Source organism: Haliotis cracherodii, unplaced genomic scaffold, assembly GCF_022045235.1.
Source record: "Haliotis cracherodii isolate W230 unplaced genomic scaffold, xgHalCrac1.p SCAF_6, whole genome shotgun sequence".
NCBI lineage: Eukaryota > Metazoa > Mollusca > Gastropoda > Lepetellida > Haliotidae > Haliotis > Haliotis cracherodii.
In genome coordinates, this window is record NW_027266319.1 from 3,060,599 (window position 1) to 3,170,355 (window position 109,757).

At 40.8% G+C, this 109,757-nt stretch overlaps 3 protein-coding genes across 4 annotated transcripts; 2 read left to right on the plus strand and 1 right to left on the minus strand.

The window, feature by feature from the left end:
- Nucleotides 1–10,646: 10,646 nt before the first annotated feature.
- On the minus strand, nucleotides 10,647–104,210 carry LOC139445406 (proline-rich protein 23A3-like). Its single transcript, XM_071226546.1, has 3 exons — nucleotides 104,105–104,210; nucleotides 10,733–11,034; nucleotides 10,647–10,698 (listed from the first exon to the last, which is right to left on the minus strand). The coding sequence occupies exons 2-3, from the start codon at nucleotides 11,017–11,019 to the stop codon at nucleotides 10,647–10,649; spliced, it is 339 nt and encodes a 112-aa protein (XP_071082647.1). The 5' UTR covers nucleotides 11,020–11,034; nucleotides 104,105–104,210.
- Nucleotides 35,916–56,222, plus strand: LOC139445035 (uncharacterized). The gene is made up of 3 exons (XM_071226097.1): nucleotides 35,916–36,427; nucleotides 52,011–52,097; nucleotides 52,735–56,222. Exons 1-3 carry the CDS (start codon nucleotides 36,331–36,333, stop codon nucleotides 52,932–52,934), a joined length of 384 nt encoding a protein of 127 aa, XP_071082198.1. The 5' UTR covers nucleotides 35,916–36,330; the 3' UTR covers nucleotides 52,935–56,222.
- LOC139444818 (uncharacterized) lies at nucleotides 69,780–95,973 on the plus strand. 2 transcript variants are annotated; one of them, XM_071225784.1, is made up of 3 exons: nucleotides 69,780–70,220; nucleotides 93,378–93,473; nucleotides 94,154–95,973. In XM_071225784.1, exons 1-3 carry the CDS (start codon nucleotides 70,181–70,183, stop codon nucleotides 94,330–94,332), a joined length of 315 nt encoding a protein of 104 aa, XP_071081885.1. In that variant the 5' UTR covers nucleotides 69,780–70,180; the 3' UTR covers nucleotides 94,333–95,973. The 2 variants fall into 2 exon arrangements, with proteins under 2 accessions (XP_071081885.1, XP_071081884.1); XM_071225783.1 differs by lacking the exon at nucleotides 69,780–70,220 and adding an exon at nucleotides 88,704–89,026.
- Nucleotides 104,211–109,757: the final 5,547 nt, after the last annotated feature.

Sequence of the window (109,757 nt, forward strand, 5' to 3'; positions counted from 1 at the left end):
ACTACGCGTCATGTGGGAAGAAATCCCGAAGTAATTTTATCGCTCAGACGTATGTTTATCACCTTGGCGAGAGCTTGGGCTTGGTGCTCTAAGCCACGAAACATAATAAGAGCGAATCTAGGATTCCAAACTACTATCATAGGATCCTGACATGTCTAAGGGACTAAACTCTGCATCGCGAATAAGTCGCTTAGACGTATAAGTCGCGAGTGCCCGACTGGCGAATACGATGAAACCATATGGCGATGTTAAGCGGAACTCGTCCGGATATAAACAAATGTCCGGATTACCAAACCCTGAATAATGTTCCTTTCTCTTTGAGTCTACGTTCCCAGCAGTAGTCCGGAAGGCAGGTTTCCGGATTAACGGGGGTCACTTTATCCGCTCATTGAAGCGCTCCTTATCGATTAGAACTGTCTCAACTACTTAGCAAATAACAGTCTAGATTATCAGTATATTATTAATAGTATCGATATTATCGTCTTCTGTCGCGGTTATTGCGGTCGTATAGATAAAGTGAGTTTGATTTATTGGGGAGCATTGTTCTCCTGCGTCATTTTGCGGTACTATTTTAGGTGAGGTGATGTGAAATGGGGTTTAACGTCGCGTTCAAGATTATTGCACTGTGACGTACATGTGTGTGTGTAGCTGTTCGTACAAGTCCGGACTAATACTGGTTTTATTGTGTTAGCCCACTGAGATCACATAGATACCCACCCAGACACAGTACACAGAATCCGAGCCGACCAATTTTTGTTTAATCCACTTAATGCCGAGCGCCAGGCAGGGTGACAACAAGTACCATCTTTCAACGTCTTTTGGTATGACGCGGCCGGGGTTCGACTTCTGCTCCGCTACTACTTTCAGAACACAGTGAAGTTGTTTATGCGATTTTTTTGGTTTCAATAACACCAGTCAGTTTACTTTTTGAGTTCGCAGTATTCGTTATGATGTATACTAATCATGCACCTAATTACGATACCCTTTACTCAAAGTACACCATTGATTATATCATTCAAGCCTACCCCATGGTTGTCTACCAAAACATCTACATGCCATAATCACTGCCTCAATATTTATTGGCAGACTCGGACAAGGTAAATATGAACCGATAATCGACAAGACAACTGGATTCGAACAACACACCTACGAAATCGATTCCAGCCAGCAACAGTGACTGCAAGAAGCATCCCTGGCCTTCGACGAATATCTTCACAAACCGTACGTCGTCGCCTCATATGTGCGGGGATTGTCACTAGAAGACCCACCAGACGTCCCATTTTGATAGGAAACCGCCGTCAAGCACGTCTACATTGGTGCAGACAGTGTCTACGCTGTACGGCCATGCAGTGGGGACAAGCTCTATTCACTGACGAGTCCGTTTTCACCTAGCCGTCATATAGCTGGAATATTGCTGAGTGCGGCGTTAAACAGCAAACCAACCGTTTTTACCTCAGCCACAGCGATGGACGGATTCGAGTGTAGCGACGTCGAGGTGAACGTTACGTCAATAATTGTGTCATGGAAGAAGATCGGTTTGGGGGCGGCAGCGTTATGGTATGGTTTTTGGATTACAGCAAGACAGAGGACCCGTTTGATAGTTGTAGAGGGGAAACTCAATGGACAGCACTACCGCGACGAGATCATCGACCCTGTTGTTCTACCGTTTTTGCGTCGTCATGGCCCAGACATTACCTTTCAACATGACAACGCCCGGCCTCATATTGCTCGACTTGTTCAGGAATCTCTTCAACAAAACAACGTGAATGTCATCCCCGTCATCTGGCCGGCTCGAGCACATGTGGGATGAGATGGATAGGTGGCTTCGACGTCAACCACGTGTTCCACAGACACTCTAGGAACTTCGAAACATGCTCCAGCAGATATGGACAGATATCCCACAGGACTCTCTGCGACGCCTGGTCCATTCCATGAGACAAAGATGTGTTGCTTGCATCGCAACCAGAGGTGGACACACACGCTATTGATTTGTAAATTGACATTTTTGTATGTTCATGTTTTTTTTAATGAAATCACGCATTTTCTGAAGTCAGTATGGCAAATTAAACCATTTGAACACTTACAGTCCTTTTTCTGTTGCAAACCGAAATTGTTTCAGATTTGGTAAAAGACATAACTTTGCATTATATCTTTTTGTCACAGGAACTTTTGTTGTTCAGTATAGATTTGATGGTATCACTTAATATCGATTAATGAAACAAAACTTAGTGAAATCATTACTAGATGTAATGGTATCACTTTAAATCGATTAATGGAACCAAATTTAGTGAAATCACGAAATGGTTTGATGGTATCGCTATATCGATTAATGAAACAAAACTTAGTGAACTCATTACTAGATGTAATGGTATCACTTAATATCGATTAATGAAACCATATTTAGTGAAATCATTAATAGATTTGATGGTATCACTAAATATCGATTTATGAAACCATATTTAGTGAAATCATAAGTGGATTGATGGTATCACTTAATATCGATTAATGAAACCATATTTAATTAAATCATTAGTAGATTTGATGGTATCACTTATCCCGTCAAATGAATGACACCGTTTCCTGATCAAATGATTGAATTATTAATTGTTTGTATGGAAATAACTGACAGTGTTCATTCATTCATGTCACAAATCAAGAATGTTTTTATGATATCAATATTGTTTTCGTGCTATCATAATAATGATTTCATCAAATAAATACTAATATAATAAAACATGTATAATAAATGGTATAGGGAACATTAATTCAGTTATGAACGTGAAAATGGTGTGTCAAAGCATGTAAAAAGATAAAGTGACGTTATGAATGCTGTGCATGATATTAGTAGTTACTTCATGATATCAATTGATATACACTGATTTAATAAAAAAAATTTTTAAATGGTATCGTGATCTGTAAATCAGTAATACATGTGAAAATGGCTCATCATAGCACGGCTTATGTTCGTGTATGTGATATGATTCCATTGAACTTGTACATGAACGAGGCCAGGAAACGTCACGTGATTGTGATTTGTCTATTTGCAGCCTCGATCTGATTTTACATTTATCTGATGTCGCACCTTTGAATTTTACGAAGCGATGCTACTTTGTATTTCACCTAAAAATAAACATGTTTCACCCACTTTCTTAAATATCACATTTATAAATATGTGTTTGCACTTCTTTCTTCTTGACTGGAATCCGATTTCAAATATTGATTTTACTACTTGTTGGGCATGTCCTAGATTATCTACAGCAAGTGTACAGTTAACTGAAAAGAAAACTACCTTGTAATTAATTTCATCATATATTTGATTTTCAATTGAAAATATCTTAGGTTAGCGACATTATATATAAAAAGTGAACGATACTGGCGCTTAGTTAGCACTCAAAGAATAATTCCACATTGTTTTATTTAAAATTAATTTTAATTTAAAACTTTAAATGAAATTCGCTTAATACAAAACTGCTTATGGGTATCTTAGACATCTTAACTTGGAAAATCAATAAATATTCTTTCTTTTTTCCACATAAATTTACAACATTTCAAACATGGTTTGGGTCGTGTGGTTGCAAATTCATTTCTTACCCCAGTTTTTATTAAACCAGTTTATTTTACACAAAATTACCCAGCCACAGATTACTGTTTACAAACTATTGAAGGAATGAGTGATGGTTAAATAAAAATAATTAATTTCACAACATTCCTATCAATTTTGAATTACAGTCAAACACCGTAGTGTCCACGTTGAAGGGATGGCCTACATAAATACTTCGAATTATCCGAGGTTCGACACACCCGTGATAAATAAGGAATACGCAGGGACAGAGTTACTTAGAGACAACCAATAGTTCGACACATCAACATTCGACACAACGGTGTTTGACTGTACATAAAAACAAACTCGGTATACTTTCTTTTGCCCCTCAGTTTGTACTCTATATGGACCCAAGACAACGAAGTCACTTAAATGAAACACGAATTCACAATCCAAACACACAAAGTACAGCTATTGGATTTGCCATGTAATGCGACAACAATAATTCACCTTAATTTAAACGATTTTAAGAAAAAATGTTGGAACAAATTAAAAGAACTTTCTTAATGTTTGTGTATACAGCAACAGCGCGAGAAAACAAACAATAATTCTTTTGTATGATGTAAAAATCACACATATCGAAAGATAAGCACAAAGTGAAAAAAACACGTAGATCTAGTACTACACACACAACCCAACTCCCTTAAACTAAACCAAGCAAACTACACGAAAACAAAAACATATAAAAAAGCATTTCGAAAATAATCCCCGCAATTGACATGAACACTAACCTACAAAACACGATAAATCGTTTTCCTGTAAAAAACAACTATGGCGAGTCTTGTTCAGCTTTTTGTCCGGTATGTTTACCAGGCTAATCCATCCCTATCACAGAAGGCATGTGTATTTCAAGTTTTTATGACGTGTGGGGGGGAAAGCGAACGTGACGTAGGTCGGCCATGTTGTTGACATCACGCGGATGCCCTGATGCTGAGAAAACAAGGGCCATAATCAGGTCGAAACAAGGATTCAATAAAGAAACACGATCAACCTGTAAAGGCTATTTCTGGAGTCCCAGAGATATTTCTCACTCAGGGTTGTTGGGTGTTAGGAAGGGAAGCCGCTTCAGGAGACCCGGATGTAGTGGGTTTCTATTTCGGGAAGATTGAGAAGGCAATGGGGACGATTACATTTACGACCGTAGACGTTATTAATTGGTGTCCTTCACCGTGATAGTCTGTGGCAAACAATAGATTAAAACGTGTGGTTTAAGTAAAAATAACTTTTTTCAAAGGCTTCCCAGCTCATTACACAGCAAGTGATATGGTGGCTTCCCCGCTGTACGATCAGTATTTGAGCAACGGCCCCAAAAGACATATTGGCACGTGCTCGAGTTAGTACATGCCACGTGGGAAAAAAATAACGTTTGGTTGAATTTTCAAAAAGCCAAATCATCTTGAATATTATATCGAAAGTGGTTAAGGACCTTTCAAGTAAAAATTATATGTGATCGTAAACTATAGTGGAATGTATTGACAAGATACTAGTAACCATTTACAGTTAAACTCAAAAACGTATTAAGAAAGTATACAGAATGCTGATTACCGTTTCACGCAGTTAAGGGCAATACTTCAGCTGGGTCCCAGGTCCCAGAAGATTAGCCAAAATAATACCCATGAAAACGGGGTTATAGTGACCAAGGATGAGCATCAGGTGGAATATTGGGTTCGAATACGCGATTAGCGGATCCTGTCAGTAACAGACAGGGCAGTGCAGCTCATTGGGCAACGTCTTTATGAGTGGGCCGCCTCCGTGGTCTAATGGTAGAGCGTCCGGCCGGAGAGCGGAAGGTCCGGGGTTCGATCCCCGACCGCGTCATACCAAAAGACGTTAAAAGATGGTAAGTGTTGTTACCCTGTCTGGCGCTCGGCATTAAGGGGCTAAAACAAGGACTGGTCGGCTCTGAGTCAGTATACTGTGTCTGAGTGGGGTATTCATGTTAAACTGCGGCATTGTATCTCAGTGAGCTAGCACTATAAATCGGCATCAGTCCGGACTAGTACAAGCAGCCACATACACACACATACACGTGCATGCACGTCGCTATATAAGTGCAATAATCTTGGACGCGACGTTAAACCCTATTTCACCTCACCTCTTTATGAGTGAGCTCGGTTTTCCGTCGCTTTTAACGACAATCCAGCAATATCACGGCGTGAGAAACCAGAAGTGTGTCTCGCACAAATTACACATTTTGCGAATCGATCCGTGCTTTCCGCGTGAGGCGCCGGCGACTTTCACCACTTGGCTACCCTAACGCGTCCCATCCTAATAGTGAATGAGTTAAAATTTAACGTCGCCTCGGCATTTTTTCAGCCATATAGCGAGCTCATCCTAATACGATACAGAGAAAAAATACACGTAGACACAGGATAAATATTATTTCAAGGATAGAATTAAAAACCAGGTTTACCCAAAGCATTGAAGCTAATATTATATCAAGCTGAAGCGATCTAAAAAACGGACAAGTTCAAAGGAAAGCATTGCTAAAACACATTCTGAATAAAAAGCAGTGGGTGTAGGAAAAAAGAGGTGCAATTCACCTGACGCACAGAAAGATGATGATGTACACTTACAGGTAGAACGCCATTCTTTGATTGGAACTGTTGAAAACAATGGTATTTTAGAATTCAAGAATATTTGGTTTGTAAAACCGCAAGAGTTCCATGACTTCCATCTTGCTGAAATACAAATTCTACAAATTTCATACATTTTCCCCTGCACTGTGCGAATATATTGCTTGTGGAACAAGCGCATTCCCAGGATAGTTATCGTATAAAAATAGATTATGCAGCGCACATACAACCAGGAACCAGTATATATTGTAAATATTTATGTAAGACTGACTAAGCTGGTGTGTTGCCAAGACGAAAAGGATGATTTTGAAACAAACAGGTGTTTACACATTTTAAACATTAACTCATATCAAGACGGACGGTGTTGTCTGGGGAGCAAGCCTTTTGTGAGAATAGTTATGACGTGACAAATGGTTGAGGTTCGAAGACGGAATAAAAAATTCAAAACGAAACAAAAACCATGTCGATTCAAGTTAACATTATATTAATCTGATCATATTAACACGATACCAAAGGAGGCTTTTTCTAAACTTTGCTTTACAACCTGGAGTTTAATAACAGCATCAAGGACTATCAAATACCTACATCAATTAATACGTATTTAATACATATATTGTATACAATTGCCCCTCTACAATGGTCGATTATAGACACTCGATCCGCTTGTCTCGAAGATCGTCTTACTCGACACACTGTATGACACAGTGTGTGTGATGAGCATTCACTACATCGGCCACGATTAAAACTGTAGTGAGAGTGAGCGAGTATTGTTTCACGCCACTTTTAGAAAGATCACGGCGGAGGACATAAAAAATGGGCTTCACATATTGTACCTATGTTGGGAATCGAACCCGGGTCTTCGGCGTGACGAGTGAACGATCAAACCACAAGGCTCCCCCAACGCCGCTGTATTAAGATTTGTAGTTGTTAATATATAGGAAAATAAAGCTTTCAAAAAAGTTCCATATGCATTCTTAGGAAGTCGACGTGCTCGAAACAAACGACTGCTCATCTGGAAGGTTTTTGTCTGCAGTACTATTACGGCACTGCTGCGTTAAGAGAACAGGCATTCGTGTAAACAGATCCTGGTATCAATATTTTGCATTCAGACTTGAAACGTAGACAAACAAAATTATCTTTATCAAAGTACATGTACATTGTTTGAAAACATACTTCCTCAAATGTCAGAACTGCAAGATCATATACATATTCATTTTGACATTTCATTTTAGGATTCATAATGGTGAAGACGTTGTCCACGTGGACAATGATCACGTGTACAATTGCGTCGTCGTTGATGCGAAAGTTTACACAATAACCAATCAGCTTGAGGGGACAAGAATGCAGTAACGGACATCACCACGAAGCAGCAAACATTGGCTTCAAATGGTGCAAATGTTGATATCAGAACGTGATTTGTCACTCATATAATCTCTAGTAATGGCGTAGGAGTCGTGACAAATCGGGCTTCGTGCGATTTCTTAATGTGACACAAGTCTTCAAGTAAGGTAACTCGTTTTCGAACACATGTGGTTGAGATACAAATTTGAGGTAACTGGTATTAACTATATGTGTGAGATCAATTCAAGCTCCGCGAATGGCTTCTCCATGGTGATGACCTGGGGTCAGATTATGGTGGACTTTCTGTTTAAGTCGACATTACCTACGTCTGTGTTGTTACCTACGTTATAGTGTATAATAAATGTTGTTTGCTCTTACCCAGTGTGCATTGTCATCATCGATTTGCCAATCCAGAGATTTTCCACAGAACCGTTTTGTCACACTAGGTATGGCGAATAAACAGATGCCGTCACTCATGACAGCTGTATTGTGTATTAATGCGTCACTGAGATCATGAGAATAGACAAAATATTCATCGATTCGATGCTAAAATGGTGCGATTTTTAGGTTGTGTAAGAAACAGATTACCGCACTCATGCCTGTCACATATAATTTATCTTACGAGTATCTGACTGCTTTCGCTCGTTTGATACGTTTTGACACAACTCGTTGTAAGATTAACTGTTTCTGATAGATACTCAAGCAGGAACCAGATACTATGCACTTGTAAATCATACCTCAATATAAACTTCAATAATAAACTGTTATGAATTGTTTGCTGTACCAAAGAAGGCTAAACCCGTTAAATTATATCCTAAAAGCGACTTTGAGCTAACTCACCTTGACTTTAGATGGTAGAGGAAGATTCATAAAACCGAGAAGTGACTTCTTCCGAAATGGGAAGCCATTCAGTTTGTCTAAGCCAATCGCAATTGAGTCCTTCCTGACATGCGCAGCGAGGGCGTTGCTGTACGATGCCCCAGTATCGTTAGATTCCGTGGACCCTCTTCTTCCCTCTCTTTCTCCTCGTATTTCCTCAGGGTGCGGCTCGTCTACGGACATCCTTACCCGTTTAGGGTACACCCCATTCCGTCTGCTGTTCGGCTTGGCTAGCTTGCTCCGTCTGAGCCCATATTCTGGTCCTTCATCTTCCACGTGCTCCTAAGAAACAGGACCATTTGATGACAACGTTCGTTGATAGTTCTTTTACTTCACGTACTAAGGATTAAGTGTTTCTGTGTTTGCACTTGTTTATGTCGATGTGATACATATATCGCTTAGCTAACAATATTTATTGGGCTTCTATTTGTTTTAACGGTGTTTAATTGGTGTCGTAACCTATGACCTTGTATGTTTGATGTGATATTGATCTATCATGATGTATATGTACATATCACTGTGTAATCAGATTTACCTTCGGGGTGCTTAAAATATTCGTGTGAATATATATGCAAAGCCGTGAATATCCGGGGTAGAAGAAGTCACCAACCCATGCTTGCCATTAGAGGTGATCACGCCACGCCATGCAACATTCGACTACACTTAGCTAGGTTCCAAACCCGTGAAGATCCGGGATAGAATAGGCAACCCATGCTTGTCGTAAAAGGCGACAATGCTTGTCGTAAGAGGCGACTAACGGGATCGGGTGGTCAGGCTCGCTGATTTGGTTGAAGCATGTCATCGTAACGCAATTGCGTCGATCGATGCTCGTGATGACAAGCACTGGATTATCTGGTCCAGACTCGATTATTTACAGACCGCTGCTATATAGCTGGAATATGGCTGGGTGCGGCGTCAAACAACAAACAAACAAACAAAGCATAACTATTCTACATATACGCCTTAAAAAAAAGTGAAATCCAACCCTTCTGTATTTACATGTGTCCGGCATTCCGAGCTTCTTGTGTAAATATCTTAATATGAACCGATACCTGATTAAAGGTTGGTAAAAGAACACTGTATGTTCCTCCAGATGATCGCAAATACAGGTTCACATGATGCAAGGAAGCAAAAGTAATTGAGTCGAGGTGAAATGTGGTTCGTGTCCAACATTATTGCACTTATATAGCGACGTGCATGTGTGTGTGTGTGTGTGTGTGTGTGTGTGTGTGTGTGTGTTTGCTTGTACTAGTCCGGACTGATGCCGATTTATAGTGCCAGCTCACTGAGATACCATGCCGCAGTTTAGCTGACTCCGAGCCGACAAGTCCTTGTTTTAGCCCCTTAAGGCAGAGCACCAGACAGGGTAACAACAAGTACCATCATTTAACTTATTTTGGTATGGCGCGGCCGGGGATCGAAACCCGGACCTTCCGCTCTCCGGACGGACGCTCTACCACTAGACCTCGGAGGCGGTTCAAAACTAATTGAAAGTGTTATCATATAAGTATTGCCGAGGAGAAGTTGTAAAACATGTCATTAGATAATATATTTTCGGTTTTTCTATTTCAATATTTGCATCCTTATAAACAAAAGCATATGTGTTTCAGCAGAAAATTATTACAGGATAGGAAAAACAAGCTATGTTATATGTAAAAATATACTACTCAAAAGAAAATTAAAGAAGATCCAATTACATTTATATTGTTAATCTGCCACGCCATTAGAGATTAACCAATTATATGAAGAATCAGGTTTTCTGTAACTTATTATGAATAGTATATAAGAAGCGATGCTTAACTTCCACAAGAGGCGACTAACGGGATCGGGTGGTCAGGCTCGCTGACTTGGTTGATACTTGTTATCAATCCCAATTGCGTGGATCGATGCTCATGTTGTCAATCACTGGATTGTCTGGTCCTGACTCGATTATTTTACAGACCGCCGTCATATAGCTGGAATATTGCTGAGTGCGGCGTTAAACAACAAACAAACAAACCAACATTAATGGAAGAAAGAAACAGTAACTATATTGCAAATAAATTGATTTACAAACTCGTTATTTCGAAATTAAGGAGGCAGATATTCGTGCTTTGGGCATGGCGTGGCTATCATACTGCAGAGAATCTTCCTTTACTCGAACTCTGATATTTACCTGTTATTGTCGAACTACGGGGATTCAAAAAGATTTACCTCAGGAGAAGTTTGACCACTGTCAGCTCCATCAGAAGACATAGGACTTGGGCAGTTTACAACGCCATGCCGACGGCGATGATGTGGCGGGATGTTACCGAGGTAGTTCTCTTCGATCTCCTCGTCGGAGAGACACTCATACATCCGGGGGGTGTCGCTGACGTCTGCGCCATTGCCGATGTTGGAGGAGGTGGACTGGCGTCTGTCTTTTTCCGGTGATTCTGACAGAGGGGGTGATGGAGGCAGGTCGGAGAGGGGAGGGGATGGGGGCAGGTCGTACAGCGGAGAGGATGGGTAGGGTCGCGGGTCGCCATCATGCTCAATGTCAACCTCGACTGTCAACTGGAGGTCGGACGTGGAACTTCCGGTGGGGGTTGATGGGAGTTCCGGAAGTGATGCACCCTGGGGTGCAGTCTTGTCGTTGGTCATCGCTCCGTTTCAACCCTGAAATACATATGGTAATCTTTGATTAAGAATGATTCTACGTTGAAAATTAATTTCCTCCGATCCAGAAGTAGGAATATGAAGTGTTCTATCGCTGAAAACATCATATCAGAATGAAAGACGAAATTTCAGTTACGAAATCAGTGGCGCAAAAACGGGTTAGCAAGTGTATGAAATCCATTTTTGATAAATATTGGAAAACAATTCAGAATTGCGGCACATAACACATACTCCCAGGCAGGAACAACATCATTCACAGGTAATAGCTGTGCATTCACAGTTACTCTCGGGCAGAACACCGTGACCCCCCCTCCCTTCCACCACCATAGAGAAGTTTCGCAGTAACTGCATAACGAGCCAAGATATTCTGAAGGTTGATAGCTTTCGTATTAATGTCAACTTTAAACGTTTCAGCTATGTCCAGTGTTCCCTTTAAAGTCGGTTTTAAGAGGTGTTCACGACCGACATGTTCATGTTGCCGACTTCTGAGCAATGTCAGTTAGTTAAGGTAATTCAAAAAAGAAAAGGGCGCGACAAACCTAAATTTTAAGACGAAGCCATTGAGGAGATTCCAGAACAAGACTGGTGTTGCTTGCAGTAATGCTGGGCAAGTTTTATAAATGTTGAATTATGGGTTTGACTAAGGCGTGAGAGAGTAATTTTCAGTATTTATAAACAATTTTTCAGTAAAATCATGGCGTTATCTTAATGTGGGATGAAAACATAAGGCCTAAAGTGACTTTTACCACATTAGTGAAACCATGATAACGGGTATTGTGCTGACAACCACGATTTAGATGTACGTGTTAAGTGAAAATTATGAAAAATATGTTTTTTCACAGTGATGCAATCCCCTCTTTGACGGAGGGTCGGTGTGGTAGCCTAGTGGTTAAAGCGTTCGCTCGTCACGCCGAAGACCCGGGTTCGATTCCCGACATGGGTACAATGTGTGAAACCCATTTCTGGTGTCCCCCGCCGTGATATTGCTGGAATACTGCTAAAAGCGGCGTAAAACCATACTCACTCACTCACTCACTCACTCACTCACGTATGCGTCAACGACCAGTGACCTCAAGCAATGGCTGGCAAAAATTAGAATATATTTTCGTTTATGTATGTACTTACTAAATCATAATAATTACCATCATTGGAAATTTATTGTTCAACTAGAGGTAATAATTGAATTTGCTTCGATTTTATAAAAATAAAACAAGAAGAAATACATTCCAGCATAATGTCACCGTTTGTCTACATGCATAACTGTATATAAATTTAACACCCGAAGATCCGGGGTAGAATAGGTCTTAAGCAACTCATGCTTGTCGTTAGAGGCGACTAACGAGATCGGGTGGTCAGGTTCGCTGACTTGGTTGATGCATGTCATCGTATCCCAATTGCGTGGATTGTTTGGTCAAGACTCGATTACTTACAGACCGCCGTCTGTATAATGCTGAGCGCGTCGTTAAACAACAAACAAACTATATATAAAGTTAAACATAATACTTTCAGGAATAAATTATTTTATGAATGAAATGGAATCGAAGAATATTATCGTTCATGCAATCTAAATAAAGATAACAGAACAAAAAGACTAAATAATAAATTCTATAAATAAAATTAAAGAAATTATATCGAAATAACATGTCATCAACTTAAACAATAGTATCAGAAAAAAAACTAAAAATACGTACAAAAGAGTCTCATTTGATTTTTCTTCCTGAACTTTCATCTTCCCTTACATCTAGAAATAGACACCAAACACAACCAATTGAATATTGACAGCCATCCACGCTTATTTCAAACAACGTTTAGCCAAGGCACAGCGAAATCGTTTCGTCGTATGTTATGTTGAAGGTGTTTCGACAAGACGTATGAAAATGTCATTTTCCCTTTGGAAAGAAGTGCATTAACAGTTAACACAATTTGACCTTCTAAGCCCATGTTTTCACAATACATAATTTAAATAGCCTGCAGCTGCCTTAAGCCTTACATAGAAGTCAGCGTTTCTTTGACCTGCGTTATGGGTAGGAGTATATTAAGGGCCTGCTGTTTCAGAGGCTCATTACCCTTGAGTGCGTTCAATAATGGCCTCTTAAGCCTCTGTTTGTTTAAATAAAGGGGGACTACGCTCGAGCCAATTATTAGTCTTTCGAAAATCACTCAGGTTATCTGCTCGATTTTTCTGATGTGTATCAGACTAATTACCCAAAGAACAAAGAGACAATTAGGCTGTTGGCGTTCGCACTCTTTTGCAAACGGCCCTAGTTCACCTCCACTGTAACGAGTCTCGGGGTTGTTTATATTTGTAACATGGATTATTGGATGATTTGTTGTCGAAGTACCCTACATGTACTCATTTTACAGATAAATGGGTTTGCAAAGTGTCATTTCCGCCAGTATGCACTCAATATAGTGAGACTGATGTTGCAAATTTTAGATAAGGAACAAAACAAGATAACATAAACAAATAATGAATTGTCCTTTGCTGTGAACATATGTGTCCTGCTATATTCCATGAGGAAATTAACATCGTTTGCACATCCGTGTATATATACTCTTGTCATGGCTTATAGAACGTTATTCAAAATGTTTTTTTGTGTGTTTTTTTTTAAAATATTAGCAAAATCGCACGTGAAATAGCTGTAGTTGCGTTGAAATTATCAACATTCTTGGAGAGAGCGGCAGATGATTATATGTGACGTATGTTTTTGTGAACTTCTTTACTTTGGAATATGCTACTCATGTTATAGCCATGTGTGTATTATTTTGTTTATCAGTGCTCAATTTTGAATAAAGTAAGGATTGGAGTACATGATACTGAGATAACATTCTTGGAAAATAATATACAGACAATGTACAAAAGATGTAAAATTGCTTAATTTCAGTATAAGTTTAGTCATCGTATCCTGTATACAAAGAAAGAACTGTTAAAATGAACATTCTTGATGATGATCTATGCTCATTCTGTGAAACTAATACTGAACCCTTTCTTCGTGTATATTGGTATTGCAAGAATGTCAAAGAGTTTTGAACCAAAGTAGAATGTTTTCTGAGTGCCAAACTTACAAAGGTTTTTACATTTATGTGATGCTTACCTATAATGGTTATGTTATTTGAGGCCTTGTCAGTGGGAACAACTACAAACTTTCATGTAGGGAAGCCAGACCTTGGATAACAGCCGGCTGGGACAGAATGAGTTTATTCCCAACCCTGTTCCTCTTTTTAAGTTTGTGGATTATACAAATGACAACATCACGCACTGACTTGAGCCAATCTGAAAGACATTAAACAGGTTCCTCTTCTCTTTTGGCCCATTTTTTACATATTCTTCGACGGCGTCCATAATGATTTTAAAATTGTGATCCTAGTTGACAGGAGGTTTCTCACGGTATTTTGGTCCATGTTTGAATAACTGACGAAGATTGAAGAAGTAAGTCTCCTGTGATTATATGACCTTCAGGTAACGAAAATATCATGACGATTTGGCACCTTACAAGAATTATGAAAGGTGGATTATTTTTTTGTGAGACGACTAAATCTATTATCATATCGCTGTGACGCGCCATCTGACACCCAAAGTGCATTTGCAGCATGGCAATTGTGACGAGTACGTGACGTTAGAAAAAAAATAGTGACATCGGACAACCCAACTTTTATCCGTTTTTATAGACATCAGATAGCTTGATTCAGATAGCTGGATTCAGACAGCTAGATTCAGACAGCTAGATTCAGAAAACTAGATTCAGACAGCAAGATTCAGACAGCTAGATTTATTTACGAGTTATGATACCATATGTTCTTCACAACATATCAATAGTGTCTCCATTTCATAGTTTACAAGATGCTTATTGTGAACACGTAACAATATTTGTTTACATTTAGTCATATGTAAGTGAATGCATCCTGTTGATGTTACTTATTGTGTACATAGAGGTTATCAATCGAGTGTTTTTGGGGATGGTAAATATCCTGCATTAGGACTAAACATTGTACTCAGCGAGCCTTGGCGAGTTTTCTATTTTTCTTCTATATTCGTCCGAGACGATTACCACTTGGGTGAAACCCACGTGCACAGGTATGGTGCTGACAAACCTAGAAACATAATCGGGGCGAACCGTGAATCAAACCCACGATCACTGGTATGGCTTTAGTAAATAGAAGGGGCGTCACTCCGTACAGCCAATCTCAAACATAGTTTAAGAGGGTTAGGGAGTCCATAGACGATGACCCAAGGTCAGGCAGGCCTTCAGATGCCACTCAACCGGAAACCATTGCCGCTATAGAAAGAAGAATGTTGTCAGACCGACGAGTGAAAATATCTGAACTTTCTAGAGAATTCCAAATATCAGTTGGAACTGTTGGAACCATTTTTCATGAGCGTCTTGGTATGTCCAAGGTATCTGCAAGATGGGTACCTAGAAACCTCAGAGCTCAAGATCGCCATCAGAGAACTGAAAGTTGTCGAGACCTCCCGGATCTCTATACTGCTAATGAAGCCAGATTTCTTTCTCGTCTGGTGACAGGTGATGAAACATGGATCCACCATTGGGACCCAGAAACTAAATTGGAATCCATGCAATGGAAGCACTCCAATTCTCCGCCTCCGAGGAAGTTTTGCACTCAACCATCGGCTGGCAAATATTGGCCACCATATTTTGCGATGCAAGAGGCATATTACTGATTGATTACATATTACCTAAAACTACAATCAGTGGACAGTATCATGCTAATGTAATGAAAGAATTGCGAAAATCTATTCGACAGAAACGCCGTGGGATGTTAACACGTGGTATTCTCCTTTTGCATGACAACGCTCCGGTTCACAAGTCGAGAATTGCACTGGCCGCCATATATGAATGTGGATTCGAACAGTTAAATCACCCACCCTACAGCCCAGACTTAGCCCCCAGTGACTATTTCCTGTTCCTGCCCTACGTGGAAGACATTTCCAGGTTGACGAGGACATAAAGGCTGCCACAGAGGCGTGGTTAGATAGCCAATCTGCGGATTTCTATTAAAGCGGTATTATAAGCTTGAAGGACAAATGGAATAAGTGTATTGAGGTGAATGGAGATTATATTCAAAAATAAAAGTCCAAAGGATATTCTGTTACTTTGTCTTTTATTGATGTTGCAAAACTTATTGAACGCCCCTCGTATTTGAGGATTGATATTTATTGTCCATTTTGGAATTCTTATTTGAGCAAAACTGTAATACTTATTTTCTCAGATTAAACTGTCAACATCTGTTTTACTATTTCAGACGTTTCTTAACATTTTCCCTTTTTTGCACATTTAAGAGTCATCAAAAGACATTTTTACGCTTTTATCTTGTCATATTTCGTTCTCATGGTTCCGAGTTTTCTGTGGTATACTTCTTTCTTCATATTTCTGATTTAACAAGGTCATATTTTATGTCATGTTGAGATTTATCGAGAGTTATCGCTTTGTTCATATTTTAGCCTTTTTTCAAGCATAGTTTTACATTCACTCATTTGACGTATTTGTTTCCTAACTCTAGGATGGATTGTTCGGAAGAGCTCAGGTCCGTTTCATGAGTGCTCTTTATGAAATGATGCGAATGCGAAATAGATTTCACGGTGCACGACACTCCCCATTAGAAATGCCATCCGACAAGCCTTATAATATTTCAGTTTAAAACAGAACTTTGATCGGGGGTATTTACGAATGGTTAAACTCGGATAATCGCCTATCACATGGGCCGCCGAACACTGCCCATTCTTTCACCTCGGCTTTTTGCAGGATTTCTTGTGGCAGCGGAAAGGGCTTTTGTCGGTTATGTTTCCGTCAAACGCGAAGACGCATTACGGTTCATTTCGGGGAGCGCTCTTTTTCATAATTTGTCAGTAGGATGTCATGGTGATGCCATGGAGATGAATACAGTAAACTACGTTTGTAACGAACACGCCTTTAACGAACTGACGGATATAACGAACTTACTTTTTTGTCCCGACTATTTGCTGTAGTTATGCTGTATATATGCTCATAAAGAACTGCGGTTATAACAAACTAAAATTAATGGTCCCTTTGAGTTCGATATAACCGTAGTTAACTGTAATGTCGAAATCACGCATGTGTATTATAAATGTTTTCAAAATGTTTGAAAGATAGATATTGTTGAATATATGACCCATTCGCGTGTGCTTGATATCCATTTGTTCCCAGAAAAGATTTCTTGGACTGTTTGTCGGCAATGTTATGACTTTAAACGTGTCTATGGTGAGGAGTGTTAAATATAAATTTCCGTTCCTCGGGGTGATTTTAGTAAGAAACTTTGAAATAATTTATTTATTTTGTTTCACTATTATTTCATTAACAAGGAGCGGTTGTATTTCAAGCAGTATCAGCGCTATGGTTGCTAGGCAACTTGAACGTTATAGGAAATAAGAAACAGAGATAATATTTAAAGCCATGCAATTTGTAAAACATTCAACAAACACTACGAAGTGCAAATATGAAACACACAAAATATTTCACGCCGGTTTCAGTTTTTACCCCGACTTTACAGTAAAGGTTAATCGCTTTACTGCCCACATTTGTATTTATGTGAACATTTTTATCATGTATTTATATTTTTAACGCTACAACATTACATTGGCATTACAATTTCAGTTATTCTCATAATTTAAAGGTCAACTCGAAAGATGCAATGATGTACATGTGTACTTTTAGTCTCTTTTAAATATGTGGACATATGTTTATCTTTCCACGTTTAGATCTAAGTTAAATGTGATATATAACTTCTACAGAACGTGTAATGTACTCTACATCAGATCCATCACAAAGGGACATTGCCAATATTAAACATACACATTGTTACATATTGTAGACACATATTGGACACTGATTATATCGTTACACACTGTGGAGACATATAGGACACCGACTATATTGTTACACACTGTGGAGACATATAGGACACCGACTATATTGTTACACACTGTGGAGACATATTGGACACTGATTATATTGTTACACACTGTGGAGACACATTGGACACTGATTATATTGTTACACACTGTGGAGACATATTGGACACTGATTATATTGTTACACACTGTGGAGACATATAGGAGACTGACATATTGTTACACACCGTGGAAACATATAGGACACTGATCATATCGTTACACACTGTGGAGACATATAGGAGACTGACATATTGTTACACACTGTGGAGACATATTGGACACTGATTATATTGTTACACACTGTGGAGACATATTGGACACTGATTATATTGTTACACACCGTGGAGACATATAGGACACCGACTATATTGTTACACACTGTGGAGACATATTGGACACTGATTATATTGTTACACACTGTGGATACATATTGGACACTGATTATATTGTTACACACTGTGGATACATATTGGACACTGATTATATTGTTACACACTGTGGAGACATATAGGACACTGATTATATTGTTACAAACTGTGGAGACATACAGGACACCGACTATATTGTTACACACTGTTGTTACTGTTACTATGGCAATTGAATACAATCTATGGGCAAATATAATGCTCCGTGTATGTAAAACTGTTAAAATGTGGAAAGAAACATTATTTGATAACGATTTGAAACTGCCTGTACATACAATATATCAGCTGTTATATATATACATTTGTAGAACACCGTAATATCTCATATCAATGTATCTTCATCAACTGGAGGAAATAAAGATGATCTATCTATCTATTGGACACTGAATATATTGTTACACACTGTGAAGACATATATTGTAGACACATACAGGACACTGATTATATTGTTACACACTGTGGAGTAGAGACATATATTGTAGACACATATTGGACACTGATTATATTGTTACACACTGTGGAGACATATAGGACACTGATTATATTGTTACACACTGTAGAGACATATAGGAGACTGACATATTGTTACACACTGCAGAGACATTGACTGTATCATTACACACTGTAGAGACATATATGACACAGACTGTATTGTTACACACTGTAGAGACATATAGGACACAGACTGTATTGTTACACACAGTAGAGACATATAGGACACAGACTGTATTGTTACACACAGTAGAGACATATAGGACACAGACTGTATTGTTACACACAGTAGAGACATATAGGAGACTGACATATTGTTACACACTGCAGAGACATTGACTGTATCATTACACACTGTAGAGACATATATGACACTGACTGTATTGTTACACACTGTAGAGACATATAGGACACAGACTGTATTGTTACACACAGTAGAGACATATAGGACACAGACTGTATTGTTACACACAGTAGAGACATATAGGAGACTGACATATTGTTACACACAGTAGAGACATATAGGACACAGACTGTATTGTTACACACAGTAGAGACATATAGGAGACTGACATATTGTTACACACTGTAGAGACATATAGGACACAGACTGTATTGTTACACACAGTAGAGACATATAGGACACAGACTGTATTGTTACACACAGTAGAGACATATAGGAGACTGACATATTGTTACACACTGTAGAGACATATAGGACACAGACTGTATTGTTACACACAGTAGAGACATATAGGACACAGACTGTATTGTTACACACAGTAGAGACATATAGGAGACTGACATATTGTTACACACTGTAGAGACATATAGGACACAGACTGTATTGTTACACACAGTAGAGACATATAGGAGACTGACATATTGTTACACACTGTAGAGACATATAGGACACAGACTGTATTGTTACACACAGTAGAGACATATAGGACACAGACTGTATTGTTACACACAGTAGAGACATATAGGACACAGACTGTATTGTTACACACAGTAGAGACATATAGGACACAGACTGTATTGTTACACACAGTAGAGACATATAGGAGACTGACATATTGTTACACACTGTAGAGACATATAGGACACAGACTGTATTGTTACACACAGTAGAGACATATAGGAGACTGACATATTGTTACACACTGTAGAGACATATAGGACACAGACTGTATTGTTACACACAGTAGAGACATATAGGACACAGACTGTATTGTTACACACAGTAGAGACATATAGGAGACTGACATATTGTTACACACTGTAGAGACATATAGGACACAGACTGTATTGTTACACACAGTAGAGACATATAGGAGACTGACATATTGTTACACACTGGAGAGACATATAGGACACAGACTGTATTGTTACACACAGTAGAGACATATAGGACACAGACTGTATTGTTACACACAGTAGAGACATATAGGACACAGACTGTATTGTTACACACTGTAGAGACATATAGGAGACTGACATATTGTTACAAACTGTAGAGACATATAGGACTATAGGACACTGACTATGTTGTTACACAGTGTAGAGACATATAGGACACAGACTGTATTGTTACACACAGTAGAGACATATAGGACACAGACTGTATTGTTACACACTGTAGAGACATATAGGACACAGACTGTATTGTTACACACAGTAGAGACATATAGGACACGGACTGTATTGTTACACACAGTAGAGACATATAGGACACAGACTGTATTGTTACACACAGTAGAGACATATAGGACACAGACTGTATTGTTACACACAGTAGAGACATATAGGACACGGACTGTATTGTTACACACAGTAGAGACATATAGGACACAGACTGTATTGTTACACACAGTAGAGACATATAGGAGACTGACATATTGTTACACACTGTAGAGACATATAGGACACAGACTGTATTGTTACACACAGTAGAGACATATAGGACTATAGGACACAGACTGTATTGTTACACACTGTAGAGACATATAGGACACAGACTGTATTGTTACACACTGTAGAGACATATAGGACACAGACTGTATTGTTACACACAGTAGAGACATATAGGACACAGACTGTATTGTTACACACTGTAGAGACATATAGGACACAGACTGTATTGTTACACACAGTAGAGACATATAGGACACAGACTGTATTGTTACACACTGTAGAGACATATAGGACACAGACTGTATTGTTACACACAGTAGAGACATATAGGACACAGACTGTATTGTTACACACTGTAGAGACATATAGGACACAGACTGTATTGTTACACACAGTAGAGACATATAGGACACTGACTGTATTGTTACACACTGTAGAGACATATAGGACACAGACTGTATTGTTACACACAGTAGAGACATATAGGACACTGACTGTATTGTTACACACTGTAGAGACATATAGGACACAGACTGTATTGTTACACACAGTAGAGACATATAGGAGACTGACATATTGTTACACACTGTAGAGACATATAGGACACAGACTGTATTGTTACACACAGTAGAGACATATAGGAGACTGACATATTGTTACAAACTGTAGAGACATATAGGACTATAGGACACAGACTATGTTGTTACACAGTGTAGAGACATATAGGACACAGACTATGTTGTTACACAGTGTAGAGACATATGGGACACAGACTGTATTGTTACACACTGTAGGGACATATAGGAGACTGACATATTGTTACAAACTGGAGGGACATATAGGAGACTGATATATTGTTACACACTGGAGGGACATATAGGAGACTGACATATTGTTACACACTGGAGGGACATATAGGAGACTGACATATTGTTACACACTGTAGGGACATATAGGAGACTGACATATTGTTACAAACTGGAGGGACATATAGGAGACTGACATATTGTTACACACTGGAGGGACATATAGGAGACTGACATATTGTTACACACTGGAGGGACATATAGGAGACTGACATATTGTTAAACACTGGTAGGACATATAGGAGACTGACATATTGTTACACACTGGAGGGACATATAGGAGACTGACATATTGTTACAAACTGGAGGGACATATAGGAGACTGACATATTGTTACACACTGGAAGGACATATAGGAGACTGACATATTGTTACACAGTGTAGAGACATATATGACACTGACTGTATGGTTACACAGTGTAGAGACATATAGGAGACTGACATATTGTTACACACTGGAGGGACATGCTTGTGAGATAATCAAACATGTATTTATGTGCTGTAAAAGACTCAACAACAAAGAAATATTCTTGTTGAATCTATCATTAATTTACTAGATGTAACGAAGGTGACTATGACTATTGATAACGATGTGAAACTGCCTGCACATACAATATATCCCCTGTATATATCCATTTGTAGAATACCGTAATATCTTATATCAATGTAACCTTATCACTTAGAGTGAGTGAGTGAGTTAATATTTAACGTCACATCGGCAATATTTCAGCCATATCGTGACGCTTATCACTTAGAGGAAATAAAGATGATCTATCTTTCTATAGAACACTGACAATTTTGCTACACGTTGTGGGGACCGATTCTACACCGACATCACAACGGGGCTTGTCGAACCTACGAGGACAATACGTGTATTAAAATGTAAAACTGGATTTAAGGTTTAAAGGTTTCATGAAGAACAGAACAATTATACATGCATATTAGATCCAGCTACAACAATTATTAGATCTAGCTAGAACAATTATACATGACTTATGTATATTTGATTCAGCTAGAACTACGGTTTTGTCCACCATGTTGAACACAAGTCATTACGCTCTAGTAATCAGGTAACACCGAATTGAATTGCTTTGTGTTTGATTGGAATTGTATTTGGAAGTTTAGAAGTTGCAAATAAGAAAGAAACAAATGCTCTAGGACAGTTAGACTGTGCAAAAAAATAAATTTAACATTTTTAAATTTTTTATTTTGTGAACGTAATTAGAACTCGTAATGAGAAACAAGAAATTGGAAATAGGTTCACGAAGTTCATTATTGTGTCATGTTTTTAATTCAACTTATAGAATGACTAATAAGGTTATCAGGAAACAACGTCTTTAGAAAGAGTGAGTGGGCTGGGGTTAACGCCCTTTTGAACAGTATTCTAGTTACATCATGCCGTGTCAGCTTAATGTTGGAGGAAAACCCGAAGTGATATAGGTCTTGGGTTACAGCTCTGCTGAAACCCAAGAGCATGGGGATGGTGCTGACAAACCTAGAAACACAACCAGAGTAAACCGCCATTCGAAACCTCAGTCATAGATTTCTGGCCCAAGGGAGGCAACACAGCCACGCGATTTACGGCGCCATGGAAGAATATGCCAGCCCTACTCCCCTCTTTAGCAAAGAGTGACGTATGCATAGTTATGAATGTAATTCGATATTATGTATCGAGATCGATATTCGATATTAGATACCATAAGTGGTTATGATAACGATTTTGCATATGTTTTGGGTAATCCCTGCGGAATTTGCGATTTGCAAACATTCTGCAACATCATTTGTAAATGGTACATGTTCACAACGCAAGCAGGATATATTCTGAGTAAGCTAACGATGTTTGGTTTATGCGATAGTCATCAATATTCCGATTACCGTTATTTTCCGATTTTGAATTTGACAAACCTGTGGTCAGTAGCATAAGCATGACGTCAAGGTCAGACCGTCACACTTTTTTATCAGTCAATCCTCAGTGCACTCTGCCTATGAAACAAGCATTGAGTATTATCAACACTGTTAGTGTCGGGATTACCAGAGAAGTTTCAAAGCAGTGAACACGTACACATCCATCTCTGGATGAATTGAAACAAAAACGCAGTCGTTTCCATTAAAATTGTTTGCCCATCTGAAAGAAACATCGTAGCGCAAAAAAATGACTCAATTCTTGATACTGTAGATTGGAATTATAAATACTATGGTTAATTTAAAAAAAATTGGTAAAACGATTCCGCTAGACACAAATTGGAGAAATCAATACAAACAACAACATTTGTTGTAATCATGAGCTGACACGTTCTAATTTGTCCCGGGCGCCTTGTGTCGCCGAAAGTCAAAGAAACCAGATTATGGTTCTTACTATGGATTTCGTATGCAGCGAAATCTCGAGAGACCCTGTGATTACTGCTGAGCACAGGTCAACGTCCGGAATTGATGTTTGTAAGCTGTTGCATTCCTCATAACCACCCACCACGAGTGCAGGCCCATGGTCAAGGGGAGACAACTAATCACGGACTAGATGTGCGTGACCTGGCGATAGCAGTACAGACAACAGCATAATTGACAAGGTCGCCGAACATGTATGCTGATGTTTGAAGAAATTAACCCTGTAACGTGTATATGTATTAAATTTACAAAGGCATGCAAATGTAGCCATATTCGCGATGTCACGTATAAAGATAATTTGATTCTTTTATAGAAAAAACTGGCGTCCTTACTGGCGTCGGAAAAAATATCTACAGTAAGAAAGTGTGTGTCAGACATCTGTTGTTGAATCCATTCGTCTCACTTATGTGAGATTTGCCAAAGATGACGACTTAAAGGTTGCCGTTAAATGTTTCTAAAAGATCTGGGGATTCCACAACTATGGGAGCGCGATCAACGGGACGCGCATCCCAATCACTGGTCCGGGCCATGCCTAAAGAGTCTTTCTGAACAGTAAAGGCTTGTGCTTTATAATCTCCTCACAGGTATAAACAGTGGTTACCAGGAAGAGTACATGATGCCCTCGTTTGGGGGAACGCCGAGGTGTTTCACAAGGTTGAAAATGACGACCCGTTCCAAGAGTAGCCAAAGAAGCTGACTACACAAGACCAGGAATTCCAGGCGCCTGTTACATCAGTGTCAGATGCTGGCTATTCGATTAAACCAGGTTGTTAAACCCATACAGTCTAACGGTGCGGTCGGGTAGCCTAGTGGTTAAAGCGTTCGCACGTCACACCGAAAATCCGGGTTCGATTCCCGACTCGGGTACAAACTGTAAAGCCCATGTCTGGTGTTCCCCGTGGTGCTGTTGGTGGAATATTGCTAAAAGCAGCGTAAAACCATACTCACTTACTCACATGCTAATCCGAGCGAGGATTACCACAAAAGCCTCTTTCACCCGGCTTAGTTGAAGGTGGAGATGTCCCCAGAGACTTGACGTGTCAGTTGATTTTGCCACTACAGTGATAACAACAGCATGTGTTGTAGTGTACGTGATAATCTGTGCGGGATGCGCTGTTGGAGGTTTGACATGGAGATCAGCGCTGATGGGTCAGAGGATGACGAAAATGTATAGTGTGAGTACGATGTGCCTCAAACTGCGCTGTCTTCTTTTCATACTTAAACAGGGGCGGTGGGGTAGCCTAGTGGTTAAAGCGTTCGCTCGTCACGCCGAAAACCCGGGTTCGATTCCCAACATAGGTACAAATGTGTGAAACACATTTCTGGTGTCCCCCGCCGTGCTGTTGCTGGAATATTGCTAAAAGCGGCGTAAAAGCATTCACACTCACTCATACTTAAACACACGTGGTACATAAGGTTTAACTTTCTGACATTAAAGGATTCTGATGTTATTCAGTTTAAACATCAAGAAAAATGTGAATTTATGTAACCGAGTTATGTTTTTGTTTATAGAAGGAAACAATGGACATGTCTTTCAATGAAATAACGGAAACTGAACATCAGTAGTATAGTGTCACTAGGCAGGAGCTGGTTTTGGTTGAGGGAGGTTGAGTGAAAATAGGGAAGGTGATTGGCTGATCCAAGTCACGTGATCGGATAGGATGACTCATGCATCAACAGCGCGTCACAGGTGAGGGGGAATGAAAGCAGAGAGAGACTAAGCGACCGACCGCCCATAACAATGCCAACATACCCCGGCCTTACAATTAATGTTAACATACCAACCTCGCCTGAAGCTTCCCATTCATAAATTGTGTGACCAGTGTCCCGTATTTATGATATGTTAGGGAACATGTGTTGTACATTTGTTATTTTAAAAGGGAGTTAGTTCAGAGAGGATATATGGGTATTCCCCTCATTAAACCTTTCTTTCGTTGGTGTCTATTAAACGTATCCGGTATTTAATACATTTGAATGATGTAGGAAAGTATGTGCGTGTAGATGTTCTAACCACGACACGCAACATGACTATGAGCGTGGTTAGCAGTTCATATTCATAAACCCCAACCTACCCGCATCGTTTGGTGTTATACTCAATGGCAGCCATTATATCAGGACCTCGGTGAGCAGCTGCCTCAGCTGACCTTTGTAAAAGGAATTCCCTACGATATCTTGGACGAGGATTACTTTGATGCTCGTCAACAGAACGCGTTGGTCCTGAATGATTTCCTTGCCGAAGCAAAGCACGACAAGCGTATTTCGCGGCTGTTTACTCAAACCTCACATCACAAGAATGTATTGATCTTTCTCTTGATACAAAATCTGTTTCCGAGAGGTAAGGAATCGAGAGACATTGCTTTGAACGCGCATTATGTCACCCTGTTTCATTCCCCCATAGATAAACAGCAAATCTAACTCTTCGCTCATAGAATTTTCCCCGAACATATGGATCACTTTATGGCTATGTATGAAAAGGTTGCTGAAACACCCTATGGACAACTCACCATCGATCTAAAACCTACCACCAAAGATAAGGATCGACTGCATGTTAACCTCATAAATGAGGAAAACAGGAGAACAACAGCACAGTCTGAACCTTACAGCGACATATCAAACACTGGTGTCCGGCTAATAGCCTTCAACCTAAGAGAAAGCGTGCCAGAGTCGAGAGTGATGACGATGACAGTGACTTTGACGACCTTGCCTCTTCCCAGAAAGGCAGTGGTCTTGCCGTCAAACCTCCACGTGGGAAGTCAACATTCACTAATATGGAAGCCGAGGAGTGGCAAAATGTAGGCTTACAACGCATCTGGAAGCAGGTGTACGATACGTTTCATGACAAGATGAAACTGCAGAAAAAACAGTACAAGCGACAGGGACGAACGCAAGAATGGATTGAGAGAAGATTGAAATTGAGGTGGGAGGATCTAGTGCGTAGTACTCTCAACTATGCGATGGAATATACCACGTACTTTAAAGAGGCACCTCTGTTTCAAAACATGCTATACAACCTGGGAGACATGAATACAACCTGGGAGACATGAATCCTTCCACGGAACAATCCGTTCTCAAAAATAAAATCAAACTCCTCCTAAAACCCAAAATGAAAGAGATCCTGCCTTTGATGGATATGCCGGAAATGGAAAGTGAGACTGAATCTGATAGCGTTGCAGAGGATAACGACGGTGATGACGAGGAGGAGGATGATGATCGTGAGCAGAACGATTAGGCATAAATACCCATCACTACTGTATCAGTCTAACAGTCTGAAGAGAATGCCGAGTCAACGCCACGCGTCTAGTTTGATTCATATTTTGAAAACACCTCGTAAACTGAGGCGTTTGAACGATAAGAAACGCCGAATTTCCCTCTACGTGAGAGGAATTGTGAAACTGGGACCTCCTGGACGGAAATCGTTACAAGCAATGGATTAAGCATAGACTATAGACAACCATTCAACCTTAAAACATTCAACAGTGCGAAATGGACTGGCTTTTTAAACAATAGGGCCTTCGAGCAGCAGCAGCATGTGTATATGAGTGACTAAATAATGTTCCAGAGTGAATACTATTGTCCATTTGTATATAACGGTTTTGTATGGAACCGATTGACTCGAATCAATAAATGATACGAATGAATTGTTTGTTTTTTCTCAGTTTTTGCATATTAGTATATAGTCTTCGTCATACTACACCCATGAAGGTCCCGGGTTATAGAATCGACCTTCAGTAACCCATGCTTATCGGCGGGGATCCATTGGTCAGTCTCGCCGACTCGGATGACACGTGCCATCGGTTCCTAGTTGCACAGATCGATGCTCATGCTGTTGATCACTGGATTGTCTGGTCCAAGCTCGTTTATTGACAGACCACCGTCCTAGAGCTGGAATAATGCCGAGTGTGGCGTAAAACTAAATTCACTCACTCACTGATACCAATACATCTAAAAAAGTAATGTCATCATTTAAATGGTGAGTGTAAACGCGTATTTTACCCTTACAAGGACGTGTGCATTCCACACATCCTTCCTGTTATCAATGTGTCACTGTTTACAGTTCGGGCGAACATAACCCTATAGACATGTGTGCGGGCGAGTTCATTCATCAGAAATCTGCCATTTACGATGTGTTTATGAATATGAACTGCTAACAACGCTCATAGTCATGTTGCGTGTCGTGGTTAGAACGGTAATTGATCTATTGAAAGGTGTCATACGTTCGTGTTCGGATATAGGTACAACATCTACACGCACATACTTTCCTACATCATTCAAATGTATTAAATACCGGATACATTTAATAGACACCAACGAAAGAAAGGTTTAATGAGGGGAATACCCATATATCCTCTCTGAACTAACTCCCTTTTAAAATAACAAATGTACAACACATGTTCCCTAACATATCATAAATACGGGACACTGGTCACACAATTTATGAATGGGAAGCTTCAGGCGAGGTTGGTATGTTAACATTAATTGTAAGGCCGGGGTATGTTGGCATTGTTATGGGCGGTCGGTCGCTTAGTCTCTCTCTGCTATACATTAGCTCGTTCTTGCGCGCTAAATGTAAACTACACTGCTAGCTTGCTGATTGCGTAGTCTTATCTATTTTGTCTATATATTTTTTTCTATACAAGTTGTCTAACGTTCATGGTGTTCAACGTGTAGACCGTATAAGATGAATTTGATCCAGCTAGACGTACATTTTTTTTCTCCACCTACATTACCCGGCGTATATCATTTTGACACAACCCGTCTCTATTGCGGTATGATTGTACTTTCAACACACACCCTGTATTCATCAAATCAGGTCGCACGCTCTAGCGAGCGCGGGTTAAACGACGAGGTCACGTGAGTTGTCAAGCGCGCTCAATTCAAACTGGGCTGCTTGTCTATTTAGGGCAGCACGTTATACACATAGCTCTATTCATAACCCTTTACTTTTGTTTACTTACGAATTCTTTTCTGCCTTATAAACACACACCTTTCATTCCCCCTCACCTGTGACGCGCTGTTGATGCATGAGTCATCCTATCCGATCACGTGACTTGGATCAGCCAATCACCTTCCCTATTTTCACTCAACCTCCCTCAACCAAAACCAGCTCCTGCCTAGTGACACTATACTACTAACATCTTATCAACTTTCAGCAAATTTATCAAAATAAAATGAGGTTCGGGGAACAACTTGTTCAAAACTGAATAGTATGTGCTGAGGATATACATGCTCAGTTATTGGAATGTGAACGGTAATCTGAGGGTAGTAGTGAGTGAGTATTGTTTTACGCCGCTTTTAGCAATATTCCAGCAACAGCACGGCGGGGGACACCAGAAATGGGCTTTACACATTATACCCATGTCGGGAATCGAACCTGGGTTTTCGGCGTGACGAGCGAACGCTTTAACCACTAGGATACTCGACCTCCCCTGAGGGAAGTATAAACTAACATATTAAGTAAGTATGACAATATAAACGCACAATTTTCATATATGCGTGCGTAAATATATGATTATCGTTTGGGGTTCGACCTGACCCTCCTCCTTTTGAAAATTAAACAATAAAACAGTATATAATTCTGGACCCAAATGACAAATAATACCTTCATTTTATTCGTAATGCATATATTGTCAAGTGACCGCCTCTCCTTCTCCAACTGAAGGTAATCATTATATATCATAACTCATTTTGAGACGAACAGGGGGATTCGAACGTCATCACTGTGAAATAATGGTATGGTAACCTATTCCAATACAGAGAACGTAAGACATCTTCAACAGATACTTTACACACTGAACACCACCTGCACCTGTTGGAGTCAAGCTAGGGTCTCGATATCAAGGCGTTTGTCGTTACAGCATGCTAATAAGGGTGGGAGGTCGCAACGTTTGACATGTTTGACTGTGTGTCATTGTGCCCCGACGGCATAGATACTGTTTTAGTTTGTTGATTTTTTCTAAGGCATTTACACGGTTTTGCATAACAAGCTATTCAAAGAAATAAAGCATCACAGCTTGACCAAAGCTTATTAAAGTAATACTTATTACAATTAATAACGGAAGTATACTTTAACTTATAACATTCAGTGAGCTCCTTCTGTATAAATTGGATTTTTAGTAGATAACTATTATTTAAAAAGTTGAAAATTATTCCTTTGGACATAATAATGATTAGGTTTAAAGGATTGTTATTTTTCGATAAACAACCAAAAAGAACATTTTTTTGGATATTGTTACCGGGCTTTGCGTTTTGTGCGATATCCAAATTTCCATGTCTCGCCAGATGGAGCTCACTTTGTTACAATCCCATAATATATGCATACTATTTTCTGTTTCATTAGAACAGTAGCTATAACTTGTACTGTTTATTTATCCCAATTTCTTAAGAAGACAGTTCGTTGGCAATATAAGATGTAAAATGTGATGCTGGAGCCATTGTAGTTTAGTCACGTTCGTGCACGTGAACGGGACAGCACTAATATTCTCCCTGTCTTGTTCTTCAACACGGCGTCGCAGTCCGTACTCCCATTAAGCAAAATGATTATTTCTCTCACATACTTTGGTAATAAGTATTTTATAGAAATACAGTGTACCTGGTTTTTTTGTTCAGATGATTTTATAGGCAATGGTAGAAAGGGAGATTGTAGGATATTAAATGTCAAATTTGGGAAATCCTTGGCCTTCGACAGTACAGTGTAAAGAATGCCTATGTAGTTTAAAAAGTTGATTTTCAAATTGAAAACGGTTTTAAGTTTTCGAATGACATGAATCATCCGTTATTTTGTAGAAGATCATTCATGAAACGTATCCTTTCAAACCATTCTTTATTAAGTATACTGGTGTTTCCTATTTTTATGTGCTCGTCACACCATATATATTGTGCTAGGATGCTTTGTCATTTATACGCTCGACGTGGATTTTATGTATGAATTTCAACCAGGTCTTAATAAAGGCCCTTGTAGTATATATTACATATCTTTGTAATCATTTGTAATCTTAATGTCTTGCGGGTAGTTTCGAATTCATTATAGGGTCCAGAACGAGGTATATTTAGGACGAATAATGGACACCATTTTGAAATCGATTTTGATGCTGTACGTACCACTGATATCTTTTGCGCATGTGTTAATTCTGGTATTTTGGGACATTGTATACCGCCATTTGACGTTTCACACCTAATTTGACTTCTCTTCATGTTGTCGGGTTTACCTCCCCAAATGAATAAGAAAGACCTTTTTTGAAAACGGCGTAGATAGTGCTCGTGTGATGAGGTTGGCCTGGTCTAGATATCATTATTTACAGGTTGCCGTGGCGGCCTGGCCAATTCGCCTGATAGAAATTGTGGGAAGCGTCGTAAAATGATCAAACAACACCTGACAACGTTTCTATCGATCCTCACGGTAAAAGGCCACGCTGTTTTTTTTCTGAATTCGAGTTTGTCCCCAGCGCCCAATGGTTGTCGTAAAGTACGACCGACAAGGTGGTCGGCTCGCCACAATGACGAATGTACATGGATACCTCTGAAATGGCGGTGGTGGCCCCGCGGGGATTCTGGTTTAGAAGTAACCCGGCTGGTCGTGTGACCTGGCTTACTATTTTATGGATCAGGTGTCAGGCTCCATGCCGCTCCATTACGTGTGATTCTTGGTCGTTGTTAATAATACCAATCACTGAATTGCCTGCACGATGTCACCACATTCCTCAAATGTTGCGGACTGAGGTTTGAAAAGACACACACAAAGTGTGGGAAGGTGGTGGTGGTGGTGGTGTGGGAGTGTGTGTGTGTGTGTGTGTGTGTGTGGGAGTGTGTGTGTGTGTGTGTGTGTGTGTGTGTGTGTGTGTGTGTTGGTGTGTGTGTGTGTGTGTGTTAAATAGTGGTAAAATCGTATATGCCCAAAGGTCGGGTTCGTTTCCCCAAATAAGAGCTGTGTTGGAAAGAAAGCAACGTAAATTAATACTCACGCACGCATATTTTCTGTAATAGGGCGTGTTGAAGAAAAGTTTGAACATAAAACCATGATTGTAAACGAACTCAGAACAACTGCGGAATAAATCAAAACTCCGTCCATTATGCTACCCATTGAGTATGTTATGTTTTTTGTTGGCTGTTTAACACTGCACTCAGCAATATCCAGGGATTGATATCATGAGCATCGATCTACACAACTGTGTTACGACGACACGCTATCAACCAAGTCACCGAGCCTGACACTCGGTACATTTCATCGCCTTCTACGACAAGCATGGGATGCTGGTATGCATCTTCTCGCCAGGAATCCCATGGATGCTGAGAGTATGTGTTTTCATGAGGTTGTGGGGCTATTGTAGTGGCATGTGTGTGACATTGCGTTATGACTGTGAGCGTTATTCATGGGAACATATGTGTTCGTGGGCGTTGTATTGGTTTGGAAATACAACGCCCTGTTATTGAACGTTGGACCTCTGACAATGAGGACACACTGTGACGTCATGCGGCGAATACCGTTACAGTACATGTATGTGGAAATCCCACAGAATCGACCTGAGCTGAATCTGACTCATTGAACGATGTTATGACTTAAATTACATTTCGCCGTGGCGTGTGGCTTCATAAATGAGAGAATAATGGCTATTCGGGTTACACGCCACTGTAGCCTACAACAACAGTGATATTCCACAACAGCAATGACAACAGCCGGGGTCTACGGGGTCAGGTCGTATTTCTTTAATGTAAATACAATATAATAATACGAAATGATATATACATGGTTTTGATGAAGCTCATTAGAGAGAGAGAGAGAGAGAGAGAGAGAGAGAGAGAGAGAGAGAGAGAGAGAGAGAGAGAGAGAGAGATTTAACCCTTTGGAGATAAGGCACCTTACTATTATTTGCATGTGAATGAGTACACATTTGATAAAAATAATAACTTTATTGTGTGTGAGTGTGTGTGTGAGAGAGAGGGAGAAAGAGAGAGAGAGAGAGAGAGAGAGAGAGAGAGAGAGAGAGAGAGAGAGAGAGAGAGAGAGAGAGAGAGACGTTGTGTTCCTCATAATAAAGAAGTTGGCCGCCATACATTCTGTTCCTTATGTGTATCACTCCTAAATGCCATTCAAAGACTGGTCAGATAGTCTCATCTTATGTATAGCAATGGTATAAACTGGTCAAACATACATAGGCCACTTTTGTAGAATTATTAGAGACTGTAGTATATACAGTATAAAATAATACCTTTCTTCACATTATGAAAGTAAGGGTATCTGTTTAAAATATGCTGGTTTAAAATTCACGAAATTAAAGGCACTAGGTATAACTTCCATTCAACAATACATTAATGTGCATTACATTACTTGAGCACTACATCTGGTCATCGATATGACGAACACTTATTTCCGTTTATGTGATAGCAATTTAAACTATTTGTGAATTTTTATATCCAATAATCCATCACATGTCATTTATTGTACGTCGAGTTATATTTCCATATTATTGACGTTTTCCATAACGGTTTCGCTTTGTTTATAACCCAGAATAATCCGACCAATCACATCTCACAACGAAGTAATAATCATAAACATATTAAGAACCTGTTGTGGTTTGTTTACTTCAAGCCTCGGGGCAAATCTACGCACAGCTGTGGAGTACAGTGTATTTCAAGGACGATTTCTTAGAAAGGAAAGTACATTAGCATTAAACCGATAGCTATTTATAATGTAGTTAGTCACCTGTTTATACATCACTGTCATTACCACGTGCGCCTTTTAATGGCCTCCTTCATACTTAAAATGTAATCGATTAGTGTCATAAAAGAAAAGTGAGGCATAAGAGTTTTGCTTCATTGAGTTATGTGAGTGAAAATAAGTCAACTCGACCTTCTGCGGCTGTTGCTCGGTCACATTGCTAGCCTAATGGGTCATGTTGTTGTTTGTTTGCTGTTTAACGCGCACTCAGCAATATTCCAGCTATATGACGGCGGTCTGTAAATAATTAATCGAGTTTGGACCAGACAATCCAGTGATTGACATCATGAGCATCGATCCACGCAATTAGAATACGATGACATGCATGAACCAAGTCAGCGAGCCTGACCACCCGATCCCGTTAGTCGCCTCTTACGACAAGCGTGGTCGCCTTTGCGGCAAGCATGGGTTGTTGCGTTCCTCGCCATCAGGTTCAGACCGGTTCTTCCCATATGTACACAGGGAGAAGTCTGTGTCACCGTGTGTCTTAAATAACATGTGTATGCCATAAGTTGATATCCGTTAAAACGTCTAAAGCTGTTATTTTGTTTTAAAACCCATATAGTCCGCTGCCGCGTGATACCGGACACCCCACCTGCCGGACAGAATGTTGGGGGAAATTTTCACATAGAAAAAGAAAGTAACTCGTTCATTCGGACGATTACCATCTTCCTGAGGCAAGAGAGTTAAGCGACTATAAAAGTCCAGTTTCCACCCTTGCTGAACTAGGCTGGTATAATGGAGTTACATTTTGGCTGGACTAACGAGTCTGTGATTAGTTCAATCAAAATCGCGCAACGAAATCGAAATCCGGTTCGTAAACGTTCGTGCAGATTTCGGTCGATTGCAGGATTTGCCAAGCATGTGCACCGCCAACTCCTTGTAAACATATATTTTCCAAATCTTTTCATGTTTTAAATGAAGGTGTTCACGTGATTTCATGCATTTCGTAATGTAAGACCCGTTTTATCACAATATGGATCTTGATTATCGATCAGATCGTCTTGATTTGGCACCGCCATTTTGTTTGAAACAAAGGCAAGTGATACGAGAGGTGGAATCTGATTGGTCCATAGGAGGGGTTTAGAGGGGACATACCTCGTAATAACCACTGGTGGCGCTGCGATCGAGCCCAGGAATTCCAGCCTAGTTCGGCAAGGGTGGAAACTGGACTTTTAAAGTCAGTTAACTCTCTTGACTCGGGAAGATGGACGATTACCTAAAATGCTACTGTTCGGATTAACGAGGTATCCATGTGCCGAGGATAAATGGTTTATGTACCTCAATATAGCACTGTTTTCACATAACATCCATGAGATGAAGATTTCCGGTAACTGATAAATGAAGGGGCCCGTAAAGATCCGGGGTAGAATAGGTCTTCAGCAACCCACGCTTGCCGTAAAAGACGACTATGCTCGTCGTAAGAGGCGACTAACGGGATCGGGTGGTCAGGCTCGCTGTCTTGGTTGATGCATGTTAGTTGTGTGGTTCGATGCTCATGATATCAATGACTGGATTGTCTGGTTCATCCTCGATTATTTACAGACCGTCGTCATAGAGCTGGAATATTGCTGAGTGCGGAGTTAGACAACAAACAAACAAATAAACAATTATGAATGATGGAACATCACGAGTTGTTTGTCGCCACTGTACTAAAAGCGAACGTCTTGTGTGAGACAAGGTATCGACGCACCTGCTTCATCAGGTAATCTGAACACAATCTCGTGCACATTGCGAGTGAGATGCAAATAAAATATTTTGTCTCTGTCTGTCTGTCGGCAATCTAGTTGTAAAAATATTGATGCAGCCGTGACAGTTCGACGGATGAAACAATGTGTAAATAATTTCATTAATTTTGCATTGTCTTCATCCCTAAAATCAATATTTACTTTCGACACCGACTTGGGCCTCGCCTAATTAACTCAAGACGAACAGATGGTTACTACGATACCGCTATATAATGCTATTGTTTACAACAGAAAACGGAAGTTTCATATAGAAATGATAGCTTACAAAAGTGGTATTACCGAAAACGATTAAAATAATGCGTCGACGAAATGGTGCGGTGCTGTTTCCTAGAAACAGATCCGGATTGCAACAGATCACGTGACATACTCGTCACAGTTTGTGAGTGTTGTGAAAGCCAGGCAGTGAAGCGAATCGATAGTCTCTCTCTCGCTGGTCGGACATACAGGTAACTACAGTCCGACCGACCCGGATATTGCTCGGCAGAGCTCGCACGAGGAAGAGACAGGTCTCACGCAGTTCTGTGAAATCCGTTCAGATTCAATCTATTTCAATTCAGTCAACACACATCGATGTCTACAAACATTTCGGAGACATTGTCCAAGAAACTTCACTCAAGGAAGTAACGATTTCGCGCCTTTTCCCTGTCGTCTGCTTGTGACCGCCTGCTGGATTATCGTCTGCTCGGGCTAAGATAAACGCCACGTTTCGCCCGCCTGTGAGGTGAAGTCAACTCGCCCCACCCAAACACAACTGAACACACGTGTTGATGATGTTGCAGTGAAAGAGATGTCGTGGAATGACGGTGGAGGGGGAACTTGAGACATGACACTGAAAGGCCTGGGTACCAATGCCTCCATTTACAAAACTCCCGACGACAGCCAAAGCTCCAACGACACAGATTCAACATGCACGGAAGTGGGTGAGTTGTTCACATTATCGTCACCAGATGCAGAGCTACATGCTGATTACCAATAGATACAGTGTACAGTGAGCATAGCAATGTCATTCATCAAACGATTCGGAAAACGTACACAGATAAAGACAACAGGTGATCAGGTCGGTAAACAACAAAATACAAACTTTAGGATAAGATAACACTTCTGGGTCAATGTAATACATTGTGAGAGGCTGTCCGAATTACCTCAACGATGTTTTTTTGGTGATAATACACCCTGCCAATATCTGATAGATAATCGGCAAACGGTATGTCCATGCAAGGTAAATTTGATCTCAATCTTATTATCATACATGTACCTCCTGCCCAAATATTTTCATATATTCAACTTATTTTGATTGGTATTCCATCCGTGTTTCGTAAGTAGATGAACTGAATAGATTAGTCGAGAGAAACTCACTCTTGCAAAGCCACGACAGAAAAACACAGAATTGCCCTAAGGACATACATTGATGAGAGCCTACAATGATATTTGCATAAACGATACATGTCTAATCAGATAACAAGAATCCGTTCGTTTTATGATGTGGAAATACGCTGCCACATGTCACACGTGGTATTTTATCATGACCGATTTGAAAGCCAAGAGATCGTACCACACGTTCTTGCGCAACACTTCCGTGTGTGTCGTTCATGTTGATTAAAGGGCGGGGCAAGTCAAGCTGTTTCCAACACACGCGGGGGTACAGTTCACACACAATAAAGTTATTCTTTTATCAAATTTGTATTCATTCACATAAAAATAATAGTAAGGGATAAAACTATGTCCAATGTATTTATTAATGTGTGTGTGTGTGTGTGTGTGTTAATGTATGTGTGCCCATGTGGGGAATCGAACCTAGGACTGCGGGTGATTAGTGAACCTTTAACCACTAGGCCACCCTACCGACTAATACATTCACCTTGGTATCGGGGTCAAATTCGAAAGTTCAGCAATTAAGAGAACGTTGTCACGAGTTAGATAAAAGTCTATACCTATATCACACCAGTTTTTCTTAATGGAATTCACACTGTCATCGTCACGTGACGAAACCCTTCCCTTATTAAATATAATCAAACGTGTATGTTACACTCTATTAAGGCGATTATGCTATTATCTTCAAACGGTAAGGACACATGATATGTTAGTGAAGGATTCATTACACAAGATTCAATCTTATTAAAGTAATAACGCATTCACGCTCTAAGACGTCGATGTAAATGCCTTGTGAAAATAATCCAGACAATATCCCATTCCTGAGTATTCCTGGTCCCATATTTATTATTTAGGCCAGTATATCCCACGTGGGTGTAAAGCGTGCAAGACCCGGCCCTCGCCACATCTGGAATTGCTACCAACAACTTTCCTCTTCGAATAGGGCGACAAAAATGAAAAAGAATGACGGAATGGTGAAAATGTTTCGAAATGTAAATCGAAACAAAATATGTATACAACGCACCTCATTTTCAGTGAACTGACGAATATAATTTTTTTGTATATGTACTACATTGAAATTAAATAGTGGTGTGGATATTGCAGGTATATTGAAAAATTGTTGTCTGACGATGAACTCTGCTATCAGGATGTGACCACCGATTCACTAAGTCGCCTCTCACGACAAGCCTTGGTTCCTGGGAGCTTCCAGGTGTAACATTTGTCAATACACCATGCTTAACTTACGCGTTCCGCTGCCTGTATTCGTAGCTGTATTTCTATAAAATCATAACTGACATTTTCGTTGATCACACGTTCGCCGTTCCTGAAAGCACAGTGTATATACTTCGTTTGTAATGTTCTAACAACATACTATTTCATGTTTTGAGGGTTCAGGGTTTTCCTATGCTATATGCCTGTCCTTAGGATTGTAAATTACATTTGATCTGAGGTCTACGTGGACGTGTGTATTTCCTGTTATACTCCGGGCACGTGATGTGCCGTGATGATAAGCTATCTCGCGGTGTTTCTGTGGTAGTGAAAAGCACCCTATGGGTGAAGTGTGAAACGGACTGAACACGTGATGCTTAAATGCAAGACTATGCAAATCTTATCGTTGTTCCATGAGCTCCCAATCTGAACCAGACGTAGATGTCCTCAGGGAAAATATTTGAATAGGCGATTAGTGAATGAGTGAGTTGTGTTTTACGCCGCTTTTAGAGTACATCAGAAATGTGGTTGCATTATATACATCTAATAAATCAGGAAGAGCATTTAATAGGATTATTCTAGTTATTAAGAGTCGCTGGCTCAATGTTCTAAGACAGCGAATCTCGTAGTTCGAATCCCAGATACGTATAGATTACGACCCTTGGTCACGATTTCCAATCCCCCCCCCCCCCCCCCCCCCCCCCCCCCCCCCCCCCACACACACACACACCATTAAGCTGGTAGAATATTCTTGTGGTGTGTGTGGATGTTGGAGTATTAATACTATAGACAATATTCAACTATCCCGATTGACGTCAGGAGTATTTATAATTCTGGTTCAGATACATTGCAATATTGTCAGTGATGATGTGATATTTTGTTTGCCAACCCATGTTTCCTTTGTTTCGCTTCAGTGTGTTTCTCCAGCTGATGTAGATATGCTATTTCCATATCCTAGTCATCAAGAGCTCTAAGTGCAGGTCTAAGGGAAGACATCCGTTTAGTTTCCGTCACTGTGTTGGTGCAGGATTGAAACGGCGTGATAGTGTACATTTCTGTTGTTACAGAAAACACATGTTTTGCCAAGCGAATATCTTGGCAAAACATGTCTTTTCTGTAAAACGACGGTCCATCCATACACTGTCCGCCTGTGGTATAGTGGTAGAGCGTCCGCCCGTAGAGCGGAAGGTTCGGAGTTCGACCCCCGGCGGCGTCATTCCAATATACGTTATTAAGCATTAAGGGTCTAAAACAAAGACTGGTTGGCTCGCAGTCAGTATACTGTGTATTCATGTTAAACTGCGGCATGGTATCTCAGTGGGCTAGCACTATACACCCGGCATTAGTCCGGAATAACACACACACACGCACTCTCTCTCTCTCTCTCTCTCTCTCTCACACACACACACACACACACGTGCAGTAATCTTGATCGCAACTATTCACCTGATTTCCACACTATGTCACATCTTTAACTCGTGAAAATACTCATAATTCAAACGTTTTCCTTGAAATCTTTTTTTTTTAATATTTCACGAAATTCAGAAATAGAAGTGACCCGTTGTCCCATACGTTATTTATACAAGTCACTTTGTAGAAGAGCATCTATTTATAATTTCTATTTTTACAACGACCTTCTTCAGAACCACGAAGAACAAGGATTTAAATAAATCCGGAAAGAACGACACACACACTGTATTTCCCTGCTGTCGTTCCCAAACAAAGTTTCCTCAAATCTCATTGCCCCTGTAAAGGTCACTGGGTAGTAGGAAGGGCGTAATTGGGAGTACGTGTGACAAACGTACCTAATGACCTGATCCAGGCCACTGTCCCCACAGCGACATAAGGTCAACAAGAGGTCACATTTGCTATCCTCTGGGACAAAGTTTGTTTGTTTAACGCCGCACTCAGCAACATTCCGGCTATATGACGGCGGTCTGTAAGTCATTGGGTCTGGACCTGAAAATCCAGTGATTGACAACATGAGCATTGATCCACGCAATTGGGGAGCGATGACATACATCAACCAAGTCAGCGCGCGAGCCTGACCAACCGATCCCGTTAGTCGCCTCTTACGACAAGCATAGTCGCCTTTTACAGCACAGTCGCCATTTACAGCATCTGGGACAAAGACTCATATTTAGACAACTTTAATAGTCAAACCAGTTTACTTAGTAAAAAACACTATATGAATGTCATTTGAACAGTCGTACAACATAGAGTAAATCGAAACAAGTGAATATACGTAATGAGACGAAATTGTCAATTCTACCGACTCATTTCTAGATGATATTGACTCAATGCCTCCATCATAATGTGTACTGTCAACACAGGCCTATTCTTTTTGAAGTAAACCGCCCGATATGTATATCGACTGATGCTGCAGGACCACGCGTTATACAAGGACAATTGATTTATTTCTCTGACATGTTGTGAGACAGGTGGTCAAATATTCGTTGTTGATTAGCAAGAGATTTTTGTAACACTAATCACAAATCGAAATGAAAGCCGTTTCTTTCGCCTACTAGAACTGCGTAAGTCTATATTGACGGCTTTGTATATATGAACGTTTTACATGAACGTTATATTGAATACGCCCGTTATGTATATCGCAACAGCTGACACATGAATAAAATAGACTGCACAGTCAGAAAATTGATTTCCAACACATTTATTATCACTTTGAATTAATGTACTGGAATCTGTACAGCGAGAAATCCAATGTTAGAAATTTAACATAATGTATTATACGAATCACTGATGAAACATATTCAGCTACCCGTTAGTTAAAAATAACCAACCTTAGACTTTTTCTACGTATGCTTTAGAATTTAAAAAACGTTTTATTACTATTATTTTCTGAAAAATTGTTAAATGACATTGTTGCATACACAGCAATAACATGTTGTTTGTTTTGTTTGCTGTTTAACGCCGCACTCAGCAATATTCCAGTTATATGACGGCGGTCTGTAAATAATCGAGTCTGGATCCCGATCCTGTTAGTCGCCTCTTACGACAAACACAGTCGCCTTGTACGGCAACCATGGGCTGCTGAAGATCTATTCTAACCCGGATCTTCATGGGTCCTCTGCAATAACAGCAAACATTCCTTGTTCCTGGATGTGGGTCTGCCCCATTCACTCTCTATCTAATGAACCTTCATTCATATTGATGGTTGCTTAGGTACCACACACAACAGATGCCAGCATTGTTTTCCTTTGTCATACGTATTGGATAAAAAAGAATCCAATCGAGATTCTGCGATTCTAAACCTACGTATCTATAGTGAAATAATCTTACGATGTGTCAGTGTTATTCGTGACCTTTATTAGTGTATGAGTGATTTGGAATCGATGATTCAAGGTACTGATACAAGTCTTTGAAAACGTAATGTAGGGTACTGCAGCGTGCACGTCCAGGGACTACCCTTTTCAATGGTATATGCCTGAGACCTTATCTAATGCCAAGGTGACACCGTCATGTGATACAATTTTTTCAGTAATGAATACTTAATCGAGTAAAGAGTAATAACGTTGGATATGCACTATATGAGTGAAAGAAATTAACGGGTAATTCATATCGCATGAATAGTTCATTTGATTCATTTACGAAGATGTACGAGAACGCTCAACGAAGTTTCGAATAATACATTGTATTTTGAATATATGACGGGAGGATATTCATGGATCGTTCAGTTGAATCTAGTTACATGTACTACAATCTGTTTGATGTATCATAGTTTATAAGTCGTTACCCCTCATTTAGAAGGATTAATCTGTTCTTGTTATTTATTTAAGCAAACACAAAAGTTTAATCTTATTATTACTGTTATTGTTACTGCAACCTTTCTCATATTTACTGCAACCTTCTCACAGTTACTGCAACCTTTCTCACGGTTATAAAATGTGATTGTATTTCACTAAAAATATCTGGAAATAAAAGCGATGAAAACACGTTCATGATCATAAGAAATCTCTACTAAATATAAAACGTCTCGATTATCCACCGAACATTTTCAAAGTAGAGGTGAAAATTATATGAAGAAGGAGAAGAAGATTATTTTATTACGGTGTCACACAATGTACATTCGTATAAGATAGTACATAACATTCAGCAATGTACATTGTCCGGCCAAAGTGGCCTACGTGACATCAGAATACAGATATATTACACATGAATAGATCACTGACAATCCGTGATGACACCGGCACCGGGACCGGGAGTCCATTGTAACGAGTCCTCCATTCCATGACGGCCTGGTGCACGACGTCATTGTGCTCACTGAGGCGTTACCATAATGCCGTCACCTTTATATGGAATCTTTTGCTGGGTACAAAATACCGTTTACAAATAGGCTTGGGCGAAGGCGTGTTCTATTTCTCCTCAGTAGGTGGGAATGTAATAAGAGCTGTGACAATCTAATGACAAGGAAGTTGTGAGCCACTGCTTGCCCGACCGTCGGTGGCTCGCAGCTGTTGAAAGGGTGTAAATCTCTCCACTATTTGCCCAAGCGCCGTGTGACCTTATTTCTCATGCCATTAACTACCTGAAAACCTCACGTTTCTTTATTTAGGATGTAATGCTTCGTCGTTAATACGACTGCTAACGTGTGATATATACTACTCAAAGAAGTTACAGAACACCCACTTCTTTCATTTTACTATAGTGAATCTGTCGTCGATTCTTTCATTTTACTATAGTTAATCTGTCATGTCGATTCTTTCATTTTACTATAGTTTATCTGTCATGTCGATTCTTTCATATTACTCTAGTTAATCTGTCGATTCGTTCATTTTACTATAGTTAATCTGTCATGTCGATTCTTTCATTTTACTGTAGTGAATCTGTCATGTCGATTCTTTCATTTTACTATAGTTGATATGTCGATTCTTTCATTTTACTATAGTTAATCTGTCATGTCGATTCTTACATTTTACTATAGTTAAACTGTCATGTCGATTCTTTCATTTTACTATAGTGAATCTGTCATGTCGATTCTTTCATTTTACTATAGTTAATCTGTCATGTCGAATCTTTCATTTTGGTATAGTTTATCTGTCATGTCGATTATTTCATATTTCTATAGTTGATCTGTCGATTCTTACATTTTACTATAGTTAATCTGTCATGTCAATTCTTTCATTTTACTATAGTGAATCTGTCATGTCGATTCTTTTATTTTGGGACAGTTTATCTGTCATGTCGATTCTTTCATTTTACTATAGTTAATCTCTCATGTCGATTCTTTCATTTTGGTACAGTTAATCTGTCATGTCGATTCTTTCATTTTGGTATAGTTAATCTGTCATGTCGATTCTTTCATATTCCTATAGTTAATCTGTTGATTCTTTCATTTTACTATAGTTAATCAGTCATGGCGATTCTTTCATTTTACTATAGTTAATCTATCATGTTGATTCTTTCCTTTTACTATAGTTAATCTGTCATGTCGATTTTTTCATTTTACTAAAGTTAATCTGTCGATTCTTTCATTTTACTATAGTTAATATGTCATGGCGATTCTTTCATTTTACTACAGTTAATCTGTCATGTCGATTCATACATTTTACTATAGTTTATCTGTCATGTCGATTCTTTCATATTACTATAGTTAATCTGTCGATTCTTTCATTTTACTATAGTTAATATGTCATGTCGATTCTTTCATTTTACTATAGTTAATCTGTCTTGTCGATTCTTTCATTTTACTATAGTTAATCTGTCATGTCGATTCTTTCATTTTATGATAGTTAATCTGTCATGTCGGTTCTTTCATTTTGGTACAGTTTATCTGTCATGTCGATTCTTTCATATTACTATAGTTAATCTGTCGATTATTTCATATTACTTTAGTTAATCTGTCGATTCTTTCATTTTACTATAGTTAATCTGTCATGTCGATTCTTTCATTTTGGTATAGTTTATCTTTCATGTCGATTCTTTCATATTACTATAGTTAATCTGTCGATTCCTTCATTTTACTATACTTAAACTGTCGATTCCTTCATTTTACTATAGTTAAACTGTCGATTCCTTCATTTTACTATAGTTAAACTGTCATGTCATGACATATTAACTGTAGTAATGTGAAAGAATCGGGTTTTCTTTAACCTCTTTTGAGTAGTATATACTAGGCACAATTAAAAACGCATCACAAATTCTTTAGTTGAAAAAAGTAGCTGTTACGAGACTATTATTTAGGTAGTAATGCTTCGTCGTTAATACGACTGCTAACATGTGATATCTACTACTCAAAGAAGTTAAAGAATACCCTCTTTCATTTTACTACAGTTAATCTGTCATGTCGATTCTTTCATTCTGTCGCCTTTTACGGCAAGCATGGGTTGTTGAAGACCTTTTCTACCCCTGATCTTCACGGGTAGAACGAATTTATTTTATCTGAATCAACCTTTTCATTGTATGAATAAACAAACCATAACGTATGTTGCATGATTATAATCAGTGGGATATTTTGTTTCAATAAAGTACCGTCTGACCAACACATAACGGCAGTATGAAGCTTTACTGGAGGTGTCTGCTACAGCCTGCATATCGAAACATCGGGATTTATATATTCCGACTGCACAGCGAGTGGCAGACAAGCTATATGACACACGTCGTGTTTATTTCACCAGTTAATGCAGCCTGAAGTGGTTATATGTTCTTAACACTTCATGAATATTCAGTTGCCAACAGGTGACAAATATCAGGTAGACCAATAAATGTTGATGATTAAGAGACACGTGACGACGATGACGCCACACTATTCTTCCTGAGCCAGGAAGTTCATGGTCATTCTGAACGTGCCTTTTAACAAGTAAAACAGATTAATATGCAAACTAATAGAGAATTTTGATATCAATCATAACATGGTTTGATTCGGAGAAATCGCCCGGTTCTGTTGATTCGGGAATCAGGATAGGCTACGTCATCGAAGAACTGTTGCACACATACTGGGATGTCTCCAAATCTTTGACAGGTGGTTTGGAAAGCAGAAAGCCTGCGCGAATTTCACACCCGCCAGTCACTTGCGTGATACTGTTACGGTGGTGTTAAGATACGGCCATACAGTTTCACGATACGAGACCCACAATACAATACCTCGATTTACGAGCCCTGTATCGTGATACATACGATATATTTCATTACAAGTTATATTGGTGTAAAACATGTGAATAACAGAAACTGGTCAACCACCAGCTTATGTAGATTCTCTAGTATTTAATGGTTGGACTTAAACAGAGTAACATTCACAGGGCCCTGTAGCCAATATATTTCTATCCTATGTCATCCCATCTTTGATCTCTGAAATTTAATAACAAATGATTCAGATTTGTAATTCACCTGCAATTAGACAGAAAATCAACTTGTGAAATAAACGTATTTAATTATCCAGACCTGGCTCCCACAGGAGATATCGCTTGGGCGTCTTGGGTCTTTTGATATCAAACATATCAACATTCGTCGATAAAAGTTGAAAACTCCTCGGCAACTCCCTGAGTTTTGCACTTGTATCCACTCGTGTAGATATATTTGAAATCAAAAGACACTTGAGTGAGATTCTCCATATATCGGGATACAGATCGTATCGCACCCATAGTATCGGGATACGCATAGTATCAGGATACGCATAGTATCGCTATCTCACTGTTGCACGTTAGGTGTGTTTACTGTCTCCGTTTGTTGATTTATTTTGTTTGTTGTTTAACGCCGCACTCAGTAATATTCCATCTATATGGCGGCGGTCTGTACATAATCGAGTCTGGGACAGACAATCCAGTGATTGACATCATTAGCATCGATTTACGCAGTTGGGATACGATGGCATTCATCAACCAAGTCAGCAAGCCTGACCACCCGATCACGTTAGTCGCCTCTTACAACAAGCATAGTCGCCTTTTACGGCAAGCAGCTTACATGTTCAGAATACTGGTAGTTATTTTGATTCTGTCTATTTATTTTTGATATGTATACAACGTTACGAATATGTATATCTATCTGCACATAAAACAACGTAAAGCGTTGCGGGCATTCGACACGTACACTCTGTATCCCCTGGCAACAGCTGGACCGGTCCAGTCATGTGGTCAGAAACGTACAACGTCAATCCACATTTGCGAGACTGTTTACTGGAATTAGTAATTAAAATAACACTTAACTCACGTATGAACTGAAATGGGTTTATCGTGTTTAGGGTTGTTCAGGCAGAAATGATTGAACGAGCTAACGGTGCATCGCAAATGACCATAGCCCAATGACAATGCATCATAAATAACGATGATCGGTGACAATGCATCGCAAATAACGATGAATCGATAGCAATACATCTCAAATAATGATGAATCGATGGCAATGCATCACAAATAACGATGAATCGATTACAATGCATCGTAAATAACGATGGATTGATGACAATGCAACATGAATGACGAGGAATCGTTGACAATGCATCGCAAATGACCATAGCCCGATGACAATGCATCGCAAATAATGATGAATCGGTGGCAATGCATCACAAATAACGATGAATGGATGACAATGCATCGTAAATAACGATGAATGGGTGACAATGCATCGTAAATAACGATGAATCGATGACAATGCATCGCAAATAACGATGAATCGATGACAATGCATCGTAAATAACGAGGAATCGATGACAATGCATCGCAAATAACGATGGATTGATGACAATGCAACATGAATGACGAGGAATCGATGACAATGCATCGCAAATGACCATAGCCCGATGACAATGCATCGCAAATAACGATGAAACGATGACAATGCATCGTAAATAACGATGAATCGATGACAATGCATCGCAAATAACGATGAATCGATGACAATGCATCGTAAATAACGATGAATTGATGACAATGCATCGCAAATAACGATGGATTGATGACAATGCAACATGAATGACGATGAATCGATGACAATGCATCGCAAATGACCATAGCCCGATGACAATGCATCGCAAATAACGATGAATCGATGACAATGCATCGCAAATAACGATGAATCGATGACAATGCATCGCAAATAACGATGGATCGATGGCAATGTATCGTAAATAACCATAGTCCGATAGCAATACATCGCAAATAACGATGAATCGATGGCAATGCATCACTGTCGGCACCATACCCGTTTGCTTTTTGCCAAATAATATCTTTCACATTTGGCTTCCTTCACTGAGAGCCGTGAAATAACTTAAAAATTGTTCAGCGGCATAGAAATGACATGTAGAAACTTGAACCGATATTCGTGAAACTGGCTTCCAGTGAATGAGCTTGTGAGGGTTCCTCCGTACTCACTGACACGGCGACAGTTACTCAACGACAACAACAGGTACGCAACGACAACAAGAGTTGCGCAATAGCATCAGCGTCAACAAGAGAAGGTTCAAGCATCATTGCCACATACTTTACAGCACGACATCGGGGCTGAACAAACGAAGCCAAACAATCAATGGTTGAAGCAGCGGTATCGATGTTATTTCCCTTCACATAAACTGACGAAACCTATAGCATTACTACCGGAGCGTTGATAACGGGAGGTGTGAAGCTGTCTCTGTTGAAGCAGTCATGGTCTGCTGATTTGTCAGTTACTGAGTGGCAGGTTGAACCATTATATCAATCAATGGGGTGTCCATGTTCAACACTGGCATGGTATCTCAGTGGGCTAGCACAATAAACTAGGCATTTGTCCTTACTAGCATAAGCACGCACGCGCACACACACACGTGCATGTGCATGCGCGTCGCTATATAAGGGCAATAATCATGGACGCGACGTTAAACCCGTTTCACCCCACCTTTTGAAGGAAAACTATCTAAGTTAATGCAACACTGTGATTTGCTCTCTCACTGAAACCGGACCCCCTATCCGGTATTTAATAACATTGTGACGTCAGCAACATGGCACTGGTGACTGTAAACATGGAGCAAATAGGCGTGTCGTAGTCAACTCACTTGGTGTGTCACAGTCTGATGAGCAAATAATAGATTCCGCAAATCTAAAATCATAGACATTCGCCTGATCAATGGGCAAGAAATAGCGCCAAAAAAGTCCTTTACAAACAATGACAAAGTTGTTATCCATAAAATGTCTTCACTGACGATAGGCACCGATCAGGACACCTAGATCAAGGAAAGCCTGACGCCTGGACACCTAGATCAAGGAGAGCCCGACGCTTGGACACCTAGATTAAGGAGAGCCTGACGCCTGGACACTTAGATCAAGGAGAGCCTGACGCCAGGACAACCTAGATCAAGGAGCGCCTGACGCCAGGACAACCTAGATCAAGGAGAGCCTGACGCCTGGACACCCTAGATCAATTAGAGCCTGACGCCTAGACACCCTAGATCAATTAGAGCCTGACGCCTGGACACCTAGATCAATTAGAGCCTGACGCCTGGGCACCCTAGATCAATTAGAGCCTGACGCCTGGGCACCCTAGATCAATTAGAGCCTGACGCCTGGACTCCCCAGAGCCAGGACACCCTAGATCAGGGAAATCCTGACGCCAGGACACCTAGATCAATTACAGCCTGACGCCTGGACACCCTAGATCAAGGAGAGCCTGACGCCTGGACACCCTAGATCAGGGAGATCCTGACGCCAGGACACTCAGGTCAGGACACCTGTCCAGAAAAAAGCTATCTGTTTCTACGGAATCGAGGACAAACACCCTATCAACTCGCCAACGACCTTCACAGGACTGCTGGTGTAGGCGCTTCCGTAAAAAACATTTCTTTACAACTCATCTTCGTCGGCGGTGAAAACGTAAAAACGCCAATGATGCAGACCACGCAGGTTGAGTCGATAGTCACATATAATGTTTCCCAATGACCCAATTGTCAAGGGCGCCGCTTGTGTCCCATAAACCTATGATCGTGGGTTGGAATAACGGTTCGCCTCGATAATGTCTCTAGGTTTGTCGGCACCATACCCGTCCTCTTGGGTTTCACCATCGTGGTAAACGTCTGAGACCTGCATCACTTCGAGCTTTCCACCGTTGCCGTTGCAGCGTTAAACACACCTCACTCACGCACTCACAGAGTAATCTTCCCAGTTATTGGGGCGGTGGGGTAGCCTAGTGGTTAAAGCGTTCGCTCGCCACGCCGAAGTCCCAGGTACAAAGTGTGAAGCCCATTTCTAGTCTACCCCGACGTGACGGAATATTACTAAAAGCTGCGTAAGACCTTATTTACTTACTCACTTTCAATTTACGGTCACAATTTGATCGTATTAAACATGAATTTAATAAATTAATGAAATAGTGTTCAAAGAAACTTTATGTCAAACTTTATTCAACTTTATTCCAAATTGAATAAGGGGCGGTCGGGTAGCCTAGTGGTTAAAGCGCTCGCTCGTCACGCCGAAGACCCAGGTTCGACTCCCATTTTTTGGTGTCCCCCGCTGTGATATGGCTGCAGTATTGCTAAATGCGGCGTAAAACCAAACTCACTCCAAATTTTTAAATGATCCTGTCAGCACATCCTGGGTGGTACGCCCACGACCTGCGCCACATCACATCAATACAATGATGTTCGGGGCTACATTGTACCATCACAGATGTGCGCATAGAATATTTACCTAGTTCAAACACAGAATGTTGAATGTGCATAAATATGTAATTTAATAGCATTGATCGATGTGCAGCTTCTGCCGCCATAAGCAAGCATCAGCGTATTTGCGTAAGGAAAGCCTTTCCCCGTATGTGCGCACACAGCTAGAATCACCAGGGCAATGCTATTGACCCACTGGCGGGCGCACTCTCAGCCGAATCGAAATTATAGTCTTTCTCAATATTATGTATTAAAGTGAATGATTGAATATGGTTACGCTGCTTTTGGCAATATTCCTACAACATCACGACGGGGAACACCAGAAATGGGCTTCACACATTTACCCAATGTACTAAAGAAATAGCAGTGCAATAAGCTCAATATTTCTTAACACCGACGTCAGGGTGATTTTATGTCTTTCTCTTCTGGAAATAATGAGTGTTTGGTTTTGACTATTTCATTGACTTTGAGGACAGTCATTGGAAGTATAATCGTTTCTGAACCGGAAGCTGAAGAATGGGTGATAAGGAGGGGTGGTGTTAGTGAGTGAGTGAGTGAGAAAAAATGAAGGATCATAATCAGAGCGAATCAGAATTTGAATCAACGATCATCGGATCGTGGCAGGGCTAAGGGGCGCAACTCTGCACGGCATCTAAGGCCACTGGGCGACACGTACCATATAAGTTATAAAGTTATGTATATTAAACTATTTAGGATAACTGTCCATCTGGAAAGTGTTATGTTCCATCATAACCTGTTTGTCTTCATGTTTTTTTCAGTACCATTGTCCCGCGAGTTCATTGTACAACGTTCTTACACTTGAAAGCCAAGTCGATCTATTTTACCTTTCATCAAAAACCCAATGTACAACAATACCTTCCTCTGAGCACAAAGGGCCTTTCATCTTAACCACTCGTACCCGGTTGAACTCCATCATGATGCGTGACAGTCTACCATAGCAGGTTCAGCTGTAAAACGGACAACTAAATAGGCACTCGACTTTATGATGCTGTGTACGCTTAAACATGGCGGTTGCCATGACAACTCACGTGCTCATGCAAATGTCAAGCAACGCTTGACAAACAGACACCGTAAGACAATGGCGGTTGTGTACCTGTTACAACATATGAGTGTTATTATTCTGGAAATCATAACATGTATTCCTTATCGCCAAGGTTACTATTCAAATCGTGCTTTGATGCTGCCATTGTTTTGCCGAGGAAGTTTCCAAGTTGTATTTTCAGTGACAAAAAATTGTCTCAGATAATGCATAAAAATAATGCAGCTTCAGACTGCTCGATAAAAACAATTTGCCTGCCACGTAAAAATGCATGAAGCATTGTTGGAAGATGTTCTCATATGTGTTTATAGTTTTAATTAAATACCTGTTTTGGCAGATGTTGTAGAATATGATCTATGTCAAAGACACCGAACATTTGATATTCGTGGGGGGGGGGGGGGGGGGGGGGGGGGGAGGGATTTTGTGACAGCAATTTTTTTCAAGGGTCTTAAGCATCATTATTTTTTGTGAATTTTCGGGGGCACACACACGCCAGAATATCAAATGGTCGATCCCTAACCTCCATACAGAGTCCAAGGTCTGATCCTCAGGTGCTATAATTCCAGTGGGTAACTGTTCTTTAAATATATGAAAATGAAATTTGATAAGGCGCTTTTAAGAAGGTTTGTATGTGAGGTGTATTTATCAATAAACATTCAAGACACGGTGTTGGTTGACCTAGAATGTGCTGTACTTCTGTTTAAACCTGATGGTTGATTATCAGCTTATTCTGAGCAAACAAGGCCACTCGATGACAGAAAGTCCGGGGAAGCTTTGTATTGGGCCAATATGGCGTTCTGACAGAACAGGAGGTATTGGATTTTGGCCGAGCGTTATTTTTACTGGAATTGTTAGCGTCTAGGTTCGGGACAAAGGTTGGTTGGCTTGATATTGAACCATATGTTGATATTCAGATATGTACAGCTGATATACGTTGATGCTTAGTTGGTCGCTAATGAGCTCCGTGATATTGATCGCGGAAGTCGAAGAGAAATATTTAAAGTAGCATTTAGAACTGTAGGGGAATTTGTATAAAGTGGATAAAACACGGGCAGGTCAGCTCCGAGTCAGTATACTGTGTATAAATGGGGAATCTAATTTAAACTGCAGCAATAAGAGGGCTGGCACAATACAACCGGCAAAGTCTGGACTATTGCACGCACGCACGCACGCATCGCTATACAAGTGCAATACTCTTGAAAGCGGCGCTATATAGGTGCAATAATTTTGAGTGCGACGTTAAACCCTATTTCCTCTCACCTCACCAACCATTGTTTTACTGTTTCAGAGACCGTCCAGTCAAGCCTGTGCTGTCTACAGGGATGTTTGGCTGCCTCCGCTGTGGGTTTCGCCTTCTTTGTAGGGCTCCCGTCGGGTATGTCATACCGTCATACTCTCATACCGTCATACTCTCATCTCATACCGTCATACTCTCATACCGTCATACTAGAACTCCTATTGCACTGTAGGTCCCAGGCAGTCGATGATTTCGTAACAGATAACTAATGCAATACTCGGCCAGTTAGCGAATGCCAATTAATGACGATCGGATGGTCACAATTGTATGCTCACTGTTACTCATGCTGTCAGCCACTGGTTTCTCTGGTCCAGACAGGCCGCCGTGAACTAACAGGAATGTTGCATCGTGCGACGTTAAACAACATTATCTCACTCTCTCACTGACCCGTGAAGATCCGGGGTAGAATAGGTCTTCAGCAACCCATGCTTGCCGTAAAAGGCGACTCTGCTTGTCGTCATAGGCGACTAACTGGATCGGATGGACAAGCTCGCTGACCTGGTTGATGCATGTCATCGATCTCAATTGCCTGGGTCGATGCTCATGATGTCATTAACTGGATTGTCTGGTCCAGCAGACCATTTACAGACCGCCGTCATATAGCTGGAATGTTGTTGAGTGCGGCGTTAAACAACAAACAAACACTCTCTCACTAATTCATCTCTCTATAGTTCATTTATAATTCATCTAAAATCCACTCAAATTCATCCTCTAGGAATCTTGCTCGTGTTCTACGCCTCAAAGAACCAGGAACCGACGCTGCTTGCTGTAGGGGGCGTCTTGGTGGCACTTCCGGTCTTGACCCTAATCATTTTCTCCATAATCTGTCTGTTTAAAAGCAGATTAAAGAGATTAAACAAACGCAACAACAATTCCGTCCAGAAAGATACAGGAGAAGATAACTCTAGGTATTGAATTGCACACTTCCGGTTAAATGTATGACAAGGCTGAGAGGAGGTTTCCTTTGAATTGTATACGTTGTGAGATGTCGTCGCTGAAAGCTGAATAATAGTTCATGCGGCCGCAGCCAATACCCACTCCCTCACACACTTTCTGAAATCCAAATAAAACGTATCCGGTATTGGGTGCAGCCACGTCTTTCAAAGGGGTGATATCTCAAAGTCCCAATAATGTCGGACAGAGCCGTGCCATAGAAAAACAGACATTCCTTATTCGGTTTGGTTGTGATAGCATAATGTCCGGAAACCTCCCAATTGACTGTGAACAGACGGAGGGTGCCCCTCGCTACACATTGGAATATTACCGAAGCCTGGTTTAGCAAGCTTTGAAAGCAGGGTTCCAAATATTGGTGCAATCTATTTGTCAGTACCAGGAGGCAGCTGCTATTACCACGTGACCTCGCCCAAATATTTCTGTCCAACCCTTCCCCGAACTCATATACATAGTGGTGTCACATAACAACATATTTAAAGGATGCCATTGAGCCACACCTGAAGGCTTGAAGATCTAAAGTAACACGTGATCTAAATACGTCACAGTGGAATTTCCTTTCTGTACACTTGCGGACTTTTGTGAAGAAAAAACCCAGTGAAGTTACAAAGAACAGCATAATGTAAGTCTTGTCCTGGGATTAAGCAGCGCCAAGAATGAACGCTCGATGATTACCAGTTCCTTGTGCGAGATTCATTTTTTGTATAATCTTTTGTGGGATATTTTGCTATGCGTGTGTCGTGGGCTGTTTTTTAAAGTCTGGTTGGGCATCGTATGTTAAAATTATTTCTATAACGGACAACAATATGTGCCAAATACATATGAATATTTTCTTATCTGTGAGGTCCTTTGATATATTTCGACAGGGATAATTGATAATTTCATATTTTTCAAAAAGACGTCGAGCTATGAACGCAGTGGTCAAAGGGAGATAATTAATTACTGTAAATCGGCCGTGTGTTTTCTAAGATGAGAGTGAAGTGAAAGTAACTCCTCTTTTTCTCAAAACGTTGACTTCGTAAAACTTTTTAGTAATCCGTACCATTCCGTGTCCGTAGCTGCAACATATGGAGAATCTCACCCTCGTGTCGTTTGATATCAAATATATCAACATTCGTTTGAATTGCATATTCCATACCAAAAGACACGAGGGTGAGATTTTATTTATCATCCAACATCATTCTTCCAACTTTTTTCAGTTTGTAGACAGTAATAAGCAGTCTTGAGTGTAAAAAGTACTGCTAACAGCTTCAGTAGCAGAGCCATTAGTGATGTCATTTGATTGTGACGTCATGGTAACCAATGGCATTGTGATGGAATTCCATTGCAGCGATATCTACAATGTAGATATCGCTTGATCTCACCCAAACGATATCTCCCGTGGGAGCCAGTTTTGGATGATCGTGAATATTGTATGCAAATATAATAAGCAATAAATATTACGCACATTTTGGGAAGGGCAAATACTCGCGTTACGTACGCTTGAATTTCATATTCCATTGGTTCATTGATCATGTGAAATCGGTTATGGTGTTCTTTGAAATCCAATGAGTGATACAATTAATTAAATGATTTATTTGTTCACACGCCACCCTACCACGTTTTACCGTTATTGACCCATGACAGGCACATGAAGCCTGAACTATCCCATACCTAGCTGAAATGTACATGCTAATAACAGACAAAACATGGACCCTGTCTGGTTGTTTGGCTGAAATGTACATACTATCAACGGACAAAACATGGACCCTGTCTGGTTGTTTGGCTGAAATGTACATGCTATCAACGGACAAAACATGGACCCTGTCTGGTTGTTTGGCTGAAATGTACATGCTATCAACGGACAAAACATGGACCCTGTCTGGTTGTTTGGCTGAAATGTACATGCTATCAACGGACAAAACATGGACCCTGTCTGGTTGTTTGGCTGAAATGTACATGCTATCAACGGACAAAACATGGACCCTGTCTGGTTGTTTGGCTGAAATGTACATGCTATTAACATATTAACCCTTGATATCCTTACTTTAGGCCTGACAGTCCCCAGATGCCCGGACTCGACGTAAAACTGTCAATACTCTTGGTTAATTAAGCGTCTTTGCGAACCCGAACATGGAATGTATCTCTTTGAAAGCTTGTCAATGCCATCATGTATATTTTATTTTAACGGTGATCTCGAGGGAACGATGAAAGATTCCTTCACTGCCTGAAACACGAGGACTTGCCTGTATCAAACTATGATGGAGCAATGTTGAAACACTCCTTTCTATATCAGTTCTGACGCTGTTCTCCATCTGTGTAACATAGCGCCATCGTGCCTTGACGCTCAGATGACAGCAGGGAATTATTTACAGATGTGAACTTATTGATGATGGAAGATGGAAATTTTACGTTCATGTCAATAAACACATTCCTGCTTTGTTTACAGGCAGGAAAAACCTGATTCGGGGTTTCCCCTGAAGCTATATATATATATATATATATATATATATATATATATATATATATATATATACGCACCAGGGAAGCCCCAAAATGTGTCGATTGTTTGGTTTCGGGTAAACTATGAACACAAATACTTTCGATGGATTACGGCGTTATATAAAAAACGTAATTTTGTTTGGTATTGGTTGACATGTCATCTGTCGTCATGAAGCTTGTCAACAGTGTTTTTACTGTTCGAGCTGAACCCTGTCGTAAATTGAAATAGCTTTAAACGTTTGAAATTGTTAATTAGTTTGGAATTCATTTCCCGATTATGGTAAGTGACACCCGAAGGATGACAATCTCATTGAAATCAGATCTAGGTTCTCACTGCCGCTAAAGAAAGCTTTGTTTAGCGATAGCGAGAACTAAGATCTGATTTTAATGAGATTGGAAGGATGACAACAGGTTGTCGCTCACAACATCCTTGTAGAAGTTGGGAAATACGTTCACACGTCCGTGAACATGACAGTTATTTCCACTAAGAGAGATAATACAACATTGAGGAATTTCGGATTGGGTGTTGATATGACAAGCCGATACATACTGGCCTCTTTTAATGTATTTTTTAGAGTACTGCCAATTTATTTATACCCACTGCATAATGTCATATGCTTGTTGTTATTGTCATGGTAACACAAGCATACATATCATACAATGGAGGTTGATGTCAGTTGTTACTTTATTTACATTGTTGAATATGTAAATAGTTTATTTACCAAGTCAGATTATCAAATATGTTGCGAAATAAAAATAATTCGTATAAAATGTGTGTTTTTGTAATCAGTGGATACGAACGTCATGTGACATGTAATTAGTATCACTGTCCCAGCTGTGTGGTGAGCATTGACCATTTACACATGGATTACAGTTTAACGTCGACAACACACATGGTCCCGTATTAACTTGAACAGCACATATGGTCCCATATTAACGTCGACAGCACACATGGTCCCATATTAATTTGGACAGCACACATGGTCCAATATTAATTTGGACAGCACACATGGTCCCATATTAACGTCGACAGCACACATGGTCCCATATTAATTTGGACAGCACACATGGTCCCGTATTAATTTGGACAGCACACATGGTCCCATATTAACGTCGACAGCACACATGGTCCCATATTAACGTCGACAGCACACATGGTCCAATATTAATTTGGACAGCACACATGGTCCCGTATTAATTTGGACAGCACACATGGTCCCATATTAACGTCGACAGCACACATGGTCCCGTATTAATTTGGACAGCACACATGGTCCCATATTAATTTGGACAGCACACATGGTCCCATATTAATTTGGACAGCACACATGGTCCCGTATTAATTTGGACAGCACACATGGTCCCGTATTAATTTGGACAGCACACATGGTCCCATATTAACGTCGACAGCACGCATGGTCCCATATTAATTTGGACAGCACACATGGTCCCATATTAACGTCGACAGCACACATGGCCCCATATTAATTTGGACAGCACACATGGTCCCATATTAATTTGGACAGCACACATGGTCCCATATTAACGTCGACAGCACACATGGTCCCATATTCATTTGGACAGCACACATGGACCCATATAAAACGTCGACAGCACACATGGTCCCATATTAACTTGGACAGCACATATGGTCCCATATTTACGTCGATAGCACACGTGGTTCCATATTGACTTGGATGGGAGACATGGTCCGTTATTAACTTGAACAGCACATGTAGTCCCATATTAACAGCACGCATGGTAAAATATTACAGGAAGGACAAATTCAAGTGATCGTCCGAACTGAATTGCAGTTTCACCAATTCGTCACTCGGACATTTCCGTAAATCGGAATGGCACGAGTTTCTCAGAAATGCCACCTATCGATGAATGTCATGTGCGAAAATAAAACAAACCAATCAGAATGCGCGTATGATTTCAAGTTCTTCGTCAAAGATTCCCTCAGAAATAATTTTTGATTTTACATATGTCTTGCATCTAAAAATATACCCAAGACACAGTTAAATGTGTTCAATCATACTGTATAATTCCGCACGTCCTATTTGCTTAAAATTGCATCTGAAATATATATAATAAATGGGGAAATAATATGTGCACCATTACGCAACGAGTTGACAATTGTTTTAGGTATGCCCGTTTGCGCTAAGACGGAACCCGGTCGTAAAAATGGCCACGAGAGGGACAAGAGTCGCTATTCGGCTTGTCCCTGAATAACACGAGTTGGTCACGAATGAAATGCCATTTATCTGGGAGGCCGTATAGCCAAGGGGAGCAACTCCTACGGTGCTATCGACGATGAGTGCGCACCATGTAATCAAAAGAAGCGGCCTTTTTATACTGAATCGGCACTTTTATTGCTCATGCTCACATGTCACTGTATTTGAGGTCACGGTGAGGCACAAAACACTCGTCATCAGCGGTTGACTTATGTGACTTCTGAAACTGACTCTATTCAATGTCACATTGATCACAGTCTTCAGTAGAGAAATGCGATAATCGGTTATATCCTCTTCTACATTTCATTATACATGTACATGAAACTAAAATACCGATATTGAATGCATGGTTCATGATGTATCGTTTAACACAAACATACAATTAAGAATATCCAACAAGTTGTTTTGTGTGATGTATATAAAGTATATTAACCCATTAAACGTTGTATTCCAATTGTGATGGTGTTACCATATAAGATTGTTCACACCAGTGCCATTTTGTAATACTCGACATAGCGTACATGACGTTAATCACTATACACCTGCCAAAATAAGTATGTATGTACGTTGTACAACCCTGATTCCTTGTCACGCCTATGTCGCTCGCAGAAGGGTCAGATACGTGATATATTATGAAGAAAATGCAAATTATGTGGAGTGAGATGGGTTTAACGCCGCTTTGATCAGTATTCCAGTTATATCACGGCGTGTCAGCTTCATGTAGGAGAAAGCCCCAAGTCATGCAGGTCTCGGACCGCTGCCACTTTGGTGAAACCCGCGATTACGGTATGGTGCTGACAAACCAGGCAACATAAACGGGGCGAACCGGGATTCGAACCCACAATCAAAGGTTTCTGCCGTGCCCATGTGACGCACAACGAATCGCGACGCCCGAAGTCGACGACTGGGCCACCCGTGTCCCCTAAATACATAGGAAGATGGTAACATCGATTCACATAACTTGATTGGTGTGAGTCAATGTGGTTTCAGCTCGCCTAAAGCAATGTTCCTGCCATATCCCGGGGGAGATACCACAAATGGGCTTCCCATAGCTAAATGGAAAATGGTTGGCTTGAAACAACCGTTATATAAAAATAGTGATACATAGTGTATAAATAGGTATTTTTTATTTCTCACTTTAAAAGATTACTATTAACCAAGCAATCTCGAGCAATCAATATTTGTGTCACTGTGATCGTATTTTGACGTATGGAGACGAATCAGTTTACAAAACGGTTCCGATGCATTCAGTTATATGTCTTTATCACATAACTGCAAAGGGCTGTTATAATCAATATGTTATTTTTCTACAAAGAAATTAAAACATCCGAATACAGTCAACTGACCGGTTGAAACCGGCACCGCGTTGTAATTACATGCATTCTAATTTCAGACAGGCGTTTCTTCAATTTTCTATGCCTCCCGTAAAGTTATATAAAGATGAAGCGATACATATGCTTGGTGTTACCATGACAACGGTTTCCTCTCTTCCTGTGGCGATGTAATGAATAGAAAATGGATTCATCTTAAGTTCTAGTTGTTACTGTAAGATAAACATGTAACGAGTTTATCAGAATGAAAACTGACTTTATCTCCCAGTAGGCATTGACAGTGTGCATGTTCGTCACATGCTCCAGGGGAATGTAACTCTCACCGTGATTTAACGGTAATCGAAAGGTCATCATCATCATCATCATCATCATCATCATCATATCGCCTCCTTGGTCTTGTGGTAGACCGGAGAGCGGAAGGTCCAGGGATCGATTCCCGGCTGCGTCATACCAAAAGACGTTAAAAGGTGGTAGTTGTTCTTACCCTGTCTGGCGTTCGGCATTAAGGGGCTAAAACACGGACTGGTCGACACTACACTGTGTCTTAGTGGGGTATTCGTGTTATCTCAGTGGACTAGCGCTAAAAATCGGCATCAGTCAGGACTAGTACAAGGACACACACACACACACACACACACACACACACACACACACACACACACGCATGCATGCACGTCGCTATATAAGGGAGCGACCATTTGATTTCTATGGGGGGGGGGGGGGGGGGGGGGCGGAAGTATTTACAAATGAATAGTTTGTTGGAGATAATCAGTAAAATAAATAGAATGTTTACTACTGTGAGAAAAATGAATAGTTTGTTTCCAGATATAATTTTGCATGTCATTGCAACATTTATCTATTAAATTAAAGAATTATTCCAGCATTATAAACGTAAAAAATTTCCGCCGCCTTCGGCGCAACATCACTATTACTTTAATCTTATTTGTTGCTATTTCTGTATATGAAGTTAATGGCTTCAGTTCAGCACATTTTGCTATTTAAATGCGTGTACAAATATTCAGGCGTCCAATTTAACAATTTCTAAAAAGAAATAACCAAGCTACAATGTTGTAAAAGAACACATTTATTCACTGATAAATGTTGAACATATTTATATTGTGGTTTGTTTGAGGAATGGTTTGAAATACAAATAAACCATATGTATTAAATGAAAAGGTATCGGTATGAACAATTTTCACCAAAATCCTTCAAATAAAACTATATTATATGATCTTTGGATATGACCTGGTCATAAGTGTTTCTGTTGTGATGAAACATCTATTTGAACACGTCAATGCACACCATCATCCTTTGCTGGAGAGACACGTCTTGCTCTGCTTTTGCTGTATACATTGTCTGATTACAGTGTTCGTATGTTTCAGTTCTACTGTTCCGACATTTGTGTCTAGTGACAAAGCCTGTCAGGACATTTTGTCCCGCAGTATGAGAAGGTTTCATTTTCTTTATAGAAGATGACATCCGACTGACGAACACCTGTCCTATTGACAACATTTTATATTTTTTCCACATTTTGTTCACATTCAGAAGAGACATCTTGAGAAATTTTCAGAGAATTATAGAACCATTTGCGCTTGAATTGCTGGAAGTTCACACACTGTTTAAAGAGAAACACTACGCTGATGGAAAAATATGCTGGCTACAACAGTTTGATGAATTTTCCGAAGACTCACGACATTGGAACTGCTATGGTGGACAACAGGAGAGAGTATTTTCTAAGATGAAACCTCTTGTCACCACTGAATTTTCATCAGAATGTAGTGCAAAAGATGACTGTGAGAATCCAGTCATTCACAGAACAAGTACTGACATCTCTTTGTCGTGGGAGGAGGGTCAACACACTACTCTTCAGGAGAAGTTAAATTCATGGATTGCCAATGAACATGATCCTCGACCATGCCTGTTTCAGGGTAAAGACTCCAATGAGAATTGTTCTGGTGTCCGAACATTCTCTTCAAGACTGTTCACCATTGATTCCCCACCAGTAGTGTACATAGAGATAGACAATTGTCCTCTCACCAGATACCCCAATGTTATTCAGATGAATGAACGAGTATATACACTATTTGCTTTAGTGTATGGCAAAGGGGGTCATTTCGTGGGATGTGTGTGTGTGCCAGGCAAAGGTTGGTACAGTTACGATGGCTTGGAAGTATACCACCGATACGGGCCGGGACTAAAGAAACAGCTATTACCGCGTCCTCCACCAGGCTTCAAACAGGACTACTGTATTTATGTCAGGGAATGAAAAAGACTATTATAACGGGTGTTCTATAGCTGTTCATGTTATAATACACCACAGGCTGCATTTGCTGAAATATGATTGCATATTTTACTCTATAATAAAATTGCAAAATTATCATCTGAAATGAATAGTTTGTTCAGCTGTATGTTACAAAAAAATAGTTTGTTAGAAATGGCTTCAGAAAAAAATAGTTTGCTGAGAAAACAACTCCCCCCCCCCCCATAGAAATCAAATGGTCGCTCCCTAAGTGAAATAATCTTGGACGCGACATTAAATCCCATTTCACCTCGCCTCACCATCATCATCATCAGCAGCAGCAGCAGCAGCATCGTAGTCGTCGTTTTTATCCTCCTCGTCGTTGTTATCCCAATTATGATATATATCATAAGCATTTCTTCCCTGTCATTATCGTGGTCAACAGCACCCACACCATCGTCATCAAAGGACGGGGTTTAAATTAACATCATTGGTTATTCGGACAAAGCGTCCAGGCCGGGATCACAAGGTCGATGACTCGATCCCCCATCACGGGACTGGGACATTTTAAGGCTTCTACACTGGCGGCCAACGTGGTGCTGAGCACGTTTACTTTAAATATGAGCAAAGTCTCAGTACCCCATTGTTCAACCCGGGACATGCTTTCTGTTGACGGGGAGCATGCGTTAGGGCGTGGAGTCATCCCACAGATGACATCCTTACCTTGTCAGTGCAGCAGGGCGTGGTGTCATCCCACAGATGACATCCTTACCTTGTCAGTGTAGCAGGGCGTGGTGTCATCCCGCAGATGGCATCCTTACTTTGTCAGTGTAGCAGGGCGTGGTGTCATCCCACAGATGACATCCTTACTTTGTCAGTGTAGCAACAACATTCACCCACCCTCTCAAATGAAAACACTTATTTCATCTTCAGCAAAAGTCATGATAGTTCACATAAAGTGTTATTGAATTTGAAATAGGAAAGCAGAACTGAATCATATGTTCATAAAAAAAATAATTCTAGAAATATTTTACAAGCTATTTTGAAGTCATTCATATCTAGCATGCGTAAAACTTCGTGTGTCCGTGATAATGATGATATATAATGTTCTGATATTAATCCCTATTAATCCGCTCATGTACTACTACTGATCTCACTGGTGAGCCTCGGCTGTCGCGGAAGTGTATCATCACGACCTGGCATTGTACGTGTAGACAGGACTGTAGGTGTATTTATTCGCCTGGTTATCGTCAGCGATATTTCCTTATTGCCTCCATTCGGTAATAAGAATCTGTTCATTTCGTGAACTTTGCTCCAAAATATTCAGGAAAGTAATATAACATCATGGTATTTTAATATCAGGATATTTTATAAATGACACGTTTTATATGTTTAATTTTAACGTTTTAAGCGTAAGATTTGGGAAGTTTACTTTGGCCTTTGTGTGTAATTGTGCATGGCGTCTGTGTCTCACGGAGCTATGACCCTGAGACCAGGGTTTCATTAAACATGAATAGAGTAACAATTGAAAACGGGGTAAAACCTCACAGTTACTATTAGCTAAATGTATCAATAGACGACAATAAAAAGAATAAAAAACAGTTCACACAGAAAATGATCACCAATTATTTAAATCAGAGCAAATGTACAAAGCTGTTCAGTTGAGCCACTGTGTTAGCGTAATGAAACAAAACAAAAGCAGGATTCACTATTAGCCCCCGACTTCGACTGCAACATATTTCTAAGTAAACGAAACACTATTTCCTAAGAAAATCCACTTATCGAAATCAAGCTTTGCACTGGTATAGAAACTGTAACCCCAATTGGAAAAGTAAAAAAAAGAGATAAATAGCTGTACCTTTTCAGAAAAACTAAATATTGAAAACAAATTTCTATTGGTATAGAAACTGCAACCACAATATGATAATCCATGAAGTAGATTTCAAGTAACAGGTCGCACAACATGAAAAACATCATATTTTTTTCAGAAAATACAAAATGGATGAATAACCTCGTCTGGGTTAAATAGCGGAAAATAAACACAGAGGGACTATACCTAAAAAAGTCTCTGACAATAAAATAGACGAAAAAAGCCTGAGCAGCAAACTAGTCTTTTAGATAAAAGACTCGGTCACTTTTGACTGGACAAGGAAATCCTAAACTTCGCAATAATATAAGGTACTTGAGCTGAGGTGTATCTAGACTCACTATCATTAAAAAGGGTACTTGACCAAAAGAGTAACTTGACTCCCAATAGTAAAACGGCACTTGCCCTAATCTAGACAATCGCTGGAAAGTTGGTTGTCCAAAGATTACTAGAAAACGGGGTACGAATTATTAAAGGCTAGCCAATAAGGTTTCGCTCAATACCACCAGAGCAAATCAGTAACACATAGAAAACTGTCCCTTAACCACTTACTAACGAAACCTAAGTTTCGACCAGACCAAACCAGTAGCAAGACCCGGTCTCGTGATACCTGGGGCTGAAGTTTTATACGAGACGCACGGACCTCGGAGAAAGCAACCTCTCTGGGACAGTAGAGGGAATGCTACAGAATGGCGAGCAAACATTGTGTTTTCAAACATAGAGAAAACCCGAATGGCAGACTAACTACTAAACCAATATAGGAGATGTTGATACCAAATTAAAGTGCTGAACATGAGCTATCCAACGGTCCAAACGTTTACAAATACCCAAACATTTACAAATACATATGTACAATTATTGAGGTGGCAAAAATGACCATTAATATAAGAGAAATACTAAAGTACTCATGGAAATGAAAAAAAAACCTGTTTTGCTGGATTTAATAATCGACACAAAGCATTATGTAGATGTAAATACGAAATAACAAAACAACTGGAAAAGTACTAGTGTGGATTTGCTAATGGTATCTCAGTGCTCAATACAAAATGTACTTTACAGGAGGTAATTTGTAGGCACTTTCAACATTCAAAAATAAAACTAAGTCCAAACTGACATGGCAGAAACAGGCTATAGGCATTATGGAAATTAGCCTGGAAAAAAAGTTATCAAAACAACAATAAAAATAACAGCTATGTTTATGTACATAATAATAATAATAATGACATGTAAGTTGTTGTTTGAGAAGGGAATATGTTACTTTTACGTTCTGATATTTTGACGATGATTCACTATCCCACAATGCCTCTCACAAATCACTAACCACTGACAAATCACATGCACGTGGGTTTCAAGCACCTGTTTTCACCTGTCATCAAGGTGTCATAGGTCATGGACATTCACCTTGATCTGCTAACACCTGGTTATGCTCAGTTTCACAATAGTCTGTTTTGTTCATATTTGTACACACTTTTACGTGTAAAAAGACATAAAAACCTTTGATACGCTGTATTTGTGCCAAGGCCCAATTAGTACTAATTGAGTTGTTTGAATATTTATATATTTTGTATGTTAACTGCATTTATTTAAAATCTGAGATCGAAAAAACAGTTTTTTTTCATTCCCGTGAGTACTTTAGACAATACCGCTACCGCGCGAAAATCAATGTTACAAAAACATTTTCCAAACATGAATATTAATACATGACACCCTAACGCCACTCAGCTTGTCTCGAACAACTGATTATTCGATATAGATGTATATGTTGACGAAGTACCACTGTATTTAAATAGCCAACGAAATCGTATTTCACACAATTTAATCATAACGAATCTGATTTTATTCTCCGAAATATTATTAATATTAATGACTTTATAAATACCGAGTTTGGGCGTAACACAGAGTCTTTAATGACACTGGATCCGTGTTACGCCCTAAATATGTATTTATAAAGTCATTTATATAAGTAATATTGCTTGGATAAAAATCGATCCTAAAACTTATACCAATAAAACTATTTTGCATTCCTCAAAGTGATACGCTGGATTTATAACGAAACAGGATTGTGATTTTGGTATCGATTCGTTCGCTTCTATGCATTTGTGAAATATTGTCTTTCTTATCGAATTACTTTATTCCCTCTGGCATTGAATTCAGCTTTGATCAGTAAGATGTATGTTTGAGTGTATGATGAATGTTTGAGTGTATGATGTATGTTTGAGTGTATGATGTATGTTTGAGTGTATGATCTATGTTTGAGTGTATGATGTATGTTTGAGTGTTTCATGCATGTTTGAGTATATGATGTATGTTTGAGTGTATGATGTATGTTTGAGTGTATGATGTATGTTTGAGTGTATGATGTATGTTTGAGTGTATGATCTATGTTTGAGTGTACGATGTATGTTTGAGTGTTTCATGCATGTTTGAGTGTATGATGTATGTTTGAGTGTATGATGTATGTTTGAGTGTATGATCTATGTTTGAGTGTACGATGTATGTTTGAATGTATGATGTATGTTTGAGTGTATGATCTATGTTTGAGTGTATGATGTATGTTTGAGTGTATGATGTATGTTTGAGTGTACGATGTATGTTTGCGTGTATGATGTATGTTTGAGTGCATGATGTATGTTTGAGTGTATGATGAATGTTTGAGTGTATGATGTATGTTTGAGTGTATGATGTATGTTTGAGTGTATGATGTATGTTTGAGTGTATGATCTATGTTTGAGTACATGATGTATGTTTGAGTGTATGATGTATGTTTGAGTGCATGATGTATGTTTGAGTGTATGATGTATGTTTGAGTGTATGATGTATGTTTGAGTGTATGATGTATGTTTGAGTGTTTCATGCATGTTTGAGTGTATGATGTATGTTTGAGTGTATGATGTATGTTTGAGTGTATGATCTATGTTTGAGTGTACGATGTATGTTTGAGTGTTTCATGCATGTTTGAGTGTTTCATGCATGTTTGAGTGTATGATGTATGTATGAGTGTATGATGTATGTTTGAGTGTATGATGTATGTTTGAGTGTATGATGTATGTTTGAGTGTATGATGAATGTTTGAGTGTATGATGTATGTTTGAGTGTATGATGTATGTTTGAGTGTACGATGTATGTTTGAGTGTACGATGTATGTTTGAGTTTTTCATGTATGTTTGAGTGTTTCATGTATGTTTGAGTGTATGATGTATGTTTGAGTGTATGATGTATGTTTGAGTGTACGATGTATGTTTGAGTGTTTCATGTATGTTTGAGTGTATGATGTATGTTTGAGTGTATGATGTATGTTTGAGTGTTTCATGCATGTTTGAGTGTATGATGTATGTTTGAGTGTATGATGTATGTTTGAGTGTATGATGAATGTTTGAGTGTATGATGTATGTTTGAGTGTTTCATGTATGTTTGAGTGTACGATGTATGTTTGAGTGTATGATGTATGTTTGAGTGTATGATGTCATTTCTATTCATGGTTGGAACTTATATTGAGTCCTTTCCGTGCATGAAAGACATTTTCCTTTCAGACCCGAATCATCGAAACAATCTTTCTCGCGGGGTCGTTATGGCGAGGGTGACACGGTATAACGGTAACTCCGTCACATCAGTTTGTAAATACATATCTCTTACGGGCCTAAGAAAACGAGGTTCGTTTTAAATACTCTGCTTGCTCAAAACTCGTTCTAAATGAGCATCTCCTCATTGATTTCGCCGCATGTTCACAGACGCCGTTTGTTGTATCAGATATTATGTTGGACATGCTCGTCTACCATATATAACGACTGTGCTGTTACGGAACAACGGCAAAGAGAGCAAAGACAAATGTATTCTTCAATCCTTTGACTCGCCGAGAGCTTCCTTAGATCATCTATATATATCAATTATGGTTGTCGCGTTACTAGGCAACAGGTACCACACGGCAGCCACACTAAATTGACTTCCTGTATTCCAATCTTGACCATACTTTGTAACAGTGCGGAGTAGTTGAGGATGTTACAGTCGGTGAAAATATTATTCTCATTGAGAGCTGTGTTAATCGATGATCCGTACAACGACTATGCAGAACGATGTCGACGGTTGTTCAAACTTGTATAAACCTGTCTACGTAAGCGTTTGTTCACGATACGGAATTATGCGAGTGAACAATGTTTTACGCCGCTTTTAGAATCACGATTCTTTTAAACAGTAAACATATTACTGGGATTAATTGGGGCTGATCAATTGGCCAAATTGGCGTGTAAATTGATGATTCTATATTCTATAACAAAACACGCCTAAAATGACTGGATTTCATCTTCAAATAATATTTCAGATTGGTTCTCGCCATGCCCTGCTTTTTGAGCTGTGTGACGTTTGGGTAGTTAATTCAAGAACCATGTAGTGTCTTCTGTTACTGTTTGCACACACTGTCTCGCTATATTAAATTATTAGGTTCACAGCACGACTGATGAGGCACACAACTAGCATTAATATTTTTCCTTGGCAGCGGGTAAACAATGTGTCGCCAGTATGATATATAAATCTTAAGGACTCGGATGCTGCTGAACTATTTGGTGTTGATGCCGTTGATGCGTTATTTGAAACGGAACAGCACTAACTGATTGATAAATGATTACTAGTATATGGACGAGCGAATGTATAAATAAAAGAGTAAAAGGGTGATTAAATGTGGGAACGAATCAAATATGAAAGAGGGAAAAAATGGTTGAATGGGGGAACGAATGAGTAAATGGTTGAATGAGGGAACGAATGAGTAAATGTTGAATGAGGGAATGAATGAGTGAATGGTTGAATGAGGGAACGAATGAGTAAATGTTGAATGAGGGAACGAATGAGTAAATGAAAGCGAATAAAGGATTCAATGAGGGAACGAATGACTAAATGGTTGAATGGGAGAACGAATGAGTGAATGGGAGAACGAATGAGTAAATGAAAGCGAAAAAAGGATTCAATGAGGGAACGAATAACTAAATGGTTGAATGGGAGAACGAATGAGTAAATGGTTGAATGAGGGAACGAATGAGAAAATGAAAGCGAATAAAGGATTCAATAAGGGAACGAATGACTGAATAGTTGAATGAGGGAAGGAATCAGTAAATGACAATGAATAAATGATTGAATGAAAGAAACAATGTGAAGGAATTAATGAGAATTAAATAATTATAGAAAGGCATAGAGGAAAAGAAAGAACGAAAGAACGAATAAATAGATAAAAGGATTATTCCACTTATATAATATCAAATGTCAACCAACTGTCAACAGTCATCGGTTCACACCCTGTCGTCCTAACACCCGCAATAATTAGCTTAAATAATTCCTCGATTCCAGGGCTACGTTCTTACGTAGGTAAATGTAGATCAGTCGCCACCCAGGGGGAGTATACCGGGGGCGGGGGGGGAGAGAGACATCGACCCCCTTTCATCACGGGGTACACAAGTGATGAGTCAGTGCAAGGTCGCGGACAAGTAGGGCTTCTTCAAGAGTCGTGTATACATTTGCGTATTTGAGATCGTGTTGGGTGTCAGTTTTTAAAGCCATGTAGTATGCAAGCTAGATGTATGGGTTCCGGTGCTATTGGAAAAGTATTCAATCACATATGACGTTCTGGTTAATATGGGAGCATATCCCAAAGCAACCCTACTCGTTAGCAAGTATTTTAATGTTTTCATCTATCATTGAATTTGAGATATATGGATCCAGGACACACGAAACTAGGATGGATTGTGTACGGGTTGATGTTCCCAAAGATAATGACTCACGCGAGCCAATTCCGTCGTTTGTAGTTCAATAATGATCACATCATTTGACTTTCGAGGCACCTCGTGGCTTCCTAGGAAAGTTACCATTGGACAGGCTGATAACGTTAACAGACTACTCGACGCTATCAACACACTGTGTCCACACACTAAACAATATCGAAGCGGGTACCTTGAGAGCGGACGTTCACTGTATTGCCATCAATGTATTTCACAGGATGCAGACCCCTCATGATCACACAAAGGGCGCTATCCAATCGTTCTTCATCTATACCTTCGCATGCATGCTGCACCCGTTCTGAGAATGTATTCTTACAAATCATACATTCTAAATTAATAAGATGCTACGCACAGTCCATATAAATGATTAAGATGTCGTATTAAATTCTGTAATTGTATCTATGTTACCCATGTTGCCGTTGGTTACGGAATCGCTTTGAAAATGTATTTGTATTTTTTTATTTGCTTTACAGATTTAGGTTAAAACAAACAAAATTCCTATTTAGATAACAAATAAGGGCAATTTATCTGTGTTTATATAGAGACGGTTGATCAACATGTTTGAATGATAATACCGTTATATGGTCTCTGTTCTCATGTAATATTTTCATAAGCTTTGAGTTTTTGCATATTTCATGTTTAAATCCAACGGCGACCACAACAAAACATTTCATTCCAGTCAAAATAGGGGCGAATGTCGTCACAACAACGTCGCGGCGCTGTTGGTTTATTGGTGGTAATCCCCACAATTACAATCATGTCCCCGTTATAGCCCTTTCGTAAAGTTCATTGGCCACTGTATAGAGAGGAAGCGTTCACGCTTAATCCCCCATTGAGTGGGCCTCATGCTTCGTCCAACAAAGACGGCCGATGTGTCAGCGAGCAGTTACCAGGAGTTTCACACAGGTCAACACGGTCTTGCAGAGAGTCACAACATCAGATAATGAACGTATTTTATCATCCACACGACGGTCTGTGAGTGTAGCAGACGACCGTGTTTCAGACCGCGCACGCGCCGAACGACTTCAAAGCAGACGACATGATTTTGGACGGCAGCAGACGGCATTCTCACCTGGAGGTTGCAAGCGAGGTCGTTGTGCGGAACTAGCAACAGACATCATATTTGTTGTTAACAGTGAGAGCTTATACAAGAAGAGTTAACAACTGTTGTGTGGTAGTGACATCCAAGCATCGGGGTTGTGATTGTATGCATGTGCCGTTGATATATACACCACTGGTGAATGCGGTGATGGGGATTTGACACTGGACAAGAAGCTGGTCACTCGGAACATTGAGATGAAGCGAAGATCAGAGAGCACATCTGATTTACAAGAAGGTGAGCACTGAATTAATATATTGTTCATTATTTAGAATGTGTACGTTGTAATTAAACAATGCTAAATACTATGACTGTACTATTGGGTGCAGGCTAAAACGGCACCTCAGCAAAACGTCACCGATTTCTCTGGCGAAATCGGCACCGCATTTGGCGAAAACGGCTACTGTGTCGGGCGAAAACGGCAACTCTATATTTAATAATGATTAACCTATTAACCCAAATGCTCAGTACAAAAACACAGAGTTATTTCAAAGAGTGTGATACTAAATACAGTTTAAGTTTACACTGAGGACATGTATCGATCTGCTATGTTCAAAATTTTTTCATGTGTGTACAAACATGAAGAGAGGGTGTAAATTAGCACCGAAGCGTGAAGTTTGCACTTTCAGCGGGGTCAGAAAGTGCTTTGGATAAATGGTATAACCATTATGAAAATAGATGATCATCAGCCTTACCTGAATCGCAAACGATTTATCAATTAAATTTGTAAACCAAAATCCTGTTATTCATTAATAAACCACATTTATATGTCATAGTAGCAGGTACGGATGAACGGACATACCGATAATAAATCGGTGGTATCGCACACTCTCGTGATGGTGTCACGCATAATTAATTCTGAACATGAAGCTTTTTGTTCTGCCGCAATTGTTTCCGTTCTTAAATGAGTCGCCCCAAGGGCAGTTGTATGTGGACCTTTTGGTAATCAAGGGTCGAAACGCATAGGGTGTCGAATCGTCTGGCATTCGTATATGTGATTGTGACAGGTGATACTTGTTACTGCTATGTATAAAAGAAGAAAATATCAACTTGCATTGTAAATAGTGCACTTCTGATCCATAAGTAATTGTTATTCTTCCTTATAGGATTTAACCACATGTTTATACAAATCTAAATATATGTAGTTTTAATGGTATTCTTCCTTAAATGATTCCTCAACAGTTACAAAAGATATTAACAATGGGACATTTTCAAATAAGTATTTATAAAATAGTTCTGTTACCACACGTTCGTATATATTTTGCATGTGTAGCTCACTAAACGATGCTAGTATAATCTCTTTACATAAAACTGAGTTATTTTTGGTCTTTGGATTTTGAGCCAACTGGCCGGGTGGTATATTTTATATTTTGTTATGTACTTTGAATGTGTGTTTGTTATACTGCGTGACACGTAAATAAAATATTATCTTATCTTATCAAACGTACAATAGCTACCCGGACATTTCTCAGCCTCGTACGAGACGTGGAAGTAAAACGTACAATATGTATTGTTTCTTGCATAGGTTCTTGTTCTGACGCCATGGAGGGCAGATTGCATAAACACGCTGCAACAAAGACTTGTATATTTCACTCATAGTGTGAAACCTATCATATCAGTTGAAATTGTGACAGCTCCGTTGATATTAATCTGACATGAAAGCAGGATTGTATAGGCTTTGCTTATGTGACTCACACCCATTGCAGATTTCTTTGACAAATATCTGACCATGTTTTCTCCCAGGGACGTATGGCCTGCATGACTCAGATACTTGTGTAGGTATCGTATTCCCTTCACGCGTGACGTGTAATACCTTCCACACACTAGTCTCGTACATGTATGTCGGTACCCTATTATATAAGTACACATAGCTTCCACGTTGTGCATGCTATTAAACTATTTGAGGGTACAGTCGGTGAGTTGGGTTTTGAAAAGTAGTTCAGTTGTATCAGGTGTCTGCTTGATGTGGGGAGAAGACCCGAAGTAAGTCAGGTCTTAGACGTTTACCTACCACTTAGGTGAAACAAGCACCGATGTGGTGCTGACAAACCTAGAAACGAAACAGGACGAATCTAGGACTCGAACTCACTTAGGATTCTGGTCGGCCAAGGGACGTAACTCTGTTTGAGGTTACCTATTCAGCAGCGCTTTGAATTTGTGTGATAGATGTCGTATACTATTCAATAACGATTCCCCTAAATGGGTTAAAGTAAAACTGGCGCAAAGGAATGCATAAACACGCTGCAACAAAGACTTGTATATTTCACTCATAGTGTGAAACCTATTATATGAGTTGAAATTGTGACAGCTCCGTTGATATTAATCTGACATTAAAGCTAATGATCTTTTCACGTATTGACTGATGCTATCTGCATGTACTTCAATTTTGTGAGTTCGCCTTAATTGAAACTGATGAACGCTACACGCGTGACATAACGGTGAAAGTGTGTGTGTGTGTGTGTGTTGGGGGGGGGGGGGGGGGGGGGGAGTTCAGAGTGATCTGAATCTTGATTGGTGACACACACAGGATCAGGCCGCCCAAATGACACCAAAATTGTCGAAATCATCATGAAAGTTCATTGGCACAAACGGAGCCATATACACTCTATTATTAATCGCCGCCTGTCTGTCATACAGACGCTTGACCAAATATATCCAATACTGCAGTATAACTATAATTTAATAACTTTTTTCTGTAAAATATTTTCATTTCAGAGACTAGATGCTAGTATAATCGCTACCCAAAACCTGTGAAAACTAGCAAGTGTCAACTTTCATTATTATCGGCCTTTTTCATTTAATATGTTAATAAAATTGAAGTTGTGTGTCCCTTGGCACGCAGCGAGGACTGTATCGGACTCATTGGAAATTGATGACAATACGACGCCAAACTATCCGTGTTGTCACGAGAACCCAACACTCGGAGTGCGTGATATTGTACATCTGTCAAACGTGATTTAATGGTGTTGTTCGCACCAAGTTATTGACATTGATTTTCAGCGTCTAGCATGAAAACATATTAAATGTCTAAATGATAGATAGAGCTAACGTGTTATTGTAGAAAGTAGCCTTGATGTTGGACAACAACGGATCAATCACGAATTAGTACATTTTTTTCTGAAATGAAAAAAATATTTTTTAACACATTTTTCAGTCAGGTGTAAAAGCGGCTTAAACGATACTCACTCAACGAGGCGACGATTGTATCGGCGGTCGAAGCTTAGTTGTTTGCATGCTTCCCGTATTCCTCTTCTGCTGTGTGGCTAGCTAGATGTAATACGAACTACGGAACTATGTGCACTTCAGCTACATTACGTTAACAGTACTTGATAGTTTTACTACCTTAGAATAGAGCTGATGATAATAAATATGTGATGAGTACTTGTGACTGATGCAAAAGATATTAGATTACGTTTTGCTTTCTTATTTCGGAAGGTAATGAAGTCTTGGTGGATTGCTCATGTCAATTCAGGATAACATGTAATAAGCAGGTTCTCTCAAATAAGGCTATGGTAAACAACCATTAATGATCAGCTTCGAACGTTAGCATGGTTGACTACTTTGCTATATGTGAAGTAATAATATATGAAGTTTTTTTGCATTGCAAAGGAAAGTATTCATTTGTTATTTCGTCATTAAAATTTTCATTTCATTGCAATCGCTATTTTTATAAGATCCGAATGTTAATTAATGGGGAGGTCTTACTGCGATTCAATGGAACAAATTCACTCATCGCTACAATAACCATGTAATATGCGCGTTAGTAATACATTTTAATAACCACCGTTCGTGTATGAACTTAGATGTCGGGTACACTATGTGATTCATTTAACATGTCAGTGGAGTGACAGCGAACTAGTCGCGCTAAGTGTATACCGTTGTATACCGAAAAATGTCATTTAAACCAGGTAGCCACAGTGAATTCTTTGTGTGGCAACTTGACAACTGACAACGGTGCAATATCGAAAATACCATGATCAGTTTATTAATTAACATGAGTAGGTAATAGCAGTTTGCAAGGGCGATGTTCAGAATTCGAGGGTTCCAATCCCATTTCGCCCCGATTATGCTTTTAGGTTTATCAGCACCATATCCGTGCTTGTGGGTTTCACCAACGTGGTAAATGCTTGATATCTGCATCACTTCGTGTTACCCCCCTACACATGCCGTGATATAACTTAAATAAGTTTAAATTGGCGTCAAACCCAACTCACGACTTGTTTGAAAAATAACCGACAGTACAAACGTTCACCACACACATGCATTGCTAATTGCAATTTATGATATAACTCCGGGATCAAATACGTCCTCGATGTCCATGAGTCGACTAAAGTGGGTATTGGGTGATCACAGTGCTGTCGATCGCTGCTCATGCCATCAACCACTGGTTTATTTGATCCAGACTCGATTACCTACAATGATGTGTATATTTAAAGGAGCGGCGTATTCTAGGGGTTAAAGCGTTCGCTCGTCATGCCAAAGTCCCAGGTTCGATTCCCCACATGGGTACAATGTGTGAAGCCCATTTCTGGTGTTCCCCGCCTTGATATTGCTAGATTATTGCTAAAAGCGGCGTAAAACCATACTCCCACTATTTAATGATCTCTGCATTAACGTAATGTTCACCGAGGCGGCAACAGCTCTCGCAAAGTCGCTCTTGTCAGTGAATGTGTTCTGATGACTATCAAGGGACTGACTGTAACAGCAACAAGGGGTTATGTTGACATTGCACAGTGCACAGTGACATGCGGTGTGAGACGTGCACCTGACCAGCCACTGCACCTTTCATTCAGGTATGCAGTCACCTGCAGACACCTCTTCCCCGCCACACACTAACCATGTCCCCCGCGTTCTCATTGTTCACATGCTTAACCCCTCACGAAGCAGACATTCAAGGTTGGGTAGGGGCTTGTCGCATGTTATGGCCATAATTGGGACCTGTTAATAACACATACATACAATTACGTTCATGTAAAAATGCACGCAGCTCCATGCCAATGGGAGTTATGGTAGAAATCAGCTTTTTCCCTACGTAATGACGTATGTTTGAGCGGACACAGAATGTTTTAAGTGTGATGTATGTTGCAATGGTATGTATGACACCCGCATGTCTGGGCTGTCTTCCAGATCCTGGAAAATTCATTAAACAGTGACTTCGACTCAAGTCTAGAATAATTTGGCAAGTCTATATTTCCACAGCTATAGCCTGATATTAAGCAATGTTCTGGGGATCTCTAGTCCCGAGACAAGTGATTATCTTGAAGGACCAGCGCCCACCACCATGGCCCCACCCAAAAAAGCGTAATGATTCTTGTATTTTGGTTTGGCCGGGTATGACGTGACGACACGGCTCTTATTGTTCGTTTTTTAAGTCTTTTTTTTTTTCAAAAGAACACTCTCTTTAATTGTATACAAATCTCTGCCATGCAGTCTGGTCTGACCACTTTTGTCTTTTAGATTATTTTTCACAATTATTCATAGTGATATATTGGTGATAAGTTGCTGCGCATCTTAACAGAAAGAAAGTCCAGTGCTGAAAGTTGCCGTTGAAAATGAGAAGTGGATTACTCAAACTTTACTCATGATGATACCCCTGGTACAGGGTAGTTTTTAGGTAAATACTCGACATCACACGATATTGTATTTAATGATGGTAATGGAAGTATGTAACTGAGATACTCATCTAGTATAGAAAAAAATCGTATTGATAACAAAACAACTAAAGCTGATGGACTTGGACGAAGAATCACCGCACAACTCGCTTGTGTTCAACTGCGCATGGCTCGGCCAGTTGACAACAAAACGTGTCAGGTCTTGAAACGGACATGTCAACAACAAGAGGCCCAGTTAAGGTGTTTGAATAGGGTGGTTACCAAGCAACGGACGCCTTGAGGAGGGTATCAGAAGGGTCAGTTGGTTGGTCGGCTAATTCCCGCCTACCTAGCAGCTGAAGGGAGAGGAGTTACAGTTAAGGGACAGTCAAGTATTAGGTGATTAATTGATGTCAGTTGTATGTTTGTGATATGTTCTGTCTCAAACCTAAGATGGACATTTTTGTCTTGCTTGTCTCATTTGATCCCCAGATGTTATTTCACTTGGTGCAGCTAAGAGAGAGCGCCTTTTGTTCCAAAGGATTAACCCCTACCCGGGTGAAATAACTGAACAATAGGTGCCAGGTAGACGGGAAGACCCCAAATAGTCACTGTGTGATGAGTTTACAATGACCTGTTACGTAACATGGGACAATAACAGACGCTCGAGAGTAAACCACGGGCATTATGTATATGAGAAACCATTTCTACTGGGGATTACCGGCGATTGTAAACCCAGACATGAGGTGACATACCGAGGGCGCCGTGGTGCCATAGACCCCCGAGGTATGTCACCTTATGTCAGGGTTTACAATCGCTGGTAATCCCGAGGAGAAATGGTTTGTTCAACTTATAACCGACTCATCGCATAGACAACGTTTTTAATTAAATAACTGTAATAAAAACTCTCAAATGTATAACCTGTATCGGAGATGAAAGTCGTGAACTCGGTTCAATGAAACCGGTGACCTCAGCACGTGGGTTTCGCAACGGTGCAAATTCTGCACGTGCGTCTCGTAGGCTGTTCGTAGTTTTTGTTCTATCAAGGGTTCACAATGATTGTAAGCCCTCCTGCGCACCCCCCCTTTTTATTTCGAAAAAAATCTGTATTTCTGTATAAATTACCACCAAAGACCCCCCCCCCCCCCGGCCCTTTTCAAAAAAGCTGTATCCGCCCATGGAATAGATCTTCAGCAACCCATGTTCGCCGTTAGAGGCGACTATGCTTGTCGTAACGGGACCAGGTGGTCATGCTCGCTGACTTGATTGATGCATGTTATCGTATCCCAGTTGCGTGGATCGATGCTCGTGATGTCAATCACTGGATTGTCTGATCCCCGTCATATAGCTGGAATATTGCTGAGTACGACGTTAAACAAAAAACACCAAACAAACAAAACAAACACGGGTAACTGAAGACTTCTCTAATGCGGGACTACCATAGCTTCGTTTTGAGTTCGACGCGAGTAACACGAAGCCAAAAGTAGTCGCTGAATCAAATTTCACTGCTGTTTTTCAAGACGTGACAGCTTGATCACTGTGGTGGCACGCTTGCTTTCTCTTTGGCTAATTATATAGACGCCACACATAATGTCGTTCTCTAACGCTATTTGCGAAATGAATTCCATTACTCTACCTTTTAGACCACGAGTCTTACCACCCGAGTAACTATCGTTCCTACACAAATCCATTTAGTAGCCATATTTCCAGACCAGTCTAAAACATATGCCTTCGGCCCTTTTCACTAGCGTGAACCTCCAGCGTGTATGAAAAGACGACAAAAACATTTCCATGATCGCGCTAAATGTCTACTGAGAGTGCATTGTACGATTATATCACATGTACACAGTACAAAAAGTGTTGCACCCCCACATTAATACGTTTGATACATCACAACATTTAAAACGCCCGACTCTGGTTTTAATGGTAGGTATTCCTTGGGGATCTGATGTGAAATGTGTAATGTTTTCGGAGGGAAGATGATCACCAAAACGTAGCAATCAGCACGTGAATTACATGGTGCATGACATTTGCAGATTGCAGTATCTTCTTAAGCTAAACATCGCCTATAAAAGATGTTCTCTGACAGCCCAGTTTATTGTAACCCACAATGCCGGGTAGACGATTGTCAGAAGCAGTCAAGTGGCAGATTATTGGCCTTCATGGAGCAGGTCTTTCGTTCAAGGAGATTGGCAGAAGAACCGGACATTACTACTCAACAATAAGCCGTTTGGTCAGAAAACACGCATAAACTAATGATGTAAGGAATCGCAGACCCTCTGGCAGACCACGTAAGACCACAGTTAGAGATGACAGAGCGTTGTTGAGGGTGGTAAGGCGTCATCCATTTGCTACAAGCACAACCTTGAAACGTCTTTGGCTTCCTCGTCAACAGTTCAGTACCCAGACCGTGAGAAATCGTCTTAAAGCTGCAGGGTTGAAGTCCAGAAGGGTTATCAAGCGACCTAAACTCACAGACAACCACAAACGACTACGTCTAGCCTGGTGTAGACTGAGACAGAACTGGAACTTGAGGTCCTGGAGAAGAGTCCACTGGTCGGACGAAAGCAGGTTCCTTCTGCATGTTGTGGATGGCAGAGTGAGAGTATGGAGGCGTCCTGGAACAGCTTATACTGCAAGAAACATCATGCCAACTGTACCATATGGAGGTGGATCTGTTATGGTCTGGGGATGCTTCTCATTTGATTGTAAGCTTGATTTAGTGACCATACGAGGCAACTTGACAGGGGAGCGCTACATCCAAGAGGTGCTGAATCCAGTTGTGGTGCCCCATTTTGACAATCATCCACTGGCCACCAGACCGATATTCATGGATGACAATGCCAGACCACATCGTTCACGAGCTGTGACCCAGGTTATCCACAACAATGCTCTGACGCAGATTCCATGGCCAGCAATGAGTCCAGATCTGAATCCTCTGGAACATGTATGGGACATTTTGGGACGCCTGATTTATCGTCGGGACCCTCCTCCACAGAACTTGCGTGAATTGGAAGCAGCATTACACGAGGAGTGGCAGCAGCTGCCCATGGAGCGATTCCAACGTCTGGTGAGGGGTATGAGACGAAGACTTCAAGCTGTGATCCAAGTGCTTGGTGGAAGTTCTCGATATTGACTTACTGTGTTCGTCAAATCTCCATATGACATTCTTACCCTATTGGATGAATAAGGTCACTAAAAATTATTGAGATGTCACCATACTTAATGCGTCTTCGTTGTTCGTTCATTTTTCGTAAAAGTTCAGCATGAGATTATTACATGCCATAAGGTCATGGAATACCCCATTTAAGTTCATTGTATAGACAATACACTGGTTTGTTGGTATACACGAAATCCTGGTTATAATATTAATTCGGTTATCTTTACACCCTTTCAAAACACCCCTCCATGAAAAAGTATAGGGGGTGCAACACTTTTTTTACTGTGTATATATGTTTATGGCTAAAAATCAAGATGTTGTCGAGATGATGTCGAGGTGTTGTCATGGAGGAGACCACAGCTGTCTGCATCTCAAAAGCATCTGTTGTCCCGTCTGTGGTTGTAATTAGTGTCAGTTAAATTCAGGATATATAATCAGCATCAGTTATTATCCGTAACCAAGAGAACGGATCTGTGATCGCCCTGATTGTGTTGCAGTGCAATGGTAATGACAGGCTTCAGCACGCGAAATTCGACAACATATGGTTATATTGTTGGTTCGTCATGTGGGAAATGTTGATAACGATATTTCAAGGACGCTGTTTGTAAAATGCTCTTTGTTAACCGCCAGTTGATATCAAGAAGCACGAAAATTATAAGTTACGGCGATCGTTAACCTGATAACTGAGATTTGAAGTTCAACGAAGTCGACAACTTGTCATACAACCTCCCCTTTATCAGACATGTTTATCTGTAAGATCTCACCATGCTTGCCGCAAAAGACTAACGGGATCGGATTGTCAGGCTCGATGACTTGGTTTGATGCATGTCATCGATCCCAATTGCGTGGATTGATGCTCATGATATTAATCACTGTCTGGTCCCGACTCGATTATTTACAGACCGCCGTCATACAGCTGGACTATTGCTTAGTGCGACCAATCAACATTTACGAACAAACATGCATATAAAACAACCTTGCCTTCAGTGACTAATATTTTCTAGTTTGATGATGAAGTTTATGACGTCAATATGTTTTGCCTTTATGGAGGCGTAAGCGTAAAACCGATGTGTACACTGCGTAAATAGGCTTATCGTGTTTACGCAAGAAGTGCGCGCCGTTTAAATACCTCTATAAATGTAAAAATACATATTGATGCCAATTCTTCTAAATAAATACTTTAACAATTATAACTTCTAAAACTGCTGATTAAATGATTAACACAAACATGACTGTAGACAGCAATACGAAATCAGCGACATCGTTCAGCGAAATAATACAACACAAGTTCCATCCATTCTATTAGCCAATCAGGAAACACTAATCAATTGCAGTTATTGTTAAACGTCACAAACAAGTGTCCACACCCATTCCTCTTGCGTTCGACTCTACGTATATTCAAGATAATAGGGTATACAATACTTACTAACGATACTTATTGAGTTTTCCCCTCAATATTATAGTCTAAAAAGCGCCAAGACTAGACCCCTGTCTTCTGGTATGATGTTATTAATTCTCGCTGCGCATCGTTACAGAACCTGTTCAAACACGCGACGCCAGTGATTAGTTAGGGTGGAGCCAGCTGGTTAATTTGTCGTAAACACACACCAAGGCCGTCCTCTTGAAGCTGATTAATTTTTATTCCGACCACCGACCCATTGTATTGAGAAAATATATCAGTATACCTACTAAAATGGTCTTGGTGTTTTTGAGTCGTGCATATTATATACGATGTGTCGTTTTAAACAAAGAAACAGCGCAGGTGATCGATAAGGCATAAATCATGCATTAAAGAATAACGCATGCTTTTCATAATAAATATGTTTTTCAATTATGTTGTTCTACACGAATGCATTCTGTTGTGTGTAAACTCCTTGGGTGAGGGATAATTGTATTGCTTTCTGTCAGAATTATATTGACTTGATGGCTGTAGCCTTTGTTCTTTGTGATATGTCGGTTTGCAAATCGGTTTCCGATGGTAATTGTTTCTTGATTGCGCTTCCGGTCAGATTGTTTCATCATCAATTATTAATTTTCACCTATCTTAATCGTGTTTGAAAACATAGTCGGACAGCATTGAAGATATGAATAGTAAAAGGTCACCTGATCCACTGACTTCGAAAACAATGGTGAATTTATCTGAATGTTTGTACGTGAGACTGAGTGAGTGTGTATGACTTTTTCCGCTTTTGAAAATGTTCCTGCAATATCCCGGTGGTGGACACCAGAAATGGGCTTCACACATTGTACTCATTTGAGGAATCGAACCCGGGTCTTAGGAGTGACGAGCGAATTCTTTAACCACTTGTCTACCCCTCAGCCGCAAATATATCTGAAATCTAGGGTTGGAGGATTCATACGACTAAATATGGCGGCCAGTTGTCATCCTGGCAATTTTAAGCACTGGTACTCTCTTGATTCTTTTCAAAACTACCGGGGTAAGGATTTGAATTATTTATATCATTTGTTGATTTCAAAAATGTATAAAAGCAGATCATTACACCATAAATTTTAGCAGGTTAGTTCTTAAATGACGTCATCGACATGACGAACAAACAATTCATCTATGACAGCCTCGGTCCTACCTTGGATTTGTGTCTGGCTGCATTACCTCAAATTGATATGTCTACAAACTTGCTGTTGTTGTTGGTGGTTTGTTGTTTAACGCCGATCTCAGCAATATTCCAGCTATATGACGTCGGTCTGTAAATAATCGAGTCTGGACCAGCAATCCAGTGATTGACAACATGAGCATCGATCCATGCAATTAGGATATGATACGTATCAACCAAGTCAGCGAGCCTGACTACCCGACCCCGTTAGTCGCCTTTTACAGCAAGCATGGGTTAATGAAGACCAATTCTAACCCGGATCTTCACGGGTCCTATGTCTACATACAACACACTTCAGTCTGACAAATAACTTTGTCAACTGGACATTGTAAACATTTCCCTTGGTCATCCCATGTGTGCAACTACAGGCGACGTAGCACTCGCCACTTCTATAAGTCACCAAGCAACTCGGATCAAGGTAATTCCTAATCGATGATTGATATTGCCCAAGTTACAGACTCATGATGCACTGAGCTCAGTTATCGGGTTATTGATTGCTGTTTGTAGATTACCGTAGTTTAATTAGTGCATTAGCCTGCCTGAAACAACACTTGAGCAAAAGATTCAGCGCGTGGTTAACATGATGATGTTGATTCAATAAGACATCGCCCTAGGGGCTATATTGGCTTATAACTTCATTTCTGTACCTCAGTCTTGTAGCGTTAATAACACACACATATACACGCAGACAAACACAGACACGATGCGTGTTCAAACCACGTCATTCATTGGCACTCTAGTGTTATTTTAGGCTCCGTATGTGTGTATATATACCCCGTGACCAGGCTATACATGAGTATATAACTCGGTTAGTTTGAGACATACCCAGACAGTCGTGTTGCCAGGGCCACGTACCACGCCGCTCTACGACTCCTACACACCTGTGCTGAAGCAGATGCACGGCAAGGCCAGGCGCCAAAATTTGCTGTCGAGAGTTGCCTCCCTTAGGCGTGCCAGAAGCCTATTGTCGGGAACCGAATTCTACATTCGACCTAAAAATGTCGACCTCGGATTGTTAGCACCACACCCGGTCGTGGGTTTCTCCAACGTGGTAAACGTCAACGTCCTTCGTGACTACGGGCTTTCCTCCAACATCAAGTCACTCACTCCTCGAAACATCTTTTATCGGGGTATTTCGTGTCGATAGAAGGGGGTGGGGTGGTATCAAGATTAGATATTTGTTCAGCTACAGCTACAATACAAGATATTGTTTTTATTTAAAACCATGAGCGGGGACACGGGTGGCCCAGTCGTCTAAGGCGCCGCGATTCGCCGTGCAGAGTTGCGTCCCCTGGACACGCCAGAAACCTCGTCGTGTTGATTAATATTATATACCATTCCATTACTGAGTGGTTTGTAAGACCCCACGTTGTCGGTTGTCCATCCGTGGACCTTCGTAATCCTTTCTGGATTCCTTCTTTGAAACTACTGTACAGATGAAATAGAACTGATGGTTTTGTCGTCCAAGGCGCCGCAATTCGCTATTCAGAGTTACGTCGCTTGGACACGCCAGAAACCTATGATCGTGGATTCGAATCCCGGTTCACCCCGCTTATGTTTCTAGGTTTGTCAGCACCATACCAGTGCTCGTTGGTTTCACCGAAGTGGTAAACGTCTGAGACCTGCATCACTTCGGGCTTTCCTCCCACATTAAGCTGACACGCCGTGATATAACTGGAATAATGTTAAAAGCGGCGTTAAACCCAACTCACTCACTCACTCACTAAAACCATGAGCCTGATTGTTTTTCGATGAACAACACCATCAATTTCTTTTATTTCAACAGTTTGATGCATATTATATATTTTTTTCAAGAATTGTCGTGGTCAGTTTATTTTTTTCGATAAAATCACAGGTCCCCTCCCCCTGATTAACTGGTCGAAGTTAACCCATAACGGTAAATCTAGTGAAAATCGATCGTCTCTCCTATGAATGAAGTATCTTGCACAAACACGTACTGCCCCGCCATACAAAATCCTGCTTTTCCTTTAGAACAAATGTTGACAAGATACAAAGGATGACATTAAGTAGAGTAAGTTGACTATTTAATCCTTCGCGCCTTGATCATCAACAGCACCCGGAGACTGGCTTGAACTATATAAACTATTGTTTGCCACGTGTATGTATGTTAATCTTTGAATACAGGGCTTGCGGTAAACCTACGCACGGGCAAATAGTATGGTTAACAGCGTGTTGATGAAACCAGGCCTCGCAGCGATCAGATGTCGGATAATATTGACATAGATCTCTGTTAAATGTGTGTATGGTGGTGTTTAATGGACCAATGACTATGTGGTGCATAGTCAGAATACGTATTATATATTGTTATAATGAGCCAGTTTTGTTCATGCATACAGAATAAATTGTAAAAGTTCCGCAGTGGTAATGGAGTATTGTGTGGCTAGCCTACTAATGCTTTGTAAATAGCCGGTGGTGATCCCCGGTTAGAGTGGTCCCCAGCAACCTATGCTGGTCGTAAGAGGCGACCAAATTGATCGGGCGGTCAGACTCGGTGATTTGTTTATTTGTGCGTCATCCTTTCCCGACGACGTGGATCGTTGCTCCAAATATCAATCACTGGATTGTCTGGTCCAGACTCGATTCTTTACATGCCGCCGTCATAAAGCTGGAATATTGCAAAGTTCGGCGATAAGCAATAAACAAATACAGTTTTTATGTGGGTCAGGGTTATCAACCACTGGTGAATCTATCTCTTTATAAATGAAGGTGTTATTGTGTACAGTGGGGTAAATCCGGAATAACTTTTATTATCATTAACTTGTTTTCATAGAGGCGGTTGTGAAATAAAACTAAAATCGCAAATTATTTCTCGAAAACCAAAAAACTGGCCGATCGGTTGAAACAAATGTAAAACAAACGTGTTCCGTGAATGACTTCTTTGAATAGCCCCTTTATCTTAATTATTTAGATATATGTTATACAAACATTGATCAATTTGCTGTATAAAGTCTTACAGGAAAACGGAAATCAATCAAATTAACTGCCACACCCCTTTCTCATATCAATCTACTTTTTAACTATCATAACTTCATCATTGGTTCCAAAATTCAGATTTGGTAGGTATAATAGTTTTAAAAAGGAATGGGGTTGGTTCCCTTTTACAGCAACGCTACATTGGAACCTCGTTAATGTGGACTCAGTTTATCCAGACCAAACTCAGCAGACCTGACCCCGCTCGACGAGAGCTCGAACCGGGGAATATTGGAGGTTAGGAAACAATTCAACCTAAGTTAACCAAAAGTTCGGAATCCATTCCGTACATTAGAGTCAAAACGGAAAAGTAACACACGTTTCTAATAAGAACTGTCTCATGTCTCTCGGAACCAGACATTTCCTTAACCAATCCCAAGCTCGTGCACCATTCGTCCCCACTCGCCCCTTTCCGTAACCATTTGGCTTGTTCCGGAATAAGACGAGTTCGTCACGAATGGTTCATGCACATTATTCTAATTTCTCCGGACTCAACCAGCGATTATTTTTTCAGTCGCCACAGATTTTAGGTATTAATAAGGTATTTTACAGACGCATCATTGAATATGACTGCCATTGTTTGTGCTAGAAATTAAATCACCAAAAAATTCTATTCAAATAACATTTATTACTTTCTCGGCACCACAATATTCAAATTGAAATCACATATTCACCGAAAAGATATACATAAAGACGTCGTTGAACAATAACAAATAGGATAAAAAGTCCTTAGTCCACGACCCTGCTATGCGGAGTGTGCTGGGAATATTTACCTGTTTACAAATAAATGCGATAAACGCCTTTCCCTAATAACCAGAAGAAATCTCTGCTAAAACCAGTTGATAGTACGATTCCGACTGTACACGTAGTACATAATTCTAAACGCCTAAATTCCGATCGATTTCACAAATGCAAGAAACAGTACTGTCCGCGTTATAGAGCCGATTGAAGCAAGTTCACATGAAACAGTACTGTCCGCGTTATAGAGCCAATGGAAGCAAGTTCACATGAAACAGTAGTGTCCGCGTTATAGAGCCAATGGAAGTGGAAGCACGTTCACATGAAACAGTACTGTCCCGTTATAGAGCCAATGGAAGCAAGTTCACATGAAACAGTACTGTCCGCGTTATAGAGCCAAAGGAAGCAAGTTCACATGAAACAGTACTGTCCGCGTTATAGAGCCAATGGAAGCACGTTCACATGAAACAGTACTGTCCCGTTATAGAGCCAATGGAAGCACGTTCAAATGAAACTACTGTCCGCGTTATAGAGCCAATGGAAGCACGTTCACATGAAACAGTACTGTCCGCGTTATAAAGCCGTTGGAAGCAAGTTTAGTTAAAGTTACAGACTTGCATACGTTCTGTAAAACATGGGCGGATCCAGAGCTTCCAAAAAAAACCGCTTGCAGAACACAGAGTAATGAAATGTCCAATCAGGGTGTACTTGTAATCTGATGTGACATTGATGAAGTCATCCGACAAATCACTCTTCTCCGCAATCTCAGTTCGATTTCTTGGGCCAATGGAATCAGAAAAGGAGATCCCTCGAATTTCTGTCTGTCATTTCACATAATCTGAAGAAACGACAGTTTTTAGCGGCGAGTTAGACGAGAAGCGAGATAACAAGCTATCGGCTAAAAACGAATCCGGCAATTTGCTTGTGGCAAGGTTATTTCCCCAATCGACGTGAAATCAACACGGAATGAACACGACTGAGAATAGAGTCGCAGTAATCAATATCACGGAGAACTAAGGAGGTATTGTACGTCTTATGAAGTAGGCTAGCGTTATTGGACTCCGTATTCCCACGCGCGTACGCTCTGTAAGAACTGTCTCTCCTGCTTAAATGAACTTGGGGTGTGTGATATTATCTTGAAAGACTTTTGTTACTTTCGTGATTGAATTAAAGACAGTCGTCTTTCCTGGTCTTGGGAGATTCAAACATATTGACGAACACTTTTATCATTCTAAATGAGGTTTGGCTTTTGTTTAATCAATAGTTACTCTATTTAAGTGAGATTCCTCACGGAAACATGAGAATGATTTTTCGTCTATGTGTTCAGATTTCGTTAACGGTATTCGACAAGAGTAAAGATTTTGAGTGGCTGTTCAAATGATAAAGATCTACCGGACGAATCAAGGTTTCAATTAAGACTGTCTATAAATATTCGTCCTTCAAAGAACCTGTTAGGCTAAAAGAAGGAACACTTTTGTTTCAGATAATTGATATGGTTAGATAAATATTACAAAAATAATACATTTTAGTTTAAATAATACTACCTTGAAATTGGCTGATTTTGTCTGTCGCTGATGAGGTAAACATGACTAATGTATTTTCGCGTCGATGGAAAAGTTTAGAAAAAGATAACCGTTTCCACACGGCACTCTTCACTAAACTATTTTCATTTGTTATTGAATGAATTTAGAATTGTTTAGGGATGTGCTTCAACTAAATGAGATTCCAAAACATTTCAGAGAATACAGTCTTGAACGAAGAATTGGCAAGCACATCGTACGTTTTAAGTGTCAGTGAATATCAACCATCAGTATTCTGCTTGCATCTAGCACGGCTGCCTGTAAAGTGACCTCTAGCCTTGCTTAAAGGCTGTACTGAATGATAAGACCATGGATGTGTAGTAATTCTATCTCCTTATAGGCAAGTCTAGATGTGTGGACTCAAGTTTCTAATAGGGACAACTTGTTCTTATTATTTACATAATCTATAAATTATGATTTAAGCTAATAATTATTGCCCCAGAGACTTGTGCAAGTCTAAGTGACCTGTAAATTGGAGTTAAATTGGATGCAAACAGTGAGTTAATGGCTGGTCGTGTTCACGCCCCCAATAAATGGCAGTTCGCCTTGGGATGTATACATGTAATGGGTCAGACAGGAGATGTGAGGAAAGGGGAGAGATGAAATAATTTAATTCTAACCCGATATACGAGTTGTGTGTGCAGATGAGAGTGCAACGAGGAATGTTGATTTACGCCCAACCATAGGAATGTAATTAAGGGGTCAGTGAAGGGAAAGTTATGTCACCTCAACGAGCGTCTTTGTATGCAGCTGAGGGGGGACTCCGTGAGACATGCTTGCAGCTGATGTCATGTGCGGCCCCGCCTTCACTGTCGCCTGGTGTTGAAAGTATGCATGGCTGCACCTAGAGTGCACTTTTCGTTCAATATCAAACGTCAACATCAGAGTGTGAGTGGATGAGTATGTTTTTAAGCCGCGTTTAGCAGTATTTCAGCAAACCAGAAATGGGCTTCACGCAATGTACCCTTGTGGGGAATCGAACCCGTGTCTTTGGTGTGACGAGCGAACGCTTTAACCACTAGGCTACCCCACCGCCCCCAACACCAGAGAGTAACCAGCCTCGATTGTCCACGGAAGAGATTCCATTTGGCATTACAGGCAAAAAAGCGGTGAAACTTATATGAATGATAGTAATTAACTCCGTTGCCAAGTAACGTTTTGATAACTATATTATTATATATCAAATTCAATTGTATACTATTGCCCGGTAATTCAGATTTTAACATCTGTTTCTGTTTCTGTATCAGCGACAGAGAGTGATGGGGATGCCTGTCATAGTTCCTATACCCGTGAAGATCCGGGGTAGAATAGGTCTTCAGCAACCCATGCTTGCCGTAAAAGGCGTCTATGCTTGTCGTAAAAGGCGACTAACGGGATCGGGTGGTCAGGCTCACTGACTTGGTTGATGCATGTCATCGATCCCAATTGCATGGATTGATGTTCATGATGTAAATCACTGGATTGTCTGGTCCAGACTCGATTATTTACAGACCGCCGTCATATAGCTATAATATTGCTGAGTGCGGCGTTAAACAACAAACCAACCAACCAATCTAAAACAAAATACAGAAAATAGTTGCAGCGAAAACATCCCTTTTGAACCTTTTCTACCATGTCTGTAGCCAGTGACTGACATTTCGACATCAGACAGTGGGGGTGCCTATTAGCATTTGCCCATCACAGTCGGGTGTCCTTCTGACATTATGGGTTAATTGTATCTTTCCGGCTCACGAGGAGACTGCAGTGCTGAGGAGATATAACGCTCGAGGCGCATATTCTCGCCCAGTGTCGTTTTCCTGATACCTGAAACATGGGATCGACATAAAGTCCATGTGCTCGTTTCTCGAAGGATAACTATTTGTTTTAGAAGTCGTGAGATTATCGCGGACGTTTGACAGTTACGCTCCACTGTAGAATGGTACCGAGAAATATCACAGGGCATCCCAAGTCAAAACATCCCCTAATCTGAAACTGTCCGGGAGGTTTTGGCACCCGACGAAGCAAACACATCACCAGTTTTGGTCTTTCAGATCGCGTGTCGAAAAATCGATATCTGGTGATATGCACTGCGGTTTAAAGAGGTCATTTGTGACGTCATGTGTCGCTTTAGAAAACCCGACGGCAGCCAAGAAAGCATCGTCAGAGAGGAACTGAAGCAGCTATAAATAGTTCTGACCAACCGAGCGAGACTTGTACCCACAGGACGTTATTTGCTGTCTGACCCCGAGAAGGGAGTCTGAAGATTGTAGATTCGCCATACGTGTCAGCGAGTTGTGTTCTGTGCGATCTGCCCCGGTCGTTCACACTCCACTCCCAATGGCGGGGGGCACGACGAGTGAGACCGAGCCCATGACGGGGGAGACGAGGAGAGGTGAGCAGGGCGGGGCAGGGATGTGTGGGGTGGGTGTTGTGACGGGGAGACGTGTACACGGGTCACTGTGACCCTCGCGTAAACAAGCATGTTTGCATGTCACACACACCGCGTGGTATATATACGGTGTATGGAGTTTTCAGACCCAGTTTAAGGTACCGTTGTTTTGTCTCATTAGGGAATCGTCCTTAAATCTGTAATGTACATAATTGATAATTTTGTTTCATAATGTTAATATTTTCATACCCCTAACAGGGGTGTCCTATATTCAGGTCATCACCATGTTGTATAATCAATTCATTTTTTTGTTTGACACTCACTGAAGATAGTCAACTAAATAGGACAAACCGAAAGATCTTGGTTTCATATTCCTTGTCGCTTTGTCATTGTAACAATTACCACCGTAGGGTTTCCGTGTTTTGGCCGAGGTGCATATTATGACAGGTATGTTTACGTAAACTCCTCACAGCGCTCACACCACGTCGATAGTGTGGTGAAATATTTGCACTATGTCATGTGCTGCTGATAAGGCGATGTGTCAGAATGTAGACACAACACTGTGGAGGCTCATTGCCACGATTTAACATGCACCAGCAAACACATGATAATACATGTACCCAGTTTCAATGAAAGAAATAAGGGATGGAGATTTGATTGGTTGTTATGAAATTGATTACTCAATTTGGGTCACGAAGCCTGACACAAGGACACGTCAATCAAATATGCCGGATCGGCTTCGATCAGCTTCACCAGGTGTTCACAGTACTGTGAAAACATTTGCAATAAACGCGGGAGTCAAGTGAATACGTCATACAAGTGAATACAAGCCACAAAAACCTTTCCATAGTCAGAAGAAATCTCTTCTTAAAGCAGAGTCAATTTTTCGATTCTGACTTGTGTTTATGAATCACTGTCATGTAGCGATGATACCGGGTGTTCACGAAGAGGTGAGCGTATCCTGCTTCGCCGGTGGCACCCGTCACAAACACATGCAAAGGCAAGTCAGTTGTTCAGCTAAAAACACGGGAACATAGACAACTGCATCGGACATCAAGTTTGGACATCAGTTTTGTCACGAATGCGTCAATTTAGGAAATGTTTTCTACATGCCTACCATAAAACCTTTTAAAATTTCCTGAGGTCATAAACTAAAATATAATCAAAGACAAGTAGATTTAACAGAACTTCTAAAATCTTAATAAAGCACATTCCATTCATAACATAATTCTAAAATTCATACACTTTTATTGTTGAAAACGATTGAAGTGATTTTGTCCGGAAAGCCACCCGATAACTGAAGACTCACTAATGATGATCCGTACTGGATAATTAATGCGCTACAGCACGCTCGGTATTTCCAAATAACCCCGTACCAATGTTTTTACTCTTATGTGTCATGGGCGACTATGAGCTCAATTATCTATTTGTCCTACATATTCTACAGTCAAAGGGACAGAGATTTAACTGTGAACATGTTAGAAAGACCCACGTGTTCCGACACGCCACAAACAACTGATGGGCGGGGCAGTAACGGAATGTAGGTATTATACCTGGTATTACATTTGTAGTATTGGACTTAAAGCATGATTATACAACAAAGGAACCATTGAAACAAGACTAGCGGTACCCCTACTTGCCTTTCTGTTAGCCTAATTGTTGCATGTGTAAGTTCATGTATAAGACTTTGTAGAGAAACGTTTACATAATTACTGAATTCTTGTAAGGTGATTAGCAGAAAAGGCGATTGTGTGGGACTTTGTGGCGATAAAGTAATAATTGTGCGCATGGTATGTGACCCACTTCCACGGGGTAGGCCTCGTGGATGCGCCGCCGCATGAGTCTTAGACGGATAAAGTGGCATTAAGATGGGCAACCACGTTGTTGACCTAGGTTCGGACAGGGCCAGGGAGGCCTAGGAGGTATTGTACACAGTCGACAGAACGCCGTGATGATGCCAGGCCGAGGTAGGAACGTTGTGCATGATGGCGTGCAGTTTCACGCGTGCAGTTTCACGCTGTTGTTCCGTATATGATATGATGTGCTGTGATGGGAGCAACGTTTGTGTGTGTGTGTGTGTGTGTGTGTGTGTGTGTGTGTGTGTGTGTGTGTGTGTGCTTCTGTGTGTGTGTGTCTGTGTGTGTGTGTCTGCTTGTATCAGTTCAAATAATGAATGTTTTATCGTGCTTGCCTACTCGGATACCGTGCCCCAGTTTAACATGAATACTCCACTCAGACACACTATACTGATTCCGAGCCAGTCCTTGTTTTAGCCCCTTAATGCCGAGCGCCAGGCATGGTAACAACAAGTGCCATCTTGTAACGTGTTTTGGTATGACCCGGCCGGGGATCGAACCTCGGACCTTCCGCTCTCCGGACAGACGCTCTATCCACTTGACCTCGTAGGGGGCTCGATGTATGAGATGCTCCTATAGAATATATGTATTGGATTTGAACACTTCACTTGTACTACTAGGATCTTGAGGTACATTCTTGTGGCTGTTCTACGAAGCGCGCAAGTACTGTAAACAGTGTATTCTCGTACCGTTAACAACTTATTTCAGTACACAGACATTTTTGTACCACTTCGGACAACCTCACACTGATGAACTTGCTCCTTTCGTTTGATAATTTACCGCATGTGACTCGAAGTGGTTCTTTATACGAGTGTTAACACGTACGTGCAGAAGAACACCTTTTAACAACTCATGTCTATAAGAATGTCACATTTTCTACGATACTGTTATGATGAATCGTGTTTATTGCTGTGTTTTCAATGAGTCTGTGACATTATATCACTGACCTAACACGGTCGGACTATTTAAATGCAATTACGTGAAGTGTGTGAATAATCACTCTTTCCGTCGGGCACGTTAGTTTTAAAAATTTGTAATCTTTCAATTCGTCCCACATTATATAGCTCTAATTGTAGGTAAGCCGACGTAGCTAAGACTATGGTTATCATACTTAGTTGGCTTCTGTGTGTCAACGTGTACTATCAAAGAATATTTTGTGCATTTTTGTTATGATTTTTGCAGCAGTAAAAAAACTGTTGCGGATGGTTAGGTAACCGCGTTGTTAAAGCGTTCGCTCATCACGCCGATGGCCCTGTTCGATTCCCAACAGGTGTCCAATGTGTGCAACACTTTACAGGCGTCTACCGCCTTAATTAAGCTGAAATATTGAGAAAGCGGCGTCAAACCTACCTCAATTGCTCACGCAAAAACGCTTGCAATACTATTGCAATAGTTATATTACCATAACGCTACTATTACAAATATAAGGATTTCTGGTCGTAAGAGGCGACCAAGTGAATCGGGTCGTCAGGCTCGGTGACCTGGTTGATTGCGAGTTACCGTGTCCCGATCGCTGCTCACAATATCGATCACTGGTTTGTCTTGTAACGACTCTATTATTTACAGGCCGCCGTCACACAGCTGGAATATTGCTGAGTGCGGCGTTAAACAACACACGGTTGTAAATTAAAAAAAGTGTCATCGTGACACCGTGACCCAAACAGATATAACGAAGCGAAACAGGAAATGGTGAAACAGGAAATATTGTATAGCATAGCAACGCGTTCCTGGCGAACCAGGCTGTTGTGTGACGAAAGTATCACTTAACTGACAAATAGACACTACCTTTGAGAGATTAACTGAAATTAGTTTGATTATATATTGTTTCTCAAATCTACGACCGCATCACCACCACAGAAAGCGATTCGGCCGCCTACAGCGTTTGTGAGGTGAGGTGAAATTGGGTTTAATGTCGCGTCCAAGATTATCGCACTTATACTTCGACGTGCATGCACGGGTGTGTGTCTGTGTGTGTGGCTGCTTGTACTAGTCCGGACTGATGCCCATTTATAGTGCTAGCCCACTGAGATACCATGCCCCAGTTCAACATGAATACCCCACTCAGACACCGTATACTGACCCCCAGGCGTCCAGTCCTTGTTTATCCTCTTAATGCCGAGCGCAAGACAAGTACTATCTTTTAACGTCTTTTGGTATGGCGCGGCCGGGGATCGAATCCCGGACGTTCCGCTTTCCAAGCGGACGCTCTACCACTAGACAACGGAGGCGGTCACTATACAGTACAGAATAAGCAGTACTCGGAACTGAGCACGAAAGGCTCTACCTCATGCCCCAAAGTTAAGGGTTCAGAGGAGACCTTCGATTCAAACACTCTAGCAGTAAGCCTCAAAGACAGGATGGCCTTTACAAATTTATTCATTTTAAACATCGACGATCTCGGTGACAGAATATTACTCCCTCCGATGAAACTGTCAAGAGGTCAACAGAATACATATAAAACCTTAGTTTGATTGTATTAAAAACAAACTTTTTTTCAGACGTCCATCAGAAGAGTCGCTGCCTCGGGAAGAAATGCTGCGTGGTGTCCCTTGTGATTTTGTTCCTCTTCCTGACCTTCATCGCCCTCCCTGGAGGTGAGTCACGTGCTGCACCCGCGTTGGGGTCTGTATTTGTTTGCCGCGTTATATGCTACGTGATATCAACGTCGTGTATCGCCTCTACTCGCAAGTCATTGTCATGCCCAATGTGGTGTTTCTGGGAAATGGCTCCATGTAAGTCGATTAAAATGGATCGGGTGGTCAGACTTGGTGTCTTGGTGTCTGGTGTCTGGTCCTAACTCCACTATTTACAGACCGCCGTGATATAATATTACGTAGAATGTTGCTGACTGGTGAAAATCAACATTCACGCACTCAACCTGAACCTACTACTCTTTAGAATGTGATTGTTTAGCAGTAGCAAAAGCAAGACTTTCACACACTCACTCAACCACCAAACACCCACTCACTCACCTAACCCACCCCTTCACTCACTCACCTTTATAGGGTGGTTCCGTGTCGATAGAAATCGCCCACATGGGTATTTTTTCACAGCAACGAAGTATGAACAAGTTTATAGTGTGCACACCTTGTTTCCAAGGTGAATGGGGGCTTTCGGCTTACTGAAAGTCCAGCTCGTGATATTTACCTTACGGCTCTCCTTCCGCATAAGGTCCAGCATTCGTAGCACTAGCCGTCATATTGTAAACGAGAAACCCGAATGTCCAAGTTTCCATGTGGTGCTGTCTACAATGTGCGTCGTTTCTATATTCCAGGTGTGATGCTGATCGTCCATGGCGGGAAGGCCAGACGGAAAGGGACGCTCGCTGGCGGAATCGTTCTTGTGTGTCTCCCAGTTCTGGCAACGATATGTTTATTAGCTGCCTTTTTCGGGAGGAGAAGAATGCAAAAATTACGTGCCCAGAATGCTGTGACAACCACAGACCCTGTCTGAGAGTTATCTGTTGGTAAGGTGTGAATGACGCAGATATGACTGTCTCCGTGATGACATGTATGACTGATCTGAAGATGCTGAAGATGAGGCATCAGTTCTGGACTTTTATACCTGGTTGCTGTTGATGTAATGGAAAAGAAGACTATGCCACCAGTGGACCCTTATATCAGCGGGCAAGACAATGACCGTTTGTCAGTGCATCTTGTTCACGTTGGTCGTGTCAGTGACATTGTAGGGATGATACATATGAATGATCCGAAGATGCTGAGGACGAGGCATCAGCTATGGACTTTTGTACCTGGTTGCTGTGAATGCTACAGGAAATGAGGACTATCCACCAGTGGACACTTTATATTACCGAACAAGACATTGACCGTTTGTCAGAAATCTTGTTCACGTTGGTCATGTCAGTGACAACGTAGGGATGACATATATTTGTGCAATGGAGGAAGAAGACCAAAGGTCAGGGTAGTGATATACACACCGTGCGTATGTTGAGTACTATCAATCAAACATTGAAGGGACATACATAGACATAAGCATGTGCTGTCACGACAGGGAAGATTTAGTGAACCGCTCCATAGGTCAGGCCAGAGCTGTTTCTGTCGCCACACAATCACAAGGCCACAACCCGCATGGTGTGTTCATGATTGAATAATACTCGTTTACAAACTGTTGAAAAAAAGCAACGAACGTGCAAAGTGTAAAAAAAAGCAATCAGTATTTTAACTCAGCAAATTATGTACACATGGGTATCGTCATGGTGAAAAATTTAGACTCGAAAGTGTTCGGGAAACAAAGACATAAGTTGCCTGCTTTAGTGCTCAGAAACAACCAGAGTGGACAACCAAGTTATATATGGTTGTTGTGTCACACGGGGTCAAGGTCGTGGCCATTGTAAAAAAAATGACACCTACAACGATTCTCTTCATCTCAAGCAAAGTGATATGAGGGACTCGCTATACGCATACTTAACTGGAGATATTTACCACGCTTGGATAGGTCAACAGAACTTATTTATCTATTCTTTGATTCTATTATTTCAACAACAAAAAAGGAACGAGAGAACGTTTGATTTTTATATGGAGACATTCTGTTTAGAAAACAACCTGAATGTACGTTTATGAAGACTGATATCATAATAAAACATGACATCAACCAGTAAAACACATTACAGGGGCGCTCTTTTTGGATGACGTTGTGGTCAATGAGACCAACCTGATCATTGTGACTTTTGTAGGTGGGATGCTAGTTTAATTAACTTTGGTAAAGCTGTCCATTTGTTCCAAGGGAAGATATTGTCGGACTTAAGTTTTTGACAGGATTCAGTAAGCAGTGTGTGGTTACAACAATCGTTTATTCTGTGTCCACTTTGAGATTATGGGAGACGACTGCAACCCGTGTCGTCCCTGGACACAACCCAATGTATTGCTCAAAAAAAAGTTCTATGTGTAATCGTTTTTGTTGGCCTATATTAACCCATTCTCTTTCGTTGGATCAATTGTTTTGTATACACAAGCATTGGTATATCTTTGAATCTACTTTTATACTCAATCATCTTCAAATCTTTGGATCTTGCTTCATACTCAAGCATCTTCAAATCTTTGGATCTTGCTTCATACTCAAGCATCTTCAAATCTTTGGATCTTGCTCCATACTCAAGCATCTTCAAATCTTTGGATCTTGCTTCATACTCAAGCATCTTCAAATCTTTGGATCTTGCTTCATACTCAAGCATCTTCAAATCTTTGGATCTGATGTTATACTCCAGAATCTTGAATCTTTGGATCTTGGATGTTATACTCCAGAATCTTGAATCTTAGGATCTTGGATGTTATACTCCAGAATCTTGAATCTTAGGATCTTGGATGTTATACTCCAGAATCTTGAATCTTTGGATCTTGGATGTTATACTCCAGAATCTTGAATCTTAGGATCTTGGATGTTATACTCCAGGATCTTGAATCTTAGGATCTTGGATGTTATACTCCATAATCTTGAATCTTAGGATCTTGGATGTTATACTCCAGAATCTTGAATCTTAGGATCTTGGATGTTATACTCCAGAATCTTGAATCTTACGATCTTGGATGTTATACTCCAGAATCTTGAATCTTTGGATCTTGGATGTTATACTCCAGAATCTTGAATCTTTGGATAATAATCTAGTATTATTTTCAAGCATCTTGAATTGTTTGTAATTTAACCTGGTATCAGTCCCCTAAGATAAACTCGAAAATTGTTCTTTATAAAAAGTTCCGAAACAAACCCCCAAGGCTACGTGTCTTTCATATGCTCTCTCACTTAATCAACGGAAGCCTAGGTCTAGAGAGGTTTTGTCAGGGAACTGTGATGCGGGAACTAGTCACTTGGATCAGAGGGTAATACTTATGAACGTTTGACACCTCGTCGCGTGCACAAGTTCTGGAGGAACGGACAAACATAACGACAGTAATGAAACAGAGGCCTTTGTTTCTACTGTGTAGAAAGTAGGGGTAAGCTTTCAGTGTTGTAGATGTAGCCTCAATGACAATCCTTCAAATTCACCTCCCAGTAAGCAAGCACGAACACTAATATACAAATGTATACAACTATCATGATGGCTCAGTTTCCATGCTTACTGTTAACTGACAAGCATGGTGCAGCATCGTCTTCATCTTTCAATGGCTAAGCAGGCGATCCACAATTAGGAAGGGCATGGCTTTAGCATGTAGCCGCACAGATGACGTTGAAATCCATGACAAGCCCGAGTTCTTAAAATATGCACTTCCTACAAAAGGATGTTACTTTTAAATATGCCTCAATTAATTCCTGTCTAATATTTCGCCTGACTTATTATATCTCGTTGCTAAGTAACGTGATTTACTGTGTACTGTGTAGCCTATAGGTAAATCAACACTGATCTAGTATGTATATTTTGTATGTATAAAGTTTTGTTTCCGTGGTAGAATTCTTACATTCCAGCATGTTATATCATTATTTACATAAGAATTAAAAACATGAAACGTCACCATTGAATGATCGTATATTTTCAAAAAATTAATTTACATTGAGAATATTGATTAAGATATACATAAATTTATTATCAGTTTTTTTATTATTTTTTGCGGTCCTATTTTAAAATCAGTATTTCCAATGGATATTCTTTGATGTATATATATATTGTATATTGTATTCAGCATTACCATATGTATAAATGAACCCTGCTGTACTGTTCTGTGATAGAGGCGAGCGGGTTTCTATGTGTAGACAGCCAGTTAAAGACGCCGTACACGGACAAAGTTCAAAACTGATATAGAGTTTATTTCTTGTGAGTTTTATATCATTTTATTACATGTTTATCACTGAAATGATTCGAAGACGACAGACGGAATACTTATTTTCTTATGCCGTGGACGTGAACAGTAGGTTTATATGTTTTAGTTTCGTGTAGTTTATGTCACGGTTCGTGTTGTTGTCGTAGGCCACGTCGCGTGAGTCGCAGACCACGTCGGGCGAGTCATGGCATGGTAGGGGACAAATTGGCGGGAGTCTGCTACCGAACTACTGACTCCCATTAAGTACCGATGTGCGTTAATTAAAACAATATTCACTCGCTCAATGAACGAGACACACGCCCGTATGCCCGTATGTTATGTGTTCCAACGAAAGAACGAGTGATGTACGTCCTTCGGTCGACCGAGGTTCGTTGTGTTGTATGTGACGACTTGCTCATGGTATCTGTCTCGATCGTTTACTCAAGATGGCTATTTTATCTGGATATGTTAATCATACTCATGTTCATGAATAAACAAAACTGAGATGTCCAGATTTTGTCCAGATTGTTTTTGTTTGTTGGATGTTTAACGCCACACTCAGCAATATTCCAGCTATATGACGTCGGTCTGTAAATAATCGAGTCTGGCCCAGACAATCCAGCAATTGACATCATGAGCATCGATCCAGGCAATTAGGACACGATGACATGCATCAACAAAGTCGCGAGCCTGACCCCTGATCCCGTTAGTCGCCTCTTACGACAAGCATAGTCGCCTCTTACAGCAAGCATGGGTTGCTGAGGACCTATTCTACCCTGGATCTTCTACACTGAAGCATACACTGGATTCAGGTAGTCAGGTGTCATATTATGTGGAATAATTCATAATATCATCATAATAATGATATGCTATTGAAATATGCATTAATAACAATCTACAGCTCCAAAAAAACGTTGAGTTAACCGAAAACGTCAACGCCATGGATTATCTGGCGATGGCGTAAAAAGCAAGATAGTGGTGAACGAAGTCAGTGATGACACCAGGTGTTTGCGGCAAGTGTAAGTATGTCTTGCTCTACCGGTAGCAGCGCCTGGCTCACAATTGTCCAGCAAATATATTTATGATATCAATTGCTGTAAATTAATCCTGTCGAAATCCCCCAGGTATTGATTGTCGCCTATTGGGTTCATTCATGAATTGCGGTAATAGAGCTGTCATTGGTGAGACGTGAGCACACTGCAGGTACACCCATATGTAGATCAGGGTTCAATGTTCGCAAGCTGTATGGTCAAAGGGAGGTAATTTAGATATATCGACGCGTAGATATCAATACCAAGAGAGACAACTCTTCATATCTCGGCTGCACATTTACCGGTTTAGCTGAATATCCCCCGCCCTACCGCTACTCACCTCATACGCAGACCCCACCTACCGCTACCACCCTTTGAATTTCTGTCTTCCGCCATTACCCACCACCATCTAAACACCCATCGAGTGCCACTACCCTCCGCCCCTAACCCCCCGCCTTCCTCCACTATCCCCCACCCTCTAAACCCCCGCCTAGTGCCACTACCCTCCACCCCCTAAACCCTGTCTAGCGCCACTACCCTCCACCCCCAAAACCCCCGTCTAGTGCCACTACCCTCCACCCCTAAACCCCCGCCTTCCCCTTACTACCCTCCGACCCTAACCGCCCGCCTTCCTCCACTACCCTCCACCCTCTAAACCCCCGCCTAGTGCCACTACCCTCCACCCCCTAAACCCCCTTCTAGTGCCACTACCCCACCCCCCAACCCTGTCTAGTGGTGCTACCCTCCCCCCCCCTAAACCCCCGTCTAGTGCCACTACCCTCCACCCCTAAACTTCCGTTTAGTGCCTCTGACATCCATCCCCCGTCTTCCGCCACTACCCTCAACCCCCTAAAACCCTGTCTAGTGCCAATACCCATCCACCCCCTCAGCCCCCGTTTTCCGCCACAACACTCCGAACCTAAACCTCAGTCTTCCGCCATTACCCACACCCCCTAAACCCCCGTCTAATGCAACTATCCCCCATCCCCTAAACCCCCGTCTAGCGCCGCTACCCTCCACCCCATAAACCCCGTCTTCCGCCACTACCCTCCACCCTAAGCCCCCGTCTAGCGCCACAACTCTTCACCCCCTAAACCCCCGTCTAGTGCCACCACCCTCCACCCCTAAATCACCCTCTTCCGCCACTACCCACCACCCGAAACCCCCGTCTAGTGCCACCACCCTCCACCCCTAAATCACCGTCTTCCGCCACTATCCACCACCCTAAACCCCCGTCTAGTGCAACCCCCCTCCACCCCTAAATCACCGTCTTCCGCCACTACCCAAGACCACTAAACCCCCGTCTAGTGCCACTACCCTCCACCCCCTAAAGCCCCGTCTAGCGCAACTACCCACCGCCCCTAAAGCCCCGTCTAGTGCCAATGCGCTCCACCAAGTAAAACCCCGTCATCCGCCACTACCCTCCACCCTCTAAACCCCCTCTAGTGCCACCACCCTCCACCCCTAAATCCCCGTCTTCCGCCACTACCCACCACCCTAAACCCCCGTCTAGTGCCACCCCCCTCCACCCCTAAATCCCCGTCTTCCGCCACTACCCACCACCCCTAAACCCCCGTCTAGTGCCACCACCCTCCACCCCTAAATCACCGTCTTCCGCCACTACCCACCACCCCTAAATCCCCGCTTCCGCCATTCCCCACCACCCCTAAACCCCCGTCTAGCGCAATTACCCACCACCCCTAAGCCCCCATCTTCCGCCACCCCCCTCCACCCCTAAATCCCCGTCTTCCGCCACTACCCACCACCCCTAAACCCCCGTCTAGTGCCACCACCCTCCACCCCTAAATCACCGTCTTCCGCCACTACCCACCACCCCTAAATCCCCGCTTCCGCCATTCCCCACCACCCCTAAACCCCCGTCTAGTGCCACTACCCTCCACCCCTAAGCCCCCGCCTAGTGCCATCCAACCCTAAACCCGAATCTTCCCCGACTACCCTCAACCGCTAAACCCCAATCTTCCCCGACTAACCTCCACCCCTAAACCCCAATCTTCCGCCACTACCCTCCACCCCTAAACCCACGCCCTCCGCCACTATCCATCCACCCTCTCACCCCCTTCCTCAACCTTGACATATACACGCTCCGTAACAGTGACCTTTACACCGGCTAATGTTCTCCAGACATTACGGATACATTAAATCACATAAGTGTGTTAATGTTGTGATATATGTATATTGATAGAGCCACCGTGCAGGTTAATGTGGGTCCTATTATCTATAAGGACGTTATGGCTCGCCAAGGGCAAGGGTATTTAGTGGTCAACACGAAGTAGTGTCTTGTCCAGTCTTAGCAAGGTCAAGATGAAACAGTTTAACCTTGCAAAACAGTTTGCAAAATTAATGAAGTTTCAGAATATAGAATAAGTTTATAGTGTCAAGTTTAACGCAGCTTTGAACAGTATTTAAGTTATATCACGGCGTGTCAGCTTTATGTGGGAGAAAACCCCGAAGTGATGCAGGTCTCAGACGTTTACCAGTTTGGGGACATCCACGAGCACGGGTATGGTGCTGACAAACCTAGAAACATTAGCAAGATGAACTATGATCCTAACCCACTGTCACAGGTTTCTGACTCACCTAAGGGACGCAACTCTGAACACGGAATTTCGGCGTTCCAGGCGTCTGTGTCTGTATAGACTTTTGATTGCATGCAAAGAACGATAAAAGCATTCTCAGGTATCTACATTACTTGTGAGAGTTACTGGAAGCAGTGCGTGGGGAATTCCAGAGCTATTCTATAAGCCTCGAGTAGGGGACTGAGTTGGGTTTGCGTTTCATTTAGCAATATTCAATTTATCACGGCCAGAGACCGCAAGAATTGTAACCATGTTGGAATTCGAACCCGGGTCTTTAAAGCGGTGAGCGAACGCGTCAACTACTGGGCTACCCCACCGTCCTTATAACACATACGGCATTGCCGCAGTATCTGCAGTGACTAACACTCGTTCACAACATCGCTGTCATTTGGAGTGAGTGAGTGAGATGGGTTTAACGCCGCTTTCAACATTATTCCAGTTATATCACGCCGTGTCAGCTTAATGTGGGAGGAAAGCCCGAAGTGATGCAGGTCTTAGACGTTTACCAGTTCGGTGAAACCAACGAGCACGGGTATGGTGTTGACAAACCTAGAAACATAATCGGGGCGAACCGGGGTTCGAACCCACAATCATAGGTTTCTGGCGTGCCCCGGCGCCTGAGACGACTGGGCCATATATATATATATACTCTAAATGGCCGGGATCAAAACACTGTTCGTTATATCCGTCAGTTCGTTATAAGCGTGTTCGTTATAAATGTACTTTATTGTATTTATGTCATTCTTTCTCTTTCGCAAAATGACGTATGGGTCAGGTCTTGGCAGTGGATATCGCAATCATTACAAAACAGTATGTCGAGGAGCAATTACATAGTACGATTCAAGGAGAGCATCCGGTCTCGCGACGACATATCGCGACGACTTAATAAATGGGCTCCTTGAAGTGAAATCACTCCAAAACACTTCACAGATAAGATCACAGATCCGTTATGATAAGAACAGCAAATCTTGAGTTTATATAGTTAGCGATTTATTGACACATTTACTTTTGTTTTTGATTTGTTTGATTTCATAAGATGACGTCAGTTAAGAAATCAAACAGTTTCCATGTATCGTTACTCGTTATGCCGTTGATTGGATATCCGATTGTCATTAAACAGTTCATGTATTTTCAAGCCTCAATAAATATCCACGAAATTAAACCACCCAAACGCTCCCTGACAGATTTGATGTATCAAAAACATAATCATCCCGTAGACATAAATAAAATCCATGAAAAAATAATGCTTCGTCTGATAGGACAAACATAAGTCTGACTATCTACACAAAGCAGGCTTGATATATTTATAGCGAAAAACTCGAGAGGACTGTCTTAATAGCGTCACTTGTGTTAGCTACAAAAATAGCTGTAATTTAACACATATATCCACAGGAGACGCAGGTGGAATATATCACTGAGACAGTCATGTGACATGTATGACCTGACGTCACATCAATCACGTGACACGTCGTTCCGCGTGCGAATGCTCAGGCCGTCCCTCCTGTCAAGGGATTCGGCTTTGGTGTTTAGAGAAGGGAAACATCTATTTAGACATACTTTCTCGGATGTAGGTTTATTGGGCAGTCGTGAGCTTGATACATTCGTGTTCTGACCTAACGTGGCCTGTTTAGCCCAGGTATAGCAAGATGTTCAGCATGATGTTCTACAGATGATATTCTACAGATGGTGTTGAACATGTTCTGCACAGTTTTGTAGTAAAAATGACAATGCATTTGTTGTTTTTTTTATAAGACAATTAAAACGCCTATCGCGGGTAGAATATGTATTTTATAGCTTCTAATATTTCGATTAATTCATTCATTCACAAACCAACCGTTAATTTATTTAATCGGTTTCTCGCTTGCGCCACTGTTTAATTATAGCTGAGAAAAAATCTATAAATGACACGATCACACCATCCATGGATGTTAATAACAAAGTGAGTAAAAAATGACACATGTTTAAAGCGTAATTAGGCAATCTAAAGTTATATAAAGTGAATCTTTGCATGTCGGATTTTTCAGGATGGCGTTACCATAAGCATCTCATGCGCAAGGAAGGATTTTACAACGCAGTATTGTTTTATCAAACTATTCACTTCCAATAGCAAGCATATTATGAGGTAAATAGACCACGGTATGAGTAGAGGTAAAAACTGCCCTAACATGACGATATACGTGCTGGTGCATCCGCGGGAGTTAGACCTGATCGAGGAAATACGAGTACCATCACATCTTTCCTTCTCGGGCAAGTATGTTTGGTGGATATTTTTCCAGCGAAATGTCGTCATGACCTGAACAGATTCAGAAGTTTAAACGGATACACGGTAACTTAAAACTAACATTACATAGGTTTTCACATCCAAGCTATTGAATGCGACCCCAGTAAGGAATATATGAAACATATATTTATGTTAAGAAATTTACAAAATAGTTACCTGACACGGATTGATCATGTTTCAGCTTTATCTTCAGGGAGAAGTGATAGCAGTTACATGTTATATTATGACACCAGTGAATCTCACCACCTTTTATGTATTTATGGTGTACAAGAAGATATGTGAATGTATTTACATGTGTAACTGTATTCTGAATCCAATGTAAATACTTCAGCGTGCGTTACACATGTAAACAGTCCATGGCATTGGGACAATGTATGACGTACATCCAGAACCTCTGAACCCAGAGGCGATAAACAGTTTCAAGACGTCTCATAATCATTGCTTATCTCGCAAAAGACATAAACAATGTTCAACTGGCATGTTACGTAGCTGAAATGTTAAGATAACGTCAAACACGATTCTCAGTTTTCAAGCACATGTAGTGATATAAAAGAAAAACATCCCTACCTTAAACCAGAACAAGGTCTTCTAAATGGTAAACTCTTGTTTCAGTATCCCTCTGTAGAACTTGATGAGATGACATACACCGCCAGCCAACGGCCGTTCAACTAAAACTCTCCTTCCCCCTACACTAGGACGACTAAATATGGTTTAGAAGACTCAAGAGTGTCATAGGAGCCCAGGGCAATCTTGCCATGATACATCGCATACGTTTGAGACAGGCCCCGGGGCCTATTGTGATGTCTTATTCAAGCACAATAATTCACAAAGCTGTGCTGTTGTACTTGGGGTCTCCTTGTTAACCTTGTCGAGTTGTAGTTGGGATACATTTCTGTAATTTTCATTATTTCTGTAATTATTAATGTGTTCATTTGTATGGGGTGATATAATATTTTAACAGTAGCGGTCACCTTGACCCTGATAGAAAGATACATTGATGTTGCTTGCACTGTTTTTAATCTAGAGTTATTTGTCATTCAAGAGGTCATTTTCGTATCAAAGGTCAGGAGTGTCTAAGAAGGATAAAAACTTTGGTTAATACGAGTAGAAATGCCAAATGACCAGTGTGGTCATGTTTCTGGCAATGGAAAATGTGATTTTATAAAGTTTTAATATTTCTTTGGGACCTTGTCGGATATGGCACACCTCTAATCTTGTTGTAAATATACAAAACTAAGACAACTTGCTTGCTCGTGTTATAATAAGCTGGATTCAGGTTGAGACGAAACACAAATAAAGGGAACATAAGTTTTGTCTTGTTTGTTTGTTTTGTTTGTTGTTTAACGCCACACTCAGCAGTATTCCAGCTATATGACGGCGGTCTGTAAATAATCGAATCTGGATGACAGTGATTGACATCATGACCATCGATCCAACCAATTGGGATGCGATGACCAAGTCAGTGAGCCTGACCACCCGATCCCGTTAGTCGCCGCTTACGACAAGCATAGTCGCCTTTTACGGCAAGCATGGGTTGTTTAAGACCTATTCTACCCCGGATCTTCACGGGTCTCCTATTCTAAACCGATATGTTTTGTACAGCATTAGGTAGGTGAGGTGAAATGGGGTTTAACTTCGAATTCGCGCGCTGAGACATAATATACTGATTCCGAGTCAACCAAACCTTGTTTTAGCCTCTTAATGCCGAGTTTCAGGCAGGGTAGGGGTACGAGTGGCCCAGTCATCTAAAGCTTCGCGACTCCCTGTGCAGATTTGCGTCGCTTGGGCACGCCAGAAACCTATGATTGTGGGTTCGAATCCCTGTTCGCCCGATTATGTTTCTAGGTTTGTCAGAACCATACCCGTACTCGTGGGTTCCACCGAAGTGGTAAACGACTGAGACCTGCATCACTTCGGGCTTTCCTCCGACATTAAGCTGACACGTCGCGATATAACTGGAATACTGTTAAATGCGGCGTTAAACCCAACTCACTCACCCACTCAGGCAAGGTACCAGCAAGTACCATCTTTTAACGTGTTTGGCATGGCTTGGCCGGGATCGAATCCCCGACCTTCCCCTCTCCGGGCAGACGCTCTATCCACTAGTTCCAGTGGCGGTCCTATACAACATTGAGGGCAATGGGTAGCCTTGTGGTTAAAGCGTTTGCTCGTCACACTGATGATCAGGTTTTAGTCCCTGTATGGGTATAATGTTGGAAGTCCATCCTGAACGTCCCGTGCTGTGATATAGCTGTATTACTGCTTCAAGCGACGTTACGCTTGCTCATTGTAAAGTGTGGCTACACCATCTGCTGCAAGGGATGCAAAGGCATTCACCTAGAATGAGTGAGTAGATATGGTTTTACTTCGATTTTAGCAATTTCTTCATGGGCATCGATCCATGCAATTGGGATATGATGGCATGCATCAACCAAGTCAGCGAACCGTACCACCCGATCCCGTTAATCGGTCTGACGACAAGCATCGTCGCCTTTTACGGCAAGCATGGGTTGCTGAAGAGCAATTCTGACCCGGATCTTCACGGTTCCCTCACTTTCGTGAGTGTATCATTATGTTATGTCGCAACTGCATTTATGGTGAATGTCGTGAAATTAATGCGACAAAATGATTTCCGTACTCATAATCTCTCCAAAGAATCGATTTGTACAATTCTGACTTTTTCATGAACATACGGTTTTTTATTTGCAGTTTACACGATATACGACTTTGGAAGAGATGCCTGTCACATGACTGCGAAATTGACGTTCATAAGAGCATAACTTCTTATTTTGATGTTTAAGGGATTTCCGGTGATAAGATTGGTTTATTTGCCGCTCACATGACCCGTTCATTTTTCAACAAACTTCGAAAATTGACGTTTACAATGCATAAGCTTCACCTTTTGACCTTTACACGATTCTTGACCGGAACTATACTTTTTACGGGGAATCCCCGAGTTCTCTGTTGTCTACCCTGATCACCTGGATCTTAAGGATCAGTATAACATGACAGGGGGCACGGGTGGCCCAGTCGTCTCAGGCGCCGCCATTCGCTGTGCACAGTTGCGTCCCTTGGGCACGCCAGAAACCAATGATTGTGGGTTCGAATTCCGCTTCGCCCCGATTATGTTTCTAGGTTTGTCAACATCATACCCGTGCTCCTGGGTTTCACCGAAGTGGCAAACGTCATCACTTCGGGCTTTCCTCCCACATTAAGCTGACACGCCGCGATATAATTTGAATACTGTTAAAAGCGGCGTTAAACCCATCTCACTCACTCACTCTTTATAGGACAATGAATTAACATATCCTCTTCAATCAAGGATTCATTACAATATTCGCTTTAACCTCCTTGATTCTTCCTCACTTTGAAGTCGAATAAAATCCAAAGTACACCACGCACTTAAATACACATCAGGGGTTTCAATTCCGTGGGGAATTCCCTGTACTGCGATATCATGAAACCAAGATAACGGAAAACGACATCTGAAAATTAGGAACATCGCAAATCTCGCCATTATTGACACATTATTAAATCACCATTCACGGCGCTTTTTACACTATGTTTTGAAATCAAAATATGAGATACGAACGCCTAAGTGAATTCACGTATGCCGGTTATGAGACGCCTATTCCATCACGTATATTTCAAACTCAGCTGCGGTACATACACCCCTGAATTCCTCATACATTTTAGAATCAAATGATATATGTTCTTGTCAACAATACAAACTGTCTAGACCAACTAAAGCGAAATAAATTTGGTTTGAAAACGAACGCTGTCCTCGGGAAACTGTACTTAGCAACGTTCTTACATTGCAGCATGTTCTCCTATTCTGAGAGATCCATTCATCTATTCGTTGCATACAATGCATTTGAATAGTATCGAAGCAAGAATGATGGAATCAAAAATAGGTACATTACAATGATTTGGTAAATTCAACAGAAATATGTCAACGTTTCTGTTCTGCGTAAGTAATTTCTGACGTTAAATAAATAAAAGTAACTCCAGTTGATTAACAATGAATTATGTTTTGTATTTCTGGAATAAGAACAAGTCTGTTTTGCGTAAGTGTGAAGGATATACCCGCAATTGGGTCACTGCATATTCCATTGTATTCGGTAACTTAAATAGTCCATATGTGCGTCACAGTTAAATTGGGATTCCTTAAACTTCAAAATACGAATTTATAAGAAATTCATTAGGTATTGTGTTGCTTTACTAGAGCGTGAACGCTTTAAACAGAGTAAGTTAAAATCGTGTAAACGCCGGAGCTTTCTTAAATGAGCAACACCATTTGACGTGCATATGTTTTTAACACTTCTTGAAATGACGTCAACACCAACGGACGACTTCCACGTTCCCAGGGAAACCCTGGGAATTCCCTACAGAAGCGTCGTTTCTCATCATTTGGACCCTTTTATGAAATACATATCCACTATCGTATTATAGACTCGATCTACAGCGATCTATGAATTTTCATGCCGAGAAAGGGGCGGTCGGGTAGCCTAGTAATTAAAGCTTAAGCTAGTCACGCCGAAGACCCGGGTTCGATTCCCGACATGGGTACAATGTGTGAAGCCCATTTCCGGTGTCCCCTGCCGTGATATTGCTCGATTAGTGCTAATAGCGGCGTAAAATCGAACGCACTCCACCAAGTCAGCGAGCCTGACCACCCCATTCCAAAAGTCGCCTCTTACGAAAAGCATAGTCGCCTTTTCCAGCAAATTTCCCTTACCTAACCCTTAGTCTAACCCTTACACTGATGTACTCGCCAGTGTCAAAGCAATTTACACCAGACCCGGTATTGACATTGCAAAGTGAGTTATTACACTACTCCATTGTAGAACGTGTCGCTCTCTCCTGTTGCCAGTATGGGTTTTGTATGATAAAACATTGATCGGACGAATAAGTAAATATCTTTTTCTTAACTTTCAATAGAATAACATTTACACAACCTTATGTGAAGCACACTTTTTCCCGTTAGTATATACCAGTTACTTGAGTAAGAGAGGTTTGGAGTGAAACTAGCTGGGCCAGTCTATAAGCCCAAGACATGGCTCCTTTTCGGAGTTTTATAAAATTATGTTATATCTTATTACTCCACAATAAACTGACGTTTAAAAAACGATTCCTCATTTGTAATTCACGTTTAAACTTTACACATTCACTATATCATTGAATACAATTTGTGTTTTTGTGCGACATGTTTCACTACGATTTCATTTCTATGTTTCACTTTGTAAACTAATCAGACACAAAACGACTATGTGTACTTTCTTTTGGAGTGAGTGAGTGAGTGAGTTGGGTTTAACGCCGCTTTTAACAGTATTCCAGTTATATCACGGCGTGTCAGCTTAATGTGGGAGGAAAGCCCGAAGTGATGCAGGTCGCAGACGTTTACCACTTCGGTGAAACCCACGAGCACGGGTATGGTGTTGACAAACCTAGAAACATAATCGGGGCGAACCGGGATTCGAACCCACAATCATAGGTTTCTGGCGTGCCCTAGACGACTGGGCCACCCGTGCCCCCACTTTCTTTTGTACGTCAGTTTAGCTAGCAAACAGGCGAGTGCGGCGTTAAGAATCACTGTTAGGCGGTACTGAATTGTTTTTCCGACTGGAAATTTAACGATTGCCTTATTCACAATTATGGCATTGATATTTTTGGGCGAGTCTGTGATCATAGTAGTAAATAGCCCATGTAATTGAAATGTACTGACCCAAAACTTAAAGTTGATGTGTTTTCAGTATAATCAGTTATAATGATGGACATTAACGTGCCAGTGTTTATAATTCTGTTTGGGAGTGATTGAGTTTGGTTTAACCAATTTAAACAGTATTCCAGTTATAACACGGCGTGTCAGCTTGATGTGGAAGGAAAACCCGAAGTGATTCAGGTCTCTGACGTTAAACGCATTGGTGGAACGGGGGTAAGGTGAAAATCGAACCACGATCCGAACTCGTCATCAAAAGTTTATGACGCGCGTAAAGGGACGGAACTCTGCACAGCGAATTGCGACGCTTTAGGTGATTGGGCCACCCGTTCTTCGATAACTTTGATCTTCTCGCAAGTGTATTGTATTGCGGCGCATTGTACACGTGCTGTACTGGGCCGGAATTATTCCGGTTGTATATCGCAAGCCCACTGAGATGCCACGCCGAAGTTCAACATACATTTCAGGGGCGATGGTGTAGCCTAGTGCTTAAATCCGGTT

Excerpts from the sequence above, each read along its gene's own strand:
- LOC139445406 (XM_071226546.1), bottom strand. The coding sequence starts at position 11,019 with ATGACCAACGACAAGACTGCACCCCAGGGTGCATCACTTCCGGAACTC. Across the intron at positions 10,699-10,732 it reads GTCAGCGACACCCCCCGGAT|AACTACCTCGGTAACATCCC; the intron begins GTATGAGTGTCT and ends GAGATCGAAGAG.
- LOC139445035 (XM_071226097.1), top strand. The coding sequence starts at position 36,331 with ATGACACTGAAAGGCCTGGGTACCAATGCCTCCATTTACAAAACTCCC. Across the intron at positions 36,428-52,010 it reads TTCAACATGCACGGAAGTGG|AGACCGTCCAGTCAAGCCTG; the intron begins GTGAGTTGTTCA and ends TTACTGTTTCAG. Across the intron at positions 52,098-52,734 it reads CTTTGTAGGGCTCCCGTCGG|GAATCTTGCTCGTGTTCTAC; the intron begins GTATGTCATACC and ends TTCATCCTCTAG.
- LOC139444818 (XM_071225783.1), top strand. The coding sequence starts at position 88,972 with ATGGCGGGGGGCACGACGAGTGAGACCGAGCCCATGACGGGGGAGACG. Across the intron at positions 89,027-93,377 it reads GACGGGGGAGACGAGGAGAG|ACGTCCATCAGAAGAGTCGC; the intron begins GTGAGCAGGGCG and ends ACTTTTTTTCAG. Across the intron at positions 93,474-94,153 it reads CTTCATCGCCCTCCCTGGAG|GTGTGATGCTGATCGTCCAT; the intron begins GTGAGTCACGTG and ends TCTATATTCCAG.